The sequence below is a fragment of the Euprymna scolopes genome, chromosome 16 (genome assembly GCF_053919585.1).
Source record: "Euprymna scolopes isolate OS-2025 chromosome 16, ASM5391958v1, whole genome shotgun sequence".
In the NCBI taxonomy this organism is placed as follows: Eukaryota; Metazoa; Mollusca; class Cephalopoda; order Sepiida; family Sepiolidae; genus Euprymna; species Euprymna scolopes.
The window spans coordinates 88,455,651-88,599,829 of NC_136497.1; positions in this window are offsets into that span (position 1 = coordinate 88,455,651).

The following is a 144,179-nucleotide window of genomic DNA, read 5'->3' on the forward strand; positions in this document are numbered from 1 at the left end:
ACATATACATACATGTGTACACGAATATACACTCAAATGCGCGCTCATTAGCATACATAGACCTACACACTTGCATATATATATACATATATATATATATATATATATATATATATATATATATATGCGCACGCGCACTTATATACACGCATATATTTACACACAAGCGTACACATGTGCATACACATACATGTGCATGCACATGCACACATGCGCATACACTTACATATATTCATACCCACCCATGTGTGCACTTGTACATACACGCAGATATATATATATATATATATATATATATATATATATATATATATACAATAACAATAATAACCTTCTCTAGTTATTCGTTGTGGGCACCTCAGGAAATAAGTGGATAGGGTCAATGGGAATGGAAGTGCCGATAAGCGAAGGGGCAACCCACTACATGAATACAAAGAGGACTGCGCCCTTGAGGAGGTTTATTGCCACCCATATTCCAGTGAAGACCAATGGTCGCGCCGACGTAAAAATTAATGGTAAGAGGTTGTTGCGATAACACAATTTCATCTGCAAAAGTTTATCGAAAGTAGTGCCGGTACAGGAAATCTGAGGAGGCTTGTTGTCACTCGGAGTTCAACCTCAAGTTCTTCTCAAAAACCCCTGATGATGGCTTGTGTGACTCCTGCTAGTGAGTGAATAATATTGAGGATGAGTGATAATATAGGGGGAAATGTAATTAAAGGATAGTGGAGCACAATATGAACAGAACAATGTATCCATTTGTTTACTAACTTCCAATATAAATATAAGCAAATGCACTGCGAAACAGGCAAATGCATCCATACGCATGTACAAATCAATATACATATATGTATTTACTTAGTAGTAAAAAATGAAATTATTGTGATTTGCGCAGATAAATCAAGATGAGTGTAAGTCATGCTTTGGAACTCATACGAGTTGTGTTATGCCAGAGCAAATAAACTAAATTATTCGTGTATGAAAATTGATACACGGGCGCTGCTAAATAAACTCAGAGATATACAATTTCAGAGACAGACGTAAACATGTGTAAACATGCATACAAAAGAGCAAACCCATGAGGAGCACTTCCAATCTCACAAGCCAAGTCACATATATTGCAAGTGCTCACACAGAAGCGGCTAAAGTACGTGTGCATATGTATACAGCTATCTTATGTCCGAAGTACAATAAGACTTTTTGTATAAAGGAGTGAGTATTGATAAGTTCTCTTCTCATTTAGAGTCTATTAATTTCGTGTATATATATATATATATATATATATATATATATATATATATATATATATATATATATATTGCATATGCACACACACACACACAAACACACACACACACACACATATATATATATATATATATATATATATATATATATATATATATACATATATATAAGTGATCGGGTGATTCCAATATTTTCCCGATTAAGATGCAATTACTGACTCCGTACTAAATACCCGATTCCGATCAATTACCGATTCCGATTCCGATATTCTATAAACCTCTAAATATTTTGTTATAAAAGTGTTATTATTTCCCGCTTACTGTAAAAAAAAAAAACATCTTAAATGTTCTTTTTTTTTCTCAAACGTAAAAACATACCTGTGAAGGGGAAAGCTAGAGATTTTTGTATTACTAGAAGTGTAAATCAATAAATACTCATTGTTTTATTATTATTTTTTGTTATTTTTTACTCCTGTTCACGCTTTAAAAAGCATATCGCCACTTGGACGTAAGGGGCTACTATTTGGGGTCATGATTACCAAGATATTTGTTTATATTACGTTTAAACTTCTGCATATCAGTTAAGCCAAAGAAGCAGGCAGCAGGACGGCAATTCCAAAAGCCTGACTGTTATAGAGAAGAAACTATTAGAATAAAAGCTTTCTGGCATTTAGGGACAACAACAGTGAAGGAGTGAGATCTTATTGCTAAGGGTCGGAGATATGTATATCGAAGGAGTACTAGTGAAACAAGTTCATCAGACACACATTCAATCAAAATATTTGTAAAACAGGCACAGTGATGCAACATTGCGGCGATGTGGCAAGCGGTGAACGATGTTTCGTAAACCAAAATCAAATAAAAAAGATAATTTTAGGAATCGGTTTCGGCATCGGAAAATAGTTTTTTTTTTTTCCGATTCTCAACTTCGATTCCGACTAATCGCCCCCACACTAATATATATATATATATATATATATAGATATATATATATATATATATATATATATATATATATATATATATATATATATATATATATAGCGTATTGTTTAAAGTACATTCTTTGACCTGAAGCTATTATACATTAAGTAAAATGCATTAAAATACAAATACAAATGATAAACTGAAATCAATAGTGATATTAACATGCCTCACTAATAAAAAAGAATACAAATATCGCAATTATAGAAATTATCTTACGGGAGTTCTATCTTCAATGCATCAGTATTCCGGATTCTATTGGTCTATTTGGTCTTGGTTAAGCTTCATGTCTTGACAAACTTCTGTGCATACTATTCACTTCTGATCTGAAATGGAACATATATATAAAATATGTTGTCAACATCGCTGGAAAAATGGTTGGATAGCTCTACCGTCCCAGTATATATCTAACTGATGATGCTATCGTTTTCATGGATAAGAGCCAGGTTACACCCTAAAATGTACTAATGTTACATCTGGGCAGGAGCTGCTCGACGCAAGTTATCCTGAATTGACACAATCGGATTCGAAACCGTGCATGTGATGCCCTTTTTTTCTTTCCTACAACCTCTTACGCACAGACGAGGCGTTACAAGCCTGTCTCTTCTCTATATTTGGTCTCATGGCAAGTGCACGACTGTACTCCAATCTACGGTTCCCCCTTTTCAAACTTTTATAAAAATCACTCGGGTAGCTGCAACACTACATACAATTCACTTCACAGTTTTTCAGTGCCTAAATCTAAACGCAGATCCCATGAATGAAACTTTTTTCTCAGAAGTACCCATCTGTGGAATAATGTTCCGTTGGATTGAATAAAATATAGTACTATTCAAATCCAAGTTAAACAATTTTTTGTTGAGCCGTCTTCATAAATTATCTAATTCAACCCAATTTACACTTTGAACGGTCACTGAACTACTATTTTAGATTCATTAACCCTTATGCTCGAATGTCCTTCGGACGTTTATAAATGGTAACTCTCAAATAAAAAAGCATGCAATTATACATACTACTTTAGTTAGATCCAATATATAAATGCACGCAATCACACACGTACATCCACACATGCGCGCGCACACACACACAAACACACACACACATATATATATATAGATATATACATATATATATTAGTTGTTTAACATCGTTGCTAACAACCCTATTACATGTTTCCCCTTACTTAAAACTAATTGGCGTTGATCTACATCCCTCACAGTAGTTGCTACGACAGCCACTATTTTCTAAACCTTTAGACAATAGTTAAAATGAGTGTATGACTAGATAAGCAATCATTCACCATAGTTATTCTTTCCTGCAAAAAAAGTATGACAGATGTGTGTCTGTGGTTAAGAAATTTACGAGTGATTAAAGAAAGCTATAAAATTTATGTCGAATTTAAATGTTTCAGTCGACGTGTCAGCGATAACTGTTGTTGACAAGCTTTTGAGTGTATCCCTTACTAAGATACAAATGGATCTTAATCATGTTTCCTTTAATGTAGGTAGTTTCGTAGTTGTCTTATTATAAACCGTTTATACAGAATTAAAATAGATATATGTGTATTTTTGCTCCCTTAAAGCCAAATTAATTAAAACTTAAATTATATACACACCAAGAATATTAACGGATAGAAGATCCATTCATAGTAAAGAGAAATTGCATGTAAACAATGAATTAAAAATGTGGGTAATTATTATTTATTTTTTCTTAAAATCTTTTGTCATTTTTTTTAATTCTACAGGTTCATGAGATTATATCTAAAATATTAAGGTTATGTATTATACTGTGTTAACATAGACATGTATTACATTGTGCCAGCAATTGATCGAGATTGACGAACGTTTGTTGAGGTGTTTTTGTCTTTCATTAAAGTAAAGTATCTCTATTTTTACAGCAGTGCAAAGAAAAGGTCCTGAAGTGCTTCGAAAAAATGGCCAAGATATAGAAAAGGATAATTGCAGCAGCATCTTAAAACTTGGGAAGTAAATAACATATCTAAAGTGTTAGTGTAACACGATAGATTACCGAGGAGACTAAATTGATTTGTCGTTTGGAGGTTTCTTGAAACTCTTGTTATATCCTGGCATAGCAAATAGCTCCTCGGACATTAACTACAAGCGCAAACGGTAGTCACACTCAAGAAGTTCGATATGACGTCGGCTAGCAGGCGTAATCGTTGAATCGTCTTTGCGTTGTTATGCACAGACATAATTGCATCGATTTTGTTTTAACTGTATCCCCTCCACGAGAAGGGGAAACGTGTAGCTAGCTCAATATTTCTCTCGAAAGGTTGTCTCACCGCAAGTGTCACATTTCTGACGAATTATTTTTTGTTAGAAATTGGAAATAATGGATCGCATCTAACCAGCAAACGAAGTAAACCTGTTGCATTATCAGGAGGCTTCTCGTCCCCGTTTACCTCCGCGCTAATATCATCAAGTCCAGCGCTGTTTTATCCACTATGACTAATTCACGACGTATTTTTCTCAGCTTCAACCTAACAGAAATAAACTCTCAATTAACCGTTGGCGTTTTATAAGCTGTTAATCCTTAGAACAAAAATTAAATGCGGCAACAAATAGTATATAATAAATAGCATCCATCGGTATTTACTTATAAATGCACTTCCTGTTAAATGTATAGAAGAAAATTACGTAAATATGTTGGTAACTATCAAAAATTAGATGGCAACTTAAATACATATACATGTAATACAATAATATAATGCAAATATAAACCAAATACTCCATAGAAATACAATAAAAGTAGCTGAAAACAGACATAGAAAATAAAGAGCATGTTCTTGACTAAGTCAGGAGCGCAGTCTAAATAAATGTTTCTATGTATAGCGTAATTGAATGACGATACATTATTTTGGATTTTAATCTTTAATTCAAGCAATTTTATAGAAATAAATTTATACAATAACTATTATTTTCTCAACAGTGTGAACTAAAATGTATCGCTGTGGTGAATATTGAAACAAAGTTCTCTATGCAATCAATCGTTTTCATTTCAAAATGGGCTGAGACATCGATTTCGGAGACAATAAAACTATTAGAATTGTTGAACATGTGGTGATACTCATTCAATCTCTGGTAACGTCAAGCCTCACCGGGAGTACACACACACACACACACACACACACACACACACACACACACACACACACACACATATATATATATATATGTATATATATATATATATTATGTCAATAAATGCACATACAAACACACATACATGTCATCTGGGATTTAAAGTCATATTTGGGGCATTCTTCGTAACTGATATCGATAAAAGGACATTATTTTACTTTATAAAATAAAGTTATTAACTGCTAAAATTACATTGATTACGTACTGAAAGTCGATAAATGCAGAAGCACGAATTAATTTGGAGTATCCTATTCAACTATATATATATATATATATATATATATATATATATATATACTCACACACATATACATATATATATATATATAAACATACATCATGTATGTAGAATTTTACGAACCGATGTTACATACTTCATCTCTGCATCATTGTTTTGTGCCTTATATTGTTACGAAAACGTGGGCTAATATTATTATATGGCCAATAATACACACTACAGAGCAACAGTCAAGGTCAATCTGCCATTGTCTATCAAAGCACTCGTTTGCTCTCTTTAAAATATTCCGTGATGGAAATAGAAAAACTCTTCGTGCACAATAAAACTTCAAAAGATATACAATGGTTTGCATTCAGAGACAGACATTAGATATCTTGGCAGATTTTAAGAAATCTACATATTCTAAAACAAGAGTATTTCTAAATCCGTTAATTGTTTATCCGCTTAGAAAACAACAGTTTGTATATATATATATATATATATATATATATATATATATATATATATATATATATATACATATATATATGAGGCAAATAGTTTATAAAACATGTTAAAAAACACTTTGAAAAATAGTTAAAAACATATTTAATTCGAAAATGAAACACTAAATAAGTTGATAGTCCTTAATCCGCGGACTTTCGAAGAAATACTTTCCTTCTAATCAGAAGGTAGGAATTAGCAAAATGCGGGATCGGATTTTGTTTGCAAAAGTATTTAATGGAACTGCAAGTAAGTCCAAGATCTTTCTTGATAACAAAAAGTGAAGCAAATGGAATAGGGTTAAGAAAATGTGATTTCACGTGAATCTATAGTCTGGTGAAAGGTAAAGTATCCAATGAAGGTAAAATCCGAAAATGTAAATCCAAGAAAGTTAGTTAAATTTGTACTATTTGTAAATTATTCCACGGATTTCTGTCTTTTGGATTATTTTGGACCATCTTCCAATTACGCGATTTCCTTGGTTTTTTCTTGTGCGAATGGAAATTCCCTCTGTTTCTTCGAAAGTCCGCGGATTAAGGACTATCCACTTATTTAGTGTTCTCTTTTCAAATTAAATATGTTTTTTAACACTTTTTCTAAGTGTTTTTTAACATGTTTTATAAACTATTTGCTCTTATTATAAGCTCTATCTCCTTTGTGGTTTTATCGAGCTTTTACATCTCGTTTAGAATACTTTATAAATATTAATTCCTTAATATTTATAATATACTTTAGTTTTACGATCTGGGATCATTTTGGTAAATTTGATTGTAATTTATATATATATATATATATATATATATATACATACATATATATATACATACATATGTATGTATGTATATATATATATATATATATATATATATATATATATATAACAATTGTCTCGATAGTGCTGATGTACACCTCTAAAAATAACAAAAGTAAAAGTAAACAATCAACGTCAGAAGGACGTGGATAAAATTAACATAAAACAAATTATAATTGTTTTTGAAATATGAAGCAACATAAAAATATGTATTTTAAAAATTATTTTCAATTTAAATTACACACTCTCTCTCGCTCTCTCTCTATCTCGCTCTCTCTCTCTATTTATATATATATATGTGTGTGTGTGCATGCGTGTGTATGTGTGTGTGAAGAGGTCTATAGTATCTTGCAACTAACTAACAGATACCTGCTCATGAAAGTGTAGCTTATGCAAATAAATACAAAGATATGAAATACAAGTATTTTGCCTTGTTTTAAGATTGATCGCCCTTGAATTAACCTCTGGAAAATATTAATCTTGTGTTTAATATTCTCCGGCTGCAATGCACTTATATCGGTCGAACAAATTTTGGAAGGCCCCATGGAATGCTTGTTGTGTTGACGCGTCAATAATCGTAGTCACATCCTATTTCATCTCCTCAATTTTTTTCATAACGACATCCTCTGCGGTTTTCTGTTAGCTTAGGGCATAAACAAATGTCACAGGAAGGTAAGTTTCGAATATATGTCTTGATGCCCATAACAACGTAATTTTTTCCGATGTTCTTTGAACATGTTTGAGACATACTTCACGCAAATCTACCAGATTTCAGTTCCTCGCAAATAATTGGTTGTACAGTGACACCAAATTCTGCATTGATTTTCTCTATAGCACATTACGATCTCTCCCCACAGAAATTCTTTATTTAGCCAATCAAATCTGATTTTCTGACTTCCTTACTCTTTCCACACTTCTCATCATTCCTCACAGACGCTCTGCCTTCCTATAATCACTAATGTTACTCAAAAACTTATATTAAATTCATGCCAGATAATCTACAAGCAACCTATGCATTCCATACATTTCTGTGGTATGTTATCAAGTTGATAACAGGTTTTTATTTTTGCATACTGTTCAAATAAAGTGTAGTCACGTCTAGGATGAATTTTAAAAATTCATCAATTGTGACAATCATGCTTTAACAAGGTGTATTCTAATTCCTGATGCAGCTGTTTGTTGGAACCTGAAATCATAAAAAAAGTTGGGCAATCACTACATAAAATATCCAGCAATAACATACTGAATTTTCATCGATCTACGACAATTACATATATATATATATATATATATATATATATATTAAAACGCCTAGAAACTCTTGAGCGCATTTCGTACACACACGTGTACACACACGCGCACACACTCGCACATATATATATATATATGTATATATATATATATATATATATATATATATATATATATATATATATATATTATATATATATATACGGGTGGATGTTTAGTACATTCCCTGGCTTAACCGAAAATATAAATAAATATTCAATAAAAACAAAACAATAGGCAGTAAGAAGAAACGTTTAATAAAAGGTTGTTTACAACATTTTCGCTACATTTTTCCACAGAGGAATGTGAGCTCAGAGCAGCGGTATTAGATTTTTTCTTGTCGAATGAAAAGTATAGAAGTGATGGCCTTATTTGAGCCCAAGAGATCAATCATTCGAGAGTGAAAGGCGTGTAAGAATAAGCATCTGGATAAAAGGTTCACTAAGTTAATTACTCAATCATCTAAACCGACGACATCATCGCCATCGTTAAGACCACGCTCAACAATGATGCATGTCAGCGCTATGCAAAGACCGTCGCAAACATGGTCGTGATGACCTACCCAGAACTAAGAATTACTATTTACATATTTCACACCACTGCCTGCTAATTGCTGAGCTTCTTCCACCTTATTTAGTCGACAACATCATTGACTGCATCTTCAAGACAAAACAGTAAGTTCTCGTCTCTAATGAAGACTATTATTGTAGAGCCATTCGCTATTCAAAACATCGTTAGCATAGTGTGTGACTCATATGCTTTCGCCTTTATGCCGATAGAGGCAGTAGCATTTTATATTATCTAACATGTAACGTATTCTAGTTTAAAAGAGCTGCCGGCTGTTTCCACATGAACATTTTGTTTTTATTAGTTGTTTATTTTCTTGTTATCCATGGGTCTTATTATGCTTTACGGCCATGTATTTTATCGCTTTGTTTGGTTTGTATATAGAAAACACACATACATGTACGCACACACATAAATACATACATTTTTAATTTAAATGTAAATATTTGTTTATCGCGTAATTTTGAATTTACTGCTTGCCGATTTCCTTGCATTTTTATAATACACCACATAAAAGTCTCGATATTCTTATGATTAAAAAAAATCAAATTGTTTTCTCGACACCTAAAGGGGTTTGGTGTGATACAACATCAACAACAGAGACGAAACTCCTCTTAGTTGAAAAGAGTAACAGCCCACTGGTAAAATGTCATTTTATAACATGATTCAATGTTTCAACATCATTATTAACTAAAAAAAAAATTTTCTTAGCCAAAAACAACAAATGCCATGTCTTTTAATCTGGGAAGCAAATTATAAGTTAAGCAGTAAAACAGATTAGATTTGGGATTTCACAGGGTGAAGCAGATGCACGCACATATTTACATGTATTTTTTCCAGCCAGAAACAGTGTTTACATCGTCCTTGATACAGTATTCCCTTCATTATTTTCGGTATATATCTTCTATAATATAAAGCTGAACGTGTGTGTGTGTCTAGTCACGAATAAGCTCCTATATGGTTGACTATTATAAACAACTGATCACATATAATGATAGTACATGTATCGAGAAACACGAATGAGTATGTTTGATCTGGCATAATAATGATTCATTGAAATTGTGGGGTCTGCGTATGCGCCTGGTCCACAAAGTATGGAAATAAAAAATTAAAAAAAAAAAAACGTTTACAAGTTTTTTTGATATAGATGTACATAATAATACTTTGATAAGTATGTTTTAACTTAAATAGGGATGGTATAATAAAATTGTGGGGTCTGCGTTCGCGCCTGGCCTCCATAGAATGTAAATAGGCAAACACTTTAATAAAGACTTTTCATATATATCTGCGTAAGTATACTTTGATAATTCTGTTTCAGTTTAAAGGTATAATACAAATATGGGGTGTTCCTTCGCGCCTGACCTCCATAGAATGGAAATATGTCACAAAGTTTAACAAGGTTTTTAGTATAGATCCACAGAATATTGTGATAAGAGTTTCAGTGTGAACAAGTATGGTATAATAAATGATGGGGGTTATCTATTTTATTTTTACTTTCATCATATTTTGCTTTCGTTTTGATACCCCCAGATTAGAAGCTATCTCTTTACAACCCTTCCTTTTCATAACCTATCATATTTTCATAAATCAGAGGCAATTTTCTGCAGGCTGTTTTTTTACCCAGTCAACGACGAGTAGTTTTGCTAGTATATATATATATATATATATATATATATATATATATATATATATATACATATATATATATATATATATATATATATATATATATATATATATTCACGTGTAGGGGGAAATTACGAGCTTGGCGCTTAGCGCATAGTAACTCACTTTATGCGCAGGTGATAGCTATTTCGTCCTTGTCGATTGTCCACCTAAAATTAAAAAAAAAAACTCTAAGACTGTGACATATTTGCCCCCAATTAAAGTAATCATATATGTCAATAGGTGTGAATAAGTCTACACAAGGTAGTGACACTTTAAAAACTAGTTGTGTATGCGTAGTCCATGCGTTTGCTAGCTCTTCTTTCTAATATAAATGTTTGTTGCAAACCAATGTTTCAACCAGAGATATTTTATCGAAGCAATTCTCATAGAGCGTGCATATAACACATGCGGTACAGAAATTCAAAGCATAGTATAACATGGTCGATTTATGTCACTCATGTGCCGAAAACGATGGACGTGTCCACGATATATATATATATATATATACATATACATATATATATATTATTGTAATATATAATTAAAATTATAAAAGCATAATCTAATGTAGTAAATACACTTACATTTACACACATCTAGAGATATTCACACACATACATATACGCACATATACACATCTCGATACACATACCCACCTACATATACGCGGACACATATAGTAATTTATATATGTGCATTTTTCAGTTTGCTTTTACATAAGCGTTAATGTATTGCTACACAGTCATCAGCATGTTTTGGTGCTCTAATATTAAGTAACTAGAAATATATTCAGGCCCTCGACGCTTATATTGAAAACAAGTCAGTAATACAAAAGCAAAAGACATCTTACAGTAAAAAAAAAATTGTTAGGAAAACCGATGTTCAGCTGTGCTTGAAAACAAGATTAAGTGGGTGTTGGCGTTTGTTTAAGTTGGGGTGAGATATTAAGACAAGTGACGTTGTGATTTCAGAGGTCAGCTTGGAGACAGCGAAAGAACGGCAAAAAACACCTTGCGAACGTGTATGCTCGTGGCGCGTATTAAAATCTAAATAATAAGTGTATATTAGGTAAGTAAAGGAGTGGGTATACCTTATTAGTATTTTAGTATCTTAATGAGATAAAGTTTTGGATTTAACACTGATTCGATACATCTCTGTTGAACTCATTAGGATCCGTAAAGGGAGGGAGAAAACAGAAAAAAAGTAAGAAACGTAAAGAAGAAATAGAAAGAAGGGAAGAGACTAAGGAAGAAAAAAGAAGAGGAAAAGGGGAAGATGGGGGAAGGAAAGAAAAGAAAAATGAAAAAAGCGAAGAGAAAAGAAAATAGAATGATAAAAAATGGAGCCCATGATTTGATTAACTATAGTAGTTTTAAACTGTCTTGTGTGTATTCTCTCGCTCTATCAAACATATAAACCTAAACCTCCTCTAATATAATTACCGTTACATTCTCTGCAATAGGGACTAAACGTTGATCCCCATTTTATAAATTAACTGTTTTTTTCTTTTTTAAAAACATATATATATATATATATATATATATATATATATATACATATATATATATGTGTGTGTGTGTGTGTGTGTAAATTTGCTTTGTTATAATACTAAGTTAAAACTCAGCATGTATATAAGTACTAAACTTTTTATCATAAGATATACTTATTTTTTATGACAGAGAAAATACCTATAAAAAGTTGAGGACTATTTGAAAGCATGCCGGGTTATTTGCTACGGTATTTGTAATAACTAAGAGTGAATGTACTTTGCTGAAAGTTACATTAATTATTTATGTATAAATAGTAACGCCGGCGGATCTTTAGGCACCAACGTATGCATGTTGTTATAAATATATACATGATGATTGCAACGTCTTGTCAGACGAGTTCCAATCCCTCAGACACTGAAAGATCATGAGCCTAAAAATGACATATACTCCTGCCGGCGAATTCACATACTCAAGCAGACATGACACTAAATACGGTCATTGGTATATATATATATATATATATATATATATATATATATATATATATATATATATATATATATATATACCCGCACGCACACATAGATATGCACACATATCACACACATATATACATGCATACATACACAATACACATTACGCACACATACATATAAATACACACACATGCAAAGATACACTAGACGGTCATTGGTATACATACATATAAATATATACATGCATACATACATACATGTCTATAAGCATACGCTCATATATACCCATATACATACACAATGCATAATACACAAACATACATATACATACCCACATGCATGCATATATATACATACATATACATCCACATATACACACATATACAAATACATACACCCATATACTTACACACACACATACGTACACATATGCACATATATATATACATACACTTACCTACATATACATACACTTACATATATATGCATTCATACACATACACACATACATGCACATATACACATACATATACATACACACATGCATATATACACATACACATATACCCACATACATGCATACAAACATATATAAATGCATATACATACAAATACAAACATATATACACACAGACACATATACATACATATACACATATATATAAATACAAAAATGTTGACATCTAGCAACAAGCAAGAGCAAGATAGCCAGCAACAAGTCAAACTGCAGACCAGCTTAATGCGGGTTCTGGTCTCCCGCTCTGTTTTTGTTAATCAGAGATCCGCATCTCCCGATGGGCTGCCTTCACCACGCCCCACGGGAGCCCTTTCCATCCCACAAACACATGGAAATTAACACATGCATACATGCAGATGTATGCCAACATACATATGCATGTGCACACACATGCAAACATACACACATTATAGCACACAAATACGCATATACATAAACACGCACATACATACGTACAAATAATACACATGAAGGAACATTCCAAAAGTCTTAAATACTCAATGATCCGGACGATGATGATGTTGATGGGCACGATTAAAAAAAATGGCACGGATTTACCTTAGTCTTATAGCGAAACTTTTTGTAAAAATAAGAACATCACTTTTTGTGTAGTAAATGATGATGATATGGACAAATTCACACATTATTTCACAAATAAAATCGACGACGAATCAAATGTAAACACAATCTAACCGACATATATTAAAGACTCTTACACTTTTTTTTAAATAAAAAGTTTGGTTGAGACTAACACATTTGGTGTAGTAAATATGAACAAATTCACACATTATTTCACAAATAAAATCGACGACGAGTCAAATGTAAAGACAGTCCAACCGACATATATTAAAGACGCTTACTCTTTTTTTGTTTAATAAATACATGCATACATACACACATACATACACACACACATATATATATATATATTAATATACGAGGATGTGCAATAAGTAATGCATCTGAACAACTTTCAGTTGTCTGATCTAGCTGAAATTTTGCATGTGCAATGATTTGCATCCTGAACAGAAGCGTGTGCTCTATCCCAACTATCATAAATGGACCTGAGTTAATCTCGTCAGCATCAGACAAAGCCAAACTCTTTGTCAAGAACTTTGCAGCCAATTCTACCCTTTGCAACCAAGGTACCCAACCCCCAATATTTCCTCCTGTATCAGAAAACACACTATGTGATATACAAATATCTTTATGTGATGTTGCCAAGCTAATCAAAAACCTTAATTCCAGTAAAGCAACCGGCCCTGACGGTATTCCAATTATAGTACTAAAAAAACTTCAACCAGAACTAGCACCCATACTTACAAAACTGTTTAAACGTTGTCTTAAAGAAAATTGCTTCCCATCACCCTGGAAAATCTCATCAGTATGCCCTGTATTAAAGAATTCAGGTGATCGTTCATCCCCCTCTCAGTACAGGCCAATAAGTCTCCTGTGCGTCATGAGTATGTTGCTGGAATCTGTGTTAAATAGAGAAGTAATCAACCATCTCATCAAAAAAAAAACCCTTCTTAGTGACACACAATATGGTTTACGTTCTGCTAGATCTACAGCAGATGTGCTTACAGTAATATCTCACAGGATTAGCGAATCTCTCAACAGAGGCAACAATTCAAGGGCAATTGCTCTTGATATATCAAAGGCCTTTGATAGGGTATGGCATAAAGGTTTACTTCACAAGATCTCCAGCTATACCATAGCTGGAAATGTCTTCTGAATTATTAAATCATTTCTCTCTGATAGGTTCATAAGAGTAGTAGTTATGGGCAAAAATCAGAAGCTCACAGTATAAATGCTGGAGTCCCTCAGGGGTCCATCCTGGGCCCAACTCTTTTCCCGATCTAAATTAATGATCTTCCAAATCACATCCTTACATCATTCGTAGACATTTTTGCTGACAACACTACCATCTATGGTAGCACATCTAAGACAGTAAACGACCAAGTTCTCTCCGATCCTCTCTCCTCTGATCTTGATCACGTTGTACAATGGGGAAAGAAGTGGCTGGTTACTTTTAATGCATCTAAAACCAAGCTTCTGTCTTTACATCATCAACGTTCTGATCCCCATCTAGCATCAATTAAAATGAATGGATCTCGTCTTGGGGATGCCTCAAGGTTTGACAGGCTTCTGGGCTTGACCTTAACTCCTGATCTTAAATGGAATACGTACATCAAATCTGTTGCCAAGGCCGCTGGAAAAATGGTCGGATCCTTCTATAGATCCAGTAGATATCTCACTGCTGATGCAATTCTCTATCTATATAAGAGCCAGATACGTCCAAGGATGGAATACTGTTGCCACATATGGGCAGGATCTGCTAGAAAAGACTTGCCCTGCCTTGATAGGGTTCAAAATAGACTTCGTGACCTGGTGGGAGACGTCCTTTTCTCTTCGCTGAAATCTCTATCTCACAGAAGAGATGTTGCGAGTTTGTCTCTGCTTCATCGTTATTTTCATGGAAAGTGTTCGACTGAGCTTCAATCTAGGCTCCCCCCGTCGCCAAACTTTCACAAGAAAACATTATCAATAATTTTCCCCACTCTTTATCTGTGCCTAAACCTAAACATAGATTCCATGATCAAAGCTTCTTTCTTAGAACTGCACGCCTGTGGAATTGTCTTCCGTTTTCCTGCTTTCCAGCTGTCTATTATATGGTTATCTTCAAGTCCAACGTGAAAAAGTTTCTGATGAGCCGTTCCACTTAAGTTAACAAATTTACCGAACTTCCATTACTATCGATTACTATATTGCCCTTTTGACTACTGTTCACTCTTTAACCCTTATCCTTGAGTGGCCGATTGGCCTTGATAAGTGGTAACGTCTATGTAAAAAAAATGTGGTTTCTGTTTTACAGGTTTTTGAACTTTGTCAAGTATGAAATGGAGCCTGTTGAATACCGAGCAATGATCCGTTTTTTGTGTTTTTTTTTTAAAGGGCGCACACTACGGGAGACTTTTGATGACATGAAAGAAACTGATGGTGATAATGTCCCATCATATGACCTTATAAAACGCTGGCATCGTGAATTCAAACATGCTCGGAAGTCTGTGGAAACAGCTCCCACACCTGGTCGCCCCCCTTCTGGCATTGATGAGGCACCTGTCCGTCAAATTGAGGCATCCGTTTTGGAAGATCGGAACATTCCTATTCGCCAAATAGCCAAATATGTCAAGATTAGTACAGGGTCTGTGAAAACTATCATTCATGACCATTTGTATATTCATAAGGTGTCTGTCAGATGGATTCCCAGGTTGCCAACACCATTCAAAAAGCGATAACGCGTCGAGTGCTCGAGGATGAATTTAGAGATGTGCCAAGTAGATAAGTCAAAGTTTTTCAAAAGACTTATTACACAGGATGAAACCTAGATCCATCACTATGATCCAGAGACTTAAGCCAGTCAATGCATTGGAAGCACTTGGACTCACAACCTCCAAAGAAGGCAAGGGTGCAGCCCTCCGCTGGCAAGGTCGTGCTTACAGTCTTCTGGGACCAGCACGGGCGTGTGGTTATGAAATCCTCCCCATCCTCCCTACTCTCCTGACCTTGCACCCTCTTACTTTTACCTCTTCCCAGCCATGATGCTGTTTTTGAAAGGAAACCGTTTCCCAGATGATGCAGTCTTTCTTTCTGAAGTCATGTCGTGGTTGGAGGGCCAACTAGGACTGTTCTACAAAAAGGGTCTCCAGAGCTACATCAAACGATGGGAGAAATGCATAACTCTCGGTGGTTCCTATGTAGAGAAAGACTAATAACTGTGCTTTGTTTCTCTACTTCTATGTGAAGTCGGTCAAGGACATTACTTATTGCACACCTCTCGTAATTACCTGGAGTTGATTCAAAAAGTTATTATTTAGAATTAGTCTTAAAGTTTACATCATATAACATAGTACCATTTATCTTTAGATTTAGATAGTACTTAGTGCTTGTGAAATAGAAAAGATATATCACGATTAAGGCTAGTGCTTTTAGAAATTTACTAATTTACAAATTCGCACAAAATAAGTAAAAATTATTGTAATTCTGTCAGTGTTTATTAACCATATCACGTAAGCTATTAGCTTACGTGATAATATTTGTATTACGTGTACTACGTGCTATTATGTGGGTGTGAAGATAAAGGCCTTGAAGAAGACACTTTTGTGTAAGCTTTAGTTTTAAAGTATGTATAACGAAAAAATGATTTGCAGCGATTTGAAATAGTACCTATTTTCATCATAAAGGAAATTCATTAGAAAAAATTAAATTAAACAGTAAGATATACCTGGGCATAAACAGGGACTCATTCGATATGTAGTAAAATTCTCTACGACTAAGTTATATATTTTTTTATGTTATTATTTTCCTTGACCGATGTAACGTAAACTATTACTGTTTAAAAATTAATATTTCATCTATAAGAGAGAAGGTCTGTTTTTAATTTCCGACTTTTTACCCCTTTGCAATAGTTATCAGATAAATATTAGTACAAAAAAAAAACTAAGAACACTGCCAAACATATAAATTACATTTGTGTGAAATTTGCAAAATATAGCCTGAACTGTTTCGGAACCGATAAGGTAGGAACATACAAACAAATCTTTATGTAATAGTAAATACTACGATGAAGTATAATACAAACACCTTTATAACTGACTGTGCCAGAAATCTCTATCAGCAATTTTTTTTTCTTATCCTTTCTTATAAGAATTATTTAACTAACTTTTCTAAATTTTCTTTGCAACTTTTCAGGCGTGGCATATTAAAGATTTGTCAGCAAATCTATCAAAGGAGTTAATTGACAAAAATATTTCCTTCGGTATAATACACTTAAAAATATCGGAAAGGTCATTTTCATCGCTACAAAGTAATTTTTTGTGGTATTTTAGATGTATTAATTCTTTATAAAAGAAGAGACCATCTCTTTGTGTCGCTATTTATTTTAATATAGCTTTACTTATGACATATCTGAGTTATGCATTTTATGAAAAGAGGCACGCGCGTATTTATAATAGTAAATGTATGCCCTTTGATCGGCTGTGTTTTCTTTTTTTTATCCGTAGCATACTTTTATTTGCATTTATCACAAAATTATGTAGACTGCAAATTGCGAAACTGTGCCTTCGATGCGTTACTCAATCTATCTTAGAAGCATTCGAGCGGTTATATTTGCTCGGGAAAAACTCGATGAGCCCTTTCCGACAGAAAAAAATAACAATATGCCTTGTAGCCATTTTGCTTTCATCCGAGGAATATTTGTAAACGGCATGTGCAATGGTTCACACACGCACACACAGAGAAATAAATAAATATATATATATATATATATATATATATATATATATATATATATATATATATATATATATATACATTTGTGTGTGTGTGTGTGTGTGTGAACGATGGCACATGCCGTTTACAAATATCCATATTACACACACACACACACACACACATATATATATATATATATATATATATATATATATATATATATATATATATACACACACATATATATCAACGCACACATATATGCACATGTTTTTCTGTGTGTATGTAATATATTGATTACAGAAAGGCATTGGAATCGAAATGTAATTACTATTAGGAAAGACAAAAATATGTTTTTGTTTTTTGTTTTTTAGATATGAGGCATTAATAAGCGAATGTTAAGGAGACAAACAAAATAAAATAGGCAATATAATCGGGGGTGGAATAAATATAATAAAATATAATGACGTGCGCTAAAGACAAATGAGGGAATACGAAATCCGGATAAAATAGATGACATCTTATGAATAAAGGAATTGAAGAACGAATAAAGGGAAATAACCAAATCTATACAGAACGTGCAGAATTGAAGCAACTAAAATTTAAAGAAATTGCTAAATACAAAACAAAATAATCTAAAAATGATTCTGGATAAACAGGCTTATTAGACGGAGAATAAAAGAATGTAGGAATGTACAATAAGGAAGTAATGTTAAAAAATAAATGAAACAACCAAACGTTCGAATTTATAGTCTAATCCTGTTTTTACTGATGTGTTTTAAATTATAGAATATAATAGAGGATATCAGACGTCAACCGTAAATGTATGTATACGCTAGTATTTAAATTTAGTCTTTCTGATATGAAAACAATGCATTATAGACGTGAGAATGTAGGTATAAAACTTCATAATTTGAGTGTTTTTTTGTGTGGAAAGGAAAATACATATCTGAAGACAGAAAACGAAATTAGAAACATAACGCGTGTGTAACTAAATTAACGAATGAAGACATTTCAGAGAACGAAATGCACAAATAATAATATAGTAATAAATGAAAGAAAGCAGGCGCATTAATACAGTAAAACATTAAAATCGAGAACGGGATTTATGAAAAAAGTAAAGAAAAAGAAGAGAGGAAATTTAATATATCATTAAAAAAAGATGAATTAGTGATTTTGCATTTAACGTTATCAAACGCATAGGTATGCAAAACGCAATATCCGAATTTCGAAATAATGCGCCAGATTATAAAAAATAAATGCAATAATAGAATCATGCGTAACTCATAAAAATGGCCTTTCTTTAATCTCTATATATAAAGTCGTAACACTCGTAGGAATTGTGAACCTCATTTTTCAAGGTAAAGGTCATAGCCTATCTATATATATACGTTCTTACAGCCCACATCATGGGACTGATCGTAACAAAAAAACTGGCATGACGCTGGTTTCCTACCTAGGGGCGGTGTACACCATTTTCAATGTTAAGGTCAAAGGTCAATATCATAGACAGTGTATATACTTTCCTTCAGCTGAAACCATTGAACACCATTCGGACCAGACCTGACATGATGATGGTCTCCGACCTAAAGATGCTGCCTACCATTTTTCAAGGTCAACGTCAAATGTTAAGGTCGTACTTTGATGTACGCTCGGGTACACACGAAGCGAGTACCAGAGCGAAAGGCAAACTCCAGCTCAAAGCGCGGTATCTTTGCAAATAGAATATAAATTAATATTAAATATTACTACAAAAGTGATTCCCAGAAAAATTGTTTGATTGCAAGTATTAAAAGTACAACAGGATATATTACCAAGAGCAATTAAATACAGAAGAATAAACCACGTGGGAAAAGAAATTAATAAATTTTGTGCAACTAATATATGATTATAATCCAAATGTTTTGGAAATTTGAAAGCGAAGGTTAATAATTTTAGGTATTTAGATTATTATGCTAATAATAAAATGATAACTAATAAACAAAACAACAATTTTTTTCATATAAAATCAATGTCGGTGTGTACGCATGTAGTGGTTAGTGTTTCCTGACAGAAAGAGACCCTAGTGATCTAAATATTATTAATAAAAGTTGCAAGGAAAACTATGTAAAAAGCCCCTAATCTTTAAAAATCAACCTTATTAAATTCTGACCATCTAAGTATCATATATTATTATTATAATTTAATACTTGAAATATTCCACCATATTTAAATTATGTCTATTGGATTGACACTTATGGAATATACGAGTCGCCACTTACATTAAGTGATTTGTGTTCGCTTAACAGCTGACGTCAAAAACCGGAAAAATGTTGCAATGTTATGAACACTTTACCAATAAGGAATGCATAAGGATCTCGCTGTCGGGATTTCGCCAATAACAATCTAAACAAGCGACTTATTTAAATAATTGTAGGAAATAAACATTTTAATGTTAAAAAAATAAACAATTTTAATCGCGCTAATTAAAATAAAATACAATGATTCAGAAAAAAAATGGAATTGTTAGTTTATCCCCGTTGACGAGAAGAATTGAGACACCGCCCAATGATGTTTTAGTGTTCTGCCAACAATGAAATTGATCGCAACTGAGTTATCATCACGGACCTAACACAGGATTATGGCCAGGTTAGACGTAAAGGTTGAGTGTATTTCTGGAATAATTGTTTTTCTCACAATTGTTCTCTTATTTTTTCTCTTTTGATAAAAAAAAATACAAAAATTATTTATTTCTCGGAAAAAAAAACTTCAACACCTAAAATCGTTTTCCTTAAAAGGGGCCAAAGAAATACGTTTAAAATTAAAGAGAAATTATTTTGCCACAACTTCTTTTGAAAGAAAAAGAAAAACAATTTAAAAGTTTTGCTAAGAAGCGGACTTGAAAAAAATGTACAATTTCATTTTTTTATCAATTTACAAGACGATGCATATTTATTTCTTACAATTACGTTAGTTTCAGGTTATATTTTTTTATATATTTTATTTTTATTGTTTTTACTGTTTTAAATCGTACTAGATAAATGTCTATTAGCTTTTGTCGTTTAAAACATTAATGAAAATTCTCGACCTTTTACGTTATTTCCGTCACCCCGAGCCAATTTCGTGGATATCGCGAGTCGTACAGAACACGATGGCTATGGAATTATCTATGGAGAAGCAATAGAAGAGGTCGCGAACCTGTAAGAGCTTTGCTACTCAAAAAGGATTATCGGAGACGACCCTCTTTTAGACTTCTAACTTTATCCGATTTCAACGTAATTCAAATGATAAATATAAAAGTCCAGAGGGAAATTGATAGGTATGATACCAAATGTCTACAGATCCCTTCCATGTGTGGAATATTGATGTCTTTCCCACTCTAATCCAGCTATCGGAACGCACCTAGCTTGAAACTGCAAATACGTATATCAAATTTTAATAAATTTTTAACTGTTATAAATTATTTAAAGGTTACAATCTAACATGTACAGTAAAGGCAACGTGTTTTTTTTTTTTTAGAAAAATCATCGTTTGGATAAAGTGTTGTGATTAACCAACAAATAGATACTTAATTAGTTTTAGGTGTAGGTTTCCAGTAACAGTTGTTCTGGGATGTTTCCTTGGTTAAGAAAGTATGTTTGGTAGAAGAGATGAGGTACAATTATTTCCCTCTCGTATATGAAACGCTCCTCGATTCCTTCACTTGAAAGTTTTCTTTTATTTGAGATAATTACGCTCATAAATTACAATCAACTCATAAGTAAAAATTACCAAGCCCAGTTCAGAAAATTTCCAACAAAACATATATAAGACGTTGAAAATGTAAACTTCTTAAAACAGTATTGAGAGTGTTAGAAGGGAAATAGCGAACCAATAAAAGAGGAAAAGTAATATTGTCTATTGAGCATAGTAAATATTAAATTATTGTGAACCCCTTAAATTCAAGCAATATCTTGTTTCCTGGTTCTATTTCATATCATAGAAAATAATTATCAAATATGTGAAATAGATAATAAAGAAATCGATGAATCATTTCAAACGGACGAGAATGAAAGAAAGAAAGAAATGCTGCCACATATGCGTGAAGTATGAAAGGTTTTGCATGTGAGGAGAAAAGGGAGATACAAAAAGAGAATGTCCACAGATATCAGCCAGTTAAAGGAACTATATTCTTTGATCTTATACACGACCTGTGGCAAAAATCCGTTATTAAAGATGCGTTTCAGTATGATCAGAAAAGCGCAATTTTGTTTAGGATCTTAGATCGCGTTTTGCTGCCGGGTGAAGCAAGAAACTCTCACTGCCCCTCCCTGATCTTAACATATGTTTAGCGATTCTCTTACTTCAAAATCCTCTGCTTGACACTCGTACATGACATGAACCACTGAGGTCAAAGATAAGTTTTGTGTGCATCAGTAGTTTTAGGTTTACTGAATAAATCAGCGATCACTCCTAAGTTTAACGCACAGGTGTCAATTGTTATAAAGCGTATCCTTATTCAAAAAAGATAAATTAAAATAGCATGTGGTACTGTTGATGACAAATCTGAGAGGGTATATTTCTCTAGAACTAGAAACCAATTTAATATTTTATTTTAAAAAAAAATCCAAACAAATCATACTTGTTTAGATTTTCTTTAAATGGCTACTACTACTACTACTGCTACTACTACTGCTAATAATAATAATAATAATAATAATAATAATAATAATAATAATAATAATAATAATAATAATAATAAAGCAAAAACGTAACAGTCGGTCGTGGTTCGCACCAGAATGTTCTGCTGCCATCGCGCACAGAAATCATTTTTCCCATTGCTTCCAACGTAATAGATCTTCTGAGACTAAAGCTGTTTTCGGGACTGCTAGCAACCACTGTAAAAAATTCATAAAGAACGCAAGAGAGTTACGTGCGTAGTCCATCAAGTCCAAAGTAGCTGAGCAGCGGCTTGGTACCCAGTAGTTTTGGCAAATAGCAAACAGAATCCTGAACAGAAACGTGTGCTCTATCCCAACTATCATCAATGGACATGAAGTAATCTCGCCAGCATCAGACCAAGCCAAACTCTTTGACAAGAAATTTGCAGTTAATTCTACCATTTGCGATCAAGGCCGCCAACCCCTAATAGTTCCGTCTGTATCAGAAAACACGCTATGTGATACAAACATATCTGTACGTGATGTTGTCAAGCTAATCAAAAACCTTGATTCCACTAACCCAACCGGCCCTGGCGGTATTCCAATTATAGTATTCAAAAGATTCCAACTAAAAGTAGCGCCCATCTTTACAAAACTGTTTAAACGTTGTCTTCAGGAGAATTGCTTCCAATCACCCTGGAAAATCTCATCAGTATGCCCTGTATTTAAGAATTCAGGTGATCGCTCATCTCCCTCTCAGTACAGACCAATAAGTCTCCTGTGTGTGATGAGTATGTTGCTGGAATCTGTGTTAAATCGAAACGTAATCAACCATCTCAGCAAAAATAACCTTCTTAGTGACACGCAATATGGTTTACGTTCTACTAGAGCTACAGCAGATGTGCTTACAGTTATATATCATAGGATTAGCGAACCTCTCGACGGAGACTACCTTTCTAGGACAATTGCTCTTGACATAGCAAAGGCCTTTGATAGAGTATGGCATAAAGGTTTACTTCACAAGATCTCCAGCAACAGTATAGCTAGAAATGTTTTCTCAATTATTGTCTCTCTGATAGGTTCATAAGTGCAGTAGTTGATGGGCAGAATTCAGAAGCTCACAGTATAAATGCTGGAGTCCCACAGGGGGCATTACTGGGCTTAACTCTTTTCCTTATCTACATTAAAGATCTTTCAAATCACATCTTTACATCATTTGTAGACATTTATGCTGATGACATTACTATCTATGGTAGCACATCTAAGACAGTAAACGCCCAAATTCTCTCCGATCCGCTCTCCTCTGATCTTGAGTAAGTCGTACAATGGGAAAAGAGGTGGATTGTTACTTTTAATGCATCTAAAATCAAGCTTTTATCATTACATCATCAACGCTCTGATCCCCATCTGGCATCAACTGAAATGAATGGCTCTTGTCTTGGGGAGGCCTCATGTTTTGACAAGCTTCTGAGCTTGATCTTTACCTAGATCTTAAATGGAACACAAACATTAGATCCATTTCCAATGCCGCTGGAAAACTATCGGTCCAGTAGATATCTCACTGCTGATGCAATTCTCTATCTATATAAGAGCAAGGTACGTCAAAGGATTGAGTACTCTTGCCACATCTAGGCAGGAGCAGCTAGAAAAGTATTATCCTGTCTTGATACGGTTCAAAATAGACCGTAGCCTCGTAGGGATGTCCTTTTCTCTCCCCTGCTATCTCTTTCTCAGAGAAGAGATGTCGCGAGTTTGTTTCTCCGTTATCATTATTTTCATGGCAGATGCTCGACTGAGCTCCAATCCATGGCCCCCTTGCCAAACTTAGAGAAGAAACACCCCTCTAGCAGAAAACACTATCAATAATTTCCCCCACGTTTTATCTGTGCCTTAATCCAAACGTAGATTCCATGAACAAAGCTTCTTTCTGAGAATTGCACGCCTTTGAAATTGGCGTCTGTTTTCCGGCTTTCCAGCTGACTGCAATATGGCAGTCTTCAAGTCTAACGTAAAAAAGTTTTGATGAGCCTTTCCATATAAGTTAACAAGTTTACCGGATTTCCATTACTAACGATTACTATATTGCCCAATTTCTACTGTACACTATGTAACACTTATCCTCGAGTGGATCTTGGCCTTGATAAGTGGTGATGCATTTGTAAAAAAATAAAAATAGCATAAAAAATAACAATAATAACTTGTTCGACCTGTTGAAATTAGACATGGGACTCACTAATATGTAATATATTGATGTTGGCATTCTGTAGATGTTCAGCGTAAATGAAGGCTTTTTGATAATATTAAAAATGCCAAAGTATTTTTTTCTGAGATAGAAGGGACGCCTGACGTTGCCCGCTCGTAAATTTCGCTTGAATATAATATTTTATATCTGGTACATTTAGTATATATTATTATAGAGTAGATGTTCTGATGATTTATAGTATAAAGTTACAATTTCAAAAAAAAAAAAAATCTATCACTATTACTTGGGCGCATTAGCTTGAATCGAAATCGAAACTAAACTTGTGAAAAAATACATGTATATGTATATATGTGTGGGGGGTGAGTGTGTGTGTGTGTGTGTGAGTGTGTGTGAGGATGTGTGTGCTTGAGGCTTTCTATAGTGAGGAAATACTTTGCACCGAGACACTCCCACTCTCTAAAAAACTGCAACATTAAACCAAAAAGAAGAACAACTCAACATCATTGGAAGCAGCGGTCGCAGTAGGTTTTATATCAGAGTTGTCCTTATACCAGAGGGGTTGCCTTCACCACGGCTTTCGAGAGCCCTCTCCACCACCCTGCCATTTGATCCATGACTGGGACTTAGGTGGCTAGGCACAAGAGCATACTCCACACGCCGGTGGGTCATGCGTGCCGCAGGTGACGGTCTTAAGCTCCTCTGGAGGTTTCTGTCAGGGATGCCTTGCCCTTAGTCTTTGGTTAAAAGTACCTTGACCCACAAAGCAGTGGATATCCAGTCAGACGGCGCAGGACACTCGCCGTTCATCAGAACTCCGTCTGCGTGGCAGTGGTTACAATGTGCACATGGGGTGTATTAGTATTGGAGAAGCACAGTAAGACGCTAAGATATCTGTGTGCTTTTAACATCATACCTTGACCTTGACATGGGCATAGTTACACTATCTGAGACTAGACTGGCTGATGAGAGACAGTTGACTGGGGCCTACACAATTTTCTAGAGTAGTAGAACAGATTGATGTAAGAGGGAATCAGGCGTGGCTTTTGCTATAAATGCATCAATTCTTTCTGTGGTATGAGTGACCGGATCATGACTAGGAGGTTACCTCTGGTAAATAGTCGTTACACGACTCTTTTGAGTGGCTATGCACGCATTATTGATGCAACAGAAGATAAAAAGGTTGCATTCTACCTAGCATTGTGCAGCGTAGTTAGACGCATTCCTTCTGCCGACAAGATCTTCATTCTTGGAGGTTTTAATGCTAGGGCGGGAAGAGATTTTGAAACCTGGGATGTGCTGGGTAAACACTGAGTGGGCAAGTGCTATAGCAATGGTCTGACATTGTTGCAGTTTTGTTCAGAGATGGGTTTTAAAATCGGGAACACCGTGTTTTAGCAGAAGAACAAATATAAGACGATCTGGATGCATCCGGGCTCAAAACAATGCCACTTGATATACTATGTGTCAGAAAACGTGAGATGAGGGATATCTGAAGTGTTCGTGTCATGCGTGGTGAAGAGTGCTGGACCGACCATCGGTTTGTTCGTGCAAAGGTTAAGTGTGTTGTGAAGTCCAAGATGAAGGGACCTGGTGTGACTATCCCAAAGCGACTTAATGCTGACCGTCCAAGGGGCCATATTGTGAGGGAGAAACTATTTTAAGAGATGGAAGAGATTGACTGTGAAAACACTTGGCCTGCTTTTAAGGAATTTGTCTATGAGGTATGTAAGAGAGTGTAATACGACCCACTGTTTCCTTAAGCCTTCAACTTCATGGTCTCCTTAAAATTCACCAAGATAATGTGACCCTAGACCCATTTAATCCATGGTTAGTCCAGCTCAAGGTTCCCTCCCGAATGGCTCAGTCAGCTACTTTCATCTGTCCGTACATTTTATTCTACTTATTGCGTCTTTGATTCTTTTACTTTTTCCAAAATCATTAGAGAAACTACCCCGAATCCAAATAATTCTTTCTTTTGCGTGTTTGATATTTCCAGTTTATTTATTAACGTGTCTCAATGAGAAATTACTATTTACTTTGATGTACTTTATTGTAGTCAACTTGTTCCACCCTCTTTACCAGGAAAATATTTTTATTGAACTCCTTTCTGTTTGCATAAAATCCGTGACGTTTAGTTTCGACAACGTGATGACCCAACAAATTGATGGCGTTCCATTGGGCAACCTTTTAGGTCCTATTCTTTTCGACAGGTTCGTTGGGTTTTATAAATTGAAACTTTTCAAATAACTCCTGAATCATATTTTCGTTATCTGGATGTATACGTTTGGAACTTTTTCTTCTCAGAGCCTTACTTTAGAATTCAAACGTCTTAATTCCTTCTATCTGGCTTTATCTTTTACTATGGAGATGAAAAAGTACATCTCTCAGCCATTCTCAGACATGCTGATCGAAATAATCAGATTTGCTTTTCTTACCTCTCTGTATAGAAAACCTACCTTTCCAGGTCTTTAAACCAAATGGTGTTCCTTTGCAACTAAAACCTTAAAGTTGACGTAGATTAATATTTTAGTATATAGAGCCTTACTTGTTTTCCCCTTGTCAGCTAGATACTGCATTTGCTAAAATTAAAGAGATCCTGGTCAATAACGGCTACCCAGAATTCTTAACTGATAAATGTATTAAATTCAAAATCAACCAATTTAATAAAGATACAACCTTTGGCTTCCAAAAGTGTCCTGCATATCTTAATTCGCCATGGGGAAAATGTGTCCCACTCATTAACCAAATTAAGCAGACTATCAACAATTGTGTTTCGTCTGTTGTACGCCGTGTGAATTTCAATGCGAAACCTGTTTTTTTCCTTTCAAAAATGGACGTTATTCCTCGTACTTAACTAAATAATATTATATATATAAATTCCAAAGTCAGTGTAATGATGTCTACGTCGGGCGAACCAGCGTTCACTTTGAAACAAGAATCAGACAGCAAGTACCTTCAGTTTTCGTAATAAAAATAAAAATAACATTCTCTTCAACCCTACCCATAATAAATTAGATTCTACGATTGGACAACACTTCCTATATAATCCAGGATGTTGCTTGGCATATATGGACGATGTTTACTTTTTCAATTTAATTTCGAAGCCTATTGAATAGTCATCACAAAACTCTCGAATCTGTGTCCATTGCACGACCTAAGCCCTCTCCGTTCAGGCAAACATGGACCTTTAATAAACATGTAGAAAACTACCATAGAAAGATATGTGTATCTATACATGTATATGTATAAATTTCCATAACGCTATGTTGCTTTCTCAACTTCCCTACACCATGTTCATATTTCTTTGTGATGATTGTACATATGCCCTTCTCATTTCCCCCTTATTTTTAATTTTTTCCCCCTACTTTCATTTTTAAAAAATGAAAATTCCATCGTTTACTCCTGAAAGACGTCTTTATATGTATATATATATATATATATATATATATATATATATATATATATATATATATATAAAGACGTCTTTCAGGGGTAAACGATGGAATTTTCATTTTTAAAAATGAAAGTACCAGCATAGATAACACCACCATCTCAAATATCACAAAACTTTTTACAACACACAACAAAATATTAAAAAAGAAAGAAAAGGTCTTCCTCACAAATTTCGTTACAAAGACCAACAACTTCTAACGACTGCCTAAAATACACGAAGCTGGCGCAATAAAAGTTGCCATCGATACACAAAACTCAGAATATATTAGCGCTCGAAACCCTAGTGACCTTACATTTAGAGCCATTGTAGCAGGACCAGCCTGTCTGACAAGCAGACTTAGCAACTTAATAGACATCTTATTACAACCTTTCACAGATCAAGTTAAGAGCTACATAAGGGACGACATCCATTTTCTTACTACCTTACCACACACAGTAGAAAACGGGGCACTATTAGTTACATTTGACGTTAGCAGTTTATATAGTAATATACCCCATGAATTAGGAAAAGAAGCAATAATATTTTGGATCAACAGACACGCACAAACACTACATCCCAGATTCACAAAGCAATTCATTATCGATAGTATAGACATAATTCTAAATAATAATTCCTTCGAATTCAACAATACCAACTACATCCAAACACTAGGTACACCAATGGGAACGAAAATGGCACCGACTTACGCACCCCTTACATTAGCCTACCTAGAAGAAACCTTATATAAAAAATAGAATAAAAATTTGGCCACAGCACTAAAAAACTGTTTGTAGAATCATGGAAAAGATACTTAGATGACTGCTTCATCCTATGGAAACCCACATGGGGGGACATCACAGACTTACACACCATACTCCAGAACTTACACCCAAAAATTAAATTCACCATAGAACAAAGCTCTACAAAATTACCTTTCCTAGATATACTGATAAAGATTAAAGACAATAACATTATCACAGACATTTACCGCAAACCTACAGACACCCAACAATACCTTCACTTTAAAAGTCACCACCCTAAAAGCTGCATAAAATCAATTCCCTACACCCTAGCACGTAGAATCTGCACCATAATCACGGACAATACCCTTCGGAAAATCCGACTCAAGGAACTACGAATAAATTTAAGAAAAAGAAAATACCCATCACAACTTATAGACAAAGGGATCCAACTTGCGACAAATATACCAGTTGAAGATTTGAGAACCCCTAAAGAACGAAACAAAGAACAACTCCTAACATGCGTCTCCACACACAACACAAACAACCCAGAGCTTTTCACAGAGATAACGAAAAACCTCGTCCTACTTAACCAAAACAGCAAACTAAACAACTTCCTTAAAACAACAAAAATAATAAAAAAGCAAACGCCAACCCAAAAACCTAAAACGCATTCTTACCTCATCCAAACTCAATCAAGACGCAACAAAAGGAGTCACAAAATGCAACAAACAACGATGTGGAGTCTGCAACATAATATTAGAGGGAAACACATACACATTTATGAACCCCATACAAACATTCAAAATTTAAAAAAAAAAACTAGATTGCACCTCAAAAACGTTATCTATGTAATAAAATCTCCAGCATGCGATAAATCCTACATAGGCGCTACAAAAAAACCTTAGTAATAGAGTAGCCCTACATCGATCCAACATCAAAATCGCGGAAAATAGACACCTGCATGTATCACAACATATACACATATGCAGTGGAGGCAGATTCGAGATAATGCCCATCTTCCAAACTGACAACTACTTCTACTTGCTAACACAAGAAAAACATTTCATAGCAAAGTTTAACCCCGCCTTAAACATCTCTCCATAATTATACACATAAATAGGCAAAACACAAAATACACTTACACGCATGCATACTTGGGTAGGTGTGCACCCTCACACACGAAGCAACAAAAAAAGCACAATAAGGCACACGCACACTTTCGCAGGTGCGCGCGCCCATACCCAGTACAGTACCATTTCTCTTAACTAAACAAACAACTAGAAATTATACGTATGTATGTGTATGTACGCGCGTTTGTGCGTGTATATATGTGTGTGTCTGGGTGTGCACATATGATTGTGTATGCGTGTGTGTATATATATCATCTGTTATCTATGCTACATCTTGTTTGTGTGTATACGTGCACTTATGTTTGGGTGACCGAATCCATGTATGCATATGTGCTTGGATTAGAAAGGAAACTTCAACCAATATATACATAAGGTGGGATGTATGAATATGTATGTGTATGTGTGATTGTGAGTGTATGTGCCCATATATATGTGTGGGTGGATGAATGTATACACATCCGTATGTATGTGTGTGTATATATATATATGTATATATATATACATATGTATGCACATGTATGAGTGGGAAAATGTGTTCGTGTGGATATGGATATACGCGTATGTGTGAGCCCCTGCATATGTCTGTGTGTGTGCATGTGTGTGTATGTGTATGTGCCTACATAGTATGTGGATGTTTGTGAGTGTATATGCACATACATATATGTCTGTACATATATGTGTGTATGTGCGTGTATGTGTGTGTATATATATCTTCTCCTACCTATTCTCCATCTTACTTGTGTGTGTGTGTGTGTACGTATGTCTGAATGATTAAGCGCATATATACATGCGTGTTTTTGTTGGGGGAAAAAAGTGTATATATATATATATATATATATATATATATATATAAAATAAAAAAATAAAAAATAAAAAAAATAAAAATATTTGTTAGCGGTGGATGTGTGCGAGTACGTGTGTGAGTGTATAGGTGGGTATGTATATATGTATGCTCCTACATATATTTCTATGTATGTGCGTGTGTGTATGTGTGTGTGCCTGCGTACGTGTGCGTGTGCATGTGTACATGTACATGAATGTATATGTATGCGTGTGTGATTGTGTGTGAGTGTATCTATACATGGGGAAAGAAAGTCTTAAAAAGAACCCTAAAAAAACATAAAAACCTTCACCATATGGACCAAAAACCACTCTTTGAAAATAACTTTGATCGGACACTTTGAACACTTACAGTTGGAGTCAGAATGTCTGAGCCCACGCATCACTCTGAAAAACATATTAAATATCAGCGGAGGTAACTCTACAAACTCACATTTTAAAGAAAAAATTTTTAAGAAAACATCTTAAGAGAGCACACCCTAAGCTCGAAACGCGTTATAAAAAAAATTTAAAATAAAAATATGATGAAAACCTTAAAAAAAACCCACAATTGTTGATATATATATATATATATATATATATATATATATATATATATATATATATATATATATATATATATACATATAAAAATAGAGAGAGAAAGAGAGAAAGAAAGAGGGGAGAAACAATATCTATATATACATATATATATATATATATATATATATATATATATATACATATAAAAAGCGAAAGAGAAAGAGAGAAAGAAAGAGGGGAGAAACAATATCTATTCTCTGTCTCTCTTTCTCTTTCTCTCTATCTCCATATATATATATATTCATATTTATATATTAACAGTATATATCTATATCTACCAATCTATTTATTTGTCTATCTATTTATCTATCAATCTCTCTCACTCTCTCATTCTCTCTCTTCATACGTATATGTCGTACTTAAGAAGCAACATGCTTACGATTTTTAGCTGTCATATCTTGAATTCTTAGATTGTATGGCGTCGAGTCATATGTCGTTACTATCATAACCTGCATGCCATCCATTATGTTTGCATATCTCATTTTTCTCTTCTTATACATTCCTGCTAGGCGACCTGCCAGCTACGGCTAAACGAAATCGTTTGTAACAATCTATACTATTTATTTATGTGACGTTAATATCCCATAGCTAAAGCACTTATCTCAGACAATTAATATCCTACTAGTTTACTTATTTCCGTCAAGTATTCTTAATTGATTGCATAGTAAAGATAAACGAATCGACAATAGAAATACGGCACACTTAAATATAGTTGTAATTACTTAAACAACACAGCTATCATTTTATTATACACGCACAAACACACACACACAAACAGACATATACACACAAACCCTTCCAAAAGTCTTAAGCATATTTTTCCATTGAATAACTCGAGAACTGTTAAAAATAATCATCTGAAGAGCTATGAATATACCAAGAGCCTTACAAATAACAATGGGTAAAGTGCCACAAACTTCATCATACTACCACTCATAATAAAGCGGAAATAAGTTCTTGGAATGTGCTTCAGACTTTTGGAAACCCTACACCCCCATATATATATATATATATATATATATATATATATATATATATATATATATATATACATATATATATATATATATATATATATATAGGGATTACCAAAAGGCTTCAGCATATTTCATTAAATTAAATATTATTATTAAGGATAAGGAGCTGAAACAATATGAATAAATCAGTAGCCTAACAAATTACTTATCGCATTAAGATAAAAAATTCCACCAATTTCACATCATATTACCAGTCATAATAAAGATATTATGCGTTCTGGTAATGTGTTCGAGACTTTTGGAACCCCTGTACATATATATATATATATATATATATATATATATATATATATATATATATATATATATATATATATATATATATATATATATACAGGGTGACCCAAAAAAGGGCCCCAACTGCAATTAGGCCCCGTTTCGTAGTATTTTATTTTATTATATTCAAAACATCACATCAAAATACTAGGGTGTTTAGCCGTTTTTCTTCGTTTCGTTCTACAGAATATGTTCTAGATGGCCCTCGATTTATCTTTTGTTTTGTTTGGGTCACCTTGTATATATACATATATATATATATATATACATATACATATATATATATATATATATATATATATATATATATATATATATATATATATATATATATATATATACAAGTAGATCGTCCTCGATTTAGTTTTTGTTTAATTTGCGTCACCCTATATATATATATATATATATATATATATATATATATATATATATATATATATATATATATATATATATATATATATTAGGCTGTCCGGAAAATGATGGTCATTTTAGGAAGTCTGTTTTGAAATTTGATGTTATCATAGGATTTTTATTATATTTCAGGTAAACATAAACATGATTTTTGATTTATATGTGCTCTTTAATAATTTCTTACTTTTTTCTTTCAGAAAACGTTTTATGAGCGAATGAGCCCATAATTTGGAATATGAGAAAAGAAGACTTACGATTACTTTTCCTGCATGAGTTTAAGCTTGATAACAATGCTTCTCAAACAACTGCAAATATCAATAGGGCATGGGGAGAAGGCATCACAAGTGATAAAACAGTACGAAGGTGGTTTCAAAAATTTCGTAGTGGTGATGAGAGCCTTAAAGATGAAGAAGGTAGAGGACGGCCATCTAATATTGACAATGAAAATTTGAGAGCCATTGTTGAGCAAAGCCCACGGCAAAGTGTCAGGGAAATGTCTCGGGAACTTGGTGTCAGCAGTTCAACAGTGTCGGACCATCTGAAGCAAATTGACAAGGTGAAAAAGCCCGACAAATGGGTCCCACATGAGCTCAATGAAAATCAACAAGCTCGACGTTTTGAAGTGTGTTCGATGCTCTTTTTGCGAAACATTAATGATCCATTTCTTGACCGAATAGTCACCTGTGACGAAAAGTGGGTCCTTTATGATAATCGGAAACGATCAGGTCAATGGCTTGATTGTGATGAACCGCCCAAACATTTTCCAAAGCCAAAGTTTCACCAACAGAAGATTATGCTGACTGTTTGGTGGTGTGCAATTGGTGTTATTCGTTACAGCTTTCTGGATGCTAATCAGAGCATCACGGCAGAGGTTTTCTGCAATCAACTCGAAGAAATGCATCATCATTTACAAAAATTGAGACCTGCATTAGTGAATAGGCGTGGTCCAATCCTGCTTCACGATAATGCGCGGCCTCATGTTGCGTGAATGACACTGTAGAAACTCACAGACTTGGGATACGAAACTTTACCACATCCTCCTTATTCTCCAGATCTTTCACCCACGGACTACCATTTTTTCAAGCATTTAGCCGCTTTTTTAAGCAATAAAACTTTAAGATCTAATGCATAGGTTGAATCTTTTTTCAAAGATTTCTTAGCATCTAAGCCAAAGAATTTTTATCAACGAGGCATAAATGATCTAGTTGATAGATGGCAAAAATGCATGGTTGTTCAAGGATCATACTTTGACTAATTTCAATGTCTAGTGTCACCTATTTAATTAATAAATCCTTTTTCTCTAAAATTGGCCATTATTTTCCGGACAACCTAATATATATATATATATATATATATATATATATATATATATATATATATATATATATATATATATATATATAAGGTGACCCAAACAAAACAAAAGCTAAATCGAGGGCGATCTAGTTGTTTTCTGTTATATTAATTTAAATATTTATATATATATTTATATACACACATAATTAATAATATAAATATACCAAATTTATGTATTTTTTATTTTAAAAAATTAAGTCACAATCTGTGAACGTATTTTTTTTTCTATTTATCATTACAATGAAAAATAAACGGATAATTTTTGTACTTCATTGATAATTTATTAACAAAATACCCATTTGAAAACTCGTAAATAAATCATAAATTATTTCTCATGAGTTAGAATCGTATGCATTCCAAACAGTTATAAGGGATACCGGACAATTTTAGCCAAAATCGATGTTTTTTTTCTTTAACATTTGATATTTTTCAGTGGAAGGGGATAGATATTTTTATATGAAGTTTTACTGATTGGATTTCTAACAGTGATTAATTTTATTATTGGCAAATACTTCATTGATATTTTAACCATCTTATCGGAAATATTTTTTATTAAGAATGTTTTAATATTTATTGAAATATATATATTAATCATATATTATTTTGACTAGATGCGGTATTGTTGTGAGTGAAATGATTATAGCTAAGAGTTAGTTAGATAGTGTAGGATATACGATGAATAAGAATTTCACCTTACGTTTGATGAACTTGTTTGCTGTTATATTTTTTACAAATAAATAATTCAAAAGTTTAGCAATTGTTTTGATACCACACTTTATCTTCTCTGCCCTCGTTCATTGAAAAAAAATTCTTCGCGACTAAGACAACTTTTATTTCTATCCAAATTTAAAATGCTTTGGTTTCGAGGGTTTCATTCTTTACATTATTAACCAACTTTGTCTGTAAACCTGCTTCAATGAGAAGATGAGTAAATAAAATAACATAATTTTATTACACTCGTAACTAAGTTATTTCCTTCCAAAATGACATTCGATATTTTTTTTCTTTTAAATTTTTGTTGGGGGGCAAATTTTTAGTCGTCACTTGTGCATTTGCACCTTATCAGTGGACGCAATATGAACTTAAATGACAAAATAGCTTCAATTAAAATCATGAATTGTGTATTACCGACATCACAGAAAGACCGAACCCGTTAACAGATCGATGACGTCACGTTTGCGTAGTGGCTAGTAAGCAACAGTTGAGAAAACCGAAAGTTACGCAATAAGTCATATAGTCAATTTAACTTATCAACTTGACGTTAGTTATTTTTCGAACCGCATAAAATAAATATATGTTTAAGCACACACAACTTATCGAAATATCTTACCTTCGCTAGCATTTATTTGTTATGTATTTCATTTTTTATTGTTTTTAGTTGGTGGCTTCTCTGCTAAATCTCCACATTTTCACATATTCTAATCGGAGAAAGTTGAAATAAGAGTTTGTTCAGTCTTTTTATTTTGATAACATGTTTAATTGCATGTTTCCGGATATTTCAAATTTACATGCATTGTTCGAAAGAAACGTCAGTTATTGCAAACGAAAACATAATTATTTCGCGATATCTTATCTTCGAGCATAATACTTTAAACTTCATTTGTTTTGTTGAAATATGAATCCGTTCATTCTTTGTTTGTTTGTTGGTTTGTGGGTTATCATCAGAGAGTGTTGAATATTTCATGTAACATTTTTTAGTTTTTAAAACTGAAAAAAAAATTTATATGAGATTTTTCCTAAATTATGAGTTTTCATTAAGTATTTTGAAATATTTTAACGTCACGTGAATTTTTCCCAAAACACGATGCATGGAAAACGAAAAAAAAATGTGATTTTTCTCTAAGATGAATTAAAAACATATATGTTTCTGCACTATTAACATTTATTGCTTATTAGTATTTAAATCATTTGTTTGAATATGATATGTTTTTTTTACTTTTTGTATTTCATCCTTTACACATACACTCATATATATATATATATATATATATATATATATATATATATATATATATATATATATATATAGATAGCCGAAATATATATAGTATACAGATAGTATGTATATGTATATACATATATATATATATATATATATATATATATAAATAATTTTGTATATATAAGTGATGGGTCGATTCCAATATTAGTCGATTCTGATACAATTACCGATTCTTTACTAAATTCTTGAATCCGATACAATTACCAATTCTGTTTCCGATTCTTTGTAAAAGTTGAAATATGTGGCTATAAATTTGGCATTTTTTCCGATTGCCGTAAAAGCACATGCTAAATGTGCATATGTTTCCTAAAACAAATTGTTGGGGTAGTCTAGAAGTTCTAGTTCTACTGGAAATTCAAAACTCAACTTTTTTCATTATTTCTGGCAGCAGTGGAAGATTTCGTCTCATACAAAATAAAAAAAAAAACATAAACAAATAATTAAAGAATTTTTTAACAATAGAAAATAGGCAAAGATCCTGATTTTCATATTTCGATTAAATATTCCAACACTAATACATATATATGTAGTGTATGTATGTATATATATATAAATATATATATGTGTGTGTGTGTGCGCGTGTGTCTGTATGTATATATGCATATCTATATATACACCATATGTATAGAATGTATAATAATATGTATGCTGTCTATATTCTCTCTCCCCTTATTTATATATATATGGGAGCCATACTTTTTCCTTCTGATGTACGACATGTGCTACTTGATCTTCCTATGCGTGACGTCATTTTTCAGTAAACAATCTTGTGTCTTGGTGGCTATGTTATTTCTTTATTTCTATAAACTTTTCACTGATTTGTTTATTAAGTGGAACAGAATGTGCATTACATAAAATAAATCCTAGGTGATTTTTTGATTCATTTTAATTAATTTTTTTTACCTTAATTTGTAAAATTTATAAAAGTGCACTTTGAAGAGAAATACATTCCGAATTAAATCTTATACCTTTATCTTTAAAGCCTATAGTAAAAACATTTTGTTTAACAATTTTACTGCCTTGAATAAAATGATTTTCTAACTTGTATCTAATCTTTTTAAGATAATTCTTTCTATTTCAGTTTGTATTTCTCCTCACACCACAACACATTTTTGCAAACCCCTCTTTTTATTATTAAAAGTCGTAGTATTCTCTCTGTTTCAGTTTTTTTTATTTCTCCTCACACCACAACACATGTTTGGGCCCCCTTTTTTTGTAATACAGGTCTGAATAATGAGAAAATCTGATTATTTTTGTAACAAAAACTTTAAAATAACTTTTTAGATTAAATTTGTTAACCTTCTTTCAGAATAGAAATCTTTAAAATTAAATAAGGAACATATATAATAGAGGTTTTATTAACAAATATTCAGTACATAACGAGAAAAATAGAGATGAAAATTTCAAAAGGAATGCATAAGTGGTTACGGTCAATAGTAGTCTTCGCCAGCGAATGTCTTTGGTATTGTTATTATATTATTAGTATTATTATTATTTAAAACATTTTGTGTCCTGCTTTTTCGCGTGAGGACTAATTTTTATTATTTCTTTTATTATTATGTATAGATTGTAATATTATTGATTGCTTAATAACAATCAATATCCATCATTTATATTTAGTACTAATTATGTAAAAATAAGTTTTACATGTTTTTTTTATGGAATCATATTTAGAATCAGGAATGAGAGTGAAATGATACTGATTTTGATACAGATATTATTTTGTCATCTTAACATTTACAAGACATTTATTAGACATTCCATATTCACATTAGTTTTTAAGTGTGAAGTGCTTTCTATCTATACTAACTGTATTAATATCTAAACTAGTCTTCTTGATTTATTTTTATGCACACATTTTAAAAAATAGTATGTATATAGCCATTTGCTTACGCCCTGAAGCACATATACATTTTGCTTAATTTGCATATTCATGTTTTAAAGTTTATAATAAGTAAATATTTTGTATGTGTATTTTATAAACACAATAGTTTTGACACTAGTACTATTATAAGAACAAATACAATTATATTAATAGATTTATTGAGAAGCATGTTTTTTGGGTTTTTTTTTTTTAGACAAATGGAAGGATTTCATTTTCAGGAAAGATACTGTCAAACGTGAAATGTCGCCGAGACTTTAGTAATATTTTCTCCTTGGAAATATTTCTTTGAAGAAATACAATAAAAATACATTTTTATATTTGAACAAATTTTAAAAGGCGTCAAATAAAGTCTTCGTTGGTTATTCGTTTTCATATCTATCTTATTCAATCTATATATTTATTAAGGAGGTGTTGGACGTTAATTTCCGGGATCGCCTAAATAAATCATTGAAAATAGATAAACTCGTTTATAGAAAATTATTTCATTAGCGGCACTAGTAAAGTGGGATACTATTTTTTAGATGTTACTAAACAAATTTTAAAGCACGTGTAATGCTTGTTTAACGGTTATCGTACTTGATTCACTGCCCTTAGGTGGTGATTTCCATCTCAGCTTGAGTATTTGTTTTTACTTACAAAAACCGAAGCATATAGAATTTTCTGTTATATAATTGCTGAACAATTTTTGCACACTTCATAAGTAATGAATATTGGCTGTTAATCATTTTTGTACTTTTATCGTATCGTGTAATGGTTTCATATATCTACGCAATAGGGACTTCGATATTAACTGCAATAGATTAAAGGGGCTTATACAAAATTAATAATTTACGAAATATTTCCTTAAAATAATATGCATATCAATTTTCAATGGAACTTACCTAAGTGAAATTAGTATATCTTACTTACTTAAAAGTAAATATATAAAAAAGATGTAATTTAGTTCATAGAAATGGATTGAACGGTACTCACGAATATTTTCATTTCCCACTTCATTCTCATATTTTCTCTCTTTTTCTCTATGTACTCGTAGCAAACGTTCAAATCAGTCCGTTATTTTTAATTTAAGAATATTCGATTAAAGTTTAGCACATCCTCTGAATTTGTGTAATGTCTGATTTTGATTATGGTGACTGAATTGATTTAATAAGATCTTAGTCAATTGATAGATAGTTGTATTAAATACATAAGGTTTCTGCACAAAGACACACAGGCCAATTGATTTTTACCTTCTTTATTTGTCGTTACCATTGTATTTACCAGAATGAGTTAATGTCATTTTTATCTTCTCATACAAGTAAATGTTTAAATTTTCCCTACTTTTCAAAACCTTATAAATGTAATGCTATTTTGCACCTTCTTTTAAAGAATTTAAAATAGAAAAAGGTATTGTGCAAAAGTAGGAATAATAAATGTTGTTGTATATATGCATACATACATTTTTCTACGGCAGAAATACTTAATATGATGCAATAACCTGCCCTAAAGCAGGAAAACCACGTTAAGCTTGATATCTTTAAAATGTCCCATGTCAGTTCATCACATTGATGGATTATACCTAAGTGTGCTCTCGTACGATGGAACCTATGTTCCTTCTCTCCAGAATAGCAAAGCGCAAAGTGCTTCTGTTATTTTGACAAAAAACATCTGGGTCTGCAGGGAAATCTAAAAAAAATTCGAAGATTCTCCTCCATAATACCTATGTCACATTAGGTTTGATTGATTAGTTTATCCGCTGGAATCTAATTCGCCTAAATGATATACGTGTTGTTATCACGATTGTTAATCTTCTGGTGTATTTATCTTAGACATTTAATTTTCTACCACTGCGATTCCCTTTCTCATTCAAATTGTGGTCTGTGAATCAGTAAAGCTAATTGTTTATAATAAAGTTTATACGACCGCAGCTTCCTCAGTATAGAATTGGGAAACTGGCTTATTTATTATATATTGGATGTCGTAAACGTGATTATAAACGTGTTAGTTCATTCTTTATTTCGTGTTTTATTAGATTCTGAGATGTAAACGTTTTTGAATGATAATTTCATAGAAATACACATGTTGGTGTTCGAAAACTTCATATTAAAAATGTAAATATTGATTAGATTTCTGGAAATAAATACTCAGTGCTTCCTCAGTATCTAGGAACATTTGGAAGAAATAATAATATTATATCAATTTATATTCAAAGTTAAAATTATTTCCGTGTGAGGATTCAGCTTAATAGCAAATTAAATGTTACTTGGTAAAATTGCAATTCTTTTAGGAAACATCATTATACCGAAAATTACTAACTGTCACATTCTCCACCCATCCCCCATATCGACATGATCAGCAAAGCTCATTTTAGATTTATGCTTGGCCCTATTTCTAGGGAATTTTTTCACAAATTACCATAACCTACTCGGTTATGTCTATCACGTTTTAATAATGGTAGAAATGACTCTAAACACTCGACTCTAAGTTAATGAGCCATTACTCAAAGACATAAAGTAATTTAAGGATGGTTGATACGAAAGCTATCAGGGATCACCACAACGAAATAGTATATTTTCTCTTTCTGCGGAAATGTGTGCAAATACCCCTACTGAATGATCCAAATTGTAATGAAGCACACGTTTCCAAACGGACGTTCTTTAGCAAACCCCGCTCTCTTCAATGGTTTATTTCTACTTGTGCCGCTGCTTCGACCAAAAGCTGCACGCATTCCGGAGAATAAACCGACATTTGTTGACATATGCAAAAGTTTGTAGAAACTAGAAATAATTGTAAGACGGAAATAGCAGCAGTCCACAGAAAACATTTTAAAAAATCACAAGAAAACATTGTTTCAAGAAATTCGGAACTCCTGATTATTTGAAAATTAATTAAACTGTTGTAAATAATGGATAGCCAACAAACACCCAACTATCCACAAACTTGAGGTTGTCTGCACAGCAACTGAAAAGGCATACCTTCTAGCTTAATAATTTACCTCCAAAACTCTTAATGCGGGCCCCAAGATCGCTATGGGCATGGAGTATGTGCCTACATTAAAGAGGAATTTTTCATGTGTTAGAAACATCTCTAGAGAAGATCAATACTTACCCTACATGCGCTTCCAGGTTGCACTTGCTCATACTACTGCGTTTTTATTTACTCTCTATTGCCTCCACAACAGTGGAATTTTTACTTCTAATAGCATATCTGAGAAAATCGACCATGTCCTGTCTGCTTACCCCTTAGCTAACATTCACGTCTTTGGAGGCTTCAATATTCATAATGTGGAATGGTTAGCCCAGTCAAATAAGACCGATAACAAGGGAAGGTTCTGCCACGATTTATGCATTGCTTATAACCTCACTCAGATTATTCAAGAACCCACCCGTGTGCCTGACACTGACGGTCAATATGCAAGTCTCTTAGATATCTTTATCACAACTTACCCTGAGATATGTTCATCTACCGTTCAGCCTCCACTGGGATCTTTCGACCACTCTGTTGTATCAGTTAAAATAAAAACGAAATATAATAGATCCTCAGACGTACCTTTCCATCGTACAGTATATCGATACTCAATGGCTGACTGGGATAGCTTGCGTGCATTTGTATCAGATCTACCTTTGCATGTCATGTTTTAAAAGGATATGTCCGCTATAGTATCAGACGTGGCGGAATGGTAAATTTTAGGTATAGACAGTTTCATACCCTCGAAAAAGTCCCAGCAAAAACCTAACAGCCGGCCGTGGTTTTCCCAGAATACGGTGCTGCCGTTGCGCACAGAAATGTCTTGTTCACTTGCTTCCAAATAGATTGATGTACTGAGACTAAAGCCGCTTTCAGGGCCGCCAGCAACCACTGTAAAAAAGTAATAAAGTCAGCGAAAGACGTATATGCTCAGCCCGTCAAGTGTACGCTCAAAAATAGAGGAGAAATGAAAACGAATGAACACATATCGAAGAAAATCCCTAAAACTCCAAACAGAGACCTCAAGTTTGTAGGGGACTGGACCCGTAAATATTTGGTAACGTTCAATTATAGCAAGATTAAACGTTTCTCTTTTAATATATAGATAAGTCTTCCCGATCACTTATGCTATGGTTAATGGAAGTTGGTTCAAAGCGTTACATTCACAGATATCGTTACATTCACAGATATCGTTACATTCACAGATACCATTACATTGAATTAATTGTGAAGACTGTTGTGATAGAAGTTGACTAACATTAGATAGTTTTCTGTATCTCAAGACCGTCACTATTTGCCAATGCATGGATTATTGTTGCCAGGTCTTGACCGGTGCCTATGCCACTAGATTCCCATTACAAGACAGGGTTTACAAAAAGAGTTGCCAACATAATAAAACCATCATTATCAATGAAATTCCAACCACTGACAATCGCGAAAACGTGACATCTATGTGCCTTTTCTCACGCATTTTAATAAAAAGTGCGCTGACGAAAGCAACGCTTCTTTAGCCCTTCGACGTAAATACTCTAGACAATCTCAACAAGCACCAAACGTCCACCCTACAATGTAGAGACCCCAAGATGCCGTAAGGCCTTCTAATAAAATAACTTATTCTCTGCTGGATATCAGAATTTCCTCCTAGGTCCCTGCTTCCCGCCCTGTGCAGTAGTTCAAGAGTAATATGAACATACACCTCGCTACCCAAATCCTTACATTATATATCTGCTAATCTTGTATTACATAGTATCTCGTTACGACTTAGTGCAACTGAGCACTCTTTCGGGATGAATAACAGTAAAAAAAGTAACAAAAAACAAATTCGATTAGTAAAGTGTAAACACTAGATTATATTGGTATTCACAAATGAATGTATACAGAATAAATCTGAACGAGTTTGGCGGATTCAGCCTACATAATTAATTGCTTATATACTTATATACTTATATATCTATCTATCTATCTATCTATATATATATATATATATATATATATATATATATATATATATGAAAATAAGTCTATATTACAAATTCCAAGATGTTGCTAATTTTACTCTTTATATTTCCCAAGTTCTTAAAATGTTTAATACTCTACAGCACTTGTTTTTTTAGCGCAATAGTAATGATACAATTATTATGTCAATTTTTACATATTTTCCACCCTGACCCATTAGATATGGATTAGAAAAATGGAGATGAAAGTGAGAATGTTGAATTAGAAGAAAGAAACAGAAAGTAAATGAACCTAAAATATCGAGAAGATATAGATAAGAGACGTTATATAAACACGAACGAAAGAGTGAAACAATACATATTATTCGATTTAAAAATAATAAATAAATACTTAAAGTTATTTAATGATTAACGTTTTAAATTATTTTAAAATTTAAATGACAATTTATGAGTGATTGTTACGAATTCTGCCTGAATATTACTTTAGACATATACGTACGTCATTGGATGTGTCTATTTTCCTGTTTTGTCCTGTTTCATTTTCTTGAATTAAACATCTTTTGCCAGAAGGCATGGAATTACCTCATTATTTCCTCTAGTAAAACCAAAGTCTAATGTATTGTTTAAATGAAGACATGAATGGAGCAAGACATGTCGTTTGTATCAAATCTAATTTTTATTATTATTATTCTTATTCTATTGGTGTTTTTCAATCTACAGTCAGCACAATCAACATCGCGGAAAATGTCAGTTTGTCACAGGATATTAAAATTAAATTTAAACTTTTCAGAGAAATCTTAGCTAAAGTCATACGATGTTTAATATTTGACGGAAATTGACATGAAAACAAAAATTATAAAAAAAACAAAATAACACAATTGCATTGAATTATGATGAAACATTAATAAATTTCTGACTCGGGGAAATGTTCATTTTAATTTTCTGCACATTTCTCAAAAAGACGATGACAACTTAGATTATAAAGCACAATTACCAGAAATTAAAATATGGATTGGAGAATAAAATCAAAGAAAAGAATAAATTACTATACAGAACATTAATGTGTATATTACGAAAACAAAACGAAACGAACCTTCATATGATTTTATCTATATATTATTTTATTACTTTTCCCAAGTAAATACTTTTCTCTTTATTGACCAAATTCGTATATGGCTGTCGAATAAAAAGTGATACGACACATCGAGAAGACAAAATCCGTCGTTTTGTTTTGATGTACTTAATGTTTCCGATTCGAATCTTTTCAACTCTATCACTCATAATCATCACTACATCAGAATGACTGATGGTTAGGATAATTATGTATTACTTATGCAACTTTTTAAAGATACGTCTGATGTTACATCCCTTGTTATCGAATGTTTGCATTAGTTTATAGTAGAATTTATTACAAAATAAAAGAATATAGATTATTTTCTGCAGATGTTCCTGATCTTCATTTCGCTGCAGTACGTTTATAATTGGGTATTATAATTTAATCTCTTCCTATTGGAGATTTTACATCTGTAGGAAAAATGTAATAATATGCTCATAATATACTTTTTGTTTGACAACATAAATGTTGTGGGGTATAAATCACCCCTATTTCAGAACTAAGTGGAATCAACTAGTCCTATGAATACCATTGGTTTCAGAGAAAAGATTGAGACATTCATACCATGTTTAACCGCATGCTACGAACACACCCCACTCATACCACGTTAGTGGCTCCTCTATTATTTATGATAAATACATATATTTTATACACTTCACACTACTTGTGGTTTCTTTCATTTGTAATGCTTAGCACAGGTCTACAACAATAAATTACCTAATGCAGTAAAATATACTATTTAAAACTTTTATATTTATCAATGCTTACTAAAGGTCTAGTGTAGTACCAGGTGTATTGCCTTTAAGGCATTGTACCCGCTTTTCTGGAAGTCTGTAGGGTAGTGTTTTTTGTGGCTATAATAGCATGCTTCCATCAATTATCGCATCCTATGATTGAGGACTGAAGTATCTGTTTTAATTGTAAGGTAACAATATATGATGTTATATTTTCCCTTTTTAAGCTGCAGTGCTGGATATGTTCTGTTATATTTAAAAGCACACGAAGTATTACCTCCTCCTGGTCAGCTAATTCGTGCGATTTAATCTCATTTTATGATTGTCTTAGGCAAATGTAAAGTTCCATGTCTCCGCTCATTAATTAGATTAGACATATTGGAAAACATCATTCGATGTGTCAGTTCTCGATTACATCGTGATTTAATGCGTAGAGTTTGTGAAAAATTTGCCTTTAGAGTACGTCATATACAGGCTAGCGAGTAAGCCATATACCCAAAATAATGGCATAGTATTATCATATATTTGTGTAATAAAATTAATTTTCTGTGATCTATTTTCTTTAAAGTACACCGCCTCTGAAAACACAATTTTATGATTATGATTGTATCACAAATTATATTCCAATGTTGAGTAAATTTAATCTGTGAGAACATAGTCACAGTATATTAATTAATAAAATACATTTAACATTTTTTTCGATGCCTTTTCTATAATCAAAATATGAGGATGTCTTTCACATTAAAACCGAATTTATAACGTAAAATAAAAAAGTCGATTGATATCTCTACCATTATATAAAAAAAGTTGTGCTTGTGTTTCTGTGAGTTCGTTCCCCATGATTTCGAAAACAGTCATGCAAACTCTTATGAAATCTCGCACAAGGATACTTTTTTGTGACTGGCAATGTTCTTAAATAGATTTTGTATAGGAATGTCCCAGATAAATATCGATAATCGATATAATCCGATTAAAAAACGAACATGCGATTTTGTACTAAGTTACCACCTTACCAAGGCTTAACTAACAAGTGCGTTTTAGAACTTTTTAGCAGACAAGCCAAAGGCTTGACGCATAAGATTTGCATTGCGTCTTCTTGATATAAGAAGGGCGCGTTCGAAATGAGTATTTCTCTTTAGAGCACACATGCCGTACAGTACTTGATCTTGCATTTTAAACTTCAGTTACAGTTTTTTTTTTATAAAAGTAATTTCATAAAATCAATAGTAAGTTCTCAACAGTGCTATGAAGATTAAAATGTTTTTGAACTAAGTTACTGCGAGGGACACGTGAGTTTTTTAACAGTGAACATCAAGAGCAAGCAATTACTAAATTTGATTGAAAGATTGTCGATTTCACTGATTTCGATGACAATAAAAGTATAGGAATGTGAAACATTAGTCGATCATCATTCAATCCCGGGCAACGTCAGGTCACACTGCTAGTTATTTAATAATCTGTATCGATTACCATTCATCATTCCACCTTTGTATTAAGACAGAACGTCCCATTTTATTACTAAAATGGGAATGATAATTAACAAGAAAAGTAATGGATTTATGTTGTCATTTCCAAAAATGAAAGAGCATCGGGTTTTATTTATATATTTTCATATAGCAAATGTAATAGTATACATTATAAGCAGCAGCGGCATCACACGCACTAATACTTCTTACAACAGCAGTAACAAATTAAGCTTTAAACAATATTCTAATGCGCTTTATGTATATTTTATTATTGAAAGCAATTGCTTTTTTAAAAACTCATTATGAAACTCACTCGGAAGTTGCCATTGGAATTTTTTAAATGCTCAAATTTTGGGGATTTTTAGACTTCATTCATTAATGCGTTTTCATAAATCTTGCTACAGAAAATGATGTTAATAATAATAATATGACAAATAATTTCTAACGTATGAGAAATACGATATTCAAATATAAAAGGATCGCACATAATAAAAATGAAAAAAATAACTAATAATGATATAAATATTCAAAGACAATAAAGATTTACATTTTTCATCCTGTTCTGATCAGTATATATAACAGATTTGAAATATTTTGTTGCAGTATTCTATTTTAAATAATCAAAGTTTGGGATAAGTTCAGCCTCGCAAAGGCGACTAAAGTGTTTACTTTTTTCTTGCCACCATATCCTCTTAGCGCCACACGTTCGATCCTGACTCCTGTGGGAATTTCTCTTTTAGCTCAGAAGCGTATCCGATGATATTTTCATTTTTCTAGTGTTTGCTTAATTTTTTCTGAGGGCTGGCACGGTTAATAATTAATAATGTATGTATTGTTTTTATTTTTAAACGCAAACAGGTTATAAAGCAAAATACAATTGTAATTTGCTTTTATGTATATATATATATATATATATATGTGTGTGTGTGTGTGTGTTTGTATATATATGCATGTATTGCAAAATATATGTGTACTTTAACTACTTTTAACTCATGCTGTTGCATAGGAAACCATATTATAGAGATAGACGGATATTGACATTCATATTTATGAGGGGAAGATACAATTATACAGATATTGCAGAGGGGGAGAGAAGAGGGATATTTATACACTTTACAGTCTGTTGTTTCTTATAAAATATCTCGTAGGTAAGTTGACGGAGCGTGATCAGTTCTTATATGACAAGAAGAGGGGAGAAATCACTACTTAGATGAAGAGGGGGGCACATTTCTTAGATCGAGAGAGGGCCACATTACTTAGATGAGTTATACACAAAGTTCATTATAAAATGAGCGGGAACAAATTTTGTAGAAAGATGACACGAAGACGACAGTTAAAAAATCTCATGATCTTCTTTATTATCGCTTAACATGTCAAAATGATGATGACATCCAGGAATTCAAAGTTGTTTCTGCATGTTTAAAATTTCTCCCTCGCTTCCAAAGGAACCTTCGTCTGACCATTAGCTCTGTTTCCTATCTTCGTCTCCAATTCTGTCTGTCCGTCTGTTCAATCTCACTAAAACTAACACACTGTATTGAAAATTCATTTCCTGCTATGACATCATGTAGGGCTTCAAAACGTCACACACACACACGTGGAAACTCACGTGGCCTAAACATGCGTGGTTCGTACATATGCAAACCATTTCTGCAGACAAAAAAATTCTTACTAACCTATTTTTCGACCTAACTTATTTTTCAATATGTTTTTAATTTGCTATTGTTCGTTCGTCTCGATGATCTTATTTTAATACAGTTTTCAAAAAAAAATTGAACAATAAAAATTCCTTTTACAACAATATATCTAAATATTTTATGTGAAACAATGCGAATTCCTTTATGAATCTATTTCCGAACTTTGCTTACAAGGTTCGCATCTCGGTCTATCTAATGTGTTTCTTTCTTACAAGAAAAGGGCGCTTTTTATTGTAACAATGCGAAATGTTTGTTGTTTTTATTTAAAACACATATAGAGCAAACACCCAAATGAACTTGTTTGACTAATTGCAACAATTTTATTTTCTTATAGGTATATATATATATATATTGCAAAATGAATGTGAACAGTATTTCTTAAAAATGTTTCTGGTGTCTAAAATTAAAATTTAAAAAGTTTACATTGTTTGAAATTATAAGCTGTTCTCTTTATGGGTTTATAACATAAACAGAATCCGGTATATATTATTAAAATGATAATAAGTGTTTATTATTTAATGAAAACGTTCTATTTATAGGATTTCCTTTTTAATCAGAGTTTACATGTTAACGTACAAGTGATAAAAGGACTGTAGTCCGTTTAAAGTGATAGAACGTTCGAGAGTATTTTGTCACCTAAACTAAAGATTTTCAAACATAAATGGCATACCCTCAACCACACCCTGCCTGCAAGATTAGTTACGCGCGGGTCGACCGAAACTGTAACAACCTATGTTTTGCTCGCTCATAGATTTTGCGCGTGGGAATCCTGATAGAGATTATCAAAGTTACAAGTGAGGCAAATTTTCTGACAACCCACCCCTACTCACAAAATGGTGTGCCCATTGTGAAAGCTATTCGTAACATAGTAAGGTTCTATATGTACATTCCGAAAGCTGGTCTTAACATGATGAGGTTGGAATTGGGCTACAACAACAACAGCCGTACTTAAATTTTATATGCGGGAAGCAGGCTACCACCGGGCAACACCGGTTATCGGAGCCCGCTAGTATATAATGTAGGCAACACCTTGAACAACATGGGAACATTTTTGCAAACTTCATAACTTACAATGTATAACTCTAATATCCTCTTCTAAAAGACTTAAATATTTAGTGGAATACAAAATTATACCATCGAAAATAATTGGCTTGCATCATATTTTATATTATATAATATGCAAGAAAATTTAACCGGCTCAGTGTGTACTTGCGTTATATAATATATATGCGCGAAATAAATATCTAAATTATTATAGTAATCATCATGAATATATAACTACGCATTCTATGCAACACGCTAACTAACTTATTTTTGTAAATTTTATAATTTTAGAAGATATATCATCGACACGAAAAAAAATATTTATAAAAATAAAAGTAAAAATGAAATTAAATCCAATATTCTATATCTTGTTCATATTCATCCGGCAGCTTTACTCGTTTGACATGAAAATGAAATAAAATTTATTTATAAATTTACGGATAAAAGAAAAACAAATGATTTTGAAGCTAGTCAGCTGAATGTGCATATGCTGTGGTAAATTATAAGTAAAACACGCGTATTTAACAGCTGAAAAATATCTAATATGAGTGCCATCTTTCAATAAGTTGCCCGTACGTGCGTCAAGTATATTTGACTCAGATATTCTAAGAATAAAACGACCTTGGACGACACCTGTATGTGGTGAGAAAAACAGGGTTGGCGTGGGGAGAGTAACGGCAAAATACCCATTGCCTCTCGAGACACAAGAAGGCCAATCAAGTGGGCCTGATAGATCACGGCGGATTTGAATTTCTGACGATGAGCCTGATAGTAATACACGTAGTGTAAAAACATAGATAAAAGAAGGAAGAAGACCTTAAATAAGAAGTGACAATAATAATAATAATAATAATAATAATAATAATAATAATAATAATCGGTATAAGAAAAAGATCAAATTACGCTATGTGCGGTATCACTTTGATAGCTATTGCCTGAGAAAAGAGAACTGGCAGAAGGGATGCGTGATGTATGGCTAAAGACGCGAAACACCACATTTGCAGAATCCCTTCTGAGAGAAGAAGTTTAAATGGAAGTAAGAGAAGCCCGTCGAGTAAAGCAAATATAGGGGAGACAACAAAGCACACCTGTGGGTAATCGTTTCCATTAGTTGAAAGATGAGAGAGTACCTAAGTAATGGAAAGAGCAAAGGACAATGCACAGCCATTATATAGGTTGTGGAAGAACGAATATAACAACTTCTGTCCGTCCGTTTTGTGTGCTGAAATCATCGCGTGACTTTCATATCCAAAATGCTAGTGAAATAATAGCTAGAGCACGTTGAAGCTCTAATTCCTAATGTCTTGGAAAGGAGAATTTTTATTATTTTTAAAACAAGCTCCGCGCTTTACGATTTCGTTTTGCAAACAATACTGTTCAAATAATCGCCAGTATAATCTACCTCAATTTTATTATAGTATTGATTTTCCACACTGTGTAGTGATGTTGACAGTGAGTGACGGCGACCAATCTATATTCATTCTTGCCGCACCTTTAATATAAATATACAATCTTCTATCTACCTCCTTGTTATCGTATTTCGTTTGGGTCTTTTTAGAGCCCAATAATAATTCAAAAGTATAAAAACCTCGTCATACTTATACAATTAAGCTTTACGTGCTGTACGTTTAAATGATATATAGCGTTCTCGAGACATATTTTATCTAATTTCGGTATTACAAAAAGTCTATGAATACATATCAAGTGGGTGTTATATGATTTCTGAAATTATTTTTCTATTTATTTTTTCATACAAATAATAAAAAGAATAACAAACTTAATCCCGATTAAGAATATTTAAAGTTTCATTTTTTGTTAATGATGTGGATTCTAGAGTAGTTTCACAGCTGTATATCGCAAAGTTTTTTTTTCGAAGTAAGTTATAGCAATTAATATCTCATCAAGAAACGAAGAAATTATAGTAGGACTATTTAAAATTCTATTCAGATTAGCACAACCGTATATTAGGAAATGTCGCTAAAGGAGACGTGGAAATATAATTTAACTTTCAGAGCTCTTTTTTGTTAAATTATTGAAACGATATAGTTAAAAAGCGAACGAAAAATGTAATTTGAGTTTCCCCAGTAAAGTCGAACGAATACAGTTAGTTTACTAAAAGGTGATCAATTCGAAGTTCTCAATAAAAACAAAAAATCTCAGCTCTAGTCATGGAGATACAGATATATCGTTTTTTTTTTATTATCATGCATCCAAATATGATTACCCAGTTCGGTGCCATGTTATTCAAAGCTGTTATCGTGTCAAATGTTGGCGTTGGGTCATAAATTATTAAGATCCGACGAGTTTCGTGTTTTGTACATAAGTTTTTCGTGCGGCGTCTCTCTACCAACCTTTTACGATTATCGACGTTCTCATTTGTAATTCTTATTCTTCTCATCTCAATGTGAATGAACAATTTTAAGGTTGCTCAATCATTTTAGTAAACTTGTAAACATCTCGGTCGTTATTGTTCATTTAAAAGGAGACAGCATTCGACTTTATAATATCGCTAATCTATGTTATCGCGCAAAACTATATAATTGTTGTAACGTGTCCAAACTAATGATTTTATCATATGAGCATAGAATGATAAAACTGTTGCTAAATCTAATGAGATGTAGCTAAAACATTTGTAGAGGTGGAAAACTATTGCCAATTTAAAACCTTGGTAGAACCCTGCTCAGTATATTTTATACTGAACGTGATTTTATAAGTAATAGAAATGAGCAATGAATTACATTAGTTTCCATTCAAAATAATAATTGTTCTTGAACATATATTGTACTAGCGAGGGGTACCCAGCGTTGCCCGGGTGTTTGGAGGTGTGTGTGGAAACTCCTGGGTGGGGGGTGTAAAGAAAAAAAAGTAAGTATAAGGATCGAACCCGAACCCTTGAGACAAAGTTGTAAATTAATGTGTGAAAAAAAACGTGCAACATTAACCATTGTCCCACAGGGGCATGCTAACGGAAACGCGTTTGAATTTATTCAATTACTTGAATTTAGCAGGTGCCCGTTTTAATGAGTTAATGAGGTCAAGTTTGACTGCGGGATTTCATTTACTGCTCAACGCTTTGTTCAGCCCCCCTCCAAGATGTTATAGGAAAAAGAGTAACCCACATGCGGCGAGCGACAAATGTTGAATATTTATCTTCGCGAAATCGAGCAAATTAAATAGACATGCGAGCTTCGTTGTTAACTGTGAGATATTACGATTAATATGTGATATAAAAAGTTTTAAAAAGCTGTGAAGCGAGCGACCGCTTCTCTGAAAAAAAACCTTTTGTAGACACACAGAAAAAGCGAACACACATACATACATACATACATACATACATACATACATTTCCGCTTTTATATTTATAGATTACGAAAATGTCATAAGATGCTGTGAAGTTAAAAAACAAAACAAAAAACACTCTGATTTTTCTTTAAATTACGATGTAGCCCTTTATGTGGATTGTATTACACTCATAATCGTTACGACTAAAAGAAATAATGGCCGGAAATTAATACTTCATACTGTTTATTTTTCTTGATATTTCTGCATTTTATTCTTATTCCCTACTTTGTTATAAAATGGATATCACGTTGAAACATATTTTCATGTTGGAACATCCCAGCTTAGCAAGACTTCGCATTACTAGGACATAAATGTTTGATTATAATATTAGACGTCTCATGGAATCACACGTTACTGGGTTGCATTTGAATTACAAGTCGGACCAGTGAAAATCAAAAAGTTGAATACATTTAAGAATTTGCCCTTCCAAATGTCTCCTTTTTTAAATCAACATGTCGAAGTGCTAGGAATACGGAAGTGGTACCATTAAAACGAACGGCTTTTTGTGATTAGAATTTATTTTTTCTACATTCAATTCCCAATTCACTTTTGCCACCGATGAACGATGATGTGAATGGGCGCCCGGATCGGGCTTTGTCAATCGCCGGTTGTTCCTAAAGTAAATAATTCTATATTATTTTCACTCGACAACTAGAAACGATATCATATAAACCGACCACATTTTCTGCTCTAGATTTTAATGACGCATCTATGTGTCTGAGGCACGTATATGGCAGGGATTGATTTGTTAGTCTCACACTGTCAATATCTGCAACAGAAAGATAAAACTTTTATGCCATAAATAAATATGTTCCATCAAGATCACAATGCAATTTCCAATATCTACGAATCCTTTAAAGTGAAGTAAAAACAAAGATGTATGAATTATTCCTTTTGAAACACCCATTATAGAATAGGCGGATAATACGCAATTATTAGAATTATTATAGGTGAATAATACACAATTATTAAAATGGCATATATTTCAGATTCTTCTAGTGTTGCCTCAAGTAGTTCCATATTGATTGCTCACAGTGCACTGCATGATTTTATGCAAGATTGTTGTATTCATCTTTCTTCTAGCGTGAACACATTTTGAGCTGAATTTATTGCTACGAATATAATAAGAATTGTTCAGCGTTGATTGTATAATAACACGAAAAATGTTCTTGATTTTTTTTACTCTTTTGATAGGAATTTCAACTTTATTGCAAAGCGATAGGAAATCAACAATTTGAAATAACTTAAAAATCGTTTTTTATAGACGAAAAGAATTATTCCGAAGATATTTAGATACTCTTCGTTCAAAAGAAGTTCGGACATTTTCTGGTGTATATGTCCGAGTTAAATTGTTTCAGACAGCTTCTTGGCAGAAGGTTGAAAATCTTTTGAGGAGGTTTCCAGTTTTTGTGGTTAGAGTCTTAAGGCCGATGCTGACGGTCCAACGACCAGTGTGCAAGTCTCTTTCAACTGTCAATCAAAAGTGTTTATTTGTGGTTATAAATCTTACGACCGACTCCCTGAAATTCGCATTTTCCCACCTATAGGTTGGATATTATACCCTCCTCTATTATCTGTTTCCTTCTTTTTTTCTTTTCTTCTGAATCTATTTTCTTTCTTTCTTTCTCTTAAACTATATAATTCTTTAATTCTTCTTTCCTTTCATTATCACTCGTAAGGTATTCATATATTTTTGCTTTCTTTCAACAAGCTACTCGATATGTACCTCCTTGAGTGGCCCCTCACCTGATAAAAGCAGCGTTGTTAATTTCTTATATTTTACTTCGTTTAGAAATTAATTTTCCCAATAAAGACGTATCCTAACCTCCTTCTCTGTGTGTGTATCTCTCTATGTCTCTCTCTCTCTATCTCTCTGTCTCCCTCCCTCTATCTGTCTCTCTGGGCATAGAGGACATCATTGACTAAGGATTGATAGCTCGTACCACATCCAACCCTCAGCTGGTAAGCAAAGTAATTTGTACTACCTAGCGCAAGCAAAGGTGTTAAAGCAGTAATTTCGCATGTAAACAATATCATACACGTTGATTTAATTTTTCTATCATGGAGTTAATATTTTTTTAATTATTTGTTTATATAATATAATATATTGTTCGATTTTACACGTTTAAATTAACGCAAAGCTAAAGCAAGGCAAATTACACCGAGCGAAGGAGAACTAAAACGAAAGGACGAGAAGTTACTATCCTAATCTCTACATCAATTTATTTAAGGAAAATAGAAAATTATGTAGACAGTGATAAAATCCATAATATCTAAGTTTTTCTATATTCCCAACCTTTCTAAAAGTGTTGTGTTGTTATATCATAAATGGGATTGTGTGTGATCGTCTAGTCAGAGTTAACGTTGTGTGATCATCTAGTTGTCTTTCTAATTAATGATATGTTCATATGCCGTTGTGTGTGTGTTGTACGTGTCATGTATTTTTGTACATACCTTCTGCGTCGTGGATGTTGGTCTACCTGGAATCATCTCGTCTTGGAAGGGAGACTGGCCCCTGTTGGGCGAGGATTCATTTCACTCCAAGACAAGGAGTTGGTTTTATAGTTTATTTCACTTTCCAGATGTCTCACAGAAGGATGGAAAGTGAATATCTAACTTGCGCTGTTTATCTTGGTCTCGTTTCTACACACGTCAGCCTATCCCCCCTAGTGAAGGGGAGGAAACGTCTGAGAACCCGTCTGTCGCCTTCTATGTCCATACCAAATCTCAACGATTCAACTAACCTGATCACGTGACTCACACGCAATCTGATGTTGAATCTGACTTCCGGTCAACGTGTCTAGTCTACAATATAATTTACACACACTCACACACTCTCTCTCTCTCTCTCTCTCTCTCTCCATTCTATAACAAAACAATGAATAATTTCAATTCATTAATGGGATGTCTTAGTTACTTTATTACATTAATTAAACACTATCCGTTCTATTTTCTGTTTCTATATGAGATTTATTCAGGGACATTTCATTTTAAAAATATGAGGTATTTGCTTTTAATTATATTGATATTATTTTCTCGTAAGTATTCGGCTAAAAAGAGTGTACTAAGCATTTTACCAATTCGTAATTTCAACGGGTGAGCATTTAAAAATAATTTGCAAAAATAAAAAAAATGTGTAGACTTAATTTTATCTGTGAGCCGTTTTTTAATCCTCAAAGTAGGCAAGGCAATTAAGACAAACAACGCAAAATAGTGCATGAGCAGTTTTAAAAGAAAACGCATCTCTATCTACAATAAAATTATCTCCTTTCTAAATTTCTATATAATTCTCCGAATGATAGTCGACCATCAAATACATTTTTATTTAGCAAGATATTTGTACATATGTATTTAAATGCACGTAAACATATTGAAATATGTATGCATAAGGAATTGTGTATTTTTACGACCGAATTGGTGCTCTATACATTTCCATATACTTTCGATATATCCATTAAAATGCAGATGTTAACATATTATTTCTAATATGACCTGCTCGTTCAAATAACTGTCAGATTGCTAATGTGTAAGTAATATAGAAAACGTGATTATAACATTAGCGTTTTAGTCTTGGCTTCCAGAATTATTATATGATTGGATAGTGTTTAGAAAGGATAGACCATAAATTTGTGGACTCATCAATAAATAATAACAAACTAGTTTTATAGATAGATAAATTTATGGGTTATATCTAGGGAGATAATGCGTAACAATAAAACCTGAAAAATATGTGCATGCCTTGTATAAGTCTTCGCGCTGCTCTCTTATCCATCGTCCCTATTGCTAGCCGTAAAAATATGATCGGATTACAATAGATGTGTCTAGGTGCATTAAAAACGAAACTTTATATAATATTTGTACTTTGGGAACAACTATCTGGGCAGATATACACTTTAGGAATTGATCAAATCGTTTATTCTTTATTTAAGAGAGAGAAAGAGAGTTAGGGAAATAGATTTAGGGAAAGAAATAGTGAGAGAGATAGAGAGATAGAATGTTCATAGAAATGAGGTATAAGGTCGCCTGAAATGTTTTGATAAATAGTTCATTCGTTTATGGCACTCCTTAACCGAAAACTAGATTCAACGTGTTACGTTAATGTGCATGATTTATATAAAAAGAGACATTTAGTGCAGCAGTATGGGTTTTACCTTGGATTACATTTTCCCTCTACCAACTATTGTTCCCAACTTTCAAACCCATTTTTTATACAACCATAATGACATTTGAAATTGAAAACATTTTATAGGAAATGGATTTTCGCATTAAATACGCCATTTTCACTATGACTGTGTGACTATTCATGCATGTTCAAAAGCTGTTCGATGATAATACGTACGCAAAAGTATATACATGGACGATATACTTCTAAACTAACGAAACAGGATTTATAAACATGGGCTGGAAGTCCATTTCTCTCTCGTGCATTTTTGGTAAGCGTTTTAGTAAATAGATGCTTAGCTACAGAGGAATTACGGTATATGTGTCTAGACTCTGAGAACCACGATAATTTTGTTTTCGTAAAACAGTGCATTTCTTTTTGTTTACACAGTGGTCACCACTTATCAAGGCCCGGAAGCCACTAAGGGTTTAGGGTTATTGAATTAGATCTGTAAAGTAATTAATATATGTAGTTCGTCTAAATATTACTTCCGGTAAATGCGTAAAGTGGTCAACCTCTCTGTCCCACAAAATATATAACATAAACAAAGCAAAAATTAGTGAGATGGGAAATGTTTCAGTGACGTCGGAAGGGGCGAAGGCAATAGCCCTCAGATGAAGGAGGAGGAGCTGAATATTATTTGCTTGTTTCTGTTGCTTCTGTTTTTCTGTTTTGGAAGAATTCCGTTGTTGAAGTCTGACTTGGTATGTCAACTCCTTGGAACTCGTACAACTAGTGAGGGGGTCACGGTCGTCCCAGTTAGCGCGCACTTGACTTTGGTCATACATTATGATTTATAGGACATGCATTTTATGCAACTTGAAGAGCAACGTGTGAAGATTTTCTGTAAACCCTTTTATAAGGGCGGGTAACAAACTGTATCCTTCTCTCTCTCTCTCTCTCAAAAAAAATATATGGAACGAAAAACTAATGCTACACGTTCTGTTAGGAACCGTTATAACATTTCTTTCTCCACGTGTTTATATGGATGACATTGATCAATCTAATGCTTTAAATAAATCTTACTCCAAAGCATTTATCTCATTCGTATAAATAATCACATAACTTTGTTAATATCAAATTACACTCAAATTAACTATAGGAACGAAAAACATGGCGTGGCCCTAAGAGATCACGCTGGATATGATAAACTGTAACTGACACATATACAAAGGCAAAGAAGACCGTAACCTATATAGCCTTGGAAACATGACTGGTAGTGTATTTAAATAAATTGCTAAATCAAATCGTATACCGTAAAACTTACTAAGAGTCAAACGTTCAGTATTAGATATATAAATACTGCAGACATGCTAAAAGCACATCGCCTACAATTACGCATATTAATCTCGGTGTATATTTAAAGCCATTCCTATATCCAATATATATCGAATTCCTAACGTCTCTGGCAACGCCTGCATCCATATTGGACACTTTATTTCTCGTAGCTTTTCCCTCGGACGTGGAGCCTGTCAGTGTAAATGTCATTTGGACACAAACTTAATAACAAGATGTGCGCCGGATATTGCTCAAATCGACTGAGCGTGTAAGCGAAGGCTTTTGTTGGCAGAGGAAGTCATTTTCGAACGTTTCACAAAGAAATGAACTGACAAGAACCGACGCGTGCATTTACTGTAGACAGGATATGGCGCTCTCAATATTGACCCGAGTGCCATTTTAATTGGACTCTTCAACTTTCTCCATTTAAGATATATCCCTTGATTTTGGACATATGCTACTCAGCAATATATGTCATACTAACATCACTACTGTCATTACTACTACTACGGCTACTCCTCACATTAAGATACCTACATTCTGTAGTTTGGATGATAACAATTTTATAGATTTATTGTCGTTACAAATATAAAGATCAAAATTTCGATATTCTTTTTGTGTTTATAACAGTTGATTTCTGAAACACATAAAAACATTTTCAAATATAAACTAATCAAAACACACACATATACGCTCGTATATATGATTGTGTGCCTGTGTGTAGCAAAAAGTTATTTAGGAGATAATGTAGCTTTTGTAAGTCTGTCTATAATATTTTAGAGGTTTACAATAAAAGGGGTAGATATATCACTTCATTCGTTGTGATGGCAATCTACTTAGAAGTAATAAACTCTAACCAAACACCTAGAACATGATAGAAAGTTTAGTTGGCTTTGTGGCGAAATCTTTTATTAACGATGTCAAAACCAAAACACCAACTTCGAATTGATCATGAGCCAGCACAGAAGACGACTTGAAAAAAACATAGGTATGATTTTTAGTACGCAATAATTAATACATTAAATAATGAAACACACAACATATCTACTTCTACACATAAAACTTAGGGCAGCGTAACATACAACAATTAATGTATACACTTATTATATGAGATACCAAAACATACAACATACCTACGCAGAGTTTGATACCTAAGATAGCAAAACCCACCAAATAAACATGCGCACAATCAATCGTGCATATATATATATATATATATATATATATATATATATATGTATATATATATGTATATATATATATATATGTATATACTTTTTATTTGTTTTTCCAATAGCAGAATATGTTGCTAACACATTCATGAACATGTTTCGACCATTTAGTTACTAGTAACTAGACAGCTCCTAAATCGGTACATCTTATACGAAAGTAATGTTTGCAATGAACATATCAGGTTTTCCATGCCGTAGGGGTTGCAATCACGTGGGTTTCGTCAAATGTTGTCAAAAAGAAACAATGAATAAGATTCGATTGTATGCAAAAAGAAAGAATAGGGGTGTGGGTGGGGTCAGTATTGAGATATGGGAATAAAGAGAACAGAATGAAGGTGTTTAATATCGACATAGAGATAATGAAAGATTGGAAAGAACAGCAAATGTATGCGTGTGTGATAGCCGTCCTAAATCTGAAATATATTATTTTTCGTATGTGGGCAATAACGAGGGAAATGTGAATTTTACTACGTTTCGATACACCTATACAAAAAGTTTTTGTATCGCCTAAAGAGGTCTCTAATTACTAGGAAGTAGCTGGCCGAAACATGCTAATCACTGTGTAAAAACATGTAACTGCTTATGAAAAAAAAATCAAAAATATACATTGTTCTACTTTGGTATTAGAAACTCTTGTATTAATCCCGTTAATCTTTATTGGTTATTTTACATCAGAAAAATAATAAGTTCGGATTATATATATATATATATATATATATATATATATATATATATATATATATATATATATATATAATCCGTAAAAATTAATTATGACAGCCCCTTTAAGAAATTCGTTTCTTCTCGTTGGGCACTCCAATTGAATTAAAGTCAGTCAATTTAGCTCTTATGCATAGATCACTGTATGACTGACGTAAATGAACATTAAAAAATTAAAATGTTTAAATTCAACGTTATTTAACGCGGTTAATGGTAGACGAATGGATTAGGTCTCCGCTAATCGAGCCAGAGATGCGTCGTGTTGTGGGGTTCAAATCGTTCGACTGGTATTAATCCTGACACCCTGCACTGAAGATTCCTGAAAGGAGGAAACAGTAGTGTCTGTAGGTATTTAATTATTATAGTAAAACATAATTATGACAACCCCTTTAAGAAATTCATTTTTTATCGTTGAGCACTTTCAGTTGAATTAAAGTCGGTCAATTTAGCTCTTATGCATACATCATCGTATAACGATTAGATCACTGTCTGAGTGACGTAAATGAACATTTAACAAATTAAGATGTTTAAATTTAACGTTATTTCACGCGGTTAATGGTAGCCGAATTGATTAGATCTTCCTTAATCGAGGCAGAGATGTCTCGTGTTGCGGGGTTCAAATCGTTCGACTGGTATTAATCCTGACTCCCTGCACTGAAGATTCCCGAAAGGATGAAACACTAGTGTTTGTAGGTATTTAATTATTATAGTAAAAAATAATTATAAATGTATGTATATATATATATATATATATATATATATATATATATATATGTATATGTATATGTATCTATATGTGTGTGTGTGTGGATGACTATAATGCTCCCTATCTTAGGTTGAGCATATTGAGAAGTGATATACAATCTTTCATAAGCGTATTAAGCTACGCCCGTTGTGTAATAAAAAAAAATAACCAATCGAGCAGAGTCATTTAACTGATGAGCTGCGAAACAGCGAACCGTACAGTATGCGGATGATTATAACGCTCCCTATCTTGGGGTGAGCATATTGGGAAGTGATATTAAAACTACCATTAGCTTATTAGCATATGGACGATGTTAAATACCGTAAATTCATTACGCGCACAGCAGCAGCCGTAGAGCGCAATAGTGAGAAGCATCGACTGTCATTTTGAAGGTCGGTTTTCGATTGCCTGTCTAGACGCACTGATGGGCTGTGAAACAGCGAAACTGTACTATTTGGGCGACTATATATATATATATATATATATATATATATATATATATATATATATATATATATATTTATATATGTACTAGCATTTCAGCCCGGCGTTGCCCGGGTGTTTGGGTATGTATATTGAGGAAAAAAAGTGGTAGTAGGAAGGCAGGCTCGAACCCGTACCACCATCGAGGAAAAGAACGGGGTAAAACCTAAACTTTATGCTGTAACGACCACCGCCACACCGGAAGCGACAGTTTTTAAAAGTAAGGCTAGACAATCTAAAGGAGAGGATAACTTTAAAAAATATCGCCGAAAAAAGTGACCCCCCCCTGTAGAAATGTACCTAATTGAAGGGGAAGATATTAATGTTTTTAGCCAATTTTTCGATATTTGTCGTATGAAAGGTCGAACTTAAAACGATACTGATCTTAGTAAAATCAATCGCCTCTATTGAAAGTGTAAGGCAGACATGCAAACAGACATACATATATATATTTATATATTGGTACCTAAAAGTTTTCGACCCAAACTGATGAAAAAGCTTGCCCTATCTCTGAATATGCTTCATGTAAAATTTCAAATATTAAGACCAGCAATTGTCAGAGTAATTTGGAAGAGACCGCAGAGGTCAATTTTTTTTTAAACTTTGCCCGCTATTATGTCCCCTTTTAATGTATTGTTTTGGGTTCAAATCAAGTTATTAAATTAGATCCATGTCCAAGGAACCTATATCTAAAATTTAAAGTACGTAGACCCGAAATTGTCGGCGGAGTTTGTTAGAGTTCTCAAAGGTCAAATCGTTTAACTTTGACGCCTTAATCGCCAAATTTCTGGAGAGAAACCGATCTTATCGATTTTCCCAAATCAAAGTACCCTGTATTTCGAGTCTGTAGACTAAAAAATTGACAGAGTTATTGCGTAGCAAAATGTACACAGACACACACACACATACACAGTCACTTTTATAGATATACTAGCATGGGTGCCCGGTGCTGCCTGGGTGTTTGGATGTGTATGTTGAGAAAAAAGTGGTAGTAGGAAGGCAGGCTCGAACGTGTACCGAAACGAGGAAAAGAACGGGGTAAAATCTAACGTGCATGCTGTTACGACCACCGCCAAACCGGAAGCGACAGATTTTAAAATTAGGGCTAGACAATCTAAAGGAGAGCATAACCTTCAAGAATACCGACGAAAAAAGTGACCCCCCCCTGTACGAACGTGCCTTATTGAATGAGAAGATATTAATGCTTTTAGCCAATTTTTCGATATTTGTCGTATAAATGGTTGAACTTTAAAACGTTAATTGGTAAAATCCATCGCCTCTATTGAAAGTGTAAGGCAGACATGCAAACAGATATACATACATACATTTATATTTTGGTAACTACAGATGTTCGACCCAAACTGATGAAAAAGCTTGTCCTATCTCTGAATACCCTTTATGTAACATTTCAAATATTTAGACCAGAAATTGTATGAGTTATTTTAAAGAGACCGCAGAGATCAATTTTTTTTTAAATTTTGACCCCTATTATGACCCCTTATAATTTCGAGTCGGTAGACTAAAATTTGACAGAGTTATTGTGTAGGGAAATGTACACAGACAGAGAGAGAGAGAGAGAGAGAGCCCCACACACACAGACACGTTCACTTGTTTATATATATATATATATATATATATATATATATATATATATACATACATATATATATGTGTATATATATATATACATACATATACATATTGTTATTAGTATCATGTTATTATTTACTATAATAGTTATTAAGAACCTACAGGCAATAGAGTTTCATCCATTCTGGAATCATCAGTGAAATATAACACGGTTATTGGCAGTCGGGAATTCGAATCAACTCTGACTCCATTAGCAAGAACCAAATCATCTCGGCCAACATTAACCGCGAGAAATATTTCGTTTTAAATGTCTTAACGTCTGTCAGATCTGATACTTATACCATCATGATCTGCGCATGCGAGCTAAAGTGACATACGTTATTCCAACTGTACAGTGTTCAATAACATTTTCTTTAAGGGAGTTACATAATTATTTACTTTAATAATAATTACATACTTATAGACACTCGTGTTTCATTCGTTCCGGAATTATCAGTGCAGGATGACAGTATTAATGTCAGTCGGGAGATTCAACCCCGGCAACGAAGTACTCTCTGACTACAGTACCAAGGATAAAATAGTCTCGGCTAATCAAAATCGCGAAAAATATCGTTGAAATATAAACATTTATTTTTAAATAGTCTTAACGTGAAAGGGAGTTAATAATTATAACGTCATGTATGCATATATATATATATATATATATATATATATATATAATTTCAGAATTGTATTACAAATACCTAAATACAAAATTCGAAGTACACATACACAGTAAATAAAATCAACTCGATAATACGCTGTGGATGCCCATTCGATACCTATAGTATTAATTAAAGACTGTAAAATATCATTTAATGCAAAAATAGTCGGAAACATTTGTAATGTTATACTTCTGGGGTGTCGATCCAGTTTTACATTACAAATATATATATCAAAATAAAAAGTTGAAGTAATTTTTTATATACCAACACATTAGTTCCATGACTATATATTTTATATGTAAATCTTTGCTATTAGAAAATTGCTTGAACATTATGTGCGTTTCCAAAAAAATATGTTATCCTTTCGGTTTTGTTTAAAAGCTTTTACAATTTATTTTAGTTAGGAACTTCTGTTACATTTCGCAGCTGCTTTCCCGCCGGTTTGCCTTTACGGTTTAACATTTCTAGCCACAACGATCTACAACATATGAGCCACACGCGATTATCTAGAAAATTACCTCTTCTTGGGTTCTGGCATGAAAACTGATCTAATCTTATAACCTGATCCTATCTCCGTCATACTGTTAAGGATTGGTTATTGGTTGTTTTTGTTTTACGGCATATCAAGCCTTCTCGTGTTATTTAATGCCGAATCCAAAGATTTTGAAGACATTTTTTTGTAATAGAATATATTTGTTGTTTTCACGTCGGTTTCTATTTAACCCATAGTTGGGACCCTAACAGGTACTACCACTCCGGGTCAGAGTGGACCTGGGAGCAATGATAATTAAAGGGTTGCTCCACACTCCCCAAAGTCCACAAGCTGGGGGCTCACCACTGGATATAGTTTAAGGTCATATCCAGGACCCCCATTGAGGGACTGTTACCCTCTGCAGGGGGGCAGTCGGCGTATTCTAATGCCCCACCGACAGGGCCTACTGTTAAGGAAAATGCTGCTCTGTGGTTGCTCTAGTTCTCTCTAAACTCTTAACCAAATGTCTGACCGAGGCCTGTTTTCCTGAATGTATGAAATTGTTTTGTAGTATGAGTTCTGATGAATTCAGGTAAAGGTAGCGATTTATCAATAGCGCCTATATTACCTCTTCCTCTCCTTGCTAAAATTTTTGAGTCTAAAATCAAGCGTATCTACTTTGCCATTTTATTTATATATATACTACTTATCTCACCGACAAATAGTATGGATTTAGGTAAACATTTTCTACCACATCTCCCTTAACTATAAGCGGTTAAATTTTCTACCACACAATGGATAAGAAAACGGAGGCTTGAACAGTAAACACATTGCCTGTTAAGGAATCTATCACGAATGTTGTTTTATGAAAATTTATTCATATTTAATTACTCAACGAACAATTATTATACTCATATCTTTCTTAGAAAAGAGAAAACCTCAGGGTGTTCTTCGATATTCGTAAGTAAAAATGTGGTATAAATGTGGGGTGCCAAAGAGCCGGACTATATTATTGATGATATCTATGAAAGTCTCACCTCATATAAAATTTGCCTTGAGATGTGTATATTAGCTTACGTGGCGATGATTGAAATGGGTAAATATGATTTCAGAATTTTTCCGCACTATGGATTCAGGTAACAATGAATGCATGTTTTTTTTTTTTTTTTTTTACAATTGAACACACGCACACGCATATATATATATATATATATATATATATATATATATATATATATATATAGCATTAGCGAGAGGCAGAGAGGAGTATGTATATATATACATGCATATATATATATATATATATATATATATATATATGTATAGCGAAGAATTACGTAACTTTTCTGATGTAATTCAGTGCATCGACCAACCTCATGAATTGCATACAACAATCACCTTCAAATTTACGCCAGGACGACTAATGAAGTGGTGAAAAAACAAGACATTTCGAATAATTAACCCGCTGTCTAACTACAAGGAATTATTCGCTGATGAAAAACAGCCGAGAGAAACTTTAAAAAGAGTAAGGCAGTGCAAATATAACTAAAATAAAATAAAGGAAAAGAGAGTGAGCAAAACCAAGAACAATAGTAAGCGGCATATGGGTAATTGTATTATCTTTTCATATCTCAGTAAATGTGGGACTAAACTATTCATTTTTTGTTGTTTTCGGTTTGTTGATAACTGCCAAAAGCTAAGAACTTTACGTTCGTTCACCCCCAATTCTAAAACTCCTTGGGTGATGATATAGACATTGATGCTAAATAGACATAGATGCTATAGATATAGATGCTAAATACTTGACTTATGCTATAGACATTGACAGTCATAGTCTGTTTGTTTTTTGTGTCTGCGCAATATCTCGGTCCATTGAGTTTTGTATATAATTTGGGGCATATATATTTATATCGTTTCTAAATTTTTGAGATGAGGATTGGTTACTTGTATTATTATTCATCAGACTACGGTTCTCATCTTGAGTGTGATTTTGACAAGGTTTCGCTCGATGAAACTTCCAACCTTCTTCAGGTGTATCTTGTCAAACTCGGGACTGTTTCTGTTTGACAAGATACCCCTGAAGAAAGTCGGAGGTTACATCAGCTGAAACGTTGTGAAAAGCACACTTAAGATGAGAACAGTAGGCCGATGAATAATAATACATATATATTTATACTTTAAATTAACCATGCAGTTACTTTTAGGACTTTTTTGCTTGTACAATGACAAAACTTCTCATATACGCTTGTGATGTTAGGCTGTATAAGTGCGTTGAATTTAATCAACATCGGACTATTTGTACTTTAAGTGGATTTTTCGACAATCGATTATAAAAAAGATATTAAAGCCTTCCGAAACAAAACCTAAATAGTTAACGTCACAGATAAAATACATTTGTGGAAATTTCTTCAGACATTACCCAAGCAGTTTCAAAGGCCATAAAGAACGAACACCTACAGACATACACATAGTGCATTTTAATACACAAGTAGACATACATATTAAAAGATAAAAATTCCTTATTTGTACACGAAGTGATGAGTATACTACACCTGGAAACGTGTAGAAAATAGAATAAACATATTCATTTTTGTCTCATTACTTGGCATATGTTTGGCTCCTATCAAAAATACAACGATACTTAAATATTAAAATATAAACGCATTATAGTTTAGGATAACTAATCAAAACTTATTAGTACACGTTTCTTTTAGGTTACTCTACGAGGGATGGATCGATCTAACTCCTTATCGTTGAAACTTTAGTAGTCGTTGGTTTTAGCTTAAAATAAAAAGGAAGTAAAACATATCCAAATTCAAAGAAATTTAAATCTTACGCACTACAAAATATTGCTGCATTAAATTTATATCGAAACTCTGATTAGATTGAACGTATCCTGTTTATATTTTGATATGAGTTTATTTATAAAATTTAATTCTAATTGAACACGTATGAAAATATATTGACTCATGTTTTTTTTTAACATAATTAATATATACATGTATATAATGCCCAAAAGAAAACGGGCCCCAACTCTAATTAATAAAATGTACACGGGGCCCGTTTTTGGGTCACCCTGTATATATATATATATATATATATATATATATATATATATATATATATATATATAAAGTGTGTTAGTATACATGTATACACGCATATATATATATATATATATATATATAGAAAGAGAGAGAGAGAAACATTATATAGAAACATATATATATAAAGTGTTTTAGTATACACACACACACACACACACACACACACACACATATATATATATATATATATATATATATATATATATACTGAAACACTTTTTTACACGTACTTGTTGTTGCTACCTTTGATCACTTTTGATGTCTCGATCCAATAAAATACGATTTCCTAATATCTTAAAACAGCAAGATTTGTTTACAGTGACTCTGTACGGTTTGACCCCAGGGCTTGATTCCGATAAGACTCATGAGATTTCTGTAAATATATTTTAAATGATTCGTCCCCCCCTTTTTAAGTCGGTATCATGATTTGTTATCGGCTTAAATATAGAGACTCAAAAAAATCTGTCACCCCAATATTGACTTTATAAACAGCCTTATCTAAAACCAAAAATTGTTCCCAAGGGAATAGGTATATTGCTACGAAAACCCATTATGTGTATGATTATATGCGTGGCTGCTTCGACGAACGGATTCTAATCAATTTCTATAATATAATATAATGTATAAAAATGTTTGTAACCAATATCTCACTCATAGGTTTGTCCATCCAGTAAAACAAATATTAAATATAATTAAAATAAAGGAAAAACTACTACTACTACTACTACTACTACTACTACTAATAATAATAATACTAATAATAATAATAATAATAATAATAATAATAATAATAATAATAATGATAAACCTACTCGGGACTACGACAACCATACTAGAAATAAAAATAAAAATACTAATAATGAACAAGATAAATGCAACTGCAAAACTCGCACACATCGCACACTTCAAAATAAATGTCTAACTAAAAACATAGTTTACCAGGCCACAACATTTGCGAAAGAAAACCCGAATAACATGAAATATTACGTAGGTATGACTCCCTTAGATTTTAAAATCCGATATTGTGACCACAAAAGTACATTAAAAAATTTAAAAAAAAACACACACACACACACCGAATGAAAACAACGCTAGCAAACAAATACTGGGAACTCAAAGAAAGCGGACGATCACCGATAGCAGAATGGAAAATTGTAAGACAAGCAAACACATGTAAAGGCGTAGACGAACCATGTAGATTATGCATTCATGAAAAATTTACTATCCTATACTTTAAAGAACGCCAACATCTATTAAACTCTATTAGAGAAATAGCGAACAAATGTGCTCACAGGATAAACTTTACTCTACCGATACAAAACAACTAACAATAACAATAAAAATCAAACAAATAAAATAATCATACATATACATGAATTATCTTATATATATATATATATATATATATATATATATATATATATATATATATATATATATATATATATATAAACTAACTTAAAAAAAACATCAGACCTACATTTAAAATAGGTCCTCGCCAAAACAACACACATGGGTGAACGGGTGAACCAGAAGTAAACTGGGCCCTTGTCATGTAAGTGCCTGCTCATTGGCTGATTAGGAAGGGTGCGGGGGAAACTAGAAAGCTGATGGGCTAAGTAAAACACAATAGAAGGTGCGTATATAAAAACGCGAGACCAAAAAATCTTCACATAATACTGATGAATCCTAGCGTGGATGAAACGCGATATATTTTGTGTAGCTTAATTGCCATATATATTTTATAACATAGTACCTAGCTCTACCAACCTACTGAGCACTGTGGATGTAATTAATTAACGGTTACGCACAAATTTATACTTTCGTATATTAATTTATGTGATTAAATTAAGTAATCATATATATAAAGAAATTTATCCCTGTGAGTCCAGAATGAGTTTACATATTGTTTTAACTAGAGGAAAACCCCAAAGAGAGGAAATATCCAACTAGTATCGTCAGAATTCATAGATTGACTGAGTTATAAAATCAAATAAGAATGGAAAAATCGTAGATGAAGGGGAGTTAGAAAAGAAGGGGGTGGAGGGGAGAGGACGTTGGAATTTAAAGTAGTATGAGGGTATACGATAAGAGGGGGTTTATAATTAAATATTAATTATGTGTTAATTCTTATAAACGTTGTTTTAGTTTGTAACGGTTTAAAATTAAAAGACGGTATTCATATTTATAACGGCATAAGTGACAGTTAATTAAAAGGATCACCATGGCAACAGGTTGGAGAGTTAATGTTAGTAGGCATGGTGTGGTGGGAGGAGGAAGAACGGGTTGAAAATGGGGTTTAAAGTGATTTAGCCGGGCGGGGAGAGATTGAAAGATATTTATTGTTTATAAAAAAGGAAAGAAAAAGAAACGGGAAAATAGAATGATAAATTAATGAATTATACGTTACAGGTTTATTTTGATAGCATAATTATAGGTAAGAATATCAGTAAGTAAATAAAATAAATTAAAATAAATTAAAAATAAAAATATTAATAAATAATTGTTTATGATAAGTAAATAACACACACATAAATACGCATACACGCGTACACCTGTACAACGTACGGAGGTACATCAATGGGGGGGGAGAACACATGCCTAAGTATATATAAATAAAAAAAGCAGATACGTAAACATAAAAATATAAATATACATATATACATTCATAAACATGCATACATATATATATATATATAAATACACATACATACACGCATATATATATACACACACACACATATATATATATATGTGTGTATATATATATGCGTGTATATATATATATATATATATATATATATATATATATATATATATATATATATATATATATATATACTAGCTTTACCCTGCCACGCGTTGCAGTGGCCCAATTTGGTGTAATGGACAAATTTAATAAAAAAAGAAAATGCATGTTTCTTATATTAGTACAGAAATCCAGTGCAAAAAGTGAAAAAGAAGGCGAAAATGAAAAAAAAATGTACTCTTGCAGAATTTGATCTGGATCCTCGGGAGTTTCTGTCAATCATTCATGGTTCGGACTTGACCAACAGTCAGTGGATGAAGCAGAAGGTAGCAAAAATGTTGAAACGCTAAATGTTTTTTTTTTTTTTTACAAAAATTTGAGTTAGTAATTAATATTTGGTTGATGTTGGGGGGAGGGGGGTTACTATACACAGAGTCGAAAAAGTTGTCCAAAAACAAATAAATGAAAGCAAAGGTAAGTTATGTTTCTACCTAATTGGCTAATTGTTTAGTGTTTTTATGTAATTTAAAATATTTAATGGGCTCAAAAAACAGAAATGGTCGCGGAATCTGTTGAATACGTTAAGTTTGGGAAAGTAAGTTGAAAACTAAAAACTATACAAAACAGTGTCTGAAACTCACCGAATATATGTTACCATGACATAGGCTGGCATAATCGGTGGGTTTCTGACAGTATTTTGTATAGTTGTTTTAGTTTTAACTCACTTTCTTTAACTTAAAGTAATCAAGAGTGTCCACCACCATTTGTAGCTTTCAAATACCCCGATAAACACTGTTTTTAGAGCCGACCTAACGTTACATTAAATGAAAAGGGTTTGTATTACTAAACACAGATACAAAGAAGTTGTCAAAAAATAAATATATATATAAATAAATGTTATCAAAGGCAAGAAAAGTAAATGTTCTACCTAACTGGATAAGATTTTAGAGTTTTTATGTGATGTATAATCGGTTCAAAAACATTCAATGTTTATCGGTGTATCTGAAAAATACAAATGGCGGCAGACTGTATCGAACACATTAAGTTTGGGGAAATTTTTGGAAAAATGAGTGTAAACTAAGAAACTATAAAAAATACTGTTAGGAACTCACTCAATATATGTTACCATTACGTAGGCTGGTATATAATCGGTGGTTTTAAACTTTTGCTCGATACAGGTGACGACTTTTAAAAGTCCCTTTTAGTGATTACCTGGTTTGAGGATTTTTGTACAACTAAACGGCAAATCTGCTCCAAAAAATCCGGTATTATTTTACTTTAAGGCCCGTTTCACGTTCGTATATAACGAAATATTTTATTGTAGATTTCGGTGTGCTAAGAACGAATCTGCAAACCGTTTCCGTAGCAAAACGAAAGTTTTCATGATATTCATGAAATTAATTTTTCGAAAAGTGGGTGATCACTTTTTAATGTAAATTTAACTTAGAATGAGCACCCACGTTCTGGCCACCTGAGAGAGGGGCATTTTTCTGTATTTCTTGGCTAAAAAGTTTTTTGTTTGGTTTCTTTTGCATGGTAATAACCCCTGAACTCTGGGACTATTTTCCATTTCACAGTCGTACCCTTCGTTTACGCATTGCGTGAGTATAAACGAAAGCTGTTTAGCCAATAAACATGAGAAAAAATCCCCCCTCTCTCAGGTGGCTAGAAAGTGGGTGCTCATTCTAAGTTAAATTTACATGGAGAAGTGATCGCCACTTTTTCGAGAAAGTAATTTCTTCATATCATAAAAAATATTTTTTGCGACGGAAACGGTTTGCAGATTCGTTTTTAGCACACACGTGAGACGCAAGGCCCTTAATGGAAAATTATATAAAAAATCCGGGGGAAATAGTTTTCAATAAAAACAGCAAATGAATTCGATAGAAAAAAATGGATGCTATTTTTTTTTTCTTTTTTCTGGGTGTTTCTTGGCTAAACAATTTTTTGTTTGATTTCTTTTGCATGGTATTAACCCCTGAACTCTGGGACTATTTTCCATTTCACAGACCTAGCCTTTGTTTATGCTAAGCGTGAGCATAAACGAAAACTGTTAAATATGCATTCGCGTACCAAACTGCCTTGTCAAAAAACCTTTAAGCCAATAAACACGAAAATAAACGCCCCTTCCTCAGGTGGCCAGAAAGTGGGTGCTCATATTAAGTTAAATTTACATAGAAAAGTGATCACCCACTTTTCGAAAAAAAATTTTCTTTAGATCATGAAAACTATTTTGGTACTCCTTTGGCGTTGAGTTCCATGGCGACCCGCAGAATTATTTTATGGTCGTTCCTTTAGTACCCCCCTAGTCAAGGCTAACGCATGCGCACGTAACATTTTTTATTTATTTACTTACGTGGTGGAGTTTCTATAGTGATAGGTTTTTCGAAATTTTTGTCACTGGATTATTGTTGATTGAACTCTAACCAGATTGTGAAAAAAATTGAAGAAATAAAATCATTTCAACATTTGAAAGGGGTACTCACTTTTTAGTTACCACGTTCTGGTAAATCGGTCACTCCCTTTTTTTTTCTAAATACGGAAATGTCTTCGGGAGATATAAAATGGTCGCATGTTGACGAAGCAATGTATCGGGAGGCGTACGGGATGAAAAATTATTGGAAAATTTTTAGATTAGGTCCACCTCCTCAATTTTCTTTTAAATGACAACTTGAAATGGTTTTCGACTATGCTGAATACGAAAATCGCATTGAAAAGTTGCAGAAATAAGTAGTTATCAAGATATAAAAAGTTGTATTATAATCTTTGGCGGCCATCTTTTTTACGTGCGTGTATTTGTTTATGGACCGTGTGCACGTAAAAAGATTGCCGTCGAAGAATACATTGCATAATACAACTATTTATTTCCGCAAAATTTCAATGCAATTTGCGTGTTCAGCATACTCGGAAACCTGTAAATGTCGTCATTGAAAGGAAAATTGTGGAGGTGGACCTAATCTAAAGAAATACCAAATTATTAAACATTTCTCCAGCATGTTAGTGAAACTTATAATACTTTTAAAAAAATTTAAAAAACAAGTTTTGCAAAAAAAACAAAAATCTCACCTTTCACAAAAACAATTTAAAAAAAAAACACCCACAAACTGACGTTTAACTAAATAAGTTAAACATTTTTTTTTAAAACTCGAAACTTTATTTTCATACAAACAATAAAAAAAGTCATGTTCAATCTATTTTTTTCTTTGAGAAACAAATATATTTCTGACTTACAAATGCGGTAGAGGCACATATTATTTTTACTTTCTATGGTTTTGATATACGGCGTTTTTATTGCTTACAAAATGGGTGACTGATTTATCAAAACGTTGCAACTAAAATGTGAGCACCACTTTCAAATGTCGAATTAATGATTATAGAAATTAAGCATGGGAGTGATTGTTGTACAACGTCGCCTTTAGCACTTTTACAAACATTATTAACGTTAACTCTTTTCATAAATAATGTTTAAAAAAGTAACTAAACAATTTATTGGTAATTTGTCACGTGTACAAACATTTATTAATTTACGTAGGCTTAACTCTTTTCATGAATAAGAAAATTTTACTCTTTACGAATAATAAAAGGAAAAAGTTACTGAACATTTATAAAAGGACTTACTTCTTTTCATGAAGGCCAGAAGAATAGTTTGCCGAAAACTCGTGAATATCAGTAAGTTAATCAAATAATAAATTAATAAAATTATTAGGAAGATGTTGGTGATAAGTGAATAAAACATATGCACACAAAAATACACACACACATAAAACACATGTGGAAGATACGCACACAAGTACAAATACGTATATATATATATATATATATATATATATATATATATATATATATATATATATATATACACACATATACATTTATACATACACACATACACACATATATATACATATGCATACATATACATATATACATATACATATATATATACATATATACATATACATACATATACAACACCTATATACATATATATAAAAATTAGTCGGGCAGGGAGAGATTGAAACAGTTATTTTTTGTTTTTATTTATTATTTATATTTTTTTGAATTGTCGGGCGTTTAGATTAAAGAAAGAAGGGGAAAATAGGAGGGTAAATTGGTGAATTATTCGTCATAGGTTTATTTTGATGAAATAAAAATAAGTAAGAATATCAGTAAGTTAATGAAATAATAAATAAGAATTAAAATAATTTTAAAGAAATGTTAATAATAAGTAAATAACAAAAACAAATACATACACATGAATACATATGAATACATATGTACAAAATATATGCACACATCAATGGGGGAGGAGCATGTGCTTGAGTATATGTACATACGCAAATACGTAAATATATGTAAATACGCTTCGTTTTAAAAATATGATAATTATTATATATTATAATTATTATAGAGAGAATTAGTGAGAGGTAAATATAAAAGAAAAATGTATAATACATATTATATGTAGATGGTAAATTAAATAATTAATTAAATAGAAGGTAAGTAAATGATTAGTTGTTAACAAGTAGATAATAGACCGAGAAGCAAGTCAGAGGATACCAATTCTGATAAGAACGTAATTAAAACATTAGAAATCAAGACCTAACCTTGGAAGTAGCCAATAAGAAACTATGAGGCGAGAACTCTAAGTAATTGGCAGATAATAAGGATAGACATATTACCAGACATTATGGGTTGTATATGTGTGGTAGATATGACTGCGGCATCGTTTATGGGTGTATAGTATTCATGCTAAGGGGCTGTTACTTAAGGGCTTAGGGGGTAAAGTTAGAAGGGGTTTGGCAGTTATTGTGATTAGAACGATAAGGGTTGGGATTTAGGTTTTAAATAATGACATAAGGAGTGAGTAAGGCAAAGGGAGGACACAATAATGAGTTAGGCAAAGACAGATGCAGCTAAAAATGGTGGGGATAAATCGGTGGGGGTTCTGTGGAGGGGTGCTTTTAGAATGAATGGGGGGCTATATAGTTTCGGTTGTAAATAGGGTGTGTGTAATTAAGGATCAAGTGAGTTGTGTGTTAGTGTTATATTTTAGGGGTGGGTTATAGTTATTACTAGAAGGGTTAGAAGTTGCTAAAGAGGTGGGATTTATAATGTTTACAATTAAGTGACGTTTCATTTTTTTTATTTAGAAGTTTATCTCTATCTCTAAAATTAGTAATCAGTAATTTTTCAGTTAAGCATAAATAACATGGGGAGTTTTGTGATTTACAGGTACTAGCTCTATTCAGAATTTCCCCGCTAATAATTGGGGTGAGGTTGTTTCGGGTAAGTAGTAGATAGTGGTTAGTTAGTGAAGTACTATTGGGGTGGTTGCGGTTATTTAGGAAGCATTTATGCACTCTAAATATGTTTTTGAACGTGGTGCCTGAGAGGCCAATTTAATTTTTTTTGTTTCGTGCGTCTTCAGCAGGGGTAATAGTTGCTTTATCAACCACATTTGTTGAAAGACAATTTTGTTGGAGCGGGCGTTGGGGTTTGTTAAGGCAGTTACAGTTATTTTGACTATTGTTATTATAGTTGTGGTTATTTAGTATTTTATTGTTGTGTTTTTTATTTTATTTTCCGGATTAGTTGTGCAACTGTCGCTAAGTAAACTCATCTAACTCCAGCATTTTTAACCTACACAAACCCTACTTTGAAAATGGTATAAAGGAATCTGGATATCGCAACCCTAATATAACATATTGGGCCCTAATAAACACAACAATACAAAAAGGAATAACAGATCCCGCAGAGTCCTCTGGTTTTACCCTCCCTATAATAATATGATAAAATCTAAAGTAGGTAAAAAATTATTCATGCTTGTTAGTCATCACTTCCTCCCTAGTAGTATTCTACATAACATTTTTAATAAGAACACTATTAAGCTTAGCTACAGTTGCACAACTAATCTGGAAAATAAAATAAAAAAACAAAACAATAAAATACTAAATAACTGTAAGTATAATAACAATAGTCAAAATAACTGTAACTGCCTTAACAAACCCCAATGCCCGCTCATACAAAATTGTCTTTCAACATACATATTTTGTACAGATGTATTCATGTGTATGTATTTGTTTGTTTTTGTTATTTACTTATTATTAACATTTCTTTAGAATTATATTAATTCTTAATTATTATTTAATTAACTTACTGATATTGTTACATATTTTTATTTCATCAAAATAAACCTATAACGAATAATTCACCAATTTACCCTCCTAATTCCCCCTTCTTTCTTTCAACTAAATGCCCGACTATTCAAAAATCTATAAAAAAATAAATAAAAAACAAAAAAATAACATTTTCAATCTCTCCCTGCCCGGCTAATTTATATATATATATATATATATATATATATATATATATATATATATATATATATATATATATATATATATATATATATGTATATGTGTTGTATATGTATGTATATATGTATATATATGTATATATGTATACGTATGTATATGTATATATATGTGTGTGTATGTATATGTATATATATATGTGTATGTGTGTATGTATATATGTATATGTGTGTATATATATATATGTATTTGTACTTGTGTGCGTATCTTCCACATGTGTTTTTATGTGAGTGTGTATTTTTGTGTGTATGTGTTTTATTCACTTGTCACAAACATCTTCCTAATAATTTTATTAATTTATTATTTGATTAACTTACTGATATTCCTACGTATCTCTATATTATTAAAATAAACCTGTAACTTATAATTCATTAATTCATCCCACTATTTTCCTTCTCTCTTTCTTTCAACTACAACGCCCGAAAATTAAAAAAAATAATAAATAATGAATAATTTATAAAATATTTTTAAATCCCCCCTCCCAGCTAATATATATATATATATATATATATATATATATATATATATATATGTGTGTGTGTGTGTGTGTGTGTGTGTATGTGTGTGTGGGGGTGTGTAGGTGTGTGGGTGTGTGTATTTGTATTTATATATATACATGTTTATATATGTATATATGTATGTATATTTACGTATTTGTGTATATATATATTTATATATACTCAGACATGTGCTCTTCCCCCATTGACGTATGTGCATATGCTGTACATATGTATGCGTGTGTTTGTGTCTGTGTATGTGTGTTATTTATTATCATAATTTCTCCTAAATTTTATTAATCTATTACTTCAGTTACTTACTGAAATTTTCACCTACTTTATTTTATTAAAATAAACCCGTAACGTGTAATTTCTACCTGCCCGGCTAATTTATATATATATATATATATATATATATATATATATATATATATATATATATATATATATACATGTATGTATGCATGTATATGTATGTGCGTGTATGTATGTGTATATATATATATATATGTATGCGTGTGAATGTATGTATATATGTATATTTATATTTTTATGTTTATTTATCTTTTTTTTTGTTTTTTATATATACTAAGGCATGTGTTCTCCCCCCATGGATGTGCCTCCGTATGTTGTACAGGTGTACGCGTGTATATGTATTTTTGTGTGTGTGTTTGGTGTTTACTTATCATAAACAATTATTTATTAATATTTTAATTTTTAATTTATTTCTAATTTATTTTATTTGCTTACTGATATTCTTACCTATCATTATACTATCAAAATAAACCTGTAACGTATAATTCATTAATTTATCATTCTATTTTTCCGTTTCTTTTTCTTTCCTTTTTTATAAACAATAAATATCTTTCAATCTCTCCCCGCCCGGCTAAATCAATGAACACCCCATTTTCAACCCGTGCCTTCCTCCTCCCACCACACCATGCCCACTAACATTAACTCTCTAACATGTTCCAATGGTGCTCCTTTAAATTAACTGTTACTTATGTTGTTATATATATGAATACCGTCTTTTAATTTTAAACCGTTATAAACAAAAAAAAACGTTTATAAGAATTAACACATAATTAATATTTAATTATAACCCCTTCTCTTATCGGATACACACCTACTAGTTTAAATTCCAACGTCCTCTTCCCTCCACTCCCCCTTCTTTTCTAACTCCCCTTCATCTACGATTTTTCTATTCTTGTTGGATTTCATAACTTAGTCCATCTATGAATTCTGACGATGCTAGTTGGATATTTCCTCTCTTTGGGGATCTTCCTCTAGTTGAAACAATATGTAAACTCATTCTGGACTCACAGGAATACATTTCTTATATACTGCTCTGGCTACACATTGAGAACTCTAGTCCGGTGTTTTCACCACTGGTAAATATATATATATATATATATATATATATATATATATATATATATATATATATATATATATATATATATATATATGTGTGTGTGTGTGTGTGCGTCTATGTTTCTGTGTGTGTGTAATCATTACAATGATCACCGTTATGTAATTAAAGTTCCAACTTTATTCCTTTATGACTGTTTTTTTAATCTACAAAATATTTTTCAAAAATGTAAGCAAAGAAAAATTAAAAAAATAAAATCGCTCACTAAAATAAACTGTTTTACAATGTTTTCGTTTGGTTAGAGGTATATTACGTGTGTTTGTGATCGATCTGAAGAAGCCAAACGCCTTCCTATGTACTAGATGGACATACGTGTCAATCAAATGTATTAATAAAATAAATACGCACTCCAACCTGTGGAACGAATTAAATTTTAATTGCCCGATTTCATGTTTCTTTTGTCTGTTTTGAATGATTTTTTTTTACCTTTTTGTTGGCTGTTTTTTTTTTATTTTGATACACGATTAGTTACATAACTCTAATCGTAATTAAGCACATCTGAAAATATATTGGCCGCATGCTCATTTTCTTCAACACAATTAGTATATATATACATATATATATATATTAATGTATGCATATCTATGTATATACATTGATGTATACATATATATATATATATTGATGTATACATATATATTGATGCATATATATATATATATTGATGTATACATATATATATATATATTGATGTATACATTACAGTATATATATATATTGATGTATACATTACAGTATATATATATATATATATTGATGTATACATGTATATATATTGATGTATACATATATATATATACATTGATGTATACATATATATATTGATGCATACATATATATATTGATGTATACATATACATATATATATATTGATGTATACATATATATATGTATTGATGTATATATATATTGATGTATATATACATATATATATTGATGTATATATATATATATTTATGTATATATATATATATTGATGTATATATATATTGATGAATATATATATTGATGCATATATATATATATATATATATATATATTGATGTATATATACATATATATTGATGTATATATATATATATATATATATATATATATATATATATAAAGGAAAAAACGAATTATGTGTTCATAAATGCTTCGCCTTTATTTCGAGTCAATGTTTATCCAGATGAAGTCTCGAAATAAAGAGAAAAGTTTATTAGCACATAACTCGGTTTATTCCCTTTTATTTTTATATTTCCTCTGAATACTTGTTCAATTTTTCACACACACACACATACACACACATTCACACACATATGTATATATATATATATATATATATATACACACGAAAACACTTATTTACGTGTACCTTTAAAAATTGATCAAAGCTATTTCATCAATGTTGATGTCTCGATCCAATAATAAACGATTTCTTAATATCTTAAAAATAAAGTGAATCTTTGCTTTTTACCCTCTCTGTAAATATATTTAAATACTTTTTGTACAATTATTTTATTACATTTGTTTGAAGATACGACGCCCCTCGGTTTAGATGAAACACGAAGAAGACCGTTCAAGTTTAACCAAACTAGTTAGGCTCGAACATTCACCAACGTCTTGTGACGCAGTTCCAGTCGCTCTCACAAAATCGTGTTGATCCTGTTTATTTTCCGTAGTGCGTTCAAAGGAAAGATCATTAAACTTGGTGATTACTTTTTTACTGTTAACGTGTAAGTATTAGTATCGATAACAACTTTGACTCTGGTTGTAGTTTTCTTATGAAATTAATTATTCGCAAACGAGAAAAACAAATTGATGTGTATGTATATTTTTTTCACAGAAGAATCAAAAATAGAAGAAATAAAATGTCGATTGCAAGTATTATTTCTCACCTGGTTATGGTAGTCGATGGAAGGGCCATCAGCCCGGGTTTTAACAACCGATTTCTTGTTTTTAATCAGTCGAAGAGCGGGGCCTTGTCGAACGGCGAGGTGATGCCCCCCCCCCGTTTATCTCACTCCGCACGTACAGCAAAACCTGCCGCAAAGTGTCTACAGAGTGATTTTACCTGGTCTGTACTGGCTTAGGTAAGCGTGGTTTGTGTGGGTCGGAACGTGCCGAGGTGTTTTAACTAACCAATTATCGTTCAGTCAGTCACTCTTTTGTTCGTCTTAATTAAATAATTAGCAACGTCTCCCCCACATCCAAGTCAGGCAATTCTCCACAGAACAGGGTTCTCATCGATTATTTTCCCAGGCCCCTGTGAGCCTGTTCTTGAACCCTCCCCTGGTTTATACGATAGCCTAAACAATCCGCTAGATATCTCAAAATAATCATTATCACAATTTATTGCTTCATAATCTGAGTTTTTGTTTCCTTTACAAGGAAAATGTATTTCACATCAAGGGCCACGCGATCTTTCTTCAAACTGCTGTTTTTCCAGACCTGCCATTACAATAAAAAGGCTCTATTCTCATTTCGTTGGTGGCAATTTTCAACCATTGCTCTAATTTAGCTGTCAGTAGCTACTCTTTTCTGGTAAGCGCGCTCCATTGTGTCTGGTTGGGCTACAATTTGATATCGGTTTATACAGACCCAAATAAAACTACCTCAGAAACATACATATGACAAACCTAAAAAAATGAATAAAGTAAAATCATAACGATACAACCAAATTAACATATGAGATACTTAATATTTCGTCTACTTAATAAAATTAATTTCTGAAATTATTAAGGAATCTGTATATTCCATTTTTAATATGGAAGACAAGAGAACATCAACAATTGAATGTTATACTACTTCATTTGGTAAAGCTTTTATAGAAGTTAATTAAGAATTCCAAGGATAGAATACTGTTGTCACATCTAGGCAGGAGCTGCTAGAAAGGACTTGTCCTGCCTTGATAGAGTTCTAAATAGACTTCGTAGCCTCGTAGGAGATGTCGTTTTCTCTTCCCTGGTACCTCTATCTCACAGAAGAGATGTTGCGAGTTTGTCTCTGAGGCATCGTTATTTTCATTGAAAGTGTTCGACTGAGCTTCAGTCTATGGTACCCCCTCGCCAAACTTTCACAAGAAACACTCGTCTAGCTGAAAACACTATCAATAATTCCCCCCACCCTTTATCTGTGCCTAAACCTAAACGTAGATTCCATGAACAACGCGCCTTTCTTAGAACTCCACGCCTGTGGAATTGTCTTCCGTTTTCCTGCTTTTCAGCTGACTACAATATGGTTGTGTTCAAGTCTAACGTAAATATGTTCTTGATGAGCCGTTCCATATAAGTTATCAAATTTACCGAGTTTTCATTACTAATGATTACTATATTGTCCAATTTCTACTGTACACTATTATATTTAGTTCTAAACCGATTATTTCCTTTCAAATATTTGGATTGAAACACCTTTCTAAAAACCGAAGTTTACTCGTCAGTGTTATACATGTGACGTACTATTCATTTATTTTATGTGTATTATCATACCTCACAAAACATCTGTACTGTCCGTTTTCAATCCAACACAAAATGGAGCCAATTAGTTTCTTGTCGTCTATGCCGAACTCTTTTCAACTTCTTTTTTATCGGTCCTCTTCGGATACAATGGCCAGTAGGCTGGTTGAAATTTTGTGTTGTTGTGAAGTAATTTTTATTCTTTTATTACCGTTTGTTTTTGTTATTTGTTTGTTTTTATTTTTTCTTATTTGTATTTTACTAGAATTTTGCAAATATATGACTAATATAAGAAAATATTACAATATACTTAATCGATTCATAAATCTAATTTCTTCCCCATTGCCCCTTTTTGGGGGCAGAACTTTTAAAAATACAATAAGCATAGATTTTAAAATTATTAAACTTAAAACTAATAACGAATTTAACAAACAATAAATAACATTTTACAAATATATATATATATATATATATATATATATATATATATATATATATATATATATATACAAACATGAAGAAATAAAAATAATTCATCCAAAGACTCTTCACAGCAGTGCGTATATCTTTAAATTGCTTGTTTGTTCTGGGTTAGCCATTTGCTCTCTCGTAAGAAAAACTTGTTTGTTTTAATAACAGTAAAAAAGAAGCAGTTTATTATAGTGAATTCTACATTTTGAAGCGCAAGGCAATTATCCTTGTATAAATGTATATATTTTACAGTAAGAAAATAATGAATTAATGTAAGCATATAAATAATAATTTTTGAAATCAAAATAAAATCTTAATACGATCTATTAAGTTATTTGATTGGCACGCTTAATGAATATACATTTCACACTTTCGTTAACTGCTTTGTTTTATAATATACTTTCTTTACTAAAATCGGTGGGCATATCGCTTAATTGCGATGCGCACGTACAATCTCTGCTGTTGTAGTACTCAATTCTAACAGTGATCTAATGAGATTAAATAAACAATGCGCGGAAGAGTAGAAGATAAAGAGATTTGTTGTCATAGCAACTGCGTCGCCCATGTTTACGCAAATAGCATTTGCAGTTAAACTTTCATCTGCTTAGATATAATTTCGGAGAAATTTCTGCATTTACAAACATATGTTTCAAATAATAAAACCTTCCTTCGGATTTTTGTTTATAGACACTAATAAATACTCAACCCCAGAAAAGCACTATGCTATGAAAACGATCTTTATATTTAATTATGTAATAATAATAACGATCTTTATATTAAGTTATGTAATAATAAAAACGATTTTTATATTTAGTTATGTAATAATAATAACGATTTTCATATTTAGTTATGTAATAATAAAACGATCTTTATATTTGTTTATGTAATAATAAAAACAATATTTATATTTAATTATGTAATAATAAAAACGATCTTTATATTTAGTTATGTAATAATAAAAACGATTATTAACTTATTTTTGGTTTATAAATTCGATTTCTATTTAATTGTGACATTTATTTAAAGTTAACCCATTATTATGGCTTGCAATAAGCCACAAAGAAAACAGAAGAACAGAATAGAGTTTAAACAATGTATTACTGGAACAACAACGTAAAAAGAGTAGGCGAGGCTCGCTCTGGTGTTAATATTTATTTGCATAAATATACACAAAATGTGGCACAGGGCCAAAAATAGGGGGGGTAATGTGGACCTATCTAACATAAAGTTAACTTAACTAGACTCTTTCACCAGAATACCAGAATCACTCTATGGGAATCCTAATTATAACCCGAAAAATGATATATACATGATTTGGGGGGGTTGGGGCTAAAAATTTTATATACAAAAAGAATGAAATATTTACAATGAAAAAATAGTAGTTAGTAAAAGAGCCCCCCACTACTAATTGTGGCAGATAGAAAGCTTTGTCAGTCGAAAAGACGCAGGTCCACACGAAAACTGACTTTATTGAATAAACACCACAAAGACGACCTGCATCACTGACAAAGCAGTCCATCCGTCACCTAATTGGGGTCGGGAATGGGGGTTATCGAACCTAAGGTGGGGAAAAAAGGGGGGGGACAAGGGCAAACTAAAAGAGGGACTGGGACGATGAACACATACATACTCTAGCTAAGTTAAAAAATCAAACAATAAAGCCTAACTAACCCATACTAAACTAATCGGTCCGATACTGATGTCTTGTTAGTTCAGGATACCCAAAATCCTTTTTGACCTAAATCAAATCAGAAACGAATTCAAGGCCAGCTCCAGTCACTCTACACAGTCGCGGAGCTTTCACCCACCTTTCATTGAAATTCACAGGAGTGAGTTTCACCTTCTCCAGCTTAATTCGCATTTTCAACCGATGCTTGAACATGAGAACAAGCTGGGGAGCAGTGAAGGTCTCATCTCCGTAAACATCCTTCTGTCGTGTCGACCAAATCACGCCTCTCATAACAGCTAGCAAACAAAGAAAAACATAACGTTCCTCTTTCTTCATACTCGGCGCCCAATTGCAGCACGGGGAAACCGCATCCAGCACAAAAAAACGCCCGTTCAGTATGCGAACCGTGAAGCTCTCAACTAACTCACATAACGGTCGAACGATAGCGCAGCGGAAGAAAGCATGGCTTAGGTCTTCCTCCCATTCTCCGCATCGGACACAACTAGGTGTCATTGTAAAACCCGCTATGAAAAGTTTTTTGTTAACCCAGAGGGCATCTCGAATTACCAGCCAGGTGAGCGATGCCTCGTAGTTATCGAAACAGCTCATCCCGGGCGCCCAAGGCCACATCGAGCGACGCTCCTCATTCGTGAAACCGAACTCCTCAATCTTTTCGTCTCGGACAGATCCCCTCACTAAAACCCTATATAGCGCTTTGCGAGACAACAGCCGGGTGTCAGAGAGGCTTTCATTAACCCGTTGAAGGAACTTCAACGCCTGTCGACACTCGCGATAGAAATGGCATTCGTTTCGGGGCCTCTTGCGTGCCTCCCCCTCAGCCGAATGCACACTCTCCAAAGCCGGAAAGGCTTTCTTAGTGTCTTCCATCCAGAAGACACCGTTCCCTAAGTCAGGTGTACACATTCGGTCTAGGTATATCAGCCTTAGAGTGTGTCTACGTATTTTGATATTAGGCATACCCAGACCGCCTTCAGACGGATGCAGGCAACATATCTCCCGAGCAACCATGGCTTGCTTTCCGCGCCATAAGAACGCGAAAAGAGCACGCACTAGTTCAAGTAGTGAGGACTTCGGGAGTGGAAGCACTGATAGACGGTATAGGATCAGGGGGTAGATATGAGTATTGCATACCTCCGCCCGACCCTTTAAAGTTAGATTTCTCAAAGACCACAAATGAGCTGTGGTCTTGACCACTTTCAACACTTCCGACCAATTTTTCTCCAGCTGGAGGTCGGGGCCAAACCAGACGCCGAGTAGCTTGCAGGGCCCATCAGTCCAGCCAAAGGGCCCCTGAAGGGGCGTTCCCCTCCAGGCACCAACACGTAAGCCGATAGACTTAACGTGGTTGATTATGGCCCCTGTTACCTGTGCATACCGTCTTGTTTCCATGTCGACGACTCTAATCTCGGCATTGCTCGTTACAAGCACAGTCACGTCGTCGGCATAGGCGGTATACTTTACTGGGGTAGAACCACCTGGCAAAGTAATCCCGCGAAGGACCGGATTCACCCTAAGCTGGCGCAAAAAGGGCTCAAGCGCGATGACATACAGCATGGGTGATAACGGACAACCTTGACGGATAGATCTTGTTAACCTGAAGGGCTTCGATCTCACCCCATTCACCTCCACCATAGCACCGGGGTTAGCATACAAGAGGCGAATCCATGAGCGAAACTGGGGTCCAAACCCAGCCGAGCAAAGAACAGCCCCTAGGTAACGATGGTCCACCCTATCGAATGCTTTGGACTGATCTAAATTGATCAGCGCGGCTTCTGTGTCGACTTTCTCTATGATCAAGCGTATCGCGTGCAAATTATCTTGAATCGTCCGGCCCTTAACAGAACACGTCTGTTCGGGACTTATGAGACGATGTAAAACAACCTGCAGACGATTTGCTAAGATCTTGGCCAAAATCTTTAACTCTGTGTTTAACATCGTTAAGGGCCGGAAATTGCTAATCCCATCCCCTCCAATTTTATCTTTGCGAAGCAATTTAATGATCCCCCTGGTAAAGTACTGAGGTATAGACCCGTTCCTAAACCAGGAGTTGAAGAGTGTGGCCAGCAAAGGAATAAAAATGGGCGACAGCCTCAAGTACACCTCGTAAGGCAGACCATCAATCCCAGGGGTCCTGTCTAGCCCGACTTGTTTCAGAGCCTCAAGGACTTCTTCCTCTTTTATGCTACCTTCACACGTAGCTGCTTTGGTCGCTTCAAGGCGAGAAAAGTCAGCTAAATACGTGTCAAACTGTTCAATCTCCAGACCGGGATCCATGGTAAAAAGCTCCTGCAAATGAGCTCGAAAACCCTCCAGGATTCCATCATTTGATGTTACGGTTCGTCCGTCCGGCAATGTGACACTGGCGATGTGTCGATCAGTCGCACGTCGACGCTCCTCCGCACGCATTGACGCGGCCATGTTTGTTGCCTCGTTCGGCACTCTTTTTAACCTAGCCCTAACTACTAGACCCTGGTCCTTCCTGTTATCCAGGGAGTCCAGTTCAGCCTTAATTAAAGTATAACTATCACTATCCCCCTCCTCCACCGCCCTTTTTAATCTATCATCTAGTGCCGCTTTCGCTGCTCTAGAATTAAGATTGAGTCGATGACTAAAATCAGCAGCGAAGGACCTAATTACTTGTTTAAGTTTTCCCCACCACTTATTCCCGATAATAGCTCCCGTCAATCCCCTCTGTATTGTTAGTAAAAGCTGTTCCCGGAAGCCCTTCACGTCGAACAACGACGTGTTGAACTTCCAGTAACTAGCCATCCTAGGTTTAACGCTATCTAAGTTTACCCGAACCCGGACTAACCTATGGTCCGAATAAACTATGTTATGAAAACTTGGACAGTCTAAAAGCCCTAAGTCGACTCTCTTAACTAAGAACCGATCGATGTAACTCGAAAGTTGCACCGGATCGGAGCCGCGTCTACCTGTCCAAGTCCAAACTACATCCCCGGGCTTTTCGTTTCGAAATTTATCGACAAGATCAAACTTGTCAATAAAGTCTCGAAACGCCTTAGCATCACGGTTTTGGTTAGTAGCCCTTGAAGTATTACCCCCGCGATCTAAATCGGGATCCAGGACCGCGTTCCAGTCTCCCGCTAAAACTATCCGCCGAGACGAATTCATGAAGGGCTCAATCCCCCGAAAAAAGGAAACCCTCTCGCCATGGCTATTGGGAGCATAAACCCCAATAAATCGAAATGCCACATCCTTTACGGTAACATCCAGCACGTGCACTCTTCCCTCTGGATCAGCATAGACTGGGTCACACGAAGCATCAAGAGTGCGTCTGACTAGCCAGGAAACACCCCTCGAGTGGGAATCAAAATGTGCTGAATAGAGCTGAAAGTCTCTAAGCAGCACACCCTGATAATCACTGGGAATGAAGTGCGTTTCCTGTACACAGCATATATCCACCCCGAGGCGTTGAAGGTCGCGTGCAACTCGAAGTTTACGAGAGGCGTCCCTCAACCCTCGGACATTCAAAGTAGCTAACCTTAAAGCCATTGTGATCTATCTAGGGTTGGGTATCCTTAACAAACATGGACGGTGCCAAGACACCGACAGCTGTCCCCAATAATCCAGAGGTCATCTCATTAGTGATGGCCCCATCAGGGGACAGACCACCGATGTCTAGAGGAAATGTTAACTTAATCGCTCTCTTAAGTGAAGCGTGGATTTTTATGGGGACCCGTCCAACACATAGTTTCTCCATTTTAAATATGTCGGAGTCGCTAAAAAAGGCTGCTGGAGGAATGATATTAAAAGCAGAGTTTGCTTCCTCCAGCATAGTCCAAACTCCGTTGGCCTCTTCACGACTTCTGAACACAGTTAAAAGTCTTTTGGCATTAGGAAAATTTTCTGGGTTTGTAATGTCCAGTTTGCTTATCTGCTTCACCGCGTAGAGGTTTCGGTAGTCTTTTGTAACGTGATTTTTGGATATGGTCTCTATATTAGCCGTGATCTTACACACGTCTTTGCCCTGAAAAAAAGGGGGTCTTTTCTTTTTTTGGTCTTTTTCCACGGAGGGACTTCTTTGTCTTTTCTTTTCAGAAGTAGAAGGGCGAGGTGATGGAGGAGGGGGCATGTCAATTTTCATAGGGGAAGCGGGGGGGAGTTTTGGGGTGTATTGTTTGGGGAGCAGAATGGAGACGGTTTAGGGGACGGTTTAGGGGTCTTTTTGGATGGGGAGCCTAGGGTTGTCAACTTTGGGTCTCTTTTTGGTACGTTTGCGGGAGAGAGGGGTGGCGCTTTACGGGGTGATCTTTTCTCTTTTGGAGGAGGGGGGGCAGGCTTTTCGGGGAAGAGAGATTCGGGGAAATCTAATATTTTTTCTTTTTCTTTTTTCTTCTCGCTTTGCTTGCGCTTTTCATCAAGCGAGTCCTTTATTTTTAGCAGGGCCTTAAACTTGTTGCCCCCCGGGTCTTTACTGGTCCTAATGTCTAATATCTGCTCTTTGGTCAGTTTATCCGCGTACGTTTTACGAGGCGATTTAGAAAACGGTACCAGCGTCCATTCTCTCTTTTTAGGCGATTCCATCTCAGAGTTGAATTTTTTTTCGAATTCTTCTGTTGTGATTTCTTTAATCACTTCAATTTTTTTGCTTGTAGTTGGCGTTCTAGCCTCAGGTTCGAGGTGCCCAACAATCACCTCTTTAGGGTTTGCTGTGTTTGTCACATTGGTTTTGGTCTTTTTCGGACAAGTGTAGGTTAAGTGACCTACTTCACTACAAATCCAGTAGGTCGGCCTCCTCCCTGTGACCACAATGGGGAGTTTTTCAGCTCCCGCTTCCAGGAAGTAGGGTATTTCGAGGAAAGCTTCTTTGTTTAAAAGGATGTCGAAGGACCAGACTCCGTTGTACTGGTCCACCTCTATACCAGTAATATCACCGAATTTCAGGAGGTAGGCAGCTAGATATTCACCTGGGACCGCCCCTGGCACTTCGAAAATGGAAACAGTCGTTCTCCTCCGTCCTAGGTACTCCATTCTTAAAATGTAGTCTTGTGTAATGATTTCTTTTTTAGTTAGTGCGACGCATTCTTCTTCTGTTTTAAACAGGGCGGCCCAGGTATTGTAGCCTCTGCATTTCGTTACACGATCCGCACGCATTCCTGCCGTTGCCAGTAATTTAGTTACAGTTTCCTTAGTTGACCTGATCAATTTTTTGGTCTTGCGATCTACCACAAAAAGTGAGATCGTTTTCTTGGCAAATTCCTGTAGCCGTGGTGCTTCTAACGTAACTCCTGTTTCTGTAACATATTGCAAACATTTCCTTGCTTCCGTTAAAAAGTTATTAACGTCTATTTTAACTTTAGGTGGTTTTGCCCACCCATTCTTTTGTTCGCCACTTTTGTCCTCTTCCGACGGCACATTGCTGGCGGACGCCATGGCCGACGGGTTAGAGAGGGGGAAAAATAAATAATAAAAAAAATAAGGTAAAAGTCCCGTTCAAAAATAACAGCAGGAAGATAACAGTAATAACAACTTTAACAAATAAAACAAATTTAACACGGCAATAACAATAATAATATGTAAAACAATCGCAGGAAAAATAACAAACCAACGTGACGATCGGGAGCTCTGGTGTTAATATTTATTTGCATAAACATACACAAAATGTGGCACAAGGCCGAAAATAGGGGGGGTTAATGTTGACCTATCTTACATAAAGTTAACTTAACTAGACTCTTTCACCATAATACCAGAATCACTCTATGGGAATCCTAATTATAACCCGAAAAATAATATATACATGATGTGGGGGGGGGGGGGCTAAAAATTTTATATACAAAAAGAATGAAATATTTACAATGAAAAAAACAGTAGTTAGTAAAAGAGCCCCCCACTACTAATTGTGGCAGATAGAAAGTTTTGTCAGTCGAAAAGACGCAGGTCCACACGAAAACTGACTTTATTGAAAAAACACCACAAAGACGACCTGCATCACTGACAAAGCAGTCCATCCGTCACCTAATTGGGGTCGGGAATGGGGGTTATCGAACCTAAGGTGGGAAAAAAAAAGGGGGGGACAAGGGCAAACTAAAAGAGGGACTGGGACGATGAACACATACATACTCTAGCTAAGTTAAAAAAAAAACAAACAATAAAGCCTAACTAACCCATACTAAACTAATCGGTCCGATACTGATGTCTTGTTAGTTCAGGATACCCAAAATCCTTTATGACCTAAATCAAATCAGAAACGACTTCAAGGCCAGCTCCAGTCACTCTACACAGTCGCGGAGCTTTCACCCACCTTTCGTTGAAATTCACAGGAGTGAGTTTCACCTTCTCCAGCTTAATTCGCATTTTCAACCGATGCTTGAACATGAGAACAAGCTGGGGAGCAGTGAAGGTCTCATCTCCGTAAACCTCCTTCTGTCGTGTCGACCAAATCACGCCTCTCATAACAGCTAGCAAACACAGAAAAACATAACGTACCTGAAGGTCGCGTGCAACTCGAAGTTAACGAGAGGCGTCCCTCAACCCACGAACATTCAAAGTAGCTAACCTTAAAGCCATTGTGATCTATCTAGTGTTGGGTATCCTTAACAAACATGGACGGTGCCAAGACACCGACAGCTGTCCCCAATGATCCAGAGGTCATCTCATTAGTGACGGCCCCATCAGGGGACAGACCACCGATGTCTAGAGGAAATGTTAACTTAATCGCTCTATAAAGTGAAGGGTGGATTTTTATGGGAACCCGTCCAACACAAAGTTTCTCCATTTTAAGTATGTCAGAGTCGCTAAAAAAGGCTGGAGGAGTGATATTAAAAGAGGAGTTTGCTTCCTCCAGCATAGTCCAAACTCCTTTGGCCTCTTCACGACTTCTGACCACAGTTAAAAGTCTTTTGGCATTAGGAAAATTTTCTGGGTTTGTAATGTCCAGTTTGCTTATCTGCTTCACCGCGTAGAGGTTTCGGTAGTCTTTTCTAACGTGATTTTTGGATATGGTCTCTATATTAGCCGTGATCTTACACACGTCTTTGCCCTGAAAAAAAGGGGGTCTTTTCTTTTTCTGGTCTTTTTCCACGGAGGGACTTCTGTGTCTTTTCTTTTCAGAAGTAGAAGGGCGAGGTGATGGAGGAGGGGGCATGTCAATTTTCATAGGGGAAGCGGGAGGGGTGTATTGGGGTGTATGGTTTGGGGAGCAGAATGGAGACGGTTTAGGGGACGGTTTAGGGGTCTTTTTGGATGGGGAGCCTAGGGTTGTCAACTTTGGGTCTCTTTTTGGTACGTTTGCGGGAGAGAGGGGTGGCGCTTTACGGGGTGATCTTTTCTCTTTTGGAGGAGGGGGGCAGGCTTTTCGGGGAAGAGAGATTCGGGGAAATCTAATATTTTTTCTTTTTCTTTTTTCTTCTCGCTTTGCTTGCGCTTTTCATCAAGCGAGTCCTTTATTTTTAGCAGGGCCTTAAACTTGTTGCCCCCCGGGTCTTTACTGGTCCTAATGTCTAATATCTGCTCTTTGGTCAGTTTATCCGCGTACGTTTTACGAGGCGATTTAGAAAACGGTACCAGCGTCCATTCTCTCTTTTTAGGCGATTCCATCTCAGAGTTGAATTTTTTTTCGAATTCTTCTGTTGTGATTTCTTTAATCACTTCAATTTTTTTGCTTGTAGTTGGCGTTCTAGCCTCAGGTTCGAGGTGCCCAACAATCACCTCTTTAGGGTTTGTTGTGTTTGTCACATTGGTTTTGGTCTTTTTCGGACAAGTGTAGGTTAAGTGACCTACTTCACTACAAATCCAGTAGGTCGGCCTCCTCCCTGTGACCACAATGGGGAGTTTTTCAGCTCCCGCTTCCAGGAAGTAGGGTATTTCGAGGAAAGCTTCTTTGTTTAAAAGGATGTCGAAGGACCAGACTCCGTTGTACTGGTCCACCTCTATACCAGTAATATCACCGAATTTCAGGAGGTAGGCAGCTAGATATTCACCTGGGACCGCCCCTGGCACTTCGAAAATGGAAACAGTCGTTCTCCTCCGTCCTAGGTACTCCATTCTTAAAATGTAGTCTTGTGTAATGATTTCTTTTTTAGTTAGTGCGACGCATTCTTCTTCTGTTTTAAACAGGGCGGCCCAGGTATTGTAGCCTCTGCATTTCGTTACACGATCCGCACGCATTCCTGCCGTTGCCAGTAATTTAGTTACAGTTTCCTTAGTTGACCTGATCAATTTTTTGGTCTTGCGATCTACCACAAAAAGTGAGATCGTTTTCTTGGCAAATTCCTGTAGCCGTGGTGCTTCTAACGTAACTCCTGTTTCTGTAACATATTGCAAACATTTCCTTGCTTCCGTTAAAAAGTTATTAACGTCTATTTTAACTTTAGGTGGTTTTGCCCACCCATTCTTTTGTTCGCCACTTTTGTCCTCTTCCGACGGCACATTGCTGGCGGACGCCATGGCCGACGGGTTAGAGAGGGGGAAAAATAAATAATAAAAAAAATAAGGTAAAAGTCCCGTTCAAAAATAACAGCAGGAAGATAACAGTAATAACAACTTTAACAAATAAAACAAATTTAACACGGCAATAACAATAATAATATGTAAAACAATCGCAGGAAAAATAACAAACCAACGTGACGATCGGGAGCTCTGGTGTTTAATTCACATCTGGGATAAAAAGGTATATAGTTTATATGTGGCACTATTTCCTTGTGCCACTGTTTCTAATACACTCTGCAGCATGGACGGGTGGTAAATTGTCCATGAGCGTAGAGATACAAAGAAACCCCTTCCCATAATCCCCTTGCTATCTTTCTGTCTCTTTCCTGCACGACCACCATGATGTGAGGACGCATAGTCTGTCTCTCCGTAAATGAGGGGGGCCACCCCCTCCCTCAACACTAGTTAGGGTAGGTTAGTTAGCTTTGAAAAGCCTATTGTAAAAATTAATTGTAAATTGTTTTTTTTTGTAATATATATTGTATCTCTAATGTAAAATAAAATAGTTAGTTATACCTTTGTATATTACAATTGTGTCGCGTGTCGTTTTTCTTGTGTCTGCCATGAATTCCTTCATAAATGTCTTAAGTCGAAAGGCGGCCCTGAGGACAAAGAGATGAAGATTCCCACCAGAATGCCACCAGGGTGAAGAGATCATCTTGAGAAAGGAAAGGAGCCACACCCAGAACCAACATCTCAGGTATGATTTTCTTCTTACTACACAGACCCTAATGACTGGCCCATCTTCATATCTTCCCGAGACCGCTTTAAGACATTTACTATAACACGTCTGTCGGTCACACCTCGGTGGCCGGCTGATAGTGGTATAAATGGTGCCGTGACCAGGATTGACCCTGGTTAATTACCAGACGGATCTCGTCGCATCTCTGTCGCAGTATAAATGATGCACTATGACCAGAACATATTGTTTCCCAGCATGGAAATAATTTTGACCCTTAAACCCACGGCACAACCAAAAATAACGACCACTAGACGAATCGAATAAAATAAAATGGTCCACGGTCTTTAAAAACGGAAAAAACTATTATTTCTGGCAAAATTTTTAAAAAATGGCAGACCAGTACACACGCGCACAAAAAAAAAAACGCACTCAAAAAGAAAATTCAGAACCTGAACAAAAAATTGTCTTGCACCCACAAAAAAAAAAAACAGAGATGAGAAAAAAGTGTCTCTAGAATATGCAATATCTCTTTCTCTCTCACGCTTTCTCTCTTTCTGTCTCTCTCCGGATATATATCGATATGTGTGTATATCTATGCATCTTGTTATTACATGAAAAAAAAAAAGAAAAAAATCCTTCAAACACGAAGCTCGAAAAATAAATTTAAAAAAAAAAAAAGGAAAGAAAATAAAGGATACCTAACATTTTTTATCTGATCTTTATTTCAGGTTTATAAAAATATAGGACTTTTTAAAAAATTCTTTTGACTTTGCAAGTGTTAGATTCAGATTTGAAAAAATAGAACTTTTACATTACATTTTATTCCATGAACAGTTGATGTGTTTATTTTTCAGGTTAGGTAACAATTAAAGCTGAAACATAAGGGGACATTTTTTTTAATTGATAATGTTTCTTTTATTGATGTTTTGTCTGTTTAAAAAGAAAAAAAAATGTTACTGGTAAAAAAAAAATTGGGGTTAGATAATATGAAAGTTTTGTGTTAGAATGTATTTTACAAAATTGTTCAAAATAAGATTGTTTTTCTATTTTCTTATTTTTTTTTAAACTCGTAGAAATGTTTAATATCTACCTGTCACTCATTTTTTAAAACAATGGCCGCACATTGGAAAGATAAGCGGAGATGACCTCGTCATGGTGTTTGCGAGGGTGTTAAGGAATGGGTGGGAGAACAACGCTACCTGCCTCTCTCTCTCTCTTCTTCTCTCTATCTCTCTCTCATTCCCTTACCTGTGAGGACGAGAGAGTGACTTTTAAAATCGTCGAAGATTTTTTTGTTTTGTTATTACGTAATGGTGTTATGAGGGTGGTGGGGTGTGTAATGGCATCGCTCTGCCTCTATCCCCTTCTTTTTCCCCTCATTCTCTTTCTCTACTCTTGCGTTTTAATGATTGTATAGCTAAACCCCCATGGCTGATTGCAGGAGGGCATATAATAACGAATTAACTTGGAGTTTTTTTTAATTTTTCTACCAAGTTTAAAGAACAAAATTATTTATGCTTCGTTAAATTACATTAAATGATGTCTTCAATTGTTTTTTTATTAAAAATAAAAACTGAGACGATTATTCAAACAGCACTTAAAGTACTTTTTTGAAGTCTTCGAGTGTTTGGAAAAGCCAACTGTTACATGATTACGTTAATTTTTTAAGAGTTCTCTGAAATGTTCATAGTTTTTCTTAAAGAAAAATTACGCTATTACATTTCGAATATTCTCTGAATTTTTAATAATTTCTAAGGAAATATTGTTTGACTAACGAAAGAAATTTTCCTGAACTCTAGATGATTTTAAGGAAGAATTATTCGAGCAAATTCTTTAATTGAAGGTTTATTTGAAATTGGACCGTATGATAGGGGTCCCTGAAATATTGACTGAGGAGTATATACGTAAAATTGAATTAATTATTAAGAAAAAAAAAAGATTTCCTCAGTCTAGAAAGATCTCTCTTAAATTGAAACTTTAATTTTTTCGAGCTGTTAACTATACAGAACTGGTCGTTAACTAATGTGACTCCCAGGTGTGGCGGGAGTTTATTAATTCGAAATAATCCTTGTGAGTGAGTTTAGGAAAAGAATTGCTTTTAAATGATAAAATAATTACTTTGGAAAATAAAGTTAATTAACGTGAAATGTTTCTGAATTCGAAATGACCTTGATAATGACCTATCAGAAGAAATGATTTTTAAGAATCAATTAAATAACTTTAAATGTACACTGAATTTTAAAAATAATAATTACGAAATGAAAAATTTGGGATGTTTCTGAATCTCATTGTGAAGGGTGAATTGATTCAAAATGAATTGTCTATGATCTTTTCGGAAGATTAATTTTAATAATGAACCAAATGTTTGGAATAATTTTTGAATTGTATTACGAAAAATGGGTCTATTCGAAGTTTATGACCTTTTGAGAAGATTGTTTTTAAAGTAATAAATGAATTACTTTGCAAAGAAGTTAACTAACATAAATTGATTTTAACGATGAACCAAAATACTTGAAATAATTTTTAAATTTGGGAATGAAATTTTAATGATCTTTTGTAAATCAAGTTTTGAAAAAATACACATACTTTTTAAATGTACCCTGAAATTTGGGAAAAAGTTAATTATGAATGTAATAACTGAAATGCGTTTGCATTGTGTAAACAAATTCTAATTGTGACCGAGGTGCTCTGAAATGATTTTTTTAAAATGTTTTCTTTTTAAGAAAAAAAATTGTTAACACCCTATTTCATTGATTTAATGTATACCAGGTTTCTGAATTGTTTATTTTTGGAAATTTTTTTCCCCCTAATTGAGTATTCTAACTCATGAAGGCTGAGTGCCCTTCTTAATTAATTCTTTATATAATTAATAAATATTCCGTGGTGGATAGTTTTTATTGGTCGCTCGGCGGCAGACTCCTTGCTCTAACAGAATTAATTGGATTAGATCCTCTGAAGACCGAGGTTTTACTAAAATCCATATAGGTCGGCGTGATGAGGTCACGTAACCCCGACTTATCTAAAATACATTATACTGGTTGCTGAAGAGAGCGTAAGTCCAGTAACTGAAGTAATAACTTGGAATACATATAGGTCGGTGTGATGAGGTCACGTAACTCCGACTTGGTTAAAATACATTATACTGGTTGCTGAAGGGAGCGTAAATCCAGTTACGAAAATAATGTTATGCAGACTAAATTAAAAAACGTATAGGTCGGCGTGATAAACTCACGTAGAATCCGGCTTAGTGAAATACGTATAGGTCGGCGTGATAGACTCACGTAGAATCCGGCTTAGTGAAATACGTATAGGTCGGCGTGATAAACTCACGTAGAATCCGGCTTAGTGAAATACGTATAGGTCGGCGTGATAAACTCACGTAGAATCCGGCTTAGTCAAATACGTATAGGTCAGCGTGATAAACTCACGTAGAATCCGGCTTAGTCAACTACGTATAGGTCGGCGTGATGAACTCACGAAAAATCCGGCTTTGTTAAAAAAATATTATACTGGTTGCTTAACAAAGTGTAAATCCAGTAACTGAAATCGTGAATCCATTGCCTCGATGGAGGGCGAGGATGATTACCCTCTCTGGTATTTGAAGCAGTATACCAGCCTACCAGGAGCCTGGTGGAAAAGATAACTTGCTTCACTGAGTTCCTGATGGAACGTAGAGCATGGGGACATTGATTGCTGACGGCCGGTTGACGCACCATTCACGGAAAATTAGGGACTTCTGAAATTTATGAATGCTCATAAATTTCGGATAGCATAGGGAGGGATGTGGCACTATTTCCTTGTGCCACTGTTTCTAACACACTCTGCAGCATGGACGGGTGGTAAATTGTCCATGAGCGTAGAGATACAAAGAAACCCCTTCCCATAATCCCCTTGCTATCTTTCTGTCTCTTTCCTGCACGACCACCATGATGTGAGGACGCATAGTCTGTCTCTCTGTAAATGAGGGGGGCCACCCCCTCCCTCAACACTAGTTAGGGTAGGTTAGTTAGCTTTGAAAAGCCTATTGTAAAAATTAATTGTAAATTGTTTTTTTTTGTAATATATATTGTATCTCTAATGTAAAATAAAATAGTTAGTTATACCTTTGTATATTACAATTGTGTCGCGTGTCGTTTTTCTTGTGTCTGCCATGAATTCCTTCATAAATGTCTTAAGTCGAAAGGCGGCCCTAAGGACAAAGAGATGAAGATTCCCACCAGAATGCCACCAGGGTGAAGAGATCATCTTGAGAAAGGAAAGGAGCCACACCCAGAACCAACATCTCAGGTATGATTTTCTTCTTACTACACAGACCCTAATGACTGGCCCATCTTCATATCTTCCCGAGACCGCTTTAAGACATTTACTATAACACGTCTGTCGGTCACACCTCGGTGGCCGGCTGATAGTGGTATATATATAATGGATAGAACAGTCCATTTGGAGGGTGACCACCCCCCCACAACACCCCCCAAGCTGATTTCTGTGGTTGTAAAAATCAGTATTTCTTCCTTTTGGGTCAGACCACCAAGGCGTCCGTGCGTTTCCTCTTTCTGTGGGAGCGTTACGGTTCTGACATCCCGTTTGGAGGTTCTATGTCATAAACAGTCATAAACATTTTCAATCTCCTCACTGCCGTCCTGCGGTGGCTCTTCTTGATCCTCGTAGAAGCGTTTCCTGATTTCATTCAGGTCCCTCTTATGTTGGAACTTTGGGCCCTGAATGATGTATGTAACATGGCCGATTCTTCGTAAGATCATACCCTGTTCCCAAAAAAAACATTACTTCTAAAATATCTAAAATACACGTTATCTCAGCTGTTAAACCGTTTCGTTGGCATTGTAGAGGTTCTGTTGTGTACTATGTGTTTGGGTAGCAGTTTATCAAATACGGATTTTATTTTCCGTCCAAACATGATTTCTGCTGGCGATCCCGCATCTGGTTTGTTCGGATTTCTCGTGATTCTGTAAACCTGCAGAAATTGCTGAAGGGCCTTTTCTGCGGTGTACCGGGCGCCTTTTTTTAATGCCCTGTTAAGCGTATTGAGAAAGCGTTCGGCCTGGCCGTTGCTTCTGGCGTGGTACTGGGGTATCGTAATATGCTTGACTTGATACGTCTCGCAGAATTCTCTGAAATCTGTCGAGGTGAATTGTGTAGCATTGTCACAAAACAGACAGTCTACAACCGCAAACTGAACAAACAAGTCCAATAATACAATTGTCGTTGTTGCCGTGGTCGGGTTCTTGCATCTTAGTACCTCTGGCCATGTAGAGTAAGAGTCAACTATTATCAGGTAGTAAAAATCCTCCACAGGTCCTGCATAATGCGGATCCTCGACCATTGTTGTCCAGCCTTAGGCCAAGGTTTATATGTTAGTGGTGGTGCTTATGCAGCCAAAGCACAGTCTTTGTATCTGTTCACCATGTCGGTAATATCTTGGTCCATAGCTGGCCAATAAACAAAGCTTCTCATTAGGCTTTTCATTCTGTTTATTCCTGGATGCCCCACATGAAAATCCCTGAGCATTCTTTTCTGAAGGATTTGGGGATGAAAACCCTTTCACCGTATAACAGTATTTCGTCGCAACCAGAAAAAATGTCTGAACTGGTGTCACCCAGTGCTAATTACTGTGGTTTGAATGAAATTGTCATTTAGGGATTCTGACTTAATTTCCTGAAGTGTGACAGGCAGTTCGCGGATAATATTGTTTATCATGATTTTTACATCACTATTAATACGTAGTGCCGCGATTACTGAATCTTCAAGAGGTTCCATTTTGGCAGGAATCAGTCTCGATAGACCGGCTGCATTGGCTAGTTGTTTTGAGGGGAGAAATTGAATTATAAAGTTATAGTTTAGCAGAATAGTTCGCCATCTTAATAGTCAGTGCACAGTGAGTGTTGGAAGCCCTTTTTTATCCAAAAATTGATATCAACGGCTTATGGTCGGTGTGTAGAAAATATGCCCTCCGTACAAGAACCGGTGGAATTTTAAAACTGCAAATATAATTCTTAGGCCATCTTTCTCGATCTGAGAATAATTATTTTCCGCTGGCAAGAGACTACGTGATGAGAAAGCAATAGGCTGTTTCGAACTATCCGGCATCCGATGTAGCATGCACTACCTAACGCCATATTGACTAGCGTCGCTAGCTACTATTATGTCCAACTGCTGATTGAAATGCGCTAGGAATAGTTTGGAAGTCAGGAGTCTTTTTATTTCTCGGAATGATGTCTGGCAATCTTCTGTCCACTCTCAAGGCTTATCATTTTCAGCAATTTCATTAAGTGGTGCGCGCAATTTGTTCATATTTGGGATAAACCCCTGGTAATAATTTGCCAAACCCTAAAATCTCTGCAATTCATTTATGTTTACTGGTGCCGGCATTTCTTTAATAGCGGTCGCCAGATCTGGGTCTGGGCGTCATCCATCTAATCAATTATTTGACCCATGTATTTAATTGTTGGTAAAAAGAATTCGCATTTATCTTCTTTGATCTTAAATCCATAATCTTGTATTCGACTGAATACTTGTCTGATATGTTTTTCATGTTCCTCCCTGCTTTGGCTCGCTATGATAATGTCATCAAGATATGCGATTGCGGTGTCCAAGCCGGACAGCATAGTATCCATTACTTGCTGGAATATTGCGGGTGCCACCTTGATACCAAACGCGAGTCTTTCGTATTTGTACAAACCCCGATGAGTCTTAATTCAGAGGACGTTAGCGCTTTTGTCATTTACCTGAATCTGTAGGTAAGCGTCGCTTAGGTCGATCTTAGAAAAAACTTGCCGCCATTTAATTTCGTGAACACTTCTTCTGGACTAGGTAATGGATAATGAAAATCTTCTAAGAAACCGTTGAGTCCGGTCGCGACGGCGGCGCAAACGCGAATTTTCCCGGACCTTTTCTTTACGTAAACTGCCGGAGCAGCCCACTCACTATATTCAGCTTTAGCCAGTACACTGATGCTTTCTAATATGTCTAGTTCCTGATTTGTTTTGTTCAGCGAAGCGAACGGGACATTACGTTTCGTTTTAAACACCGGTTGTGTGCCAGGTTTCAACTTAAAATCTGTGGCCATTTTTGTACATCTTCCCAGGCCAGGAGTAAACACGGTTGTTAATTATTTTTTGAAACAAGTTATAATTTTTTCCGTTTCTGCTAGACGGGTATCTATTTTCTTGCAGAATGTGAATATAGAAAGATCCCAGAGACGAAACACCTCCATGCTGTCAGAACCGAACAGGTTCTCACTATCTTTTAGCACATACAATTTTTTTTGTTTTCCCCCGTAAAGTGACGTTTGTAATTAATTCACCTTCAAAATGAATTTTTGTACCATTAACGGCCGTCGCCGTTCTGTTAGTATTTAACATAGTCGGCTTTCATAATAGTTTCCACGTTTTGAAATTTATTATTGAAAGATCCGATCCACTGTCTAATTGGAATTTAATAGCCTTGCCGAAAATGTTAACCGTTATATATTTGTGTAGATTTCCATCCATGACGTCCTTAGTTCTCGTTTGACGTACACGGCTTCTACTCTGAGTTGTCCTATAGTGCGAGATTTAATGGCAGATCTTATTGCATAAATGGCATCTTTTTGTTAAAAATGGGCAATACCTTACCCAATGTTTCCACCACATCTTAAACAAACGCTCGGTGCTTTTAGTTTTTCTGAGTTTCGGTGGTATGCGTCTTTGTGCCATTTCGACGTTTTTTTCTTAGTTACTTTTTTATATTCGCGATGCCTGCATCGATATTTCTTTTATCTTGTTTTATAATTTCTACTTTTTGACAATCTTCAGTCAATTTTTGAAGTGTTAAGTTCGGTTCATTTTCTAATTTTGTATGGACTCTGCGCCTGATTTCCGCATCTTTTCCCGAGATTAACCCTTGCTCCAACACAAGGCATTTAAAATTGTGTGTTGTTAGTTCAGACAACTTAAAGTCATCAGTGTTTGTTCACTACAGCTGCGTAGAAGGCAAAATCATCATTATCGTCTTTTACCACATTCAAACATCTCCACCGCTTATGGAAAAGAGGCGTTTTCGGCGTGAAAATTCTGTTAAAAAATTTACCGTCTCATTGAATGATAACTCTGCGGTTTTCCGAGGCAAAATGTAATCCACGAATATATCACGTTCAGCCGTTTCCAATTTTCGTAGTAGAAGTCTGGTTTAATTTTGAACAGATCAGTTGCGTTAGTCAATATTTCAAAAAAATCTTCATAACGCCGAAAATACGCTGCGAATGATTTTTCCTCTTCCTCATATTTAAATTGTCTATCCCGGCCCATATTGTATTCTGAGAAAATGCTGAATTGCTTTCCGCGGTCGCATTATTTTTAATAATTTCTGTAAGCAATTCCTTTGTTCGTAATTGACGTTCGGCTAACTGTTTTTGAAATTCCTTTTGCTGTTCTTCGGTTTGTATTTGACATTCCGCTAACTGTTTTTGCAATCCCTTTTGCTGTTCCTCGAATCGTGTCTGATGCTTTGCGGAATCGATATGCAACTTGGGCAAATGTTCCAACGCTACATTCAATTCGTCCATGTTGCTTTGTTAGCATTAGCAATTTCAAAACGTTCGCTGCATTTTAAAAAACCGTTTTATTCTTTCTTATTTCTTCCTCCAGACAATAAAACAAACAGAAAAATATATAAATATATAAAAGTTCATTGTCTAAAGAAAAAAACATCCAAACAAAAAAAATAACGCCCGATGTTAGCAGCGAAAACCACAAGTGACGAATTCTTTTCCCAAAAGTATAAAAATTTACCTTTCTAAGTCGCGACGAACCTTTTTTTTTTTTTTTTGCAAAAGTAAAGCGCTATCTTTGAAAGTTGTGACGAACTTTTTTCTTTTCAACTCTTTTTTCCGTAATGATCTGCGTTTTTTTTTTGTTACCGTGAACCTTTCAGTTGCAAGTGTTATGTTAGACACTTCCTTAGGTTTGATAACATTTGAACCCGATGTCGTTAGTATTTCAACGCGAGTATTTTTTCAATGTCGTTACTAGTTTCGATTTTAGTATGCTCCTTGAATCCAATGTCGTCAGTGTTTAATTTTTAGAACACTGTTTTTACACGTGAGTACGTTCTCCGAATCCAATGTCGCCACTGTTATGACTTGCAATAAGCCGCAAAGAAGACAGACGTACGGAATAGATAATAAACAATGTATTACTGGAACAACAACGTAAAAATGTTATAACTGAAAAGAGTAGTAAACGTCACCGAGCAGGCGACTTCGTTCTGGTGTTTAATCCACACCTGGGATCAAAAGGTCTAGGGTTTATATAATGGATAGAACAGCCTATTTGAAGGGCGATTCCCCCACAATGTATTATTTTATTTTAAGATTTGGATTAAAATGTGCAGAGGAAAAACGTGCATACTCTTCTAATTAAATAATTATTTTAATTTCATAACTTTTAAGAGTAATTACTTATATATATTTTCCCTATAAGATAGTACCTTAGTTCAAGTTGTTTGTATATATTATTATTATTATTATTATTATTATTATTATTATTATTATTATTATTATTATTAAAGTTTCAAATTAAAACAAAGATAATTTAAAACACTGCATGGTAAGCTTTCCAATGTTTTTCTTATTTACAATCACATGACAGTGGTATGGTAAACCATGGTTAGATTTATATTTTTATCATAGATGAAATGGGTTCAAAGATGTATAAATTCCTATGGACAGGACTAAATATTCATAATGCATTTTATTAAGTTAAGAAAAAAAGCCTCGATATAGCCCGATATTTTTCATGTATCATGAATTAGTCTGAACTTAATTTGCAGTTTTCTTCTTTAATCACGTTCAGTTCAAACAAAGCATATTGCAACTTAGACTATTCTTCATGACCATGCGTAACAAAGATTAACAAAACGTTGATGTACGTTACATTTAAACTTTTGCATATAAATACGGTAAAGAAAATAGATAACAAAAAGGAAAATCTAAATTCAGCTGTTCGATGAAAGAAACTATAAGAGTAGAACATTTTCTGACATTTAGTCACCTCAAGATTGAAGGTTGTGATTTTTTTTACTAAGCGAGTTTGTTAATAGATATTTACATTAGGGGAACACAATTGCTACGAGGTCACCAAAGCATAGTCCATTAAAATACGTGTAAAATGACGCATGGATGCAACATTCCGATGACGTAACTTGAGGTGGAACTCAGTTGAGAAAGTCGGAGCTATTAGATTGAAAACTTTTTGGGGGACCATATCTAAGAGGGAGAGGCAAGTGATATATCCATCAGCTCAGATGGTACAACAGTACTCTATTCCTGGACGAATCATTGCTTTATAGAAACGCAGGATACACTCATTTACATATAAGCTTCTAGCACGATAGAGAGAACGCACCTCCATGCTTTGCAATGTCTTCAAGAGAGAGAACCCACCTTCATGCCTTTGCAATGTCTTCAATATATTTGTTCGAGATCATAATTCCTCTGAAGGTTAAACCAAGATGTTTGAAAGAAAGAATTTTTAAGTAAGGTGTTATATATATATCGCTGGTTGGAGAAAGCTCTTGTATTTATATTACTTGGATATTATTCTTTTGACCCATGTATTCATATTATCTTTGCTAGTAATCAACTATTTTACAATAACATTTGCGGCCCTGTCGGTGGGGCATTAAAATACGCCGACCGCCCCCCCCTGCAGAGGGTAAAAGTCCCTCAATGGGGGTCCTGGATATGACCTTAAACTATATCCAGTGGTGAGGCCCCAGCTTGTGGGCTTTGGGGAGTGTGGAGCCACCCTTTAATTACCAGGTTCACTCTAACCCGGATTGGTAGTACCTGTTAGAGTCCCAACTATGGGTTAAATAGAAACCGACGTAAAAACAACCAATATATTCTATTAAAAAAAAAATTGTCTTCAAAATCTTTGGATTCGGCATTAAATAACCCGAAAAGGGATGATATGCCGTAAAACAAAAACAACCAACCACCAACAATAACATTTGGTATGATAAAACATTCCCATTTTCTAATGTTTTAGCTTTGACAAATAGTCTCATCTGTATATGCAAGATTTAGTTGAGAATAATAAGACATGAAAGAAAACAGCTGCATCAACGTAATAGAGCTCTAAAAAGAATGGCTAGACAACATAAATTAATAGAAACGAATATACAATCACATGACACAATATGTGTAAATATACTGTGTATGTGTGAAATAGAAGGAAAATGTACATTATTGGAGAACACGTTGCATGCACGTGTAAAATAATATAGGCTTACAAGTTGTAATAAAACTGTTTTTATCGCTCACGCGTACTCTTCTATCGCTACCTATTTTTTCTTTAAACCTACTAATAAATAAGTAAGAAAATAGATCGAGTTGAATATTACTCTTCCTTTTCCAATCATAGTTAGACATAAGTTAGTTGCAGATGCTGTTCATGTCGCTCGGAAGGGATTACTAGAAAACATGTAAAATGGAAAAACATAAATTATAGAGAAATGTTTAAAATGCAAGATTACTATAGATTATAGTTCAATTAATTTAAACTTGTAAGAATGACATGTGTGACAGAGAACAGACGTGTTGATACAAATGCCGAGCCGTGTGCGAAAAACACGACTATAAAAAAGCGTCTGCATAGACCGACGATGACGTTCTACACGGTCAAATGATGTTTTAGAGATCTTCAGAGATCATTCGAAACAATATTTGAGTAGTCTGAGAGAAGAAGCACGGTCACAGTTTATTCGGAAAAGGACCTGAGAATACATGGCCTTGTGACACAAAAAAGTGAGTTCGAGATATACTTTGCCTTTCTTCTTCTGCCATATAGAGTGCATGCAAAGTGTTGGGTCTCGTGTGTGAACTTGCGTATAACGTAACACATGTGGATTACAGAATACAGTGAAATATATTTTGCTGCCGGTAAAAAGCAGATACATACACGAGAAAATAAAGTGAAAACATGCTTACGTTTAAGAATTAATATGAACAGCGAAACATCAGTGAAAAACGTAGGCGTAATTTGTTTGTAAAGTCATTATAGCTTACGTGATAATAAGACGAAAATAATAATATATGAACATTCGGAGGAAATCGAGATGAAAAATATTTGAGTCTGATAAGAAATCGTATCTCATTTTTTGATATAACCTCAGGAAAATTATATCAAAGAAATGCAGAAAAAATAAGTAGACAACAATAAATATAATAGAGATAAATACATTTAAAATTTATCTATGAAAATAAAAAAAACGGCAGGAAGAAACGAAGAAAATAATCCATTTATCGAAAAGATACTTTTTAATTAAGCTTTCTTCGTAATGTTATCAAAATCTGAGATGTCTTCACGTTTTTCGTCAATATTTACAGTTGCAGAATTGTTGTTTCAAAAAGTGATGCGTTTATCCATGAAAAACCTGTGTGAATCTATGACGATTTGAGGAGCCTAAGGTTTCCAAATCTATTATGCTAAACTTAGATTTTTATAGCTAAGGAGACGAGTAAATTATACCCGATACTGTGCTCATCTCTAAATATTAGAGGGCATCCGGGTTTGATATTTAACAAAATGCCCATTTTAGATATGGGAATGTATAAAATTATATATATATATATATATATATATATATATATATATATATATATATATATATATATATAAGTTACAATGTGTGCATGAGGAAACTCTTAAACTGTATACTCAACGAATCCGTGACCTACAGATTTTAAACTTGTTATATAGGATATGCAGACATGTGGAAACGTTTTAAATCGGTGTTCACATTAAGAAAACCGCTGTTACGTTGTTATAATTTAAAAAGTTGTACTTGTGGGTCACAGATGTTTATTTGTTTGTCAATAGTTTCATGATAGCAGCATCTGTGTTTGATGTTTAACAACATGACCCTTTAATTATTGAATATCACGCGTAAATCGTTCATATGACAGCTTCCTTACGTGGGTTTACAAGCACTTTTTAAAGATCGTGCCAATCAGTCTTTATACGTATCGTACTTTACTCACTGTCTTCACGTTCTGGTTTCGATCTCATATCGGTTTTTTTTTTACTTACAAGAAGTAAACTGTGAAAATACTCGAGCGCACGGTTCTCAATTTATTTCATAAAGGAATTAAACGTTACGTTTAATACCGGACAACGTCCGATACATCGACTAGTTTGTTTATAAAAAAGTGTGTGGTTTTTTTTTTTCGATGTTACATGCAGGGTTTAATTTCACCACAACCGTTTTTACTAGTAATGTCGATGAAAAGCCTCTTACTGATAACGCCTTACAACGGCAAGGAGACCCGAGAAGAAGCGCCATCCATCAGAGGTAGTCAGCATCGTATAAACCAATGGTGCCATTTTATATGTAACGGTTGCTTTATCGTCTGTGTATAACCGTTTATGTTGCATTTCATTTCTTATAGATTTTCCAGTATTCTTGGCCGAGAAGTGTAACTGTTCCCTTTATGCATTTTGTTGGAATCGGAACAATCTTTTTTTTTATTTATTAAACAATATGATGTAATCAATTAACGTTTTATAATTTAAAACTTTGAATTGATATTTTTTTTATTTAGATTGTTTCTGAATGCGTTCTAATACATAATTTTATACTCAGAATTACAGTGACTAGCGACAAAAATTCTGACCAGAATATTTTATGCATAACAAATACCTACTACATTATTAAAATGGAGATGCACATGGGTTTATTTTCATGGCCTATAAGAAAGTGTTCCTTGTATCTAAAATATTTAATGTAACAACTATATTCTCTTCCAAATGTTACATTTATACTTTTCAAATAAGAATATAAAAAGATAAGAATATTTATGTCTCTCTCTTTCTATCTCTCTCTCTCTATATATATATATATAGAGAGAGAGAGAGAGACAGACAGACAGACAGAAAGATAGATAGATAGATAGAGAGATAGCGAGAGAGTGGTCGAGAGAGAGAAAGAAAGAGAGGGGAACACACACACATACACATATATATATATATATATATATATATATATATATAATACATTTATTTATACAAAAAACTATTGGCTATGTATGTATATACATGTTTCCATAGTGTGTCAGTCCAGTAAGACTAATTAGTTAGAGCGTAACAAATACGTTAGCTAATGTTTTCGGTTTGATGAAATAGTACCTCAGAACAGAAGTAGTATTGGAACATGTTCGCACATATATAACCAATACTATTTGAATAAAGTACGTATTAAAATGTCCTATTTTTTATAGAGAGCATCTTAATAAACACAGTAGTTTCAATGGATTTAATTCCACGAAATATACTATAAAACAATAATATATATGTATATATATCTACATATATATATATACATCCATATATACATATATATATACATATACATATATATATATATATATATATATATATATACAGTTATATATACATATACAAGACTACTCGTGACCCGTTGTGTAAGTATGTTGGATTAGCTATGGAATTCATGTTTGAGCATGACATTTGTGACGAAAAGAAAATAGTTTTGTTTTGACATAACAGAAACATTTCTATGAAAGTATATTAAAATGAAAAAAGGAATATAGATAGATGTCTATGATACGTTCTGTTTATTATAATTGATTATATTCGAAGAAAAAAATTACAGTTACTGGTTGGCAATACTTATAGGTAAATGTGCACATAACAGATACCATAATACTTATTATAGTTAAACTCAAATTTAGATATACAATCCTAATCAAAATCATGAGACCACTTAAGAAAGTAAGCGTTTACGCATAGTATCGAATTTTTAAACAAACAAATGGTTGAAACCATTGCCAAAAGGGAAAAGAAGATGGAACAAAATGAAATCTGCTTCATTCGAAACCTTAACCCTGATCTAATAATTATTTTTTAAAAAACAAACATTTTTACGTGGTCAAAATGATAAGACCACTGATAATTTATCTAACAAAAGGCAATTATAAATTACTAAAAAGGGGCTCAGTATTTAGTATAGCCTCCATTATTACGAATTACTTCAAAAATTCTCTTTGGCAGGCTTGCGAGTAAGTTTTTTTCATCAGTTACGAAGGAATTTTATCCCACGAAAACTGAATCAGAAAGTTCCTTTATCGAATCATACTGGGTTCCATCTTTGGGCACTTCTTTTGCCATCCATCTCCAAAGATTTTCAATGGTATTGAGGTCCGGGGAACGTGCTGGATGATCTAACAATTCTATATCATTTCAAGAAAAGTATTCTCGTGCTTGTTGAGAAGTGTGTATCGCAGCGTTGTCTAGCTGGAAAATCCAATTTCTTCCACACAGACGTGGACCTTCAGTCCCGATAGAACATTGTCAAGCATTGAAATGTACTTCAATGATGTTTGCCGGCCTTTCACTACTTGTAACTTTAGGGTCCCAGCTGACGAGAAAGCACTCCAGATCATTAAAGACCCTCCTCCACTATGCAGAGTTGAAAAAGTCTTTTTGGGAAAATTTTCATCATGCCAATAGTGTTGAAATCCATCTGGACAATCTAGATTAAACTTTTTGGTCATCGGAGGAAATTACAGTTTCCTACTTCTCTTCATCCCAAGTCTGGTTTTTGGCGGCATATTTAAGTCGGTTAGTTTTGTGCTGTTCAAGAAGACGTGGTTTCTGCAGTCGCTTTAAATGATTGAACTCCTTCATTTTCAGATGCATTCTGATGGTTGTAGGACTACATTCTGCTGCTGTTTGGCCTTTCAATCGACTTGAGCTCATACTGGGGTTTTTGTAAAACTTCTTCTGATACGGCAATCCAGTGATGGGGTTATATTTTTCTTGTCGACCTGGACTTTTTGTGCCCATATTGATCTGGATTTCTTACAAAAATTGTGATGACCGTTTTGCTACGATTCACTTCGTTTGCAATGGATCTATGGGAGAGTCCACCCCTATTAAGCTCAAAGATCCTTCCTCTCTCAAACTCTGTTAATGGGATCCGTTTTGCCATTTATAATTAAGTAAGATGTTTTTATCCACTAACAAGTTGCTTTTAGGAACATAGAACGCTTTTCGTATTCATTTTTTAAAAACTAGCTGATTTTATAAAAGTGGTCTTATCATTTTGACCAAGTGAAAATATTTGTTTTTTAAAAAAATAATTATTAGATCAGGGTTAAGGTTTCGAATGAAGCAGATTTCATTTTTTTCCCCATCATATTTCCCTTTTGGCAATGGTTTCAACCATTTGTTTGATTAAAAATTCGATATTATGCGTAAATGCTTACTTTTTTAAGTGGTCTTATTATTTTGACCAGAACTGTATCTGTTTTTTTACATCGTTCATTTCTGTATGAGGTTTAAGTTTTTCAAACCCCGCTCTTCCCAATTTAAATAATACTTTCGAAATAATAACGTTAATATTTCAGCGTCTCAATTGTCCTTTTGTTTTTTTTGTTTATGTTAAACCTCAGTCATCCCATGTAAATAATAATTTCGAAATAATAACGTTAATATGTCAGCGCCCCAATGTTTATTTTCAGGTTTAAATTATCCAAATGAACAATTGTTAATACTGTCTACTTTTACATCGTTCATTTCTATATTACGTTTAAGTTTTTTTAAACCCCACTCTTCCCATGTTTAATAATAATTTCGAAATAATAACGTTAATATTACAGTGCGCAGGCCATGCGCACATACGCAACGAGATGTTGTAAACCGGAAAGTGGGTTACATGCATTTTTACAAGCTCATTTGAGTTTTATAATTATATAGATATATACATATATATATACATATATATATATATATATATATATATACACGTACATATGTATATATACATATATGTACGTATATATAGGTATATATATGCATATATATATTTATAATATATATATGAGAATCATGAAAATACTTATACTGATAAAATAATCTTAACTGAAACTCTTAAGTCAATAAAATATCTAAAGGAATTTATTTTAATTAAACACGTTTGACGGTAAATTATTGAACCTACAAACAAAGGATGGTTTCGTTAACTTGTTTAGCTGATTCAAAAACAACACCAGCTAGTAACATTAGATTTGAAAATTGTCGACACAACGCCCCAAATATATTAAATTACAGTATTGATATGAAATGGCACACAGCAAACACACACATACCGAATCATGTATGCATAAGCATGTGGACAACATATGCACGTATACGCTGACAAACATATATACCTATATCACCTTAAACCTACTTTAATGACTTATAAACGATAATTTCTTCTAAATTCTCACCGCAGTTCACGCTGGTCAGGGATTTGTTTCATGAAGTCAGAGATGGCTTAGTGGACGGGTCCCAAATCCTCGACCGGCGGTAATCATTACTCCCTGCACTGATGAATCCCGATCGGATGAAACTGCTCCTAGGTATTAAAATAATTATAGTAATACTATATATATATATATATATATATATATATATATGTCTATTTCTCTCTATTCCATTGCTACTAAATATTAAAATAATTATAGTAATACTATATGTATATATATATATATATTTATATATGTATATTTTTCTCTATTCTTTTTTTATAATCGTTGTATATCTAATAGTACAACTATTGTAAATATGCACACATAAATCTCCGAGATTGGAATTAATTTGTTAAAATATAATAGACGAAAACGCGTTATCAGAATTAGCCTTTACGGTTTTATTAGATTTTATTATTGGTAATATTTGTAGCAAAATTAGAGTAATTATCTTTACAGTAGAGCCTCGGGATACAACATTACAAATTAGTAACAAAATACTATACATTATGTTATACATGTATATAATACTATAACATTTTAGATAACACTTTAAGGCCGGGGAAATATCGCAACCAGGGGTCGGGAAACCCTCATATTCTGCATCGTAACCTGAAAAATACGTATCTAAGCACCACTGTATCCCGGGAGTGTACAGTATTTGTAATGATTGCGAACTTTTTCGAAGTAGAGGAAACACGATATTTTCATAAATGTGTTAGCAATCGTAAAGACAATTTATAGATAACCTATGAACACATAAATTGTAGCCTCACAATTATGAATTAGTCAAAGCAAGATAATTATCAGAGAAATTAAGAAAAACAAAAACGACTTTATTTAACCTGACAAGCATATATATATATATATATATATATATATATATATATATATATATATATATATATATAAATAATTTGTAGTTGTTCGAATAAACGGGAATGCCCACTAAAGATATATTGTTTTGTAGCTCTGTAGTATAAAAGCCACAATTTCCACGAAAAATATCCGAATATGAATATCTTCTTTATAATAACTTCTTTATTGCCATGCTTGGTAACACGTTCTAAGGAAGATTCACCCGTCACAAATACGCTTTCGATAATCCTATCTATACAATTCTTTCGATAATCCTATCTATACAATTAAAAAACAAAACATGCTGTCTATAAAAATAAATTCAGTATACAAAACCTTACACTAATTATGAAGTGGAATATCCTTAAAATATAGCATTGCTCTTACTCATCTTTTTATTCGTGTTTTACCGATAAATTATATATTAAGATATTTAAAGTCAACGATAAGTTACTCAAGTAAAAAAGCAAGAATCCTCAATAAAATGTACTCATTATAAACACTATTTTCTCAGGGACCTAAACATTATTGTCGTAACTAAAAATAATTGAAATAACTTTTATTTTATAAATAATATTAAAAATAACAGTTTTTGTTATTTTTAAGCTGCTATGTATATATATATATATATATATATACATACACATATATATATGTATGTGTATATATATGTGTGTGTGTGCGTATGTGTGTGTGTGAGTGAGGGAAAAGAGAGAGAGAGCAAAGTGAGTTAGTGTATGTGTGTATTCCGCTTTTAGTTTATTTTCCTAATAAATTTATGATCGTGGAAGAATTGAATTCATGAAAATGTATAAGTGTTAATAAAATATTTATATTTTACGCGACCTTTAAAGCTGCCAATAACTGACTCACAGCAAAGAAAATGATATTAACTTAAATGTGTTACATTTTCAGTTTTCTTTCTTTATCTAAATGTACAAGGCCGAACTTGGATACATCATCAACGTCTACCTCAGCAGAAACCACGTATGCCAGAAAAGTAAGATCTGTGTTGGACAATTTAATTCCCAAACATTCAAGGATATGTCAGACAGAAAATGCCAATAAAACGATTTCTCCCAAATAAAAATTGTTATTGATTTCTATAAAATGCATGTGGGTAACGGAACCCGTACGTTGTAGCAGAGTACGTCGCAAACTGAACGCATTGTTTGTTTTGTAGCAACACAATATATTCCCTGTTACTTTCCCGAATAAAAAGTGATCGTTTTCCTTCACGTGATATTTCTTTTTCTCTCCGACTTATGTCTTCTAAAACGGCATCATCGCTTCCGTGCTATCGAACGTGCTCCTTAACATGCTGATCATTAACGCCGGTCTGTGCACACGCTGTTCTTCTTGTCGTTTTCTCATCACACGGTTCGACATTTGCATCCGCGCATACGCACTGTTACACAAACCATATTTTGTACACGGCACAAAAATTATGAGCGCCTGTCAGTTACTTTACCTAATTCAATGACAAAGACATGGCCATCGGATACATATTTACTAATCAAACAACCGCAGGAAATTAATCGTATTAGCACACAGAATTGCGTGGAATATTTCGTTTGACCTAGTTTACACTCACTATACGATAAAACAACTTATATTGTGACGAAACAAGACTTTTACGAACCTTTTAACAAATTATCTGAAGTTAAGAAATAAGAAAGCCTTTTATTATTAAAAGGCGGCTTCGAAGAGGGATAGGAAAACCTGGTTACGATTGGACTCGCTAATACCTTATAAGTACAGCCCCATTCTCGTCACTATTTTTTCAGGTTTTTAGGATACTGATTCATATGTGAAAATACATAGTGAAGTTGATGCTCATGGTACAGCGAAATCTCTGAAAGTAGTCAGCACATTGTTGACACGTTCTGTATCATTTCTGGCCTTATTACTGTCATAAACATATTTCACTGCCAGAACTAATGTTGTCCACGCTTACAGTTGCATTCATTGAGTTTTCCAACTCTTAATCTCGGACGAACTTTCGGATCTGAGAATTACCAAAGATGCCAGCTTTAAACTTCACCATGGTTAATCTGAGAAACTTCTGGAACAAGTAAATGAAGTAGAATCTTTATGACCTGCTTGAGAAAGCCGAGCACAATGTCTAGTGGTGAGAAAAGTATTCTGTCTCTTTTCACTAGAGGGTCGTTGATGATGTTCCCTTCTTTGCAAGACAGCAAATCTTCTCGCAGAACCCAGTCTTTCTTCGTGTATACTAAGTAGTAATTCATTGAAGATTTCAAGGTTTTCGGACTTCTAACTGATCCGGTTTCGACATAATCATCCAGAACTATCGGACCAACATACTTCTTGTCATTTAAATCATAGTTTCTCATCAAAACGTGACGATTTACCGCCACTAAGCTTTTCTAAAAAGGTTTACACATACGGATATGTGAACAAAAACGTAAAAAAAAAAAAACCAACAACACGTGGTTGTAGCCCCGAAACTCTACCTGATTCAGAAAAAAAATCAATTAGATTTTCCTAATTCAGCGCATTGGATTTGTCCTAAATCAACTAACAAATACGTAGAGAACAACTTTGTTGATGATCAGTGTTGTTGGTACAACATGGGAATAAATTAACGTATTAAATTAACATTAAATAAAATTATCTCTTTGGGATAACAAAGAGTGTATTCTTATTGATCTCCCCTCAAGATCTCTTAATATATATCCATATATCTATAAAAGTGAACGTGTCTGTCTGTCTGTCTGCGTGTCTGTGTACATTTCTCTACGCGATAACTCTGTCAATTTTAAGTCTACAGAATCTAAATTTAATATACGGGGTGCTGAGATTTGGGAAAATCTAAGTGAGTGGTTTTCGGCCAGAAATTTGGCTGTTAAGGCGTCAAACTTCAACGATTTGACCTTTGTGAACTCTACGAAACGCCTCCGACAATTTTGGGTCTACGCACTTGAAATTTTAGACACATGTTCCTTGGACATGGGTCTAACGTAATAACTTTATGTGAGCCCAAAACAATAAATGTTAAGGGGCCATAATAGGGGTCAAAGTTTAAATTTTTTTTACCGTGTTTTATTTTTGCTCAGCATACAACAGGGCAACGCCGAGCACCCATGCTAGTTATTTACAAAACGATAGATAAGTAATGAAAATTTATGATACAACAGGCACGATCGATGATGAGTCATTGCAGAAATCAACAAATGTAAATTATGAATATTGAAGATTATGTTGCAATGTTTTTGGAACTCGAAGCAAGTGTGATTACAAAGATTTTGGACGATTCTATTTAAACTTAGGTATAACGAATCAATCAGATGCCAGAATTTATTTAGAAAATATATTAAATCTCTTTAAATTCTCCAGTGTAAAGTTTTCACTTCAGACGAGAACATACTGCACACTACTGGTCGTTACTGGATCAAGGCTTTTCCTCCAAATGCTGCTCTGACCACATATATACTGATATGTTTTACATAGGAGCACTTAAGTTTTTTTAGTAAAATAATGGCTCTGCACTTATGATTCATTGTATCTATTTATTTAAATTTATTCGGTAAAATACCAAAGGCAAAATGATAAGTTAAATATGTGTACATGTTCGAAAAGAGAAATATTCGCATGATCCTTATAATTTAATGTTCACCATTATTCTGATGTATTGATATGATGAACAAATACATCAAAACTATAATTAGTGTTGAGTAAAATCTAGGACAAAAGATTTTGCACACTTTACGAGATTGCTATTTATAAAAGTTGTGGGAGAGCGCTCTTTGATTTTTCCTTCCATCCCCGGCAGCTTGATTCCACATGAGGCACATACGTAAGGATGCTTTACCGGTAAACCATTTTCGTGGTTTGCTACAATTATACCTACAGCATCAGGAAACTAGGAAAACATGTGCTGTCAGATACCATGCAATAGTTCACTTCCACTGTCTCTAGAGAGATTTCTGTGTCAATGTTTTCTTCAAAAGATCAATTGATAATACTTAAATCTTAAAGTACTTTTTTTTAAATCGTGCCTCACAAAAAGACAAAAACAAAAATTTAGATATGATCGAAATCTATGGAAAATCTACAAAAATTCATAATACGCAAAGTCAATATAAGATTAGGGTAACATATTGATCTGTCGTATCTAGTTAATAATGCGGATTATAAAATGATTCTTGAAAATGGAAACACGTTTTAAGCCTCGAGGATTTACATTAAAAAAGACATTAACTCAGTCAAGGGAAAGTGATTAACATCAATAATGAGGGCTTATTAATTATCATAACTCTAACTCAATAACGTGTCTTAAGAATAGTATCTGAATCGACCAATAATATCGTTGAAATCAATCATCGCTTACTCAATAGACTCACCTAATATAATTGTGTTTATGAAGAACACGCATGGCGGCCTGACGTTTCTTGTGATACTAAAACAGAAAATAGAATAGATAAAACGTGATACAGCTTTATTAAACAATATATTTTCGTAGTATTTGACTTATTTGGAATACTGGTCCTGTCTTGAGTTTTATTTTCACAACGTTTCAGCTGATGTAACCTCTTATTTTTTTAATTACAGCGTATTAAAATTGTAAATTTTTGCATTTACCTCGAAAAAAAAATCTTTATTTGATGAACGTTGGAAACACGGTTTCATTTTGTCAGTCATGACTGACTAGAAATCCTAAGTGGTTCACGGGTGTATATTCTATTATTTCTCATATCAGAGATGTACTATTAATACTTCTACAAAAGTAAAACTTTTAGCGGAATTTTACCAGTACGTTATTCATTACCCCACGTGCCCTCATCAATAAATCAGATACATTAAAACTATTCTCACCGTTGTTAGTTTTAAGAAAGCGTTTATATTACCTGATTCTTTCCCAATTTAACGTAGACCGTTTTAGTAGAATGAAAAAAAAACATCAATATATGATCAACAGTTGAACCTAATCCTGTACCTACAATAGTAAATGGAATCGAAACGTATGAATATTAAAGTATTCTTATTACATAAATTGCTTGAGGATAAAATGTAAAACCAATTGAAAGGGCGTCGCATCCGGTTTATATAAAACAAATTGTGAATACATGTATCGTTTTATTTTTCAGATGTTTAAAAAACACGAAAGAAACAAGTAGCAATTCTTGAATATGCTGTAATTTCAATGATGAATTTCTTTATATATTCACTTTTGTATTAGTTGCAATGTTTACCTCAATAAATTATCCTCTTGCTTTCCTCTGTAATTGTATATTGCAACTCATATATTTTCACTGAATCAACTTACCATAATTATTGTTAATTTCATACTTTTAGTTACGCTTGTAACTGAGTCTTAACATGTGATTGGCTATGAAAATGTGTAAACATATTTAGTAAAATTCGGCTAACTTTAATTTGTCGTGCATTTATCGTTTTACGAAGTTAAATAATATGGCTTTTCCAACTTCATATAAGCATGTTATACTTATTTGTAAAGTTTTATTCATCTAAATTCATGAAATAAAAAATATAAAACCATTTCACTGTTTAAGAGACTTATATGTAAACAGTTAATGAAAAACTATGAATGTGTTTACGTTATAATACAGGAAATACACTTATTTTAGTTTGTTTTTAAATGTAATTTCAGAAACGATTTATTAAATACTGGAGTGTATACCGAAAATATCTTAGAAGTTTGTGAGATATGTACGTATCTAATGCAGATAATACAATATACATATATCTATCTATCTATCTTTCTATCTATATGTATGTATGTGTGTATCTATCTATATCTATCTATCTGTATGTATGCACACACACACATACACACACACACACACACACATATATATATATATATATATATATATATATATATAATGCAGTTGTAATGGTCGACCATGTATAGCATGGTAGCCCGATAGATAAGCAATGAAAACAATTATTATCGTAATGTTAACCTTATTCTAACATGAATTAGACGCAAAGCAACCAGTTATAACTATTCTACTATTTATATTTTACTACAATGGGTACTCGACGGTGCATGTGTTGACATAGAGTTCCGTTTGAAACACGGCTGCTATACTAATCATTTTCATCTTGGGTAACGTGGATACCCCCACAACAATTTCAAAAGTAAAAGAACAGATAAAAACATGTCAATGTAATCGCCCGCCCCCCCAAATACCTCCATCAGATATTTCGGCAGAAAGGATCACTGTCCTAAGAAAACTCTCGATTTTGTGAACCTAAAAAAATAAAGTTTATAAACATTAATGCATGCGTTTATTTTTTTTATTTTGGTAAATGTTTAGTTTAGCGGCGTTAATGATTTTGCCTGACAAAAATATAAAAAAACATTTATTTCTATATAAAACACATTACTAGACACAAAGGATGAAATAAACCAGAAAAAAATGCATTATTATTATTTTTTTATCATTTCTATTTATTATTCGAGGCCGCTATATTGCTAATTTGACCTTTCTAAGGTTTGGCAGATTGGCCTTTTTAAGCTCTTTCATGAACTATGTTTTCGGCCGCCATATTTTTTTTGTAATGAATGAGCGTAAACAAGGCTAAATTGGGCCCTAAAAAGCCAATCTGCCAAACCTAAAAAAGGTCAAATTTTAAACGTGTAAGGCGTGCGCATTTAGTCTAATAAAATATGAAAAAGCCATAAAAATGATATTTTTTTATTTCAGCCTTTAGGTATAATAATGTTTTATATAAAAAATGAATAGTTTTTATAATTTCTTGTCTGTCAAATAATCTACGCCGCTAAACTACACATTTACCTTTTTTGTAAGGGCACTTTTTTACTGGCCTTTTTCTGTGAATAAAGAAAATTTTCGATTTGATTTTTAAGGGGGGGTGGATTTGTTTTTATTTGTCGTTTTATGTTTCTAATGTAATCCCCCCCCCCAAAAAAAAATGAATTTGTCATATTTTGGGGTTTATTTTGTTTATTAAATTGTTAGGTGAAAGTAGTGAATGGTTTAATAAAAAAATAATCAAATTCATCGTTATTTTATGTTTCCAATGTAATTCCCGCACCCACCAATAAAAAAACAAATAGTATTTGTTAACGGCCGCTGGGTCACGTCGTATAAAGTTGCCTTTTTAATTAGAAAATTAAGTTTTTAATCGATGCAATTAACGCGAAAAAAGAAAAAAGCGTAAATTGTGGAATTTAGAGGGAGAACCAGTAGATCTTTCTTTTTTCATTTATTAAAACGGCGCTGGATTACATTGTAAAAATCTACCGATTTCTGTATTGTCGTTTAAGGAATAAAATAAACCAAGCCAATAAAATCTTTTCAGTTCTTTTCTTAAGTGTGTGTTTTTTTTTTTTGTTTAGAAAATTCAAAACAAAAAAACACCAATAAAAGCCAAACATTTTTCAATCTATACGGAATTATTTTTTCCAGCTAGAGACTTAATGAAATTACCAAATGATATTTGGTGAACGTTTGTTTTTTATGCATAGCAGCTAGGGGCAAATAACTCTAAAAAAAAGTTTTAAGATAAGGTCGCGGTGTGAAATATTGATTCCAAAATGAATTAAATTAAATATATCATCAATATAATTGTTGTTTAAAATTTATTAAATAACAGTTTTAAATAGTATACTAGAATTAATTATCTCGCCGAAAACATAACTAAGATACCGCTATTTAGCAAAATCAATTTTTCTTAATGTCATATGCAAATAAAGTGATCTCTTAATTGTTTATATTTGCAAATGTCATACTATATATAGAAATGAATGAAAAATTAAAGTAACACACGTGTTGTATAAATAATCAAAGTGTGAACAAACCAACAATAACACAGACAGAAATATTAATATATATATATATATATATATATATATATATATATATATATATATATATATTAAATAAAGTCTGGTCGGTAGGGATACTATAGTATCTATGAGATAATATGATTGCTTGTTTTCGAATAAGTAGCCTGCTTGCGCGAATGGCACTTGTCAATGAAAAATGGGATTGTTGATGTATATCATCCTAGTAGACCACTTTTTTCAGCACAGTAAAATGAGAGAGAGAGAGAGAGAGTGAGAGAGAGATGGAGAAAGAGGTTATGAGTTAGGCGAAAGTTACAGAATGTTTTATGGAGAAAGATGTTAGAAGGAGGAGAGGGGAGAGAGAAAGATAAAGAGACGGATAGGGAGAGAGAGAGGTAGAGAAAGACGGGGGGATACACACAAGTTGTAAAATGTTACACATATTTTCATTTTTGTTTAATTTATATGACCCTGAACAGAGCGGGTTACCCCTGCTAGTTACTAATAAGAATCATAAAACGTCTGATTCCCCTTAAAAAAAATCTTGGAATCGGGATTAAGGGGTAGTTCATTATAACGTCAGGATATTTAATTAGAAGTTAAAAGTGACCATTTAGCGTCCATTTGGTGCTAGCTCTCATACACCCCTTTTGGTGTCTTTCTTTTTTTTTAATATAGTCTTTATATTCAATATTTTATTTGTTTATTCTTTAAATTTTTATCCATTTGTCCTCATGGACTTCTAACTTGTCCACCTTTAACTCCTCTCATTAGTCAACTCACAATTTCTCTTTCCTTCCATACTTGCTAGCATCTTTCATCTACTTAATAATTGATTAATTCATTTTCCTTATTCTCAGTGATATTGCTACACGTTGTTCTCTTGTTTCAGTGCTTTCTTCGTCTTTCCAAAATATAATTTCAACCATTATAAGCTTTTTAGCTTATGAGTCAGCTTCGAACATGATTAGCTCCGCACAATATCTGTTCAAGGTGTAAACAAACTAATCTATACGCCTCTTCTTATTTTTTATGTGTATTGATATTTATATTAAAGCCCGTTTTTCTATTTAATGAGAAAATATAACTTTGTTATATATGGGTCGTAGAATTGCATTCATCTGCAAAAGATTACGTATCATTTGCATAGTTTTTTTCAAACATACATTTCAATTATTTCCCTATTATTTTTTCTGTTTTATCGGGGGATAATCACTTTTTGTTCGCTATTAACTGTAATTATATTCATGTAGATATTCTACATGATTAATACTTGCGTAATATTTGCGTAAAACGATTATAATCAACACAAACCACTTTATATATATATATATATATATTTATATATATATATATATTTATGCGTGTATATATATTTGTTTAACAAAATTTACTTACCAATATCCTCCACTAGTTTTTAGTCTACGGACATGAAACTTGATATATATGGTAATCGACCTTATTCGAAACTTTATAATTGGGTTTTAGTCGGGAAAAATTGGCGCAACATTGTGAAAATTAAAAATATGAAATTTCCCTACGGTATTATTTCATGTTTTAATGGTCTTTTTGTCTTCTTCTTTCATGTTTTCATAGCTCAGGTACAAACGTCAAATGAAAATATTACTCATAAGCAAAACGCTTTTGTTTCGATTCTCAGTGGTAGCGCCTGAGTCTTTTTTTTTAACTTTTTAAATCATTACTATGTATTACGTTCAATATAATATAATAATAAATAAAAATCTGCATTAATCCAAATATTATGTAAAAGCGTATTTTACGACCGGGCGACACCGGGAGATCTGCTAGTAATAAATATTCTGCTTGCCATTGGTATCTCACACTTTAGATTACCTACAGTGGTTTTGGATTAACTTCCTTTGTCTCTGCCTGTCTGTATCTCTCTCTCTCTCTCTCTCTCTCTCTCTATATATATATATATATATATATATATATATATATATATATATATATATATATATATAATAGAAGAGTGTTGGGGGGTACAAAATTTACATATGACAGAAAAAAGTATTATTCAGGAACTTAGACGTCTATCGCCATCATCGCAGGGGCAAACGATGGCATTTGGTGTTTTTTTTAAAAAGAAAATAGGAGGAGGAAATTAAAATTAACGATGAAAATGGGAACTATTTGTTTACAATTATTATAAAATATATGTACAGGTAGGATTAAAAAGAAAAAGATAAAATAAAATGGATTAATGTGTATGCATATATATATATATATATATATATATATATATATATATATATATATATACATATATATATATATACATACATACATACATATATATATATATATATATATATATATATATATATAATGACTACTATTAAAAACATAAAAGTGTAAACTATCACGAGTGGGGAATGGTATACCGCATATAAATATACGGTGGGGGAAAAAAACAAGATGAGAAAAGGGGGAGGAGAAATCATATATATATATATATATATATATATATATATATATATATATATATATATAGTATTGCTCTATAAATCATTCAAAAGATCCAGGGTATTAATGAACCGCTTCTGACTGCAGAGAGTTTTCAAATGACTACTCGATCGGCCTCGAAATAAAATTGAAAAGAAGTCGTCCTGATATGCCTGCCTACATTCTGGGTTATCCAATGAATATTGTCCAATTGCGGAATCCAAATTATTGTGCATGGTGTTGAGGAGCATTTTATTTTTATTTTAATTTTTATTACGAAAACCTGAAGGAGCATGTGGTCCAATTCTTGTTTCAAAGTGAACGTTGGTTTGTCCGACGTAAAGAGCATCGAACTTTCATTGGAATGTATATATAGCATTGCTAAGTTTAGTGCGAGGCAAACCGTACTTTTTGAAAGAGGAAAATTCAGCTTTCGTATTAAATATAATCCGAGGTAGAACAGACACAAAACAATTGTTGATAGTCTGTTTACGTTGATTAATGAGAGTTACACATTTTTCTCCAACCTATAGCAACTTAGAGTATGCAGGACATTTTGAGGGGCAAAGGTTATATCTTTATTTAATTAGTTTATTTTTTAATTTAATACGTTTATCAATTAAGAATTCTGTGTAGTCATTATCGATTACGATTTCCTTAATTTTAATAATTTCAATATCCAGCCCACGGGGCGGGGGACAAATAACCAAAGCTCTATGTACCAATGCATAAATTAATGCGAACTTGGTTGGTTTAGATTCAAAAGAACACCATTTAGTATATAGACCGGTAAAGGTAGGTTTTCTTCATATAGATGTAAGAACACCCCCTCTGGACCTTTCAATTAACACGTCGAAGAATGGGAAAGAGTTGTCCTTGTCTATCTCCATACTAAAATACAAAGCGTGATATATATATATATATATATATATATATATATATATATATATATATATATATATATGTATATACGAAGAAATGTGTATGTGTGTGTGTGTTTGAGTTAGTTCGATGTAGACTCGAAATAGCTCGACCGAGGTTTATGTAATATCACACTGTTACGTCACGTATTGGCGGTGTTCTTATATAGGTTTTGTATCGGGTGATTTCAATAAGTATGACAAATCAATAGTAGGAATAATTCGATGTAATGAGGGGCAGGCGATTTTGACCAAAGTTATAATCTTACAAACAACCGCATACCAAGTGTATTTGAGAATATTTATTACAAAACAAGCCAAAAAATCTGATATATCAAATCAACAATAGGTTCTTTGATGTGACAGCGACGCGTTCGAATTTGACTTTTAAACTTCAATCCGTACCATTATTACACCAAAAGCAGTAAGGCTAAGCATATAAAAGCAACGTTAAGTTCTTTAGTGGGGCAGGGGGGGCGTTAGAAATGAATGTTGCTGTTAAGAACACAATTGAAACATGATACTTGATGTTTGCATTTAAAACATTAATTCAAGCTCTCATATATAAAATATATATTCAAAAAATCAATAGTAGGTTATCTGAAGTGCAGTATGTACTACAATGTATTGTGGATTTTTACCCCATGGAGGAATATGAAGCTTTCTCCTGGTGCACTGCGATGGATCTCCACCTAGAGCAGGTAATCGATTTGATTCGAAAAAGAGCGATTCCATCAAGTTCGATAAGGCCAAAGTATGTGATTGTGAAGATTTATTTAATGATCATTCAATAGCGGCCAAAGCTGGGATTGCCAGCTTATATATATAAATATAACCACACACATACAAACCGACACACCCACCCATCAGATGTGTCGACATTATATATATATATATATATATATATATATATATATATATATATATATATATATATATATATATATATATATGGTCTGAAAGCATAAACATACAAATATAGACCGTTCACAACAAATCTAATTGGTGGATTTCAGTACAATTTCAATGCACTAGTATTAAGGAATAGGTAAATATTTTAATTAACAAGATTTTCTAATTAATTTTGACATTCTTATGGCTATTAAAAAATCGCAAAATAAGTACTGTTATTATTATTATTATTATTATTAGTAGTAGTAGTAGTAGTAGTAGTAGTAGTAGTAGTAGCAGTAGTAATCGTATTTAATAAATACCTTAGGGTCTTATTAAAAGTAGTAAGTATTAAAACAACTTCTTACCAAAAATCAATGGTATAATTATAATTCATTCATCTACCTCTCTTATTCTATGAGTTCATCATATCATATCTTATGGGATTTTGTATAATCTATTTCATTAATGAAGTGCTATTAATAGTCTGACATTTGGTAATAAAAAGAAAAAAGAATAAAAATAAGAAGACGAACAAGAATGATACGGCCTATATTAATAGTAGCATTATTCGAATGTCAAACTGTGATGAAACATATAGTATTTTAAAGGTGCTTCATACAACTTGAATTTGAATTTGTATGTATATTGCTGTTTTATGTCATTACATGCCTGTATGCTAACCTGTTATTTAACACGGACGCAGAATATTAGTCAAGTGAATAATGCGACTTTTCTGTAACTTATCGCAAATAACTTGAGCGTGTTTCTCGGAGTATCCGTTAATTGTAAGCAGATCAACTAAATCTGCCCCCAACATCTGCTATTAACAAAATATTTAGAAAATTATCACTTGATGTCAATTTCCAATTCTTAAGGCTGTCGGCACATCATGAACTTTTCTACGTGTGTGAAATCCTGTACGACGGTCATGTGTTGACGAAGACTTTTATTTAATTCCACTCTAGTTTAATTATGTATATATATATATATATATATATATATATATATATATATATATATATATATATATGTTAAAGTACAATCAGATGGGCATGTTATATTGATGAACACTACACGATAAACGTTTTGGGTACATATATATATATATATGTATATATATATATATATATATATATATATATATCATCCATATACATTTTATTACAACTCATCAGTGCGGCTAGACATACACCGATATTTCGTGTTAAAAGGGTTTTTTATGATATTCCACGAAATTCGCCGCAGAAAAAAATATAAACTGTGTTTAAATAGTGAAATTAAACCAACAATCGAATAATAAACAAAAAATTAATCAGTAGTTATTTACGGTCTTTTTTTTTTTAAGTATTATAAGAATTCATGTAGCCGCTCGTATATTTATGATTGACTGCATTATGAAGTTTGTTTTAGCATTTTTAATATAGAAAAACTAAGTTTTAAATATAAATCTCAGAGCGCGAAAACACACACATGCACACACACACACACATATGAATATATATATATATATATATATATATATATATATATACACGCAAATTTTAACATTTGTTTGTACGTAGGAATGTCTGTGTCCAATTTCAATTGAATAAAAAAAAATCAAGAAATACTCCAAAGATACACGATATTTTAATGAGACGTTTTCTACTCCATTTTAAGGCATTGCCCACTTAATAGTTTTTGATTGTGTGTAAAACTGGATACAAGCAAATGGCTCATTATCGCATTTTCAGTGGCAGCAATATGGTAGGGAAAAGTTTTGTTGTAGATGATATACTAATTCATGGAAATAACGTAAGAATAAAAATAGGCAATGGACAATTTGGAATACTTCTATTACCACAAATAACAAAATTGACCGGCGCACATTCATTCGACTAGCAAGGAAGCTTTGATAATATACTGGGCATTATTAGAGCAAACTCTATAAAACTTTTTATATTAATCGTATACGATGTGCGTATCACTGTGTTTAATTCAAGTTTTATCGCCATAAATTGAATCATTACTGTCACTAAGCGACTGAACATTATCAGGAAAACTTGTAAATTATCTTCACATGCATTATGCCAACGCCTGTGTTAATTACTTGGTAGTTGCAGACCAGATAGAGCCACATTATCGCTAAATGACAGTTGTCATACTAAACGACAACACCATGTTTTCAAATAGTACTGGCTGGTATATGTGATTGAATACTTCCGTGTCCAAAAAAAAAAAAAAGATCATATAAGATGTCCATTCATCTAAAGGAACTAAAAATGCATAAAGTAAATACAACCAGTCATCGACGATGCAGCGGCGGCTAAAGTATATGATCTAAACTAGTTTATTTGCGAAATGGAAACCTGGTTTACTTTTTCTCATATTCATCAATCGTATAAATTATATTTCAAAAATTAACTTTATGAGCTTCACAATTGCTACTAACTTTTAAATAATTCTGTAGTAATTTTAAAAATATAAAGATGACGCCATATATTTCTCACAACATTCTACCCACTCAGGTGTTAAGCAGTGTTGAAATAAGTGTTGATAATAGATACGCACATGAACCAGACATATACGCATGTACGCATATATATATATATATATATATATATATATATATATGATTATAAAATATATATATAATTATTTTTTACTATATCAATTAAATATATATATATATATAATATATATATATATATATATATATATATATATATATATATATATATATATACATATAAATATACAGGAACAGAAAAAGAGAGGGAGAGATTATTTGTCATCATTTTACTACTATTAAATTTCTGACCTCGAGTTTGATAAAAAGTTTTCTCTGCTTAACATAATTTTACTTCAGCTTCAAACATCTAATAACATTGCTTCTATGTTATAAACCTTTTTTTTAATTCAGTGCCTGTTGAAGAAATGAGATTACTACTACTACCCATCTTTAAACTCCCTCGTGATATAAAGTGTTAGGATTAAAATAGTTTTAATTATGAAAGTTTTGTTAATGAATGAGCTCATTTGGACAGAGAAAAATTGAACAAAGAGATAAATTGTATGAAGCACAATAAGACAGTCAAGTTTCCATCATTTAAGCAGATAAGTGAAATTAGAATGGCTTAATAAATAAAAAAGAAGAAATGAGAAAAATGAAAAGAGACGATATAAACGGTAAACAAAATAATACGAAGAATAACAAGATAAAATAAGTAGATAAAGAAAAAGGGGAGAAACTAAAATTTACACGTTAGGATAAATGAAAAAATAATGATATATAACAGGGAAGAATATGGACATAAAATATGAAGATAAAGACGGTGGATCGAAAATAAAAATATAAATAGGGAGGAGGGGAAATAATTAAAAATATGAGAGAATTTAAGACAATAAAGAAAGCCAACAAGACGATAGAGAGATTAAGAAAAAACGAGATATAAACTGATTTTAAGATTATTAATTTGATTCGTTAGGAAGAAGTAATATTTAAGTTTATGTTTGAAGTAACATACTGTATATATAGATATACTGAACCATTATCACTGAGATAAATGTGATAGTAGCTGTATATCAAGGAGGTATTGCTGTAGCCTACTAACTGACAATTCGCGATTCATAATCACAGAAAATGTGTGTCCCGCAGAGCTTATAATGAAAGATAAGGATACGAAACAGCGGTTGGTCTCATCGCTTGTAATGGCTTCCTAATGAGATTAACATACTGAAAATGAATTTAGAATCTTAACAGTCATGAAACGGAGATTATAAGATACCGCCTATCGCAGCTATCAACGGCCCAGTGGGGTGTTTTTAGAACGAGATTTGACTTTTATTAACAGGCAATAAGAGATATGAAGATATGGTCTAGATACGACCTCCTCTTTTTGTGTCTCTTTTTTTCTTTTTGGTTCTTAACATTCAAGTTTGGATGTTCAGAGTTACCGATGTTTCCAGTCATGGATATACTTCGTACTACATAGCTGTTGGTTTGCTCAGGATTAAAATCGGAATACTTCGAAGAAGAGCACTTCTCAGAAATAGTAAATGAGCTATGTTCTAATGGTCTCCAGTGCCGGTTAAAATAAAATGGCACCCTTTTTTCTTCTCTATATGCTCTTATAAAGAAACTTGTATTCCCAAAGTATCACTAATCTGTTACTGACCGATGTGATCAAACTTAACTGTTTTTTTTAAGTTGATTATAATTTTGATATTGCATATTTGAAATCGATGTTGCATATGCTTTAATGAATATCGTAATCGACATACTAGAAAGTTTCTAAAATAATGGATGCGATATCTTATCTTAACATTTGGTTAGTAAATTAATGATGCGATGTTTCCCTGTTGTTTTATAATTATTTTAGAATCCTTACAAATTAATGAAAATAAAATTTAAACGGAACCAATGTAAAGAGAGACATAGTAAATATGAAGCAATATAGAAATGAATCTACATACCACCACTGGAATTCTGATAAATACTAAAAATATTTAAATATTTATGATATTGTACAAGTTATTGCGCGGAAAAGAAATAATATAAAAATGATTCTTAGTTGATTACTAACTGTGCATTCATAATTTATATATAATCATCCAAACTTTAGCAAATCACGCAATAGATTTAATCTTCTATCTTGTATGAAAAAGTAAGGATGGTTTAATTTGGATTTTCTCCTCAAGTTAAAAGGGCTTCAACATTAAAGGTTATCCGTTCGACTCAGATAAATAGTTTTTTTTATAACGTAAAAATACACTTTGTTTAAACCTATCGCTATGAAAATATCCCCTATGCTAATATTACATGACTTTCCGTGCAAGTGTACTCTCCAATATTTTTTTTGTTTTGAATTAAATTATGTCGTGGGTTGGGTGTGAATTGTACATTTAATATAATGCACATAGAGACGGATAATGAAAAGAATGTTGTAACTATGTAACGCATTTGATTATTTATACTTTCCCTTAGACATGTCAATATTTTGACGTTAAATATTTGAAAATTGACTAAGATATGACCAAAGTAAAGCTGTAAATTATTAATATAATATTAAACTAAGTCTCTGCTATATTTTGACCGATTTCGCAGTATTACAATTGTGAATGTAGTCTTAACTTACTAATCTTATATAAGTTAGACATATATATATATGCACATTTTTCTGATACTCAGACGAAATCGGCTCTTCGTAGGAACAATGTTTGACTTAAATTCTATATTGAAATAACATTTCCCTTCCCAAATATTTTAAATTTTATGGAGAGCAGCATATACGTTTAAATCGACAATCATATACGGACAGGCATTCCATGGACTAAGATGTAATTAACATAACTTCACAAAGCGATATACGTGTTTAATTGCCTGTTATTTTGTGTTTATTAAAACTAGCCTATAGGTAACGTCCTAGCCATTAAAGGACAATGGTGAGTTTGTAACTTTGTTGGGATATCTTGACTAGCAGCCTTTATCACTCCGTACACTTAGTGTTAGTTAAGCATGAAATCCTCATGTCTTAAGGCATAATAATAATCTTAACATTATAAATATAAGTAGTCTTTAATGTTATCAAAGTTGAACTCTGTCTGGGGAATTAAGAAAACGCGAAAAACTAACGATATATATCATTCTCAACTTCTGGTCGTAACACTAATCTCTGACTGTTATACAGTTAAGCATGCATTTGTCATTTGCATAGGTTTCATTTCCCTTACATCACGTGTAAATTTATGCTGGCCCAGAGTTAAGGCCGTAGTCGTGGTAACGGAATTCGAATCTCTCGACCAGCAGCAATTATAACGCCCTGAACTGATGATTGCGAAGAATAATACATTAGTAAGAATTGGTATACAATATTACTAATGTATCTATGTAAATTAGTTTGTGACTGTGTGTGCAATTCCTCTGCATCCCAAATCACCGGAACTATCATGACTAAAGCGGGTATAATGATGGTTCCCCCACTTAGGGAATGTGCACACTATTTTTCAAGGTTAAGGTCAAATGTAAAGGTCATGGCCTATGTATATATTTTCTTCTACATCCCACATCACTAGAGCGATCACGCCTAAACCTAGCATGATAATGATTCCAAACATAGAGATGGTGAAAACCATTTTGTAAGAATTGGGTCCAAGTATAACGTTATAAATGTTCCTAGGAACTGTGCACAAGGTCAATGTCAACTATTAAAGTCGGGACTTTACTAATATATATATATATATATATATATATATATATATATATATATATATATATATATATATATATATATATATATGTTCACATACATTGTGCGTCATTGCTAAGGCGGATACCTTTTTTTATAATCTTTGCTGATCACACACATTTTATTTATTTAAATCTGCCTATATTGTGTTCAAAGTTTCAACGTTTATTCGCCAGTAGCAACTCTCTAAATTAGATGTGTAATTTTAAGTATCAACTACATTATATATAATGTAATAAAAATTATAATGATTATGGTTTATCTTACATTTCAATTTCCATTTCGGTTTATGTAATAGCAGGATACGCTTAATACTATAACCTAATTTTCTATTTAAGCATAAGATATTTCGTTTTGTGATTTTTTTCCAATTCATGTTTTTAATTACCTTTTATTTATTTTTTTTTTCTTATTTAAACATAAGTATTGATCTAATGTAGGTGGGGAAAATCAATAATTAGTTGAATAAAAACCCTGGTGAGTAGAGACAACAAGATGAATACATTCTTTTAAAGGTTTGATGTTCATATAAGGAACTGTATTAAAATACACGTTCATGTGTATTTTAACTTTGCATTGTGAATTTTTAAACAAAGTCATGTATGCACACGACAAAAGAGGGGGAGCTGTTGTCTCGATTATTATACGAAAATGAAAATAACCGCATTAATATTAAACGATTGCTATAATTGATTCATTTGGCTCAGATGATGGAGAACATCTCTAGAATTTAATAAGATAATAAAATATTACAAGAACAATTAATTCGAACTCTGATGTTTATTTGATGCTGTCGTGCTGCATTTCTTTAAAATTCACTCTATCGAAAGTTATTATAGCATAACTATTTATTTAAATCTGAAAATGAAATGACCTATTAAATTCAGTTCCTCCCGTCTTTAAAACACCGTTGTTCTGACGGTCAGTCATTCTTAATCACTATGTAAATATAATCTCTTTTAGGTTTTATAACTGAATCGAGTCGAACAAATAAAAACATCAAAACCACATTATGTAATAATAATAATAATAATAATAATAATAATAATAATAATAATAATAATAATAAAGTTTCATTGCTAGTCTAACTCAAGTGGAGACAAGTGGTCGCTGTCAGCGACAAATCAATAGTGATCAGATGTTGCGATTACGAACCTTTGTTTGCAAATCTTATCGAAAGAGGTGAGAGTACTGGAAATCTACGGAGACTTGTCGTCACTCAGCTTCCAGGGAACTCCACATATTGTTTTCAAAGAGAAATCTTTTATTACTTTTTTACACGTACTTGTAGTTGCAACCTTTGATCAACTTTGATATCTCGATCCAATAAAATACGATTTCCTAATATCTTAAACAGCAGGATTTGTTTACAGTGACTCTGTACGGTTTGATCCTGCCGTTTCATTCCGATTAGACTTATAAGCTTTATCGAACAAGTCCTGATATTTACGAATGGAAAACTTGGATACTTCAGGCGGTGAGGCATAGGCTCCATCCCTGATTCCTCCACAAATATTCAATGTCGTCCGTTATGAAATAACTGATAAGAATAAGCTTGTCTTTATGCTAGACCTTCGTAATGATATCGGGTAGAGGATAATAAAATCCATCCCTTTCTTACGCTTAAGGCGGTCATTGTTGGAGTCTAACAGCTTACTAGGGTAGTATGAATGTCGTCCAGGAAATCCAATGTCCGTGTTATGATACTGGATGAGATGCATTCCGGTGGCGATGACAATGGCCTTTGCAATAACTTATTTGATGACAAACCAACAACTTGATTGAGAGTGTGTTTTCCTCAGTTTTGTTAAATAAAAAGAAACAAAGAAAAAAATTGATTCTTGTCTTAACTGCGTTGTTAGATATCCAGTCATTTGCAGATAGCGGGCATGAATGTAAAATTACTAAGAATGAGTTAGGGAAACGCAGTTCTATATTTAAACAGGCCTGCGCTGTCACTACTTAAGGACAGGAGCAACACAATTTCCCCTTGGTTTTTGATTGAACGCTATAACCCAGTAGACGCAATGTGTAAGTTTTCAGCAAGAAACGCCCAACAATATCCATTTCCTGTCTCCTTCGATCAATTGTCTTGCTATGGTCTTGTTGCAACTGTAAACGTTGTAGTATAGAATAGTTCGAAGTCACTTGAAATCCTAAGATGTAAAAATCGTAACAGTGTGATCACAATCTATTTCTCCCACGAAGTTTTACCAGATAAATTTGAAGTAGTTGATTGAGTATTCGACAGTAGGTCGTTTTATATACCATTGATTTCACAATCATTTGATATCACCAGGAGTCAAATGGACAGGCCAAGGGCTTTGTTAATTCGTTGAAAATAGCCCTGAAGAAGCAAACGATGAAGCCACATTAGGCGTCTTATAACAGAATAACTTCTCGACAAAGCACAAACATCATTGCACACTACCGTGCTAATATGTGGGCGTTAAATCAGCTCAACAAAACCAGGAAATCACTGAACTTAAACAACTATTACATTACATACTTAAGAGATTTAATGATAATTGAGAAAAATAGAAATACGATCTGCATAATAAAGAACCCTAATTACACTACACTAGATATTTTAACCAAATCACTAAACATCCATCGCCCAATGCTGACAGCAGTTCTTTTGAAAAGGAGAGAAACGACACGGATGCATTTTTAAATTCATTGAACCTGCCAAAAAAGGCAAGTAGCACCAAAACACCTTCATATATAGAGTTTATTGATTTTATATTTATTACTTCAAAGAATATAGCTTTTTTGACACTCACGCAATCGATAATTAGTATTTTATGGTTTTTTACGCTCGGTCCCATGTACTCTCTCGACTACAAAGACCATCATATACTGCTCTTAGAAAAGAGATTATTTCAATACATATATCACAACAGTTCTTTATTTACACACTGTTGTTAAATCGATATAGTGTATTTTTCTGCCCACTAGGAAATTCATAGAAAAACATATATAGATATTAAAGAAAAATCAGATTTAAAAAGAAGGTACACGTGATCCGTACTAATAGACAGTGACAATAATGTATTTATATCTACATATCAATATATGTGTTTATAAATCTGTATATTAGTACCGTCTCATAAATCATTGTTTTCAATAATCGATACAAATTATTTCCACAATCATGACCGGAAGGACTTGCCCCCTGAGTGTTCTGATAAGTATGAAAGTACTTAACCGTTTTTCAATAGAAATTCTCACGAGGGCAAATTCTCTTTGATTTTTCAATGTTCTTTTCTTTAATCTTGATCTTTTTGTACCGATTGATCTTTTCAATGTGGACTGGGTGACCTTTGGCCTTACTCGGAAGAAACATAGACGCCAGAGAGAATGATTCTTTGGAAGTATAATGGTCTCAAAAGAATAGCACACACGTAAATGCGACTTGAATACTAATATTTCATGACTCTCACACAACAGTTATACCCATACATTAAAATACTGATTTTTTTTTTCAAAGATTACGTTTATTAGAAATAGCAATGCAGGGACTCCTACTCGGACTATTAGTAATTATACAGAAAATAAACTAAAATTGCATAAATTCATCTAAAATGAGCGCAGCTTATCTGACTTCTACAGTGAAAGGCCAAGATAAAGTAATGAATGAGTGAAGTGATTTCTACTTTGTTTAACTGATAAATTTGTGTAGTCATAGAATTCGAGCCTGTCAGCTATCGTCTTCAATTCATAGCATAATACTTAACACGGAAATGGATCACAAAATTACAATGTGTACAATTAGCTTCATTATTTCCTGGTTTATTTGCGAACAAGTTAAAAATCGTAGATTGGATGAGAATCGCAGATGTTATCCCTGTTCCCGTGATCAGTCTAAAACAAAGCCAATTGAGACACATTTTCCCCGGCGGCACTTAAACAGGAAGACTATATTAATTGTGCTTCTTCATAAAATTATTACTATGGTTCTTTCTTTAAATAAAATTAGTCCACGCATTCCATTACTTCTAATTAAATATGAATTAATTGAACAAAAATGTATTTTTTGTAAACAATATGATTTTGAACATCAAACCTTTGGGTTGTTATATTCGGATTATTATATATTCTGTTTTTATCCTGAATTTTACTCTGGCATGTTTTCAGCCTATTAGACAAGTCTTTCACTACATGCCAAATAATAATGGAGCACCAGTAAAAAACGCATATTTTGCAAAGTTACATCCGTGTTTCCTGGGGTTAAGATGAATTTTATTTTGGAATGGAAGCCCCGACTGTTCTGAGATATTGCTTATTTAACTGTAACATATGCGAAATTACGTACGTAATAATTTATGTAATAAACCCATTATATTATAGCAGTCATGAAAATGTAAAATCCGATATCATTTGAAATTGCATGAACAGTAAAACCTGCAAAAATGTTCAAGTTCGGCATAAAGTGTCTCAAATTCAATAATATGCATCATAATAATCTCGCAGGTTGCAGTACACAATGTTTTTTTTAAAGGTAGAATAAATACTAATGGGGCGAAAATGGGCGGTGCTGGTGGTGGTGGTGGTGAATATAACATATCTTAAATATTTATATAAAACGAGTTTAATATATATACTTATACAAAAGGGATGTATACACTCATATGTGATCGTGAGCCTTCGTAACGATAAATGCCTGAAAATGTAAACGATTAAATGTAGTATGGGCTTTAGATTTTGGATCGACCAAAAAAATCTTGTTTTTTTTTCTGTTTAATGTTAGTGTTAATGAAAACGTGTATGTTTTATAAATAAATTTGTTAATAATGAAAACGTATTTTTTATTAATAATTTTGTTTAATAAATGTATAAAATAGAAACGTGTATTTTTTATTATTAAATTTGTGTATCGATTTATTATTTTTTTATATTGCATGATGGGGACTCACTTTCAGATTTCATCCAATATAGGAGTTTATAGGAAATAAACAAATGCGAATATTGAGAAAATGAGCGGCCTCCACACATTAAATCGATTCAAAAATAAAACAATAACCTATTGTTCAATTAACTCTTTTGATGGCTAGAGAATTAGAGAAGATTATATGTTATTGGCGTCCTGTCTAACCAAAAAGTACGAAGTATTAATTAAATCTGTAACGTTAGCATTTCTAAGCAAATGATATTAAAATTGTGAAATGCCTACACGCAGAACAAAAGCTTCGGATTCAAGTGCGAGAACATATCTGAAGATAGTATATGAAATTACAATTTGGTTGACGTAAGAGGTTGATACATAAAACTTTGCTGTAAAGATTAATTATACAAATGAAGCCATGTGTTCTTTGAAAATTAACGTTTTAAAATAGACTTCTTATTTTAAAGATGAAACGTAATATTTTTTTTTATAATATAATTACATGAGATGTAAGCACTTTATGGCCGATGGAAATATGTTTTAGTTAATTAATTTCTCTATTCCTAAATCTCCAACAAAGCGAAATCCATACAATTATCTAGGCTCGCCCAGTCATGAAAAGTAAAACAACATTGGTGATAATAATAATGATTCGTAAGGCAGACTGAGTTTACCGTTCACGCGCCCATACGGATCTTGTAAAATGGTAATCGCCGATTAAAAAAAGATTAAAATATTTTACTGATCGAAACACATACGGCTCGAATTCAATTTGAATACAACCTTTGGTCCATTACATTATGCACACAAAGATTATAAAAAATCCGATTTATTTCATTTTATATTACTATTTGTACGTATACACATTCGGTTTTACAGTATGGAATAATAGTTGTTTCTGGTGAATGTGTTATGATATGATTGTATATAACTGGAATCTTTTTAACTTTGTGTCGTATCGATATATGTATGTATCGAATCGAAAAATAAAAGCGTTCCCCCTAAATAAAACAACACTACAGCTTCATTTGGAAACTTTTATAGAAAAATCAATTTAGGTAAGTAGATTATGTAGTAGAGCTATAATTTATTTAATGTAGCCACATTCAGCCTCAATAACCACCTCGATATGGCCCCAGATCTGGGAGCATGCCTTTCCCACGAGATCGGCAAATTCTGGACGGATAGCAGCGAGTAGGCTAGCTTAAGTGTTTCGGGAAGTCATGTTGATGATGTTCCCGACGTATGACTAAACGAAGTAGTTCAATGTGTTCAGGTCGGGTGAGGATGAGGGACAGTTACAGGAGGGGAAAAGTCGTAGCAATTCTTCTAAAACCGAGCCTGCGTCTCTTTGGAATTGTGGGTCCTGCTGCGATACCCAGGGTTTGGCAGCGGCCAATTGATGCACACAGGGATCACCACAGATTCAGCACATCCAGGTACACTTTGCTGTGGACTTTCAAGCCGACTTCGAAGATGTGAGGTGACATAATAGGATTCTCACTTGAAATCACACAAAAACCATAACCCTGACTGGAAACTTTGTTTTGATCACCTTGGACACCTCGCTGCTATTCATGCAAATCCAGCGATGTATTATGAGGATGCTTGCAATGGTCTTCTTGTCATGACTTTGATCGGTAGAGAGCATAAGTTGTACAGCGGCCCATCTCTGATCTCGATCGATAAACATTATGTCGCTTTCAGACATGATAGTAGTCTCCTACCGTTCTTGGGATTTGTACACTACTAACCAACTAGTAGATATTCTGCTTCAAAATAATAAAGCCTATTTTCATCAAAGGGTAATAGAAACATGCCGTCTTTTCTAGGGCGACAATTTTATAATTCGACCCTGTATACATGCAATGTTATGGTCTTCTAGTTTCTTCTATGTGCATATAATGTCTATTGATTGTTCTCTCTTGCGCATTGTGTAGATATTTATATAAAAGTGTATATAAAAAGACGACAACTTATTAGACAATTCTGTCACTACATATCGAATAACATTGGAACGCCAGTAAAAAACGCCTACTTTTGCAAAGTTACATCCGTGTTACCTGGAATTAAAGATGGAGTTTCCTTTGAAAAGGAAGCCCAAAGACGTGATTATATTTGCATATTATCGTTTATTTCAATAGTGGGTCCCTTTTGCTGACTCTCCTCCCTTTCCTTCCATGGGCGTTAAATCCAAATCTCTGTTTATTCGCTAACGCGGTAGGCACCGAAATTATCTCTCCTTACTGCTGAATGTATGACTGTCTACATCCTAGCTTTCCATGGTTCGCTAACGTCAATAATAATTTATTTCTATTGTTTATCTACATTCCTGTTCGTGTTAGTTATGAAAACTAAGATTCCTTCTTACTAAGTTTATGTTCCCAGTGCATATGTTTATATAACTATTTTATCTTTGAACACCTACCCCGCTTGGAGAACATTCTCTCTGTTATTCAAACATTCATTTTTGTTATCGAAATATTTCTACCAAGTAAATAGTAGCAATCCTTCACGATCAGGCTACTCGACATTTTCCGCTATCAACATCACAATAATTGTAGATTGAGAGGTTCACTTATACTCAGCCCAGGTTTATCTCGAAAACTCTGTAACATAAATACGTTACAAACATTTAATAAAAACGTACATGGAAATAGAAAATAACTTAAAGTCAAAAATGTTTTAATTTTACAAAGTAATTAAAACGAGATATCTGAATTTTTTAATAAAGAACTAAATGCTAAATGTATTACATTTAATGTATTATCTTGCTTAGTAAATGAATTATTTTTACTTAGTTTAAAATTATGTGTAATACACTTAAGCGTATTAGACATTATGGGTAAGCAGTAAGATAAAAGAAATAATATCGTTTGTTTTTAAGTATTACACGTTCAATTAGCCGCCGAACGTTGCACCAGTTATGCCAGGAAAAGAATTACAGGAAATATTAAGGGAACCTTTTAAGTGCGTGTTTAATTTACTTGATTGTGAGAACTGGCAGTACATGCAAAACTTAAACCATTACTTCACCTGCTCAGATTACTTTATTTACAAGTTTTATCGAAGTAAATAATGACGTGACAGGCATGGGAGTAAAGCATATGTTTGTCCATATAAATCCGTCTAAACTATGACGGGAACATTTTTTTCTATTTTTAATTTGGGAGTCATCACTTATGAATGCCGGAAGGGCACTTGAGGAGAAGGATTAATGAATGTAAGGCGATAGTGTTATAATCGTTAATAGCGTGAATTGAATAAACTTAGATTATTTATTGGGTTGGCTCAACATGAACTTGTTTATTTTGGATTTGAAGTTACCGTGTATTCAATTGGGAAGGAGGCCTGCGGAACAGTATTATACAGGATGGAAGCTTAGGGAAAGAATTTGTTTTTAAATGTAAGCACAAATAAAGAGTGTAGAAGCTCATATATTGTTGTTGTAGATAGTCGAGTGCGTTTTGTGAAAGTTTGATCAGGGTTGTATTGATTAGAATTCAGTCAAGCACTTGACATGAAAATAGGGGCAAAGCAGACACAGGCTCGAAACGTCTTTTCTGTGAGGAAGAGGTGGTGTAGAAGACGAGGCTCATCACTGTATCCGTTTCGAAGCCAGTTTTGAACTCCATTAAGGCAATATAGAGCCTGATGAGTAGCTTCTGCCCAACTTTTGCAACAATCTTTCATCTTAAGGCGTACTTATACATATAGAGGATTGCAATGATATTTAATACCTACTGAAGTGATAGACTGGCCCAACGATATTTCCAGCGAGCTATGCAAGGAGTTGTTTCACTTCCCATTTCTCTTTTCTCCTTTTGTCATTTGTCTCCGTATCCCTCGCTGCCATAATTATCCTTTCAGTGTTTTGCATTATATATTTTTTCTAGTTTTTTCTGTGTCCTTCACACAGTCTTCTATACAGATCAGTCCTCTCCCGGCGTCTTTCCTTTTCACGTAGAGTCTGTCAATATCGTCCTTTGGGTGTAGTGTATTATAAATGGTCATGAGTTTCCAGGTTTTTTGGTCGAGTTGTCTCGTTTCTTCTTTTGTCCATCCTATAAACGGTCCAGAGTATCTCACTGGTGACACTGCCCATGTATTTATACCTTTTATTAGGTTTCTGCTATATAATTTAGTTTCCAGGAGTTTTTGTTCTCCTTAGGTATTCCCTTCCAATTTTCTCTTTCATTTCTGTTGCTCTGATGGTGTCCGTTTCCAGAATTCCCAAATATTTATAATTGTCTTGTTCCCTTAGTGCCCTCATTTTTGTTTGGTTGGGTACTTCCATGCCTTCTGTTGTTTCCAGTTTTCCCTGTTTTATAACTAGTAGTGCCCATTTTATCATTCCAAATTCCATTTGGATATATTTGATTGTAATGTTAATTAATGTCTCTAGCTCCTTTTCGATCCTTGCAAAAATTGTTGTTGTTGTTATTATTATTATTATTATTATTATTATTATTATTATTATTATTATTATTAAGTAATCGTATTAGTAATATTTACTCAGTAGGAGTTATCTAATATGTAATTAGAAGTAAACGTTCAATGGCAACAACGAATTGTGGACTCAACCCATTGATCGATAGCAAATTTCTTTAAATTTTCAATATTCTGTCTTTCAAGCGATATGTGTTTCAAATTAATTTGTGTTTTGTAACATCCATTAAATCTTTATTTATTGTCAATAAGGAGCGTTAATTACGTTAAGCATTTGACTACCTTTAAACATTCCAATTATTCCAATACTCCCGATACATATAAGCTGTGTTTCCTTTCCTTACTTTTTTTATCTGATCTTTGTATCCATGAAAAGAATGGCGTTGTATATCACGCAATTTTTAATACGCAATATTCGGTCGTGGACTATTATTTTTATCTTTTATTTTACATGTTCTACTTTCCTTTGCTTTCGATATTATTATTTCGATTTAGGTTCGATTTCTCTTTCTCTCCTAATGTAATTGGTTGACGTTAGCGTTTATGTTGATTTATTTCCCCATCAAATGAGATTTTCATAATATTCAATATGCTTACATAAATGCGTTACTGCGTTAGGTAAGGCTTCCTTCGTTTCAAATTTTACTTATCTTTTCCATGTAACTCATCGCATCTACAATAATTAGTATTTTAATAATTTTACTTTATTCCATATTTCTTGTAACAAATTAGCAGGCCACATTCATGTGCTTTTTTTTCCTTGAACTGAGGGTACATATTTTCTTCCTGATTTATTATCTTTGCATTACGGTTTGAATGATTTTTTCTTTTTATAAAGTTGTGGTAGAGGATTGATTTTTGCAATTACGAACTCCTTTACTAATGCAGTTTAATTTTTATGAATAATACAGTGGATACGATTTCATAATACAAGGGGAACTTCCTTCTAACGACCATTCTATTCTTAGTCTTTTACAAGATGTTAATTTATTATATGATCAAGCATTTCGCCTCCACATTACATACAGCGACTGTATTAATTCATTGATTTTGTTCTGATTGCTTTATTCTATTCAGTTTTCGGTATGAATTCCATTCCTTCCTTCCAATGTGCATGCCGTGTGTATTTCTACATTCCGGCGCTATTTATTTTGGTAAACATACAAATGAGACATATAGGTTTTTCTTCTTTTTTTCACACCAATTCATTTCCAGTTTAAATGTTCATTTTAATGTCTAATGCTTTGTTCTATCACAGCGAATCATGTCCACGTTTTTTTTGGGTACTTCAGCTCATCTGTTAAGATGTCAGAGAATGTAATATAATACTTTATTACCTCGTTATTAATTACCTAAAACGTTTGGTCTAGATATATAAGTCCATCGTTTGTACAACGCATGTTTTTTTTAGAATATCGCATGAGAATTTCTACACATGTAATCATCCTTGTACTTACGTTCATACTATATCATTCAGTTTCTAAGGAATGTCTTATAGTCTCGTTAATTTCAGATATCCCCCAATCTGAACGGTAATTCTAATGTCGCAAATATGGCTTTTTTGATTAGTCTTAAACATTGTATGTAACTTTTTGCAAAGAACTTCATGAAAAAACTCTATATTGTGCTAGAGATTTCGATTCTGTGCCTGTTTTGTTCTGTTGGCATTTGAAAGATTTCTATTGTATTTCTAGTTTAAATGGCGGGGTTTTTTTCGTGTTATAATTTTCCACTCAACTTATCATCGATTGCGTTATATACATCACAAGCGAGAAGTATAAGCTATAACAAAATGGCAAGCGAATGTATTTTGCAAAAAAAACTAATGTTAATTCTCCTTTCAATATATCGTTTAAACGTCAATTGTTTCGTATAGAATACTGAACTTTGTAATTATTATAAATGGTACTTAAGTAAATAGTAAACGTATGAGAAGAGAAATGCTTTTCGGAACGAATAGTACAGATCTCTTGTTTTATTATTGTGAGTGAAATAGTATAGTAAGTATGTGCAGAGCCACATATATAACACTGTATTTGAAGATGTGTATAATCTAATAAATAAGAAGACAGTGTTTCGTCAATGATTTTATTTCCATTATAAACACTTTTGATACTTGCAAAATAAAAGCCAGATATTATGAACTTATTATTTGATTTAATCGGAAATATACATTTATGAGATTATTTTCTTCGCCTCAGATACCAGATATAATATATTGTATGCAATATATTTAACTCAGAATTTTCTCTCTCAAACTAATTGGCTACATTTAAGGTTGGGAGACGGATAACAATGTCAAAAAAGCTAAATGCCTAAACCTGATCCCTCTAAGCTTCTTGGTAATATCCATGAATGCATGAATGAATTAATATCTACGAAACTGTCTAGTAGATCTATTATCCAAATCAATTATTAAGAAAAATGTCTGTACTCTAACGTTTTGATTCGTATGGAACAATATCCCTGTGTGTGACAGGATAAAATGTACATACGAAGATCTTGTATAAATAAGCAGAGAAATGTAAATTGTCGAGATAATAATCCCGCACTCTAAGTATATGCACTGATCATAATAGACATCGAGAAAAATAACCAGCATAAAAATGTTTCTATTAACTGATTGCACAGACAGGATTGGATGAAATACAAAACTGTGTTTACTATGGGATCGACCCTAAGAGTAACTATATTTTCAAAGACTATTATGAACCCACTTAGCAAATGCTTTAATCGGACTCGTTCTATTCCTTAATAATATCACCCTAGATAATCCGCAACGACAAGCAGAAGTTAGCGCTTTTATCAGCTGCGACGTGATGAGTTAATACGGGAGGAGGTGTCCCCCTCTGCACTAAACAGCCTTTAAAAAACATACTGGAAAAAGAGCTGAACAACTTATAACACCGGGATTTTATAGACAGATACAGAAAGTAAGAAATATGTGCCCTACTTTCTGTTTCCAAGTAGAGTAAATATTCCCTCCGCATACTGAGTACAGTAAATGTATATATATATATATATATATATATATATATATATATATATATATATATATATATGACGTGAAGACGATAAAACAAAGAATGCGTTTCAACTGTATTTCTCTCAAGGTAACATTAAAGACGCAAATAAAATGAAGACGATAGGAAAGAAAATAATGGTGTATCGTTTTTGTATAAATTTGAAACATTAATCTGACAAAACGATTCGCAACCTATTTACTCGCATACACATATACATTTACAACCAGTGCCAACACAGACGAACACATATAAATATGTATGTATACAAATATACACATATTGCCAGAATTACTCTAAACAAATACGCCAATGGTTATAGAAAGCGTGGAATAATATAAAGACATTATTATTTGTAATGGCCCATCCAGTATTTGCCTGTCAAGTCATAAAATGATACAAGCCACATGCCAAAATGCGATTAGCGACGAGGAGATAGTGTCAGAATCAATAGCTTCAGTTGTAAGGAATAATACATAATGATAACAATAACCATAAAACATACAAAGGGATAATAGTTAAATACTTTAAATGTGGGAAACTGTTTATCGCAATATAAATAGATGCATACGTGGTCATTATCCCGTGGTCGACCATGGGAAGAATGTTGGAAAAGTACGGTAATATTTTACTTTTCTAGCTGGAATCGTCTTTGTATCTTTGAGTAAAAGCAATGCAGTAACTGCTGCGTTGAAATAAAGAGAAATAAACACGTAAAATATATTGTACATTTGGATTCTAGTAGAAAAGATTAAAGAAAAATTGTTCAGCCACTTCTAAGGTACGTTTAGATTAATTAACATAATATTAAACTTTGTGTTTAAACTAAATAAATATACAGGAATAACCCATTCCATTAGATTTATATACATATGCAAGATAGAAATACAAGAATCTAATTTTGAATGTAAATACAGGGTGCCCCCCCAAAAGCTAAATGGAGACCATCTAGAACATACGTGCTGTAGAACGGAGGAAAAAAGGCCAAAGACCCTAGTGTTTTGATGGAATGGTTTTAATATAATAAACTAGTTATGACCAAAGTTTCATTTCATTCGCACTAAGAAACGGGGCCAAATAAGAGTTGAGGCCCGTTTTCTTTGGTCACCCTGTACTTATTAAGTGAATCTATATATCAAGATAGCAACAATCATGTGTGTTGGACAACCTGTATCCAACGAGCGTACCTATTTCAATACGTGGCCGTTATTTTAATATGACTCACGGCTATATGAAATATAATATCCAAAGTTAAGTCTGTTTCAGATAAAATACATGGTCAAGATTTCAATACCGATATTTTATATGATGGTTGTAACTTTACATATTTTGTACCCCCGTTCAGTCTCGAAAAACATATATCCCCGTAGAGGCTACTGCGCGTGTCATTGTTAAGCAAGGGATGCGCAAGCCCCTACCATACCTCTGCTGAATAGTCCAGTGGCAAGGAGAAGTTCAAGACAACTATAAACAATACCGAGGTAAGCCCCTGGAAGTCTCAAGTGGTCACCCATTTAGTATTGATCAGGTTGAACGTCGCTTTAGATATAAACGAATTATTAATTATTCCGTGTGCTGCATCATTTCATTTAGGTCACATATGCAATTGGGTTTATATAGATACCCACACAACACACACAACACACACACACATATATATATATATATATGTGTGTGTGTGTGTGTGTGTATTTGTATGGAAATGTGTGTGCCCATGTGGATACTAAGACGTGTATTCATGTTATACGCTCGAAAAAAGGTAAATAATTTTTTTTATATAATATAATTTTATTCATAAGTTGGCAATAATAGAAATAAAACAATTAAGATAAGAAAGAAGAACCGGGTTATATTATTGAATCATTAGTAAAATGTGTTCTAAATAAGTCCTTGCAACTTATGTGATGTCTCATGCACGTTAGTCATTAAAAATGTATCTTAATTATAGCATTATCATGAACATACGTATAGTTCATTATATAATAATAATAATAATAATAATAATAACAAAAACAATAATAATAATAATAATAATAATAATA